We start from the raw sequence: 141739 nt of genomic DNA on the forward strand, positions 1-141739 counted from the left end.
CTAGGCAACAACGGAGTACTTAGCTAAGGTTTTTTTTATTTTTATTTTTTTTATTTTTCTTTTTATTTATTTTTTTTAGTACTTAGCTAAGGTAATACCAAAGCTAGTTTAGCTGATATCTGGAGCTTCTTTCTTATTTAAGTGGGTTTTTGTTTGTTTAGTTGTTGTTGTTTTTTTAATCAGCTGCCTGCTATAAAGAAAAAAGCGTACTTTCCAAAAAGAAATACTGTTTATATATTTTTAAGAAAGTTGGGCCACTTGAATATCCACAAACACTTTTCAACGTTCACTCTTTAACTGCCTATGCTGGCGACTTTTATTTTGAAATCCTGCGACCAGAAGTGTGAGCGGTTCCGTTGCAGGTTTGACAGCAGGTCCGTTTTTACCTCTTTGCTTTCTTTATACCACCCTGCCTCGCTCTTTCTTTCTCTATTTAATACGCGTTTAGCCTGCCGTATGTGTGTATTTATTTATTTATGCATCTTGTTTGAAAGTATTTAGTATTTTTTTTTTTTTTACATTTTTAGTCGTTCCTCAAATGAGAAGACGTAAAAGATGGAGCTTCATATTTTAGAGCACAGCTTGAAAGTGGCGAGTATAGAGAAAGAGGGGATCCAGATTTGCACTCACGGATTAATAAAACTCGCTTTCTTGGCCTCCAAAACAAGGTAGGTAACTTCACGGACACGATAGCTGCACGAAACCACACAGCGTGTCATTGTATGTGTTTCACATGCTCCACAGTGCTGTACGTGTTTACTGTAAGGATACTGCTGTTGTTAACATTACAGCAAACTAATGCCGGGGGCTGCATGTACTTGTGTGCCTGTGTTAAAGGGTAGCTGTGTTGATTTGTGCTCCAGCCAGTTCCTGCAGTTGTATTAATGCTTCGAAACGCAGCTTTGTGTGTTATTTTTGTGTTTGGTCTCTGCCACCAGTTTCCAGGCCTATCCTTGTTCTGTAGTGTCATTTTGTAGCTTTGTGCCATCTGTGGCTGGGTCGACGCCAGTGGGGGTGTGTGTGTGCAGGCTGTTTTTCCTCCTCTCAGGGAAATTATAACATGTTTTCAGCCAAACTTGGGCAAGCAGCAGAGGACATACTGTGTTTCCTGGATGTTCACTGTGAGCCCATTCAGCCTGAGGAAACTTTAATTAAATAGCCCACACAGTGGCACCACAACAGGCCTTTTTTTTTTTTTTTTTTTTTACACTTGCCATGGCTCTGTTGTGCAGTTTTTATTACCACCACATGCTATTAATATTAGCACTAAGCTAATTAGCTCACTTAGCTGACACACTGGCTGTGTCTGCACTGACAGAGTCAGTCAGCAGTCCAAGAAGTGTGGCAGTGAGCTGATAATCAAAACTCCTTCTGTGCTGAGAAGACAAGTTACTGATCAAAGTCAGTCCATTCAGATTACTGATTACCTGATGTACAGTTATTATCAAGAGAACCTGACTGATCCTGGGTTTTTGGAGCTGATGCCAGTCTTTGGGAGTTAAAAAAATCTCTTTCAATATGTTGGCTGATAATTTTATATAGAATTTGTATATGAACACACATTTTTTTTTGCAAAGATCCCTCAAATGTGGTCATCAAACACAAATATAGAGATGGAAATTTTATAGTTTAATAATAAACTTTATTGTCCAAAATGAGAGGCAGTCAGGGCTCTGAAACTGCAGACTTCAACCACTATTTTTCATAATTCTGAATAAATATATATAAAAAAACACAAGCAGAACAATATTGGCTATATTAAACTTAAATGAAGATAAATATCAAATGTACATAAAATGCTGCATATAAAGCTAAAGAAAAATCTGCATTATGTTCAATTCAAAAAGAGTTTTCATATCAGAACATATTGGACAACATACATGCCAATACTGATCCAGACTGATAAATCTGTGATAGGTCAATATTGTTACAGTGACATCAGTTGTAAGATGGTCTGGTCGGGCTCTAGTTGTCATGATATCAGAATTTCAATGAATTTGAATTTCAACTTTTGATGCAGTACTAATATAAATGAATAATACTCTATACCTCTTTCAAGGACCACAGCAAGAAGAAGAAAAAGGAATAGGCATATAATACAAGATAATTTTTCTTTTTTAAAATGAAGAACTTGCACACAGTGTTGGTATTATAGTCATTGAACAGTCTGGATTTGCTGCACACCAGACTTCATGCAGGACGATAAAGACTGAGGGCTTGAATGAGTATTTAGATCATTCTTTTTTTTTTATCATCTTGAGTACTTTAGATACTATTGAATGTTAGTATTGTGTTGTTTTTAAACGTGGTATTGAAAAAGTATCAATACCTCAATACTTTTGACAATCCAAACCCAATCTATTTCAAATTACCCTGTGGATTTTACTTAAATAAGGCTGCAACTAACCAACATTTGCATTATTGAACAGTTTTTAGCTTATATACTTTTTAAAAGTCCAGTGCATAAGATTAAAGAGGCTCTGTTGGCTGAATATGGCTTAAAACAGCCTGAGGCAAAACTTTTAAAATACTGTAATCTAAAATAATCAGATGTTTTGTTTTGTCCTTCCATTAGTCCAAAACCCAAACATTAAGGTTACAGATCCTCATATTTGAGAAGCTGGAACCAGAGAATGTTTGGCATTTTCACGAGGAAAAATGGCATTGGTGTTGCAAATATAAATGCATAAAATAAGAAAACATTATTGCTTTTTAGCAATTAGGAGCCCAGATCCTGTGGCCAGCCAGGTCAATACTTATGCTTTGCAAGGACTTTTTGTATCATTAAGACACTTTACTTTGTTGTTTTGATACCGTTTTACCAAACTCCATTCTAAAAGTGGGTGTTTTATGGTAGGGTCATATTTTTCACAACAATAATTTAAGTTACACTGTCTCTAGGACTCTTTTCTGATTCACTTTGATCTACAGGCCCAGTTGGCACAAATTTAATTTACTCGGTAACATCATTAACTGACCTGTTATGAAGTGTTTGCCACAGTCACACATATTAACTGCCTGCTTTTACGGCGCTTGTTTTCATCCAAAGGGGGGCGTGGTCGTTCTCAAGACGGGGACATGACATATGGCTGCTCCCATCCGTCACTTGAGTATCAGAATAGTTGCTGATTAATTTTCTGTCAGTGGACTAATTCATTAATCAATATATTGCGTCAGTTCAAAACTCAAAAACATAAATCTCATCACTTACAGCTCCTCTTGGCTGGATGTGCCTCTCATGTCTGATTATAAAGACACATTGCGTAGTGAAATTATATAAAGTCAGTGTTAATTAGAGTGATCTTTTTAAAGTAGCTTTTAGCCTTTCTTGTCGTCAAAATTGCTGCAGAGTAATAACACACATTCTGTGATTTCCCAGCTTTGCCCGCCACCTTTTCAAGTGTGAGCTGATTTGTTTTGCTGGTGGAAAAATAGCCTCCCACAGCTGCCAGGACTGTTGCACAAGTCCAGTAAGAGAAGCTGCAGAGCTACATGTCATTACATCAGCCTATAACATCGGTTGCGTGGTCATAATCTGCTCTTGACTGCTAACGTAAGCAGGCTCCGTCTTTGAATTGTGCATTTTCGATGCACGCTGACAGATTGTGCTCATCAAAGCTTGTTCAGCAGGGTCTCCCTCAGAAAACAGTCAAGCAGAGTCTGTAATGCCGTATTAATGTGACATCTGAGTTGCCGTTTCAGGATTGTAAGTAGCATTGGTGTCAACATTCAATTCATAAATAAGACTCTGAAACTCTGATATATTCAACTTGGCGCTCAGTAACACAAAAGTGCCAAACATGAATGCCAGCTAATGTTCATCATTCAAAGTAACTAAATCCAGACTTAATAAATGTAGGCTTGTGTCTGCTATATTGTCTGTTCTCAGTATTTTAACCCTCACATGGTCAACTCTGCAGCCATGCCACTAACTCTTATGTTTATTAACATGATTCTATAGAGAAGAGCTTCACTGACAGAGGATGATCCCAATGTTAATATTAAGAGTCAAAAATTTCTAATAACTAAGTCTATATCCATTGATCATATAAGGTCCATTAAATTTAGTCATTAAAAAGACACTGCTGAATGACTTTGAACAAATCTGAAAGGGTAATCCCAGTATTTTTAAGCATGGGCCCCATTTTCAAACTTATTTTGGGGCCTAAATGAATAATAGGTGCAAAATTTGATGCACCTATGCACTTTTTTCAGTTTCAGTCTGATTTGAATACCTGAATTTGGGATGTCTACTGATATTTGAGGCACTGTAGGATGCTGCTCCTGCTGCTCCTGTTACAAACATAAAAAAAAGTTACAAAAAGTTAGTTAAGCTTGTTATTTTATGTTCCAAAATTTGAAAATTACTTTTTTTGTGTGTTTGTTGTTCATGTTAGTATCAGTTTAACATCTATGAGTAAGATGGCTGACATGTTTCTTCACTGCAGCTGTATATCCGTGAAAGCTATTATTTGTATTATCTCTTAACTGTCGCCCAGTAAAACACAATTTAGTCCGACAGCTCCCAAACCTCTGGGAATAGCCGTATTCACAACAAAGTAGTGCCAAATTCAAGAGGATTAACTACAGAGTAAACACTAAAACAACACAGACACGGCAAATTTAAAGCTTTCCAGTTTGAAGTCGCGTCTTAACCATCATTGAGTTTGAACCGATACCAGCAGGTGTTTGTTAAGAAAGCAGTCAAACAGAGTAAAGTCCACACACATGTTGCCATCAGAAATAAACTTTTTGTCCACTCGTCTCTTCTGTCCTCTGAGGCTCGAAGCTGATGAAACGATTTGTGCTGCTTCTCTGAAAAAGAAACAAGAACCAGTGGGGAAAAAACTAGCACTAACTGTTTTTTTGTTGTGTGTACATTTTGAAAAATATTGTATTTTATGTCAGCATCTGCCAGTGTGCCATCATGGTGACAGCGGGCATAGCAACATTAATTCTACTGCAGGAGAGACTGCGATGAGGTGGAAAAAATATGTGCATATATCCGCATCGGAATTGGATTTTGGCAAAAATTCAATATCATCCATCCCTAGACTAAATATTCCTTTTTTTTTGTCGGGTGATTTGATATTTGTTTCAACTTCATTTTTAGCATCTGAAATAAGTGTTGCAGAACTTAACTGGTTCAATGTCAACGAGGAAGTAAACCGTTTGTGTGGCTGGTGTGGTTTTGCCTTTAAGCCAACTTGTTCTTAACTGCATGTTGTTGCAGCTCTGATACTATCAGTCATAGACAAGCGATTATAGGGAGAACTCAGACATCTATTGTCAAAGCTTTGATAAAAAGCGATGAGAATGCCCAAAATAGTTTGAAGAGCTGGTGATGAAATCTTTTGTTCATCAGGGTCCACAAAGACAAGTGATTGCTTTTGCAGATCACTAACCAGCAGATCATGGACAATAAATTCTACAATATGTTTGTCATATTAACTACACATATTAACTGAGTATTTGTGTCCAGTTTGTGGGTGTAATGATGCTCTCAGTCTGTTGGTTTTATGCAGCATAGTAAACCAGCACTTGTAAACAACTGTCTTTTGGTTCCTTTAACTTTATCTCTGCATGTTGGACTTTTTCACTGTTGTAATTTCCCCCTGCGGTGTCCAGGTCCGTGGTGAATATGAGCGTTGTTCAGACTGCAGTTTTCTCTCACTTTTATTTTTGTCGTTATGAGTGGGAAATTTCCGAGGAAATTCTGAGAAAAGATGTTGAAGTAAGAAAAAGAACAGTTTGTTTTATCTGACTGAATGAATTCTGTCGTACCCTGAAGGGCTCTGTCATAACTTCAAAACTTCAGAGTTAGTTGGAGACTAGATTTGATGTCTGGGGGCAAATTGTTAAGTGGTGCACCTTGTTTGAGGTTGGATGTTTGTGTGGTCACAGCAGCCAGCCATTAATGATTATATAAGTTCATATCATTTGACTGCATAGCATGAGTGTCCCTCAGATGACACTGGTTTTGCAACTGTTTTTTTTTTTTCTTGTGTTTTCTTTCCCTGTTGTCTCTACACTCCCATCCTCTGTTGTTGAAGCAACAACCTTGGCACAACTTAGTGCCTCCTCCCATTACTAAGCCCCTTTTATACCATACTTTCATCTTCATCATAATGTTTTGTGCCTCCTCTTTTCTTTTCTTGTTTATTTGTTTTACCATATAATCTCTTGCCTTGCATGGTATCAAAAGAAATATCGACATATCTTGCAATACAGTGCCTGGTCTTCAGTGCAGAATATAAACATATGGGAAATGAAAATTCTGCACTTGTCGTGGATATCCAGTCAGTATTGATGGTAAATGTAGTCAGTTGAAGCAGTAAATTTCTCAGTGCTGTATTGACAGAGAAAGCTGAGATCTCCTGCTGCAAAATCTGTAGTTCTTCCTGCATCCAGTGATGCCAAAGTGATATCACGGTGATGTCATTGGATTTCTAGTGTCGCTTCTGGATGGCGATGCACAGCAACATGGGCATGGGCATCATAAGCTTGCACGCAATGCATCTTGGTACATGTAGGCACAGCCAGCAAGCAGAACTCGGCTTTCTTGATCAATATATCTGATAAATTTATTGCTTCAATTTGCTACATTTACCATCAATACTAGGGGTGTAACGGATCGTCGTTGGTTCGGGGTCCATTTAAATCACACCCACACGGTTCGGCCCGCATGTGACTTGCAGATTAAATGAACCCATCATAGTGTGAAACACAGTTTTATTTTAGCTATATTACTTTTTGAAGTAATAATTCCCTGAATCTCAATTCAGAGTTGCAGTGAAGAGATAAGACAGATATAAAATTTAGAGCGACTATCAAGTGAAATCAGACTTTTTCAGTTGTTTAACTGATATACTGGCCATGCTTGTTGTCATAGAAAGAGGTCATGAGATTGTGATGTTCAGAGCAACTTGGAAAGAAAGAGTTTTTCTGTCGAGTTAATGAGCCAGTGAGGCTCTTCTTAATTAGGTAAAAAGGAGAAGCTTGAATTCAGAAGGTGTAGGGTTGTATTTGTCTGTTTAGAAAGTAAAACAGGTGTGAGAATATTTCATTTCTTGACCCTTTATGAGTTTATTTTGTTTATTGGATGTAGTGAAGTGTACATAAAGTAGTGAACTCACCGCTCACTCGCTTCCTGTCTGAGACACAGGAGGACGGGAGGAGGTGGGAGATGTGTGTGTTGACCTGAAAAATTATCTGATCTGTTACTCAAAACCACGATACGATCAGAACCAGGGGTTTTGTGAGCCGATGCACCCCTAATCAATACTGACGGGACATCTAAATGAAAAGTGCTCACTACATTTTTTGCATTGACAAAATCTGCTCAGAACTGCTCAGTGTATCAGTGTTTAAACTGTACTAATTTTTATATAAACAGTTGATCAAATGAAAGATGTCACTCGTGTTCACCCAACACTGCAAGTCTACTCAGCCTTTTTTAGCTCATTGTTGTGGTTTTCCAGCCCAAAACCTCCACTCTTAGCAACCAGACAGACAAAGTTAGTGACTAACTGGTGCACAAAGTGGAGCATTTTGTTTAAGGACTGGTGGAGACAAAAACAGAATTAAAAGGAGTGAAAACTGGACTTGTATTCATCAGGTAGCCAGATGCACGGCTTCGAATGAATGCTGATGTTGCTCTGCGTCTGCTGGGTTTATAAATAAGCCCCAGGATCTAATTTGACATTTGATTTCAACTTTGATGCTTTTCAGTACTTGATTCTACAGTCACCTTTCAGTCACATGCCAGAAAAGTACTGAAGTTCAGTACCCAGCCCTTAAATATAAATAGTGGTTTAGAGTGAAGTATCCTCCTTATGACAACAATTCTGATATATTCAGCTCATTAACTTAAATCAACAGCTCTCAAAATAAATAAATTTGTTTGCTATTAATTAATTAATGTGTTCCCAAGGGTAGGGTTTTTTGCCACATGAGCTTGTGTGAGAGTTTTGAAGTCCTTCACAGTTTAAACTCATTTAAAGTCTCTCTGTGAAGTTCCTTGCATGCACACAGAATGTGAGTAATGCAGGCAACGTGTTCAGCGACTGAATCTCCGCAGTGATTTGCCGTTTCGCTGTTGATCTGGATGTAACGCTGTCGTAGAATAAAGTAAGTCATTAAGAAGTGCTCATGATGACACGATCACGATTAGAGGGGTATTATTAACTCAGGCACAAGACAAAAACCCCACTGTTCATCATCCTAATGTCCCGGCTCTACAAAGTGACACTCGACAGCTCATTTAATTCCAAGAGGAAACGCTGCCGTTCACACAGAAAGCATTGTGTTGAGCCTTTTCTGTTATTCCCCTGTTGTTTTTCACACCTTTCAGCCAAATATGACGTGTGAGCATTCAGTAGCTGGCCTGTAAAGAAGTGATTATCACAGTAGTGTTGTGCATGTTGTTTTTTCCAGTGCTTTCCTTTGTGCTGAAGAAAGTCAGCTGGATGTGATTTCAAGCTGATTAATATCCTTATATCCAGCATCCAGCATTAGAACATTTTTGGTTTGGTGTGTTGAGTCTTGACAGTTTGGTTTAAGACAGAAAAATAATGGTGACCCAAAGTATTTCAGAAAAAAAGGTGATTTTATCTAGATGGACATTCAATAAGAAACAGTCCAAAGATCAACTCTCAACTGATCAACTAATGAAGTAAACAAGATACAATAATGACCTTAGACATTAGATGCCAGCTTGTCGTACTGAATAATGGGATTTTTTTAATGAGAGAACATCACAAATTATTTGTCATTCTGTCAAGGCAAGGCAGGTTTATTTATATAGCACCATTCAGACACAAGGCAATTCAAGATGCTTTACAAGAAGATAGAAATACGTTAAAATAAAACATTAAAAGAACATTAACAAAAGCTAAAAGCAAACCAATAAAAAATTAAAAAAAAACATTACAGAAATTGCAAATTCTGTCATGCAACTAGACTTTTTCAGCATGACTGTTTTTTGTACATGACTAAAGAAAGACAAGTACAAAAAAATCAATAAACTGTACAAAAGAATAACAAAAAAAAAAAACTGTTGAGGAGAGATTGGGAGCATACTGGAATAAACAGCTTTACATTTTAAGTTAATTTACTTTAGACAACAAATAGGGAAATTATTTTGCCCATTGTTTTTAAGAAATAACTTACAAAATAAATCACATTTCTGTCTGCTGCCCAGCCTGGCTCATGATGTGACACACACTGTCATTATCAAAACACTTGTAATTGTGCTGACATTCTCCAGAGTATTAAATAAAGACCTCAAGTGGAAGTGGAACGAGTTCACCTGCATTTTTTTCAACCAAATACTGCAGTGGCATTGCATTTGCAAGTTATTTGTCAGCTTACAGTATGCAAAACACTTCAAAACACAAGTATTAGCAAGCCTGTGTGTTTGTGAGGGGCTGGACAGTATTTTGTAATGTGTCAAGAACCTAAGTAACTTCACAGGTATCAGTTCCCAACTAGTCGGTACTGAAATATCAGTGAACTCCTGGACAAACAATTCTGTTATCAGTATTTATGTAACTTTACATTAACAGCTGACAGGATAAAACGTTCAAAATCAACCAACAGTTTGCAAGGCTGCAGTGGAGATGCATGCACAAAAGAAAATCAAACTTTCCTGTTCGGAGGGAGAAACACAAACACTGGGGAAGACTTGGATATCAACAGGTTTTTGGTGTAAATATCACATTGCTTACCTTTTTGAGAGGGTGGTTGAACACCGGAGGAAAACTTCTTTTTTGACACAAAGAAGCTTCAATAATCAGGGCATGCACTGCTGCACATAAGTAGTAATATTAGTGAAATATTAATTTCATTAGGCATGGAAAAGTCTTTTTTCAGAATAGACAGGGCAAACACTGGAGTATTTTGAACATGTAAACAGTCACTGAGATTCATCTGACAACACTTGGTGAGGTTTTTATTGGGTGCAGAGCAGCATTATGCTTTACTGATGGCTCGGTTATGAGCCTCATATTCAATATGAAATGATAAAGTAGACATTTACAGGCATAGTTGCAGTCCTGTGTTGCTCCCTGCACATCTCACTGATGCATGGTTTCATATGAAACTGTCTCCGTAATTCTCTAAACAGACTATTTGATGTGTGTGTTATGAATGCTTCAGGGAGCAGCAGAGCTTCAGGAGACAGACTTAAGAAATAACTTGCCCGTGTCCATGGAGCTTTTTTTTCTTGAGCTTTTTCACTCACTGTATCAACTGTTTCTGTCTCTCCCATTCAGATGCAAGTTTTTCAGCCTGACGGAGACTCCGGAGGACTATACCATCATCGTCGATGAGGAAGGCTTCAAAGGTGGGCCTCGCTCCGTGAATCTTTAAAGTCACTGTGGCAACCATAGATCGGGCGTCAGGAAAAGATCACATTGTGTAATCTGTGATTCTCTGCAGCTCCACGTAGCTTCGGCCACCAGTGTTTGAGCACACTTTGTCATTATGGATGTGAGGCGAAGCTGCCAGTCGCCGCGTTCTGTGGTTGGCTGATTGAGTGAATCTATGTCATTACACACCCTTTTCCAGGGTGACCCTCCTTGGTTACCCTGGAGACCGCAGGCTATGTGTTGCGTAACAGGCGCAGGTATTTTCTACTGGTGACTGGCTCTGAGTGTGTCGGTGCCTGTTTTCTGTTAACTAATTAAACTCAAGCCGGTGATGTTAGACACAAAAACTGAAAGAAGAGACTGGAAAGACACTTTTCTGACCTTTTTCTGACATTTTCTGACATTTTTTATTGAGGTGAATGTGCCATAAATGTTTGATACGTTCAGTTAATCTTATTAAATATTCTCTTTATTGTACATGTTAAAGGTTGTTGATTAATTGAACTGGACTGAAGTCGAGTTTGGCTAATAATTAAACTGAACTGTTGTGAGATTAAAGGCCTCTGTTAGACTCACTACAATGCTATTATTAGATTAGCTTTTTTTGAAATCAGATCAGTATTAGGGCTGCAAGGAACAATTATTTTCTTTGTCAGTTATTTTTTTTCTTGATTTGACTAATTGTTTAGTCTATGAAACATAAGAAAGTAGTAGAAAATTGACATAACAACCTCTTAGAGCTTAATCCTACCAACTGGGCTACCTGCAGACCCCAGAGGAACTTTTTAACATATTTCAAAGGTTGTTTATTCTGTCATTCAAATTTTTCACAATCAGTTTGTTCCTTTTAACTTGACATCTTAGTGTTGTGTCTCTGTTTTACTTATTGCCACTAAAAAATACCAATATATTAGGGTGAGCCCATCTAAAAGCATCCAGTTCTCTCTATGCAGTTTTAATAGATTGACTGACTTCATGTTTGCAGTGGGTCCTAATTTAAAGTGTCACACACTATGACGGGGGTAGGGACACTCCATCAGTCATTTTAAAGGAGACAGACACAGATTACCTTCATTTGCATCAATAGCATCAATAAAAACAATATTAATAATAATAGAAAATCTATTTATGTAGCACAATTCATGCATAAAATGCAACACAAGGTGCTGAACATAAAAACAGATAATTATAGCATTTAATTACTATGATCATTTATTTCTGCAAATTAACTGCAACTTTCTTAAAATAATAATAATGTACTTTTTCGGATGACATTAATTACATTAATAATAGGCGTAATGTTTTGAGAAGAAATAAATTCATATTTTGAACTTGAATTAATTGAATTTTGTAGTTGTTTTATTCTTGTAGTAGTTTATTCTCGGGGTGTCTAGTCAGTGGTCCTTATATGTTAAATATGCAGGTAGGATGAGAGTTAAATTGGTTGTTAATAGTCCAGTACCAAAATATATTTAATTTACTATCATGAGAAGCTGGAACCAGAAAATATTTGTCCTTGTTGCTTGAATCCAAAAGATTATTTGACTAATAGTTGCGGCCCTGCACGGTTTCAAAACATAAAACATGAGATTCAGTATTTTACTGCTGTCTCATAGCTGTAATTCTCCAGGTGACTGCATAATGACAAATGTTAAAATGTAGTGCAGCAGTAACAGCAGAGACAAAGAGTCATCAAGTCAGCACACTGACTCAGTCATATCTGTTATGCAGCAATATATATGTAAGATAAGCTGACATTTACCACCATAAACTACTGGTCATACCAGATCAGGTGGGAGTGAGTTCAACTGGGCAAGAATGTGTTTTGTAGAGTTTACTCAAATAGTCTAAAATATTTGTGACTTTTTCTAACAAATGTGACTTTTATGCTGAAAAACTGTAGAAATAAAATCCACAATGTAAAGCCAAACTGTGGTTGGTGCCACTGTCTAGACTGGAGTTTATTAGGGTGGAAGCTGTGAATAATTCTGCACTTCCCATAACTCCAGGTAATAAAAAAGGCATTGGCAACAGAGCTCAATATTTAGTGTGAAAATAATGTATATGAAAGATGAAAAACAGGAACTAAAACACACAAAAAAATAAGGAACAAGCATTACTCATGCTCATTACTCACACCAACTTCCCAGTTTCTTTTAAATTTATTCCAACCTGATGTCCAAAAATGTATCTTTACTTGCGCATTTTTCCAGGAAAGAGCTCACAGACATTAGGTGTTCAGAAGTACAAGTGTAAAAAAGTCTTAATGGACTGAACAGAGGTTAAATCACTGTTGTATAATATAAATACAGCTGTGTGTAATGAATACTGTCAATGAAAGAGATAAGTTCATGGGGCCGGTTATACCAGCAGGACTTACAGCGGGTCTTAAGCTAAGCCAGTCGCTAACTTGGCGTTCTAAGTCTGACTTTATAGTTATGGCGGTTGCATCAACTGGGCTTTAGCCTGCATCTTCTTGCTAAGAGCGGACGTAAATCTTACACCTAGGCAGTATTTGTTAAAGGCAAAATGTATCATGATGCAACGATGTCCTGTCTTACAAATCAGATTCTACAGACTTCAAAAAACATCTTCATTTGGTACAAATCACACTATAGTCATCATGTTTTTAAATCAAAATAAGAATAATGATGCAAAAAGGATCACAAATCGCAACTCATATTGCAATATCAGTCAAAATAATCGCAATTAGATATTTTTCTAAAATTAGTCAGCCCTACATTAAAGGGACAGTTCACCCCAAAATCAAAAATACATACTGATCATACAGATGTCTGCCTTCTCTTGATTGTCTTGAGTAACAGGTTTCAGGAGTTTTGACTTTGAGCAAAAGAAGCTGAGTGCTATTTAGTCCCAATATTTCATCTCTACAACCAATATGTCCAAAACTCAGCCAAAACAATCTAGATGGATAAATACCACTTTACAGGTAAGAAGAAAAAATATGTACTTTTGATTTTGGGATGAACTGAACAAGGCGTATCATTTTTCAAGACGGAGTAGCTGGGATCCATGCTGGGATGAACAAACAACGTTTGTTTGTTGTTGTTTTTTTTACACAAATGATTAAATGTTATAGTAATGTGTAACATCTGCAGAATTTATAAGAAGGCCCAAATAATTAAGAATTCTTCATAGACAGCGTTTCAGAGTTGATAAAGTTTCTCCTGACTCAACAACTCTCAGAATTGCATGAGTTTTAAAGGGAGTCTGGGGATACGGTGGTTACTAATTAAAATTTGAAATGAGTTAAAACAGACAGCATACTCAGTGAACTAACATCTGCCCATCTATTTTATCTTAAAAACCAAATATGTCCTCCCATACTTCTCTCTGAGTTGACTGCTTCTTGTTTATTGTTATGTGGGTTGCTTGGCAGTCAGCATTTTCTTGTGGTGTCTGTACAGCCTGACTAACTTTTCTACGTCAGTCAGAAATGAAAAAGCCTTTTCTGGGACCAGTTGGTGCAACCCACTCTGAAACCTAAATGCCCCTTTTCACCAGTCCTAAATCAGTGCAAGTCACCTCTTCTCGAGGCTAATTGGTTCATTTTGTGACAGAACAGCTGCAGATGCGTATTTTCCGCTCCTGCTCTTTTTGACACGACTGTTTCTGTCTGTTCCCAGAGCTGCCGCAGTCAGAGCACATTAGTGTCGCTGATGCCACATGGTTGGCCCTGAACGTGGTGTCAGGGGGCGGCAACGCCTCCAATTCGCAGCCCATCGGAGTCACCAAAATCGCTAAATCAGTCATCGCACCGCTGGCCGACCACAACATCTCTGTTTTCATGCTGTCGACGTATCAGACGGACTTCATTCTGGTGAGTGTGTGAATAATGACCTTGCCGTACTACTTTTGTACAGTTTCGAGAGATTTTTTATTTTTGAACATCAACATTGTTTGATTGGCTGCAGTCTGCTGCCCTCAGGGGAAAATTCAGTAAAATCAAAACGACACCAAATACTTCATCACATGTTGAAACTGATCCTAGTCCAGATAAACTCATGGTAGGGTCTGAATATTAAGCCTCCCAGAGTTAGAATAAAATAAATATTGACAAAAGTAATAAACAGATAAAATCACAGTAGTTAAAAAAATGTAATTATTGGTGTATTCAGCCTCTAAAATATGAAGATTTCCTGCTTTTTTTTCCAGTTTATTATCATAGTAAACTTAATATATTTGAGTTGTAGACTGACAAAATGAGACATTTAAAGACATCACCCTGGACTTTGAGAAACTGGGATGGACTTTTTTTTCATTTTGTGACATTTTATTGACGTTGCAGTGCTCAGTTAAACATGACAATTAACTTTAATCTTGTTATTTAAAAATTGCAAGTAAGTAAAGTAAGTTCTCTTACTTGTTTTACTTGATAACTGCTAACAAATAAAACAGTTTGGACTAGGGTAAGCATAAATTTACTTTGGCAAGCAGATTTGGGACTCACTCAGTGAATAAAACATTTACCCAGAACATTGTGAGAGAATGACATTTTCTTTTAATTAAGTTCTGCTTAATGAAATGTGAAGCAACAACCTGTTCTGTGAGCGAGTACCAAGGTTAAACGAGGTCAGAGTTTTATCCCAGACTTAATAAATCAGTTAATAATGAAAAATATAATAAGGAAAAACCCTGGTATCACAGTACAATAGCAGCTATAATAATAGCTGATCTAATGTTTTATGGTTTTATCGTGTAAATAAACATTTCTGTTGGATTGCAATTCAGAAAGTTGATCATACATGTTGAAGAGCCGATGACTGATCAGGTTCACAGCATGCTTTCAGACTTGCATTATTTGTCCCATTATGCAACCACTGGCAACACGATTTTTTACGTCCACACAGTGCCTGACATGAAAAAGCAATAACCTTGGATATAGTGTACCTTCCACAGCCCCACTTCCTTTGATTTAGGAAGAAATCCTCTCTCATACCGAAGCCTCTCTGGCCACAGGGAGTGTTTTTTTATTGCCTTGCTTTGGTGGAAAAACAAGGTCTTCTGAGCAGCTCTGGCATGTTTATGAAAATGAAAGAAAAAAAAAACCTGTGTCGATGTTGATAATCTGTTACGTAAAGGGGATCAGCCGCTCAGCCTCTTGCTGGAATTCCAGGTATCATTCAGGCTCGTTTCCTGTCTCCGCGCCGGCTACTCCTACCCACAATCCTAATTATTGATATATTAGATAAAAACAGGCAAAACCCTGCTGTGTGCGCCCGGTCGCCCACTCCCGCTGCCCATATTCTGTCTCTGTCCTCGTCTCACACTGTGTCGGATTGTGTTACCGGATCTCTGAGCAGACCAAAAGACAGACCGGCTTAAGATGTGTGTTTTTTGTTTTTTTTTCACTGTTAGGATCTTTTGTGTTACATAAAGCGGTAAAGCCTGACCCAAATGTTGCATGCACTAATTTAGACGGAGCCATAAGTGTATCCTGACTGAGCAGCTCAGAGCAGCTACACACCAACTTTACCTTCTCCTCACACACACACACACACACACACACACACACACACACACACACAGAAATTCAATCTAAGTAATAGCTGTCATCCTCGGTAAGGAAACACTCTGTTACACTCAGATGTACTTTATTCTTTTCTGTCTTTCACAAGCTCCTCAGATCACCTTCATACCAGCAACAAAGAAGACATTATATTAAAGGGATAGTTCGTATTACTTGAAGTGGGGTTATATGAAGTTCTTATCCGTTAGTCGGTGTATTAAGTATAGTTTGGAGAAACAGCACGTAAGCTAGAAATGAACTGTTGTTGGAAGAATCAGCAACAAAAGGTTCTTAAGCCCCTTATAAAAGGTCCACCTAAAAAAAAAAATGTAAGTGTATGCTGTATTCCGAATATTTTCACCCCTTTACCTTGCTGTCAGACAGCCTCTTCTGACAGGAAACTACTATTAAACAGGCCAACTATTGCTTGTCCCAAACCAACCAAACTCCATAGGCGAAATCGGTCATTTTACCTTCCAGAACATTAGAGTTGCTGGTCTTCTGCTGCCTTGATCTGTTGTTTTTTTTGGTGTGTTTTTGAGTTGACTTCAGTGTTTCAAAAAGTTCGGATTCATCACAGTCACACAATAACACAAACTAACAGATCAAGGCAGTGGAAAACCAGCAACTCAGGTGTTCTGTGGGGTGAAATGACTGATTTCGCCTGTGGAGTTTAGTTGGTTTGGAGAGAGCGATATTTGGCTTAAAGTTACAAGTGCCTGTTGTAAAATGTTGTCTGATGGCAAGTGGTGACAATATTTTAAATATAGCATACTCTTAAACTGGTGTTGGGTTTTTTTAAAGCGGAAAAATTACCTGTTGTCACTGACCCCGTTCACTGCAGCACATTGATTTAGCATCCCACACCACGACTGCTGCAGAGCTTACTTAAGCCACCTTAAAATTTCAAAATCCGTTTAAGTGTATGCTATATTTAGAATATTTTCACTGCTTTACCTTTCCATCAGACAGTCTTTTCTGCTGAGAAACACCCATCACATCAGCCAAATGTCAGACTCCTGTGGCAAAAATAGCAATTTTACCTTGCAGAACACAGGAGTTGCTGGTCTACTGCTGCTTGGATTTGTTCGTGTTGCTTTGGTGAATCTGAACTAACCTTTTAAAACACCAAACAGATCAAGGCAGCAGTAGACCAGCAACTCAACCTTTTGTTGCTGACCCTGTCCAAAGGAGTTCACTGCTTAGCTTTCATGCTCCTCTCTGTTTCTCTTAACTGGGAACGTGACAACCAGCATCAAATCATCTGAACTATCCCTTTAGAGCAAAGCTGTGAACCTATATAAGCAAAAAAGGAAGGTCACCTGTTATGTTTGTGTTCTTTGATGGTGTATGTTTTTTGCCCCACCAGCAGAGGCCTTGATCCATCCACATTCCAAAGTTTCCCTTTGACCATGATGTCTCCAGAACCAAGAATTTCATTTCCTCAAATCTTTCTGTAGATATTTATGGTCCCCCTAGAGATTAATTTAAGGGATGGTTCAGATTTTTTGAAGTGAGGTTGTATTAGGTACTTATCCATAGTCAGTGTGTTATCTACAGTAGATGGCAGTGAGCACGCCCCCAGTTTGTAGAAGCAGCTGGAGCACCGGTGCAGGAAGGAATATCACTTTACCCTGCAGTAGGACGACCTTTTCAGATGAGATGCCACAGTTAAATAAGCCTCTACCTGCTTTCTCTCACTCAGCCAGACAAACAACAACAGTCATTTTACTACACAGAAAACAGGAGTTGCTTTTCGACTGCTGCCTTAATAAAACACCAAACTCCAGGAATGGGTAAAAGAAATAGATTCTCCTAAGTATCGCCTTTTTTCACCATTCCTGAATACTTTTTTAAATTTTTTTTTATGTAACTATAAATAATGCTTTCAAATGCTTAGTCCAATAGCTCAATGATAACATATAGTAGAAATTCCCATTAATGCAAATTAGCATCATGATAGTAGTAATATTATTTTAACAAACAAATCCATTTTACTTCGCACACTTAAAACAACATAAAACAATGTGTGCTCAGACTTAATTTCCTCACATCTGTGGGAACAAACTAAGCTGCTGACTTCATATTTCTAATTCAATTACTGATTTAATTTAATTCTCTGGTTTCAAAACTCTATGTAGACCAACTCATTGGGTCAAAACTCCAGAGAGTGATACTCTCGGATAAATGATTGTCTCTCATTGGAAAAGGTCGTCTGACAGCCAGTAAAGTAGTGAAAATATTCTAAATATAGCATATACTTAAACTGATATGATACTTTTAGGTGGCTAAAATATATTTTTGCTGCTGACCCCGTCCACAGCATTTCATAGCTTAGCTTTCTGCACTGGTAATCCTGCTACTTCTCCAAACCGGCGGCATGTCGACCTCTGTCTGTTGTAGGTAATACACTGACTTTGAATAAGTACCTCATACAAACCCACTTCAAAAACTCTGAACTTCCCCTTTATGCCTTTAGCGACCTTTTGACCTTCCACTGTACACAAGACATATCAAAACAACAAATGATTATGGACAAAAAGACCAGATGATGCAAAAGGGTTTTCAGTTTAATCATATCAGGATTATATGATCATACTGTTTTATTGTTTCCAAGTTTTAGCAAAACTTTCACATCCTGATTTTTCTAAAATGCACCTAAACTTCAGTCACTTTAAATCGAAATGAGAAACTCCTCAGTTTTCTTGTGACTTTGATTAACTTCCCCCCTCTACTTTTATTTCCTGAATTGAATTCAGGCCATTTAATTGCAGGACTGAGGCTGTATTTATTCTCCATTACTCTCTGTCTCTTTGTTTTTTATTGTCTTTTGTTCTGCTCTAATTACAATTCTTATTTCATTTTCCTCTTCATTTGGGGTTTTAAATGTTTTAATTGATTTCTTTGCCACTTTGAGTCACCTCTGTGTTTGACCTCAATGCAGCTGTAAGATGTGTGTTTTCCATCTGAGTCACTGTGTTGCTGTGACTCTGCCCTCTGTATCCTCTTCCTTTTCTACACACAGAATAATAACAGCTCAAGCTCATTTTCTGGAGATTATCGAAAGCGATTTAATGGAATGTAGAAAGTCATAAAGAGAAATAAATGTTGCTGAAGAAAGGAAAGAGAGTGGGTACACTGAAAAGTAAATTAAAGCATGTCGTCACAGAATAACTCGCTGTAGGAATGTGTGAACGTGGGATTTCCCTTTGAGTATTTTCTCAGACACAGAGGCAGCATTCACAGATTCACCCTGTCCTTTTTCTTCTTACCTCATTTATTCTTTTTTTTGTCCTCAGGTTCGAGAGCGAGACTTGCCGATGGTCATGCACACACTGTCTTCCGAATTCACTTTGCTTCGGGTGGTCAACGGAGAGACTGTTGCTGCTCACAATCTGGGAGTCACCAACGGTTTTGTAAAGCCAAAACTTGGTAGGTGCAAACAGACGTGTTTTTAAGTTTAACAGCAACGATCAGTTTTATTTATATAACACCTCACATGTACATATGCAGCCCAAAGTGCTTCACAAAGCAAAATTAAAACCACATAGACAAAAAACAGACAAAACAGAACAGAAAGAAACTAAGGCTCTAACATTGTTCCAAATTAAAAGCCAGATTACAAAGACCTTTAATTTCCTGTTTGAAATATTGAGAGAGTTTGCTATTATAATATCCAGAGGCAGTGGGTTTCACAGTTTAGGGCTATAAAAACAGAAAACGCTCTCACTTGTACTTTTATTGCAGACATACAGTAAGGAACATTAAAAGAGAAGCGGTGGAGGACCTTAGTGATCTGGCTGGAATGAAAGAAGATGTCTGCAGGCAGAGCGAGGTCCTTAAAGCTTTATAAACAAAACAAAAAAACATCAATTCTGAAAGGTGCAGATCAACATCTGTTTGATATCAAAAGTAGCACAATGTAAAAATACTGTTACAAGTGAGTGTCCTGAATTCAGAATTACTTAAAGCACCAAAAGTCAAAGTATTCAAGTATTAATGATGCAACTGGTAAAGGTGGAGATGATTTTCAACTGATTACTGTGTAGCTTCCAGTAATTAATTAATTCAGTGATTATATTTTGTTTCAATAATCTGGACTAACTGCAAAGTAACTAAAGTTATTACATAAATGTAGTGGAGTAAAACGTACAGTAACATATAGTGTAGTAGAGGAATGAAGTAGCTTACAGTAGAATCACTTAAGTGAAGTACAGGTAACTCATAATAGTACTCAAGTACAGTACAATAAATGTACTTAGACTGTGTTGCACAAACAAAGATTAATTTAATCTAAGATTAGTTCTAATTAGAGTTAAGCAAAACTTTAAAATGAGGAAGAGCTCTGTTGCACAATTAAAAAAAATAAAACTCATTTCAGAGAAGTAGATTCAAGTTTAGTGACATGAACAGAAAGTAAATGGAGTTTAATCAGTATGGAGATGTTTGTTTACTCACATTAAAATAAATAAAAACTACATTTGCATACTTGCATACTGTTAGCAGGTATGCCAAAACATTAGCTACATTGTTTGCTAACTAACTGCTCATAATGGTTGGAGTTTAATATTTTGGTAAAAAATAAACAACTTTAATTTAGTTTTGGAGTAAAAATTAAACTGATGTTTAAAGAGAGGTTTATTTTAAGGTTTCTTAATTTTAAGATAGTTTAAAAGTTTGGTGCAACATAATTTAAAGTTAAATCAATCATCATAAATTTAATCAGGTTTGAAAATGACTCCTCCTTAGTGCAGCCCAACTATAGTGAAATTTCATCACTGATACTTAATAATTGTATGAAATAAGTTCCACAAAGTGCCAGATATAAATGTGTAATATGTAAAGTTTAACCTTTAAAACAAATCCATATTGTCTTTCATGCACAAAAAACAACTCATGCAGGAATTTTGTTGTGACCAGAATATTTGCATTTCCTGAATAATTTGAATTCACCACACTGGGCTCAACCAAATAACTGTTTGGCAATTCATAACGTTTACTATTTATTTAGAGCTTGAACGTTCTTTGTTCATCTTGGATGCAGCAGTTTTGAAAGATATAATGAGACTGAATGCTCAAACTTTTATCAAAATGCTTCTCTGTGACATTGTTGCCTGTAAACCCACATGTATTGGATCTTTTTTTTTTTCCAGTGCCCCGTCCCATCATCCACCCCTTATCTAGCCCCAGCAACATGTTCTGTGTGACCAGCCTGGACCCAGACACACTGCCCTCTGTAGCCACCCTGCTCATGGACGTCATGTTTTACTCTGGAGGGTAAGAAGAACAAGCTCGTCTCATATTAAATACAGACATAGACAACAGCCTTTTCTGTTTTTTGGAATGTGTGTTTACAGCTTTCAAAACAACTCTGGGCTGAAAGTGAAAGGATTTTAGTGTGTGAGACTGAGGAGTCATGCACAACATCTTTTTAGGGCGTATTAATGAATGGTAGGATGTTACCAACAATAACTGCCTCAACTGAGATCACACTAGCAGTGGTAATCTAGGAATGACACAGTCATTTGGTCGGTTCACACAGATGACAGGAATTTGTTAAACATGGGACAGATTACAATGAAATCAGTGCAATCAATATGAATCCTAATTATTTTGGTCACTGACAAAGTTTCAACAACTACCAGCTGAACTGACATTAAAGGATAAAGGATGGCATTTAGCTCAGAGTATAGCCTCACAGTGCTGCTAGTGTGGCTCACTTTTGTTCATTATTTGTGTGCACGTGTGTGTGTGTGTGTGATCAATGGACGTGGAGCTTGTCTGCAGCTACTCTCACACACAACTGGACTCATCAGCCTAAAATGTTAAGTGCACATTTATGACTGTATGCTCAAGGGCCTCTCATGCTTGCAGTGAGTCACACTTTTTGGAAAAAGTTATATAAAATCAAATATATAAAAGCTATAGACGAATGTGGCGAAGTACCAGAAGTTAAGTCTCCATTACTGCGGTGGCGTCTCCTTACAGTATGAGTGCAAATAAACACGAGCCGTCACAAGAAGTTTACAGTTTTCTACTTTTACACATTTCACGTAACATTACTTTTGACAACGATGAACGAACACAAAAAAGGTCGTTTACACCTCTTAACCCGCCAGTAAGGGCTGTGTGTCATCGATTAAATTACTAAATAAATGTAATTAAATTCCGTTACACTAATCAAAATGTTGGTGATTGCAAATGGATTACATCTCTTCTAGTTAATTTTGATCTCTCCCTCTCCCTGTATGACTGGGCGAGTTTTTGAGGTATTCATTCATTAATTTAGTGTAAAAAAAAAAAAAAAAAGAAGGGGAAGAAAAGAAAAAAATGTGAACATGGCGGTTGCTTCCCCTCTCCTGCTTCTGGCCCGTAAATAGCATTTCAATACTGTGGTTAACAAGACGGCACCAGTTTGAAAAGGGTAAAAAAGAAAGAAAACGTGTGAAACTAACTAGACACTGCTGTGAGGGGGTCCAGTCACTGCTGTAGGTGTGAGATAACCAGAATATGATTTCTGCATCTCGAGTTCGACCACACTGACTTTAGTTTCTTTCTTTCCAGGCCAAAGGAGCCTGGAGCATCCAGCGAGGACTCCAGCCACATCCGCTTCTTCTCCTTCTCCCTGATCGAGGGCTACATCTCTCTGGTCATGGACGAACAGACGACTCAAAGGTTGAGTAACAGAAAACACTCGAGACGCAGCAACATATTTATATTTATTGCCCATGTGTAATTAACCACACTTTTTCTTTAAAGATATTGTTTTCTGTTTGGCAAAAACCTGCACAAACATAAGGTTTCTGCAGGGGAAACAAATGTATGATTGTTATTTGAGGGGGCGATTAGTTTGTTGCTAAGCAATGGCAGAGCAGTCAGGTCTATACGATGCACTTAAGTCACAGTGGGTTTCAGTCTGACTCATTTACTCTGCGCTGCGCCCCCCTCTTTCTCACACTATACTCTCTAATTAAGCAGAAAGACCATAAAGAAGCCCGAGCAGCTCTATAAGCACCGCATTAGCATGTGATCAGACTGTCCGTTCATAAACGAGGTGTCAGTTTTATGGGTCAGTCATGTCTTCGGGCCATGTGGAGGTAAGATAATAATTGGACCAAACTTTCATTATGTTTTTAAAAGTTCATATTTTGCTGCTGCGGCATGTAGGTCAGCCTCGTCCCCACGTTTACGTAAGGCCTAATATGTTGCCTTAAAGGAATAGGTCACCCATTTTGCTCTACTTTTACAATGGCGCTCTCATTCAGTGCAGCGGAGTTTTCACCTGCTGATATTCATCTCAATGGTTAATAGTTACCCTCGTCTGCTGCGGCTCCACACGGTATCTGTCACCTGTGCCAGGTGTCTGCCATTTGTTAACTAGAGCAAAGCAAAGCAAAGACGGGCTGTAAAGTAGAGTGAGGCACTGCCTGACAAAACATTTGAAGGTTAGAAACTCACAAAAATCTATGTAAAAAAAGATGATTTATTATTTAAAAAGGACAGCTAAAATGAACTTGGATGTCTTTTGTCACAGATCTGCTCTGTTAACTACATTTTCTTTGTTCTCTGCAACCAAAAGGGAGAAGCTTAAGCTTAAGCTTAGCTTTGCTCCCACTGATCTTTCAAGTGAACATGCTGTTAAACCAAACTCCATGACATGATTTGACTTATTTTGCTTTAAAGGTCACGATACTACAGATAACAAATCTTAGCCTCTAGGCTGCAGTTAGCACCACAGGTTTGTTTGGTTAGCGTCTCAGCGTCCCTGCCAGCTCAGCTGTCAATCAAACATGGACACTGGTAAGCTCAGTCAGAGGATCTGATGCAGAAGGTGTATTTCTGATAGTAACAATCATTTTAAAAATCACTTTCACTGCCTTTTAGGGATTATAACAATAACAACAATAAAAACTCCAGACACAGTATCTACTACAATATTAAAAATTAAGGGAAAATGACTTTATTACATAATATAATATATATGTAACAGCATTTATGTCGTAAAATTTCCTTTTCCTTCTTTCCTTCTTTAATAAAATAAAAGCAGTCGGCAATCACTGAAATGAATGAAAATTGCATGCATTGTCTTTGGCAATTAATGTTTGAGTGATATGTACAATAGCAAAACAACACCAATGCACAGTCCTTTTATAACATTTATTAAAATCAAAATAATAAAATAAAACATTCATGGTAGATACTGTCAGTCTGGTATTGATTATTTTTTTATTGCAATATACAATATATTGTTGCATCCCTACTGCCCTATACTGTTATATTAAAAAATAATCTGCTGGTGTTTTTGTCTTTTGTTCTCTTCAAGGTTTCCAAACAATGTCCTCTTCACCAGTGCTTCTGGTGAGCTGTGGAAAATGGTTCGCATTGGGGGACAACCTTTAGGATTTGGTGAGTTTTATTTACCATCATTTGACCTGGTAGTAGCCATGACAAAATAACCTTTTGGCAAAGTTAACAGTTAGTTTATCAGAGATGAGCTGATCTCCAAACACACGGTATGTCGCAGTTTGCATATAATTAATAAGACCAAATTATTGACAGATGCTGCAGCACACTCTGACAAGCGTATCTTCATCTTTGATATTTTCCAACATGTCTCCTATTTTTAGAGAATTTCACACTCAGCAATGACTTTATCTATCAACAGCAATTAGCAATAAATTAAACGACTTTTTTCATTGAATCTCAAAGCATCTGGCGACTAATCTGTTCAGCTGGTGTTGACTGGTGCTGCCTGCAAGCAGCTAATACAGTAAACACACACACACAGAAAATTAGTGTTTAATTTCATGTTGTAACCAGTAATTATTTCTCCTGAAAGAAAGTTGGCAGCAGCGCTCTGTTTCAATTCAGAAGTATAATTTTCTACTGAAAGTGACTTTTTTTTTTAGGGATTGTTTCCACATGTTAAAATGACATTTTCAGTTTGTGCAAATGTCACATAAAAGCTTTTGTGGCATGATTATGTTAAATGTCACATTACTTATGTTAAGAGCATGTAATGTCAGTTTTCAGGGCTCGTACTTATTTAACAAGTGTGACTCCTGTGTTGGACCTTGTTCTTCAGAGGGTACGATTGTGGAGTAGTTCATCTACTGTAACGTCAGTTACAGCATTCAAAGCTCTAATATTTCTGTATAGCTGTCCGTTATTATGTGTAACACAATGTCGCTACTAAGAACAGACTATTGCTACGGACACAGTTCTGATCATAGACTCTGGAGGAGGAATACAATCATTTTTAAATCACTAAAATATTTTTTTAATAATATTTTGGGTCATATTTTTGATTGTTTTTGTAAGTAGCCATGTAATAAGCAGGATAATGTACAGTTGGCAGGTTATTACGACAAAATAAACCTTGAATCACCCTGTCTGGGTTTATTTTGTCATAATAACTTGCTCACTGTACATTTTCCCTTACATGAATACTGCTTAACTATGAGCACAGCTCATCAGATTTTTCGAGCTGAGCCCCGCCCACTTTAAACAACTGAAAAGAGTTACTTTGGCATAAACTGATGTGTTCATGTAGGACGTCATGGCTCGTAATAATAATAAAATGTGTTTTCAGGGCCTTTAACTTGACACAGATCACTAAATTAACATCCTCTTCAATTCATAGTGATTAAATACTCAAATATCCAGTTGAATTCAACAGAACACATTTGGATCTGATTGGGTTGTGGAGGTACAACAGGAAGGAAAGTTTGGGAATCACTGCTGTAAAGTCTCAGTGTACATTCAAGTGATGATGTACAGACTAACTAATTAACTAAAGCAATCAGTAATGCAGAGAATTCATTTTTTTGCAGATGAGTGCGGCATCGTGGCTCAAATATCAGAACCCCTGGCAACGGCTGACATTCCAGCTTACTACATTAGTACCTTCAAGTTTGACCACGCCCTGGTAAGACAGGAACCTTCATTAAATACTGCAACGATTAGTCCATTAATCAAATAGTAACTATTTTGATAAATAGTTCATCATTTTACTCAATCATCACTCATCATCAATATACTCAGAATTTATTGTACGATAGTCCTACGTAAGATAGTGAAGAACTGAACTGCTTTGTGCAACTGGTTAATTTAGACGCCATGTTCAAAGTCTGTTTTTGTGAAACTGGACCCTGGGTGATTGTCATGCTAGGCTTTACACACTTGGGTGTAAATAGCCACTGGTGTACATTGGCACGTTGGCTCTTCTAACCCAGGTGCAAATAGCATCTGCCAAAAAATAATTATACATCTACATTTTTTAGCACACTGGTATCTGATCGGTACTCTGTGTCGGGTTGATATGGAAAGTTTGAGTGTCAGAATCTGTATCAGGAGGGAAAAAATGGTATCAGAACATCTCTAATTTTATAGAGCAAATGATTAATGAATGATTTAAAAATAATTGTTAATTACAGCCCTAATATTCTGCCGGCAGCGGGTTATAAAACATTGTGTGCTCTCCAGGTTCCCGAAGAAAACATCCAAAGTGTGATCGGAGCTCTGCGGACCAAGAGCACGGCGCAGTGAAGGAAGCCGGAGGATGAAAACGACCGTTTTCAAAGTCATTTCGTTCAAACGTTTATCATGTCCAAAAAGTGCCAAGAGCTTATTAGCGGACTACTGCGGATCGGCTCCGAGAGGAAGGGATCTAACCACAGAGCGTGGGTGGCGTACAGAGAGCGGGGGGGTGGGGGCGGGGTGGGAGTGTGACAGCGTGTTAGGGATGCCTTTGTTACTCGGTCATTTTCTTTACCGCCACCCCTCCCTCCTTCCTCGGCACTCGAGGCCTCCACCGCCTGCTCTGGTAGTTGTTGCTTTAGTTTACCAGACTGAATATGTTTCTTTTCCTCTCTAAAGCTGCTTCTTCCCACTCCCTGACCCTCCTGAGCACCATACTGTATTAGTTACATAATTCCTCTCATGGAAGGATGACGAATGTACTCTCAAAAACGAAAGAAATATTATATATATATATATTATTATCAAGCTCTCCATATTTTTTTTTTCTTTTGTTTTGTTTTCCACAGGTCATTTTTCAGTGCCAAGATGTTTGAATGCCTAAACCGATGCCTTTGTCAAAGTACTATTCATTTGTGCAATTGAAGGAGACAATTTTTGAGGCAGCCAGCTGTGACAGACACCTGGCTTTTGTTTTTTCTTTTTTGCTTTTAGTGGCTGTTGGACATGTTTTAATTACAGCAATGATCGGACTGTTGGAGTCCGTCAGATTTAAGAGGTTTGGTCTGTTGAAACATGATGATCTTGATGAGGAAATGTTCTTTAAGTGTTCTGAAAAGTAATATGCATTCTCACTGTGAGCAACGTGGTCGACGGAATTAGCAGAAATTTTAAACTCTTTTTTTTTTGTATTAAATTTGGCTAGCAAGCTCAATTTCTATGTCATTAATTGGTGATCTCTGGGTTGTGCTTTAAAGTCAGATTAGTTTATTAATCAGTAATTTGATCTGCAGGGGCTTAATGAAAATCTTGATATTTGATTAATACTTGAAATAATTTTAAGTAAAACACAAACATTTTCCAGATAAGGCTTCTTAAAAGGAAACATTCACTTGCTTTTCTCTGTTGGGTTTTTCAGTAGTCAGATAACGGTTTAATTTATCTTGTAAAAAAGGCCAATTTTGAGACAATGAGATTATTTATCACGAAATAACTTTATAAAATTCATTGGACTGTGACGTACACACACTGCTCTGCATGGCAGGTTTGGGAGTTTCAAAGCAAACCATAAGAATTTTTAGTTACTTTTGTCTTTTTATTGTAAGAATGTTTTCCCAAATGATTAGATATGAGCATATTTACATTTTGGCTAATTATTATAAAGGATAGGCTTAAATACAGCGGCCGACTTAAAGGGACAGTTAACATGTTTTTCCCCTGTAGTGTTGTTTATCCATCTAGATATTTTTGGTGCGAGTTTTGGAGATATCTGCTGTAGAGTTTTCTGCCTTCTCTCCAGTATAATAAACCTAGATTGCACTCGGCTTGTTGTGCTCAAAGCGCCAAAATAAAATTCAACAGTAATGTGTCTTTTCAGAAATCGTGACCCGGTTCACTCAAGATAATCCACAGACTTTGTTGTCAGCAGTTTCATGTAGAAACTATTTTCTTTTCTGCAGTAGTATCTACCAGAATTGCTTTCTTTTCTACTAAAAAATAAAGTAGTTCCTACATTAAACTGCTCACAACGAGGTCTGTGGATTATCTTGAGTAAACCGGGTCATGATTAACTAGAAAGAGACACTGCTGCTGAGTTTTTCCAAATTTTGCGTCTGAGTGCTTTTTAATTCCATTATATCGGAGAGAAGTCAGACATCTCTACAGCCGACATCTCCAAAACTCTGCAACGCACACCAAAACTATCTAAATAATAAACAGCACCACAGGCCTGGGGAAAACCATGTATTTCTGTTAACTGTTCCTTTAAAGCAGATGCGTTAATATCCAGCAAGCTGCAACCAAAAGAATTTTCAGCTTAACATCTCTGATGACACATTGTGGCCGTTCCATGGTTCATTACAGTAAATATATTCTAGATTTCTCTTTTAACTTTTACTGTAACTCGAAATAACGGCATCTAAAAACAGAAAATATGCATGCATGCCCCTTCTTGGCTTCCATACTAAACTTCTTGTGGATTTATGGAGAGTTACACACTCAGACTATTTCTCTTCTTGAACAGATTAACTGTCCGTTACACTACAGAAAAGATTTTTAAAAAATTGACAGCGTTTTCTGGTCTATTTGTTAACTTTCCGTTCGCGTTGCTCGCAGTGTGAATCCGCAGTTAAGACCTGAGGATAAAATGCAATGATGAAAGTGTTTGCATCTAAAATAGTAATAAATTACTGAGCCACTTTGACAATGTACCAGAATAATGACTGAGTGCAAGCGTGCTAAACATAAGCTAAGGTTCACACAGGGAAGGAGCCCTGGTGTCCATTTAGGTCTTGAATCTGCCCCTCCCCTGCCCCAGTCTGCACTTTAACGCAGGTCCCACCCCCACAGGCCTGCTGTACTGATGTGAAAACGGGGAGGGCTATTTACTTTAGAAAGATCCTGTCCAGATGGGGAGATTTCTGTTGGTCTTAAGCATTTGGTGATGATGTTTTTCTTTCTTTCTTTTTCTTTTTTTTTTTTTTCCACAACACCTTGCACCCAACAACCACCTTTCTTCTGATCAGATCGTGATTAGTAGAAACCCTGTGTTTATCAGTGTTAAAACATGAAGAAGGTGACTTTTTTTTTTTCTGATCTCCATTTCAAAGAAAACGTTGAAAGCTTTTCATTTGGAGCTTCTTTCTTGTGTGGAAAAAAAAAAATAAACAAGCTTTTTTTTTTTTTTTTGGAGCTTGTTGAGTGTTCAGTTTTCACCAATGTGTCATTTTTACTGTCTTTACTTAACAACGGGGGATTGTCCTCTCACTGTTATTTGCTCCCGATGTGTACTTTAATCAATAAACTGGTGACATCTCTGCCCAATCTGGTCGTCAGAGCCTCAAGATTAAATGTTAGTCAGTTTTATCAAAAAGATTGGAAAATTATAGCTTGTTACAGTGCTGGATGGTACAATTAATTAAGAAAAAAAGTTGAAGTACTTGTACTTTACATACTTTCTACTTCTGTTCCACTACATCTCACAGAAATGTACATTTTACTCCACTACATTGATCTGACAGCTTTAGTTACTACTTACTTTGATTATGATGTGGTGCTATATAAATAAAAGATTTTTACATACAAAACTTAAACTACCAAACAAATACAAGCACAGCTAAAGCATTTAGTCCAATAGCGAACTGATGTAAAATTAATCAGCAATTAATTTGTTCCATCTTCATAAATCTGTGGATTTTCAAAACAGTTTTCCTTTTAATTATTTTAATGTACGTGTAATAATACTTAAGGTTTGGATTGTTTGGACAAAACGAACATTGTGAAGGCGTCACTTTGGGCTCTAGGTTTTTTAATAGACTGAGAATTTTGAAGGCTGTGACACACGTTTTAGTTTGTGAAATACTGATTTTGTTTCAACTCATTTTGACTCAAAAGTCACTGAAAAACTCCGGCTGAAGTGTCTTTTTTGTTCAGCGCGGTCATGTTAGACCAATTAGTTTTGAGTCTTGTTTGTTTGAGTCTGGTTTTAAAAGAGAGCGACTTGGAGTTTTTTTGTGATTTTTGTGTCCCTTTCTAAAGAGCACCGCAAAATTGTACGAAGAGGGCGAGCACTGTTTGCATATTCATGAATCTTTGAATACTAAAGGAAGGCATCACGTAGATCTATATGTGAGCCATTTTAACAAGGTATTTGAACTTATTTTTCAAAAAAACACTATCAGACATAAGTTATTACTTCTTGCAGAGCATTTTATACTGTTTAAAAATCTTGACTGGAGGTGGACTTTAAATTTAAATACTGCAGTTTGCTCCCCTGAGGATGAATCCTAATGATTTAGGTGACCTGCTCAGTCATTTTCCTTGTACCACTATCTGGTCCGTATTTCGTTTCATGATTAGGTGACTAGATTTCCATTTAATTTGACTTGAATGAGCAAAGCCCTCGTAGGATGTTAATGTTTTAATGATTTCATCTTTTAAAAAAACTTCCGCTTGTACAAAAAATAAAAATCTAACAACCAGAATGCTTCTTCAAATACTCAGATAACTGAGTTAATGATAAACAATAACTGCATCCTCTATCGGCGGCCAGGGGGGTTTTATACACGTAGTTATGATGTCATTTTAATCGTGACTTCATGTGAAAAAGCACATAGAGTACACACACCTCGTCCTCGTGCGAGTGTCTTCACTACTGGACTTTGTCTGCACTGATCCTCTCCCTCGTCTCAGCCTGCAGCAGATGGACGACAGCAGGGAGGACTGCAGGTATATCAGTTGCCTGTATTATTTGACCTGAGTAAACAAAGCAGAGAACAGCCAGGTCCTTGTAGCCCGGCGCGGGTGCCTCCACACGCCACCTTTTCTCTGCTTCAGCTCACTTCAGCACACAGACACAGGAGGAGGAGGAGGAGGAGGAGGAGGAGGAGGCTGTTCCAGCTGCAGGAACCCCCTCTGCAGGAGCGGGGTTAAAGGAGCGGACATGGTATGTTAGTGTTTTCTCTTATCATGATCATCTTTCTCCTTACATAATCTCCTACAGAGGCTCACTGACTCGACTTGTTCTCACAGTCAGGGGTGAAGGTAATCAAGTACATTTACTCTAATCAAAAATACTTTAAAGTATTCCTATAAATCATGATTAACATTAGCATTATTGTACCTTGACACTGTTTAAATAACAGTTGCATCTAGTGATGTAAACAACATTTACTCACTGACTAAAGTAGAATTGTGACACATACTTTAGGTGAGTACTTCATACTTATACTTGAGTACAAACTATTAAAATCAATTAAAATGTTTTCTTTCATCTGCAAAACAAGACTTGCAGGCTTGAGCATCTCTGCAGCACTTCAGGACTTCAGTATAATGTTGCTTTCTCACGAATGTTTCCTTTCTCAAAAAACTTCAATTTGGTTCTGGGTCTGCGATTAGGATGTTGCACTCGGCCGTCGGCTCTCCGCTCTGCTCCAGGGAGAATAAGCACTCAGTCCATTTTTGACAGAAGCTGCATCAAGCTGCACAGAGCAGAGGAAGCCAAACAGATAGTCAGAAACACAGAAAGACCACAGAGAATCTGATCAGTTTTCAAACTTAAAGACGTTCAATCATAAAAACACACAAAAAAATTAACAATTTAACTGTGTAGACAACTTACCCCCGGCACAAAAATAAAAGAAAATGACCAGTTCAACAAAATATGAACGATTCAACAAAAGCCTCTGAAATGCTCCTGGTGGAGGACAGATCAAAACAGCATTGCAGACACAATGCACCCGGTGGAATTAAGGCGTAAAATACATTTTGCACAAGTGGCAACATCAGGGGCTGAGAGATAAAGTGAAGACAGAAGTGCCAAAAACTGCACTTCCTCAAATGGCTACTTGAGGCCGGCTCCTAAAGCGAGTCAGTCCCCACGGACTGGCATATTAAAATGTCCAACTTTAAGACAGAAATAAACATGTTTGCAGTCTGGTACACACACAAAAGATTTTGACCTGTATAACTAAATTCTCCATTCATGACAGCTGCACAGGGGTGGCTTTTTATATAATTATCTGTATAATTTAAATTAAAGGCTTAAATTTAGGTAGGTGGATAGGTGGATATCGTCACAAGTGGCTAGTTGTTTCATCTGCACATTAATTATTAATGATAAGAGGAAAGAAAAAAATGCACACAATTTGCAATCGGAATATTACAACATGCATGTTTTTTCTTATTTTTTTCTCATTTTAAGTTCCCTTAGTCGACAAATGGCTGTACCAGAAAAAGCAATGTAAAATTTCTGCCATCGATTAATACTTTATCTGTTAAATGCTTAACAGTGATTAATCGATTAACGATTACTCATTAACATGTCTCTTTGCCCAGTTTTGCAGTAGCTGGGAGTTAGCTGAGTCAGGCACTGAGTCACCACAGCTGAGCTGCACAGCATCTCTTCAGAAACCAACGGGTGACGTCACCGAGACACTGTCCATGATTTATACACAGTCTAGTTTTGCTGCTCAGCCTGTCCACAGCAGTACATTGATTAGCTTCCTGCATCAGCACTCCTGCTGCTCACACAACCCCACTTCAAAACATCTGGAGTCCAGGAAAATTTCTTCAAAGTAACTGGATTTGAGTAAAATATTCTAATACTGTTGCCTCTCGCAACAGTTAAAATAACAAGTTGTAACTGCAAACAGAGGAGCATCTATGTCATCGCTGCTAATTGAAATGCATCGCTTCACTCTGCTGGATCGATTTACAGTCTGTCGAGTTACAAGGTCACCGGAGGGAAATCTCCACCCACAGAAATGACACATCAAAATGAGGGAGATGTAAAACAGCAGTGAGTCAGCACTTCATCCGCACAAAGACAGACAGCAACAACAACAACAACAACACATTTTCCCATCATTTTGTCTACAGACACATCTGAGAGGGGAAGTATGAATTAAAAGTTTGTTACCAAAAGATTACGAGCACACAAATAAACCAGCTGGAGAAATACTGTGAATAAAAATCAGGATTTTACTCTGTCTGTGTTCTCACATGTGGCCCTGCAGGTTGATCACAGGTTGGGTGTTTTATGCTCACTCAGTAGTTTTGTCATAAATATATTTCCGTTCCCTCTAAGGTCCGGCGAGTTGTCACGATGATGAACTGCACCAAAATACAGAAACTCAGCGGGCGAGAGCACAACACAACAGCACCGGGCCGAATGCACCGACCTCAGCGACACTCGCTGTACTGTAAAAATAAAACTGTCCGTCAGCGGCGGAGGAAATATTCAGACCCTTTACCTCAGCAAAGCTTCTAAAACCACATCATTAGAAGTAAAAGTCCTGCATCCGAAATGTTATTTAAATAAAATTATTTAAGTATGATCAGGTAAATTTACGTTTATTACTCAAAACTGAAAAATCTCCTGTGATACTATTATCTGATTTTTTTTTTTAGATTATTATTACTGATGCATTCATGTAAAAGCAGGATGTTACTGCTGTAGTTGGTTAAGACGGAGCTGTATAGGAATAATAATTCTTATTATTTTCTCTATTAAGTGATTGATTTTTTTAGTTTGTAAAGATCCCGAAAATAGTAAGAGATTCTGTCACAATTACCCAGAATTCAAAGTGACACCTTCACAATGTTTGTTTTGTTCAATGAACAGTACAGACCTCAAAATTATTAAAAATACAAATAGTTAAAATAATTACAAGTAAAAGCAGCAAATTCTCAGACTTGTAAGGCAGAAACAATTTTTTTTTAAATTAATTACCAAAACAGCTAACTTTTAATTTTCTTTGATTATTATTATTGATGTTTGATAAATTGTTTCATCTGTAAATATATGTACTGTCAGGTAGTTTAATTTATAACAAAAACATCAAAACTTTGTACTGATTAAGGAGAACAGTTTAGGTTTATGTTGGTTTCCAGAGAAGCCAACTAAATATTCATTCATCTTCATTTTAGTCCCACAAACTTCACTTATACTGAACTGTATCCTTCTTTCCTGTAGACAAATGACACATTTCTGTATGATCAACAGGCATGTTGTGCACAGATTAAAAGACTCTATGTTGCAACAATTAATTGGTATAAGGAAGAGTATTTTAGAATTAATTTGGAATGATTTTTGAAACAGTTTTAATGAGTTTTATAAAATAAAGTTTTAAAGGATATAATTTAGATATTAAGTCCTTGTGGACATTTTCTGTTGTTGCACCTGTCGGTTTATGTGTTGGAAAGAACAGTGTTAATAGAAGTATAATATATACATATATAAAATATTTTTTTATCACTGGTATTTGTATAAATTTGAGTGACTGCAAACTTTTGATGAAAAGGTGTTACTGTTTGTCAGCAGTATTTGATCATTTTGTGTAAGTGAACCAGCTGAACAGAATCTGTATTTGACCTCTTAGTGCTAAATTGCAGAGTTTGCAGGAGATAATCTAACTAACAGGGGAAATAAAGCTCCAATTTCAGTATTTATTAATGCACAACTGTGGTAAATAAAAATAGATTTATTTTGATATGGTATAGTTTCTACATTGCGTATTGTGGATTTAATGACAACACAGTGTGAGAAGTGGGTTCATCCTCTTATACATACAGACAGTACATGACAGAAATCTCTCATTCCACCTGTTCACTGTTTGTCCTTTTGGGGGAAAAAAAAAACATCTTTCGGTCAGGTTTCATTCTCCAGCAGTCAACATCCTCTCACGCTGTCAGGACGCCATGTCTGTAGTTCTCTGTAGCTGCAATTTTTATCAGCACTCCTGATGACACAAGTTCATGTTTTAAAATTGATTCCTCTGACTGCCTTCACCTCTATTTCCAGTCGGCAGAGAGATAATCAGTTTTTTTGCGGACTGCTGCTGCTGCTGCCATCAGCTGCTTTAAAAATGGTGCGATGTTGTTAGAAACGTCCTGCAGAGTCCCACAACACGTCGTCGGAGATCCCAAACCGCAAGAGTCTGTTGATTCCACAGTGAATCACCTCATTCACTGACCATATTTCTCTTCATTTTCTTGTGCAGAAGCAAACGAACACGTGAGAGGAAACAAGACATACAGCCGAGAGAGTTTTCTGGTGAGAAGCGTCTTTTAAACTCGGGTCATGTTGTCACAGTTCTGGTGTAGTTGCTAAAGTAATCACTGTAGAAACTAGATAATAGGAACGACAGCCAAAGAAATGAAAATTTAAGGCTGCAACAGCAACTTTCATTCTGATTAAAGGGATAGTTCTGATTGTTTGACGTAGAATTGAATGAGGTACTTATCCATAGTCAGGTTATTACCTACAGTAGATGTCAGTCAACATGCAGTCAGTTCAGAGAAGCAGCAGGAATAACGGTGGACTCTGCTGTGGACATTTACATTATTTTCACCACTTAACCTCGCAGTCAGACAGACTTTTCCAACGGGAAACCTCCGTTATATCAGCCAAATATCACTTTCTGCAATGCCACCAGACTCCACTGGCAAAAACAGTAATTTTACCTCACAGAACACGGGAGTAGTTGATCTATTACTGATTTGATCAGTTTGTTTGGTACATTCAAACTAACTCTTAAAAACACAGAAGTCACACAACACAAACAATATTAACAAAAAGCAGGGCTGACACCCTCTGGTCGGTTAAGCTCTTGTCCAGTCCAACTAAATTCTGACCGTCTCTGGTGTAACTTTAATAAGGAAATAAGGGCGGGCAGCCATCTGTGAGCAATTGGCAATATATTCGTCCTCCCCTCCCAGCTCCTACCATCCTTTCGAGTCTCAGTTCTGAGATGAGTGCAAGCGGTGCGTTCACTACGCCACAAACAAAAAAAAACTCACACAGTATCAAGAAATTAAATATTCACACACCTTTTTCCTTTTTAAACAAAGAAATACAACTGCCCACCTTCCAAATTCAAGTTTCTCTCTTTTACCAAACTAAGACGAGCTTAACTGACTTCTTAAGTCTGTGTAAAACACACTTCATTCAAACTCGACAGGAAACACATAAAACTCATCCGAACCATCTTGGGCTGTGCCGTATTCACCGCGATATCACCAGTATAAATTTTAATGTGATAAAAAAGTGTCATCTCGCAGCACTGATATTCTATCTCATTTGATGGTAATCCAAAAAAAAAGATTTAAGGCAACTTTTACATAAGTTTTGACAGCATTTTTATTTTATGTTTATAAGCATTGAGTGTTTACATTTTGATTCATTAGGAGACACTATTGTGCAGGAAGGAAGAGCTGATGTCATCAATGACAGTTTGTTTGCACTAATAAATGCTGCTGCCAGCGAGCTGCAATCACAGATAAAAATGTTTTTCAGTATTTTTTTCTATATTGTCATAAATATGGTTATCGCAGATTTCCTCGAAATATCGTGATATGATTTTGAGGCCCACCCTGACTGTTCACTCATCCAACAATCATCACTTGACAGAGTGAAAAGAGTCTGACTCTGCAGGCTGTTCACCTCTCACTCCTCACCCGGCTCAGTGGACTCCAGGTCCAGCTGAGTGGGTGTGTTTCTGTGCCGCTCGATGAGAGCATGTTGTGAAGTAGCAGCTGTCACTCTGCAGAACAGTACATTAGCAAAATAAAATGACAAATACTGCGCCAGAAATAACAGCCGGTGATGGATTCAGCCCATCGTCGATGTCCAATCGCCCAACCCTATGAGGAGCGAAGCGCTTCTTAATCTGTTGTTGTCGAGGGCGGGACAGACGCAGATCTGACGTGTTTTAATTCTGAGTGACAGACTATTTACTGAACATTTACTCAAACTGACTGACACCATGTCAGACTACCAGCAGAAGTCACTACACCGGCGCCGAGCCTCAGATGACAGAAGAGCTGAGTGGATAAAAAGTTTATATTTGATGACAACAATGATGGATTAATGCCAGCTCGAAAGTGATAAATTTTGACATGTTTATTTTTCATTTACTGTTTATTTTGTATGTTATTCTGTTAAATTTGGTGCCAACATGTTGAGGGTGATGTCGGACTAATGCTGTCTTTATATTGAGGGGCGGTTAAGAGAAACATGTTAACAGCTCTGGTTCCACTCTGTTTGTCTTGATACTTTATATAATGCTAATTTAATTTAGAAACATGCCCTGAGGGTAATGACAGAGCTTCTTGTGAAAGTGAGAGTGTGAAGTGGTGGTTAACCTGCGGGAATTCATGCGCTTGACAACAAGATATAACTTTGATTAGCGCCACTTAAGCTGCCAGGTAGAGTCTGATTTAATTAATCTAAAGATCAGGTGAAGTTTTCTTTCCACAGCAACTGGTTTAAGAGATTTCAGTTGACCAAGATTTTCATTGGTTGACTGCAGTCCTACTGTTTTTTTTTTAAGGTTTCCTATCAGAAAAGCCTGTGTCCAAATACATTTTGTTGTTGACTCCGTCCACAGCAGTTCATTGCTTAGCTTCCTACACTGGTGCTCCTGCTGCTTCTCCAAAATCAAGGCGTGCCAACCTTCATCTACTGCTGCTAATTTGCTAATTCACTGGCTATGGATAAGTACCTCATACAACCTCACTTAAAAAAATCCAAATTATCCCTTTAACAGTCTACAAAATGTCAGAAGACAGTGTAAAATGTCCATCTCAGTTTCCTTGAGTCCAGGGTGACGTCTTCAAAAGTCTCAATATTGATTTTACAGTTAAAAGCAGCAAATCAACTTTTTTTTTTTTTTGTACTGTTTTGCTAAAGGAGATTCTTTGAGCTTCAGTTGTAATAAACAAGAATTATCCTTTAATATATCTCCCATACCTGTTTGACCTTCATGCAAGACAAATGAGCCGAGTCCACCGCAGCGTCGGCCGCTCTGCTCTCCATTTGACGTCACCGCAGGACAGAGGGACACGAGGGCCCCGGCGCCTGTGGAGAGCAGCTGGCTTCAAGACTCTGGCGTGGCCCCCGATCGGCTCCCCGAGGCGCCCGGGGATCAGCGGGAGGCTCAGCCAAAAACATCCAGCCTTTCATCCGCCGATACCGAGGGACTCACAGGAGGGACTTCACCAGCGCCACCATGTGGTCGACACCACACGCCACGTCCACCACCTGGCCGGGAACAGTCACCTGATGGAGGAGAGGAAGTCCAAGTCAAGACTAAATTAAAGATTATTTTATTTAGTTCCGCTTTTACTAAGAAATCAGAAAACTAGAAAAAGTGAACTTTCTGCACAGTGATGGTAGAAGGAACATTTATTTTCTTTCTGTCTTTCGAAGTAAAAAAAAAAAAATTACTTTTGTGTACAACACTGAGAGGCAGTGTGAGCCCTACACCTACAAATCCTGTTAAAATATGTTGGAGAGACGTGCTAATGTAAGTCTGTGAGACTTTTATCAGAAATCCCTGCAGATGGTGACATTTTCAGACTCAGAAAATACATACAGTAAAATATTACCACAGGGTTTCTCCAGGTTTCAACAAACAAATATACAAAGTCCCTGCAGTGAGAAGACATGAACACATTCATTTTACTGTCCGTTAAATGAGATAACTGTAATTAGTATGAACCTAATTATGCACTGGAACATAATTTCACTGCGTTATTGCTAACAGGTATGAATCTCTTTATTAATGTCAGAGAAAAATAACAAAATCAGTGGAGCTCTATTTTTGTGTGGAAGTGAATGGCCACAACGTTTGCAGGAGAGAGGAGGAACGGTCGGAAATCCAGCAGGAGCAGGATTAAGAAATTGGTCTCCTACAGGGTTCTAGTCCAGAGAAACTCTGCCTTAAATGTTGGCCTGGATCCAAACGCTGTCTGGAGGTCGCCTACACTGGGTCACATTGCCAATTTTGGATGAGTTCCTAAGTTCCTAAAGTTCCTAAATTAAGCGTTTTCTTAAGGCTGCAGTGGGCTTCCAGTTCGGTATTTTCATCAGGCTTAAAGAAAATTTTGTTTTACCATATCATGTTAAATTATTTCCTTTTTCTTTTACAGTAAAAACTTAAGGGCTTAGGATGATAAAAATCTGCTGCAAACACAATTTTATCCCACAGTTTCTTTTCTTCTGTGAAGAAACAAGGAATATCCGTACAGTCTGTGCATTTTACTTTGATTTAAAGACAAAAGAAGTTAGACAAAGCCCTTGTTTTTCCAAGCTCATAAATTGGTGTGCCTCTGCTGTGACACAGTATGTCAGCTGTGTGGTTTTGACTCTTTTGTTTGCATGACTAATATTGAATCAGTGTTGTCTTACTCTCCATGGGAAGTACTGGTCGTCTCTCTTGCCGATGCCCAAACAACCTCTCACATTCTTCCCCCAAACGAAGAGCTCGCCTCGATCTGCAAAGCAACCATCAAACATGAGCCCGCTGTGAGACGGAGCGCCTGCTGAGCCTCAGCTGCAGTTTGGAACCAGTCAGACATTTTACTGGGATGATCTCCGACACATTAAGAAAAATAATAACAACCAGAATTCATTATATATCCAGCATGACTTTGTCTTACTGCATAAAAACTGTGCTGTCGAAATAATAGCAAACAAAAGCTGCCTTTAAATGACCAGAGTGACTTAGTGGCATCTAGCTGTCGCAGCTAAAGTGAGCAAGCGAGAAACTACAAGAGCCGCACACTTAGAAATAAGGGTTCCAGAAGGGTTCTTTGGATGATTGAGTTTTTAATCGCACCCATACAGTGTACAGAACTTGAGTAAATGTACTTAGTTACCTTCCACCAGCTGGTAATGAATGCAAGGATGACAAGCTGTGACATTCAGAAATAACTGCATAATTTTAATTCCATATTTTGGGCTGATTTTGAGCTGTAATGCATCTTTTGAAGAATTAGAGGGGTGGACCAGCATTTTGCTTAATTTCATGAATCGATTAATCCAAAATCATGAACAAATACCTCAGATGTCGACGTACCTCAGAATTGTACTTTAGTATGCTTCTTATGACTTACTTTGTACTCTGAGCAATAGGTTGGTGAAACTTTTAAACTTTAAACTACTGAAATGACATGACAATAATGTGCATTTTATATCTATATACACATATTGCTGCTACACCTGGAAGAACAAGGCACATATTTTTACATACTTCTATTTTCTTATAATTTCTCTAAGCTCATACATTTTTCTTTTCTTGAATGAAAACATCTGTAACGTGACAAATTTCCCACGGGAATCAATAACGTCTTTCTGACTTTGATTCTATAATCAGCGATTTTAGGAAATGTTCAGTTCAAGGTAAAGTCACTGGTATAAATACTTCTGTGTTCGTACGTTCTCCTGTTGTTTCCTGGTTCAGAAGTTTCAGTCTGACAAATAAAAAGTGGCTTAAAGGTTTTTGTCAGTCAGACCTTTGCTGTTTATGTCAGCCACTCCACGAGGAGACGGTTCACCTTCTTTCAGGCCGCCGCTTTAGATAAAAACCAGACAAGAGAAGCAGCAGACTTTTGTTCAGTGCCATAAACAGACTAAATTACCTGACTCAACAGTAAACTGCCTCCCCAGACATTTGTGCCTCACTTTTAGCACTTCAGAATGGATGAGACAGAATCACTTTGCAGTTTATGAGTTTTATGTTGCCGTCTCTTATCCTTGCTCGAAACGAAAAAAAAAGGCTCCGGAGGATAAATTTGATATTTGAGAGCTGCGAGCTGAACTCTTGTAAAGTAGAATCAGTAAAGCGTGTATTTCATGGAGTGATGAGATCTGCCAGACGTTCTCACCTGTCACTGCAGCAAAGTGGTTGAGGCCACACCTGACCCTGGTGACGGCCACCGAGGGATTGAACTCTGAGCGTCCAAACAGCGTGGAGGGAATCATCTCCGGGGTCGACGACTCGGACAGAATGGGGCCTTTTCCGAGAATGCCGTAGCCCCAGACAAACACCTCTCCTTTGTCTGATTCAGAGACGCAGAAAGACGCATGCTGATATTTATACACAGACAAGATGAGAATGTAGTAAACAAGACAGAAGCTATACATCATACGTACCAATTCTATTTTTTTCACATGTACTGCTAATAAGTGTCTTAGTATTCTGTTTTAGCTGTTTGTATATCAAATATCACATACTTTGCCAACAGAAAACTATAGAATAGTCAAAACTTCACAAAGAGATACTAAAATATTGTCCCTCAGATTCAATATTTAATGTTTTTCAACATTTTTGGGAGCAGTTCCAGCCAGATTTGCAAACCTAGAGACCTCAAAAACAGGGAGGATTTTGAAACCAAAAAAGTTGAGTTTCAAAAATTTGTTTCCTGCATTCTGGTGACTTAAAATAAAACAGAATAAGTACACTGCAACAATAATTTACTTTACTTTCAATTCTTAGGAAAGAATACAGAGTAATTTGCCCCTCTAGTGAGAACTTTTTCACTTTTCATTTGTTCATTTTTGCCCCAACCCTAAAAGAAACCCGACGTGGCAGATTTAACAAAATGCACGCCCCTTTCCTTTAAAACTTTCCTTAAAAAACAGGAATTCTTCTTTCCAGGAAGTCTGGTTCAGTGTAACTGTATCGTTGTAGGTCAAGTCAGTTTTTTTTAATACAGCTGCAAATCATAACAGCAGTCATCTCAGAGCACTTATCACATAGAGCAGGTCTATACCGTACTCTTTGTAACATTAGAAGACGGTGCCACATCTTGTAGACGATGTGCAGTATTGCACAGTAGTTTATGAGTGATTTCATAAGTTAAGAAAATTGATTAAATGTCTTAACTTCTGAGCCCAAAAGTAGCATCAAGAACTGCGTCATTCTGATTAATTTAGGCCAGTAAGGACTAATTTCCGTCTCTGAGACGCTTGATGAAAACAGACTTTTGAATTGCTGTGAACATCATCACTTCTTTGAAACGGTCCATTAAAAGACTGCAGAGACAGAAATTAGCCTGCTGGTTGACTCAGCTCTCATTTAAAAAGCATTAATAGAAAAAAAATAAATAAATTAAAAAAACACATCACAGCACCACTGAGTCTGGATGAGTAAAAGCTCCAGTTTGTATCTCACACAGATGTTTACCAGAAACAGTTGGCGTTGGTGCTGTCACACTGTGTAAAAGGTAAACAGATGACAGACAACCTAAAGTGTGATCTGTGACGCCCCCAAGAGGCCGAGAGTGGAGTCACTCCTCTCACACCAGAATGAGAAAGCAGCTAAAAACTGTTTCTGGTCAGAAAACGTATATTTAGCATTCCTAAATCTTTTTCAAAGTCACATAAAAGCATTTTCAGGGTGGAGTTTAAACTTTTCCAGCATCTTACAGCTGTGATAAATGACATATTTATACACACTTTATACAAAATGATTGGGCTCCATTTCATTTCTTCATCACATTAAGTCAGATGTTATCGTGTCATCTGTTTGTAAGTAGACTTGGCATCCAATATATTCTTTCATTTTGTGCCAAAAGGAATAGCAGTTACGCTCTCGGACTTATTTCATTTCTTTATCTCAAAAGCAAACTATTCAGTCAGAGGGATTTCTAGTGATTTGAGCACTTCATCCAAAATGCAAACACTTTTCAAACCTTGAAAATACCAAATTAAAGTGCATATTTAGTCCGAAGAGCTCCTTTATGCTGCTGGTAAATCTAAACAGTCTTTTCCTTTGCAGCCCTGTCCACATCTGTATTGAACTGTCTGCTGCGTTTGTGTGAACCGACCGTTGACAATGGCCACCTGTGTGCCTCCACATGCTGCCTGAACCACCTTCCCGCAGCCTTTCAGAGGAATGTGTCGAGGAGAGTTGATCTGGAGGGCAAAGAAAAACAAGAGCTCAGTCACGGTGAATAAATTCATTTGCTGCTGGTTTCTCTTGTATTTCCAAATGCTATTATTCTATCTGGTGCTGCACATTTTTCCTTCTATGTTGTCACGTTGCATCCACTCATGCAAGAACCACTCATACGGACAGCGTCGTCCTTTGACATGTACGAGTAGTTTCAGACGACGATTTGCATACAAATTGCAAAAAATAACAATATTCAAGTCAAGCACTTCAAAATTGCATCATGTGCCTTCATGTCAAACCATTTCCTCTGTATTTCTGCCAGCGTATGGCTCTGCAGTGACACGGCGCCTGCAGCCCCAACAATAACCTGTCATTTTTTGTGGGTCCACTGATATCACTTCTGATGATGTTAAATTTGCTGTGTTAAATGTGTGTTGTAGATTTTTTTTCCTTTTGTTTTTTTAAATAAAGGTGACAAATTACCCAGATTAGCATTTTGGTTGTTTTCAGAATTATGTATTCAAGCTGTTACGATTAGTCAATTAATTGACCAAAAAAATTTAGGAGAGGAGAGGAGAGGAGAGGAGAGGAGAGGAGAGGAGAGGAGAGGAGAGGAGAGGAGAGGAGAGGAGAGGAGAGGAGAGGAGAGGAGAGGAGAGGTCTTACCTTTTTACACACACTGGTGAGTTTATCATATAAAACAGAGAGGAAAGGGGACTATGAAATCTTCATAACCAGGTCTTATAGGTCTCCCTGTGTGAACACAGCAGTAAGATGCTGAACTATCCCTTTAAGAGAGCTGCGCGAGCAAATCTCAGAGAAGGAAGTAAAACAGGTTTTGGATTACGGTTTAAAATGTTCAAACATCAGATCTTATGTATTTGAGTGGTGCCTGCTGTGAACTGAACAGCTTGGGAGAGACGTTCTGACAGGCTGGACAAGTGACTGACAGCTGGAAGCAGAACCCAACAGAGTCATCAAATCACTCTTTGTGCCACATGAGCGCTCACACAGACGTCCTGTACAGATACCGAAACATTTCGGTTGTATCAGCCTCGTCCTCTACTCTCCTGTCTGTCTGCCTGTCTGTCTGTCTGCTGGAGGACATCTCAGCTCTCCTCACCTGTGTGGCCTCGGTGACCGACGCCAGCTGCAGGTACTCAGAGTTTCCCCATCCGTACAGCTGTCCGTCTCTGGACACGGCCAGGCTGCAGTCTCCATATGTGCTGATCTGCTGCACCTCCACCCCGGCCAGGTCCCCGCCCACCTCCACCGGACTGGAGCTGACGTTGTGGTGTCCCAGACCTGGAAGAGGCATGACATGAATTTATCAAACAGCTAAAGGTGACATCTTAAAAGAAAAATAAACATCTATTTATCAAATTTATTTCTTTTTCCTTTACATTTCAGCCAATCTCCCAGCATTTTATCCCTATTTATATATTATAAATAAATAAGATTGTTGTTAGTTCCACATAATAATTGCTACTGTAGGGTTCCTGCATCCTGACTCAAATTTTCAGACTTTTAGGCAGATTTTTTTAGACCACATTTAACATTTAGCTTTCTTTTCCTAGATGGAACCCTTAGCTTTATAGTTGGGATTGTCAAGCCAGCTCTTGGAAAGCATTTACTCATCGTTGCCATAGCGTCTTACGCAGAAAGTTGGACAACAGTCCACAACCATCTCTGCCCAAAGAGGAATCAAACTAACTAGCTATACACTTTATTTTGGCTTCATATCAGAAGTTTTGTAATTAAGAATAACTGAAACATAATTTGGGGCATCTGACATTAGTCTCTATAACTGCAAAAAAAGAAAAGATTTTCCTCTATATATGTATTTGACAGCATTACCTGCTTTAGTGTGTGTCTGCTTTGGCAAGTCTCTGCTATTAAAAGTCAGTTTTTCAACTGTATTTCTTTTTTGGCAACACAAACAGCGTACCACCTAGTTCCATTATTTTGGAGAGAAGGCACACATTTTTACAGCCGATACCTCAAAAACTTGACAACTCACACAAAAACTACATGTATTGTAGATCTGGGGGTGAACTGTCCCTTTAAAGGGTTGCTCTTACACTTAAGGTTGAGGCAGCTGACTGAAGGCAATTTAAAAAATGTTCGCTTTTTGTCATGAAGTGCACTGACCCGTCTGTCCATCTGCTCCCCATCCACAGGCGAACACTTTTCCAGCCTCAGTGAGGAAGAGGCTGTGGTCCTGTCCACACGCCACCTACAAATAAAAAAAAGATGAATCTTTAGCGACAGGCAGAGAGCTCCAGAGTCACATTTAGGCTCATCTGCAAGTGTAAATGTTACACCAATTAATCCAACGCTAACAAGCTTGTTAAGATGAACGTGCAATAAAAAAATTTGACATTTACCGAGTGGTGTTCTGAGAAAACGTGAATAATGTAGCAACAGAGCCAAATTAGATTTTAATGTGTACAGAGGGGAGACGTTAGTGTAATTCAGCTACACGGTGTGAGATCAGGGTGTTCGTGCACCTGAGGGTTTGGTACAGGAGGGGAGGAGTGAGACACACACCAGAACTGAATCCATCTGTCATCAGGGCTCAGACGAAGGCTGCACTCACCTGGACGACCCTGCAGCCGAAGCCTTCGATCTTGTGAATGATGTGGCTGCCGCTGTTTGAACACGAGACGGAGAAATAAGCGATCCATCACTCAGAGACAGAGAGGTCGCATCCTTCTCTCCTGACAACCTCCCACTCGTATTTGCAAGAACACAACTCACAGATGAACAATGCATCAAACAGACTATGAATTATTCTTTTCAACACATAGCGTGTCTTTGAAATTTATACATTCAAGTTCAAGTCCCACAAACAGCTAATAAAAAGTAGAGCTAGACTGAGTAATCAATTATTAAATTTATCAGCAACTATTCTGATAATTGATTAATCATTTTCAGTCATTGTTTAAAGGAAAAGTGTCCCACTTTTATGATGTCAGCTTCTCAAATGTGAATATTTTCTGGTTTATTAAGTTCTCTATAACAGGAAACTAAATATCTTTGTATTTTGGACAAAACAAGACATTTGAAGTCAACTTTTTTACCATTTTTTGACATTTTAAAAGCACTGATAGATCAATCGAGAAAATAATTGACAGATTAATCGATGTTAAGTGAACTTTAAGTTCAGAATTTTTATCACAATGTAAGTGTTTGCTCCCAAAGTGAAGAGTGAAGCTCCACCTTTAAATCTCTCTGAAAAACATATTTTTATAAGAGCAATTTTACAGGGTTTTTGGTCTGAATTGATCTGATGAATTGTAATAACGATTCACTTCTTAAAGTGTATTTTATACAATACATTTTCCTTTATTGATTGTGCATTTTAGTGAGAGCTGCAATGATTATTTGATTAGTTGTTAATTTTTAAATTAGTCACCAACTCTTTTGATACTCGATCAACCTGTTTGAATCATTTTTTAAGAAAAAAAGTGAAAATTATCTTATTCCAGCTTCTTAAATGCGAACATTTTCTGGTTTCTTCTCTCCTTTATAACAGTAAACTGAACACCTTTGGGTTGTGGACAAAACAAGACATTAGAGAACATCTCATTGGGGTTTTGGGAAACAATGATCTGCATTTTCAATCATTTTCTGACATTTTACAGATCGAACAATAATCAATGACTCAAGAAGATAAAAGACAAATTAATGAAATGAAAATAATCATTAGATTATTCACTCTTTGTCATATAGCTTCTTTTGCTTCATGCTGTGTAAAAAAAAGTCTTGGAAAGTTCTTTGTAAGTTGTGTAAAGTGCTTTAGGACAAACCTGTAGACTTCATCTTCAACTATCCGCCTTCCACACTGGCCGTACGCATTGTTCCCCATACTGAAGACTGAGAGAGAAAACAGAGGGAGGTGGGAAAAAATCCTGAATATGGCAACTGATATAACCTCTTATCTTTTTATGTGAAATGTAAAAGTTTTATAATATTAATTTGTCCCCAGACTGTAGTGAAAGTTAGAGCCTCAAAGCAACATTTGGAAGATAAAAAACATAATTACATTTTGATTTGTTTTATTCCCCGTCGACCTCAGCTAACATTTGTTGTGGGAGAGAAGTTTTTGTCTGAAATGATGGAATGAGCTGATAAATTAACACAAAGAGAAAACGACTGCAGAGCTTCATTTGCTGCAGTCATATCCTGTTATTCACACTGACGAACATTTTTACTTTTAAAGTGAAAAACCCAGAATAGTCAGACTGTTAAAAATCATACAAGATGTTCTCCATCATCAGACCAAACTCTTAAATGCTGTCAGGTAGAACATGTGCACCTTAAAGGGTAAATCTGGTGTTACTCAAGAGCTCATGAGCTAAAACAACTGTGTGTTAGCTGGTCTCAATACGCTCTGACTGTCCATCCCTTTCTGTTGGGAACTAGAAGTGGAACCTTTGAGAACTGTCAGTTCCTTTTATTATCAATGTTTCCCAACAGAGCGGCTTGCCTGTTATTAAGGGTAAAGATGAAATATGACAAAAAACAATCATGACACAGGCAGGCTGAGCAGATCTTTTTCTTTGAAAGAGAAAACAGTAATAAAAACAAATGCTGTACCAATAATCTCTCATTTCATTCATTTCAGATGACAGGCAGTGTGTTGCTACAGCTGGCAGCTCTCAGGCTACAGCCAGCTCGACTAAAACTGATCAGGGATCCATGAGATAAAATAAGCGATCAATAAAATCGTATTAATTCCAGTCCCTACACTTCTGTTGCTTTAACACCAAAGCTGACTGGTTTTTGAAGATGTAAACCTTTAAATCCAATACGTAAATATGTAGTTTAATTTTCTTTTAATGCTAAGTTTCATAAGCTCACAGCTGGGGCGTGTAGTTTTAAAAAAAAATAAAGGGGAATTTGTTGACTTGGCTATAAGGATAGTGCTTGTTAAATAAGAAAGATATAAAGCATCAATAGCAGTACCATTTAGGGAACAGTATTTGGGCAAGGCAAGGAGGGAAAATTACAGGAAGAAGATTTTTTGAACTTTTGCATCTGGAAAACAAAGTCAGAATGTCATGATGAAAGTTGAACTTTCAGATGTAGTGTCACGCATTAGATAAAATAAATCAGAGCAGGTAAAATGTTGAGTAGAAACGTTGGGAATAAAGTCAAAATGTTGAGAATTAAGTGAAAAGCCAAGAATTAAGTCAAATCTTGAGAATAAAGTTGAAAAACCAAGTTGAGAGAAAAGTCAAGATGGAATTTCAACTTTATACTCATGCTACTTAAAAAAAAAAAATCACCTGCCTTTCATTTTTCCCCTCATAGCAGCTCCAATACTCCAGTCTAAAATATGCTAATTAAATGCCTATATGCTAATTAAATGCCTAACAGCAAAGTAGATACCAGATAAAACATGCAAAGAATTTAGCAAATGCCCAGAACATGACAAAAACTCATTTCAAAGGAACGCATAAAATTTAAAAAATATTTCCATGAACATTATAAATCATGGAGGGCATCCAAGAAGTACAAACTCTCTACAAGCTGAGATTTCACTTTATTCTTGTTAGAACATCTGCATGCTAATTTACTGAGTGTACCGGAAGACCCGATGGGTTTTTAGATGAGATTTAACAGCTGCTTGATAATCATTAGTTTCCATTGAGAGGTGGGTGGAGGATGTAAAAGGACACACAGTGTGACAGGTAGATGTTAACAACACAATACCAGGTGTTCTTTCTCTTCCCACAGGCTGTGACGAACACTCAGCTGCCACGTCTCCTCTAAAAAGCCCTTTGTGATTTATAGAAACGATGTTCTTTCCGCACAAGTTGAGCTGCCAGCAGCTGACCTGTGGGTTTGGCTTCATGTTGGTGCAGGAGGAGTGAGACTCTTACCTCCCTCCTGATCAGTGAGGACCAGAGAGTGAGCACGGCCACACGCGACCTGAACCACTCTGGTCTGCAGGGGTTCAGCAAGAGGCAGAGCCACCGGGGAGGGTTCCAACACGTAGTCATAGCTCTGATCTGCACAGACGTCAGAAAGGACAGGGGTGTGATGCAGAGTTCGTGCAGTACCGATTTTATTCATGCAGTAAATTAATCTGTCAGTAAAACAATGCAAACTATAGTGTGATATTAACAGATAGGTATTTGTGTGCACAATACGGTCTACTGCAAATTTCAAATCGCAGGATGCACAATATTTGTTGAAGGCACATCATTCTCTGGGTTTCAGAAAACATCTTTGTCTAGTACTGATCCCTAAATAAAAAAAAGCACCATTAACATCTTCATGTGTTTTGCAATTTGTAAAATTATCCTTTCCTCTAATATTGCAAATCATATTGCAACTGTAATATCAGTTAAAATAACTGGAATTAAATATTTCTTCAAAATCATTCAGCTCTAGTGCACACATCCCACTCTTCTTTTTTTAATTAATCATTCACAATAAACAGGAAAAAATTATCGAAGTTGAATTTTTTTTGCTCATTTTCCCCACATAAATCATATTCATTCATCTTAGTTTCACTCCATATTTTACACCTGACTGTTCATGCCTGCCTCCCTGCGGTGGCTCCATGCCTCACCAGTGGGGCCCGCCCCACATTTTGAGAACCATTGATTTAGACAAAGTGCAGAAAACATTCAAAGGAGGACAAATGTGTCCACATACTGGATTTTAGCTCCAAAACGTCCCAGAAACTTTGGGGATGGGGCTTGCAACACTAAACATGATTGGCCGCAAACCAGTTTGTTTGTTTTTCTCGACTGCGCTTCCACACATCAATTAATAATACCTCAGTCGATATGTATATGGCATCATCAATGCTGCATCTAAAATGTAGTACAGTTCGATCTTGCTCTCGACCAACTCTTGAGAGCAAAACAAAAGAGCGTTTTTGCAGGGATCAGGGCACAATGTTAGAAGGAGCCATGACTCTAAAGCAGACATTAAAGGTTCAGTAAGTAAGTTTCATGAAAAGAATTTGTCGTCATATCTACTGAAACTATCGTTATATCCTGACAGTAGTGCTAATGGCATTCGAAAGAATCCACCACACCTGAGCAAAAATAACCAATCAGAGCAAGGAGGCGTGTCTGACAAAGCAACCCAAAACATCTATCTGATCTTCACAAGCTCTAAATTGCTGCACAGCAATAATAATCATTGGTGGAGTTTTAAACTAGTAGTTTTGAAGCAGGTTAAGCAGAGTGGAGGGGAGGCATTATTAACAGTTTTATAGTAACAGTCCAGTTTTGTCTTACGGCGGTTGTGCTGCGTGCGCTGGAAGCCTAACTGAGAGTCCTTGTTCAGGCCCATGCCCCACACCTTGATCACATCTTTGGTCCGGGAGGCGATGAGGGTGAAGCCGTAACCACAAGCAGCAGAAGAAATCTAAAACGGAAGAAGAAGAAGAGCAGTGTGCGAGTTCAGTCTTAGAAAACTACTTTAACATGTTCCCACCTTGTTATTTTAATTTTTATTTTCCTGTAGACGATTAAGTTTCAACCAGATCTCCAATATGCATCAAACAAGTTGATTTCAATATGTTTTGCAATAAAAGCAATTTTATCCTTATTCATTAAATCCAGCACATTAGGATTAATTTGATACTGAGTCAGCTACAGCCAGATGGTAGTAATATTACAGGGGAAGATGGGCAATAAAATACTTGCCTGCCTCTCTGTAATTAACCTCATCGCTGCAGACGGTGCTGGAAAATTACTGGAGCTGGATCAGTATACAGGAATATAACAATTTTTCTTTTCTTTTCCTTCTTCAAATAGTAATAAAAGGCAAACAGAGCTGTAGTCATTACTGAAGTAGTGGGTGGAATATTATACATACATGTACTCTGAGGACCAGCAACCAGCAGTATAATCAAGGCTTCTGCAGGTTTCTACAAGGTTTTTGTTTTATATTTAAATGTCTTGTTTTGTCTTTGTTAAATCCACCAAAGATATTCACTTTAATGTGTTAATAAACGGAGAAAAGCAGGAAATCGCCATATTTGAGAGGATTAAAACATCATTTTCTGCCATTTTTACATAAAAAAAAATTACTCAACCTTAACTTATTTATTTACCAATATTACTTGCCCGACACAGTATTTCACTTGCCTTGGAAAGCGGGCAATCCTTATTTTTGAGCCCTGTATTATGAATGCAATTTAAGACATCAATATTTCACAACTGTTTCACATCCTTGCAGGCAAAACTGATGGTTATTGGTTCAACGTTGGTTTCGTTTTGTAGTTGTCACAGCTTGATCAGTACAATATTTTCCCAAAGCCATATTTAAAGGCAAGATTGAAGTTAATGTTACTTTTATGAAATTGCATTAACTTCATAAATCAATTAATTCAGCTAGAGCAATAATGCATCAAAACTGTGTGCATGAATGATTTAAAAGGCAGTATTTCTCATAAAACATATAAATAATATTTTTTTAAAGAAATAATTTAAGTCAAGCTTCAAAATACTTGTAGCCCGTTTCATATTGATCAAGCAACACTGTAGTTACTGTGAGTAATACGAGAGCAAAAAATACTTTGCAGTACTTCAATTTTCCAGGCCACAGTGATGCAGCAGTGTACCTGATTTAATTTAAAATGCATCATACAGATGTTATCTTTATGAAATCATATGTAACCATAATCACTGACATGTACTGTACATTTTTAAGAGCCTAATCCTCAATAAAGAGAAGCTGATTTCACCTGCTCTGCGGTCTCCAGCCTGTATGGAGTCAGCTGGTACTTGCGAGGTTTCTTCCTGCCGCTGTCCGGCACCACAAAGCTGGGGATACCCAGAGCACCGGTGAAGCTGAAGCCCCAAACAAACACCTTGTGGTTTGGCTTTCTGTGCTCGCCGACATACTGAAAAACTGGACCGGTGCTGTTTTTCTCCCGAGGTCTGGGTGCTTTACTGAGGGTCGCATAACCACAGACTTGAAGCCCTGCGCTCATGTTTCGAGTGCACAGTCGCACACACGAAAGAGCCATCCTGTAGAAAGAGATAACACAGGGTTAAATAACTGCAATGTACAGCAGGTAATACTTTAACACAGTCTGGAATTCATATTAACTTTACAGTTTTTGTTCGTTATCTGTGCATCTGTGTTATTGTCCTCTCTGAGCTCCTCCTTTACCTGCAAATGTTTAAGTTCTTTGTACTTTGTTGTATTTTGTCACTTTCTTAGAATTCTGTTTTTATCATAGTTTTATTTTAACCTTTGTTGCTGTTTTTAGTTCAGTTAAACTTCAAAGGAGGTTTTGTTTTTTTTAATTATAAGCCACAAATTAAAGCCCTTCATAGTGTGTTGTTTCTGTAGTTATGACAGAATTAATTTTTAAATATTTAATTTATGGAGGGAAGTTATTTTCATTATTTCAGTTGAAATATCACAACAAGTTGTAATACTACGTTTTAATTTCCTTTACTATACACCATTAGAATTGTGTTTCATTAAATAATAGATTAAATCAGTGTGGAACAAACAGCAAAAACAGACATATTTGCAAACTTTTTAAGAAATCATTAATAACGTATATAGTGTATCGTTGAAAAACACTGACACCTGCATAAATAAATTATTAGGATATATCTGAAAAATATATGGTTGTTTCAACTTTAGCTTTAATAATAGCTGTCAGCAAAGTACAAGCCCCAAATTAGCCCCAAATTACATTCACTTATTCTGGCAAATAACGCTCTCTTAGCCGTTTTGAAAGTTAAATGTATAATAGCGGCAGACTTTGAAGAGTATGCGGAATTGTAAGGGTGGTGGTGAATTCGGCATGTCGATGTTCCACTAAACAACTCTGTATTTGAATTTAGAGTGACATATTAATCACCTCACCACCAGCCGCACAGCAGCAGCTAAATTCACTGCTTGGTTAAGGCTAACGTTCGTTAACGCAGGCTGACACCAATTAACGTAATTGCAATGTGAAACTACCGATACAGGTTAAAATTATACTAAGATAATTAATGTTTGGTATATCTGGTTGATGCCGAATGAGAAAGTGTCTCCTGGCCATTCGATTAAGGTAACAAAACTTGTTTTAATGAGAATATAAGTTTAAGAATATTCACGAGAGTATTAAATCATGGGTAATGTGAACGGGGTTTCACCTCGTGTTCTATGTGCATTTCCACATGTATCCTCCCGCTTCGGGTAAACTTACCTTTGCTTCCCGTTGGACCGAGGTTTATAAAGTGTTTCAGAGGCTGAAGAATTTAGTCGTGCTGTGCAGAAACTGACGTGAACCAGCTGAAATGGTAAAAATATATTTCAATGTCATTGTCGCATGTTTGTTTTTAGTTAGCGTAACCCAGGAAGCAGAAAAGCTATTCTTCTTCTACGGTTCTCTTTCCGCTATCTTTTATAGTAAACATCAGTCAGTACAGGAGCATTGCGCCACCTACTGGACGGAAGTGTGTTACATTACAACTTTGGACCTTTACTCAATATAAAAACTGGGCAGAAAATGTCCTCTATCTCCTAAAACACACATTTTCACATTGTCACATTTTGGAGAAGGAGAGGGAGCCCAGTAATCTGGTAAATGGTAGCCATGTTTACTCTAAAAAGTCATAAATTATTTTTTTCTGTCTAGTCAAGTTTATTATTACAGAAATGTTCAGTTTTGCTGCTTTAATTCAAATTATGTGTGCCTGTTTGCGGTAGTGGCAATAAAAACACATTTTATTATGACACAAGTTACTGTTGTAACCATCATTACCCATGAACAGGATTTTTAGTGATTAGAAAATAATTAATTCATGAAAATTAAAACAGAGACAGCCATATGTGAGGACATGTATGTTGATTAACACCTTGAACTTCTTCTCAAGCTTTAAAATGACATAAACAAAAAGATGAAGGGACAATGTTGTTGTTTTGTTCTGTTAATTGTAGCTTTTATTTAATGCTGATAAGAAATATTTAAAGATACTGCAGATGTCTTGTCCATTATTTTATTCATCTTTGCCTGTAATTTAGTCAGAGACATATTCATTCTCCTCAGAAGCTTTTGACACACCATTAGAATTTAAAATGATTTTCTCTGGGTCACACACTGCTGGCAGCACAGCATGAGTCTGTATAATGGACTGAACAGCTGGCTAAACTGGGTTAAACAAGTTAAAAAGGAAAGCCACTGGGCCTACTTCAGGTACACTTGTACTAAGCCAAGAATATAGCTAAAAAGCCTTTCTTTTTTAGGGCAAATTAAGGTTAAAAATAACAAAAAGTCACAGAAGGAGGACTCCGACTGCTTTCAGCACACATGGGTCCTCTTTAGGGCAAGTGCAGAAAGAGAAGAGCTTTATTGTTGCTTCATTTTTAATGATTATTCAGGGTATTTTATTTTGTTGTGCACCTTTTGTTGCAAAATATTTCAAGGATTGGTTCTGCCATTACCACTAAAATTACTATTTTGTCAGTGACCTCTAGTGATACCTCGCCATCAAGAGAATTTGACATTTTTGGTCGAGGTTTTCTAAGTAAATGGAAAAACAATCTATAGTTTGTTTGTTTTTTTTATATTAAAAACATTTACATAAATCACTGCACACTGAAGTGACTTTACTGTGAAATTATTTTGATAAATTCGTATTAAAGTCAGTACAGTGTGCAGTGGTATGTGTTAACATTTTTACCTGAGATGTTCCTGCGATCAACCAGCACCTGATCCCTCACACTGGTTGTGCAGAGGAAGTTCTCTTTACTATATTATAATTTTTATTATTTATGTTCTACAGCTGGCCTAGATGTTCCAGGGCTAAACACCATGGCTTGGCAAAAGAGGCAAGTTCTTGAGCAAGTCATGGGGCGAGCTTGGACATAGACAACCAGCCGTGGTTAGCTAATGTTAGCAACTAGTATTACCTGTAAATGTTTGTTTTAAATTAGATGTTGAGACAAGATAATGGTGAATTCTCCAACTAGTGAAAGTATTTTTTTCGAGAGATAATGAACTGGCAACTGTCAGATTAGTTGGTTCACTGAGACTGGAGTGGTGTGACATGTAATGCAAAAAGGTATTTTGCACCATTAAATTTCATCGTCATAAATATTAATTCCATCACTTTGTTGAATGTGTCCTATTGCAAATACTTATGGTACTGGATGGACCAAATCATATCTGTACTTGCTGTCTCTGTCCAGGACTGACCAATAATCTACTCTGGTGTCAGATTAGAGCGACTCTGGAAGTGGGTTAATACTGCGGGGCTGTCAGGTGAACACCTGACCTTCGCTTCACAGGTTAATAACCTGCAGTAACAGAGGGGAGCGAAATGAAAAACTTCATGTACACTGGGTAGATGCAGCTGTTGCTGTGCTCCCAAAAAGCAGCAGTCACATATGTGTTCATTATACGTATTTACAGAAATCATGGCAGCGTCTGCAGAGGAAACGGGATCATTCCTCGACTCAAACTGTGTGGAGGGCTTCATGTCTACAGTATCTTCTCCACACTGCAGTTTTATTGTTAATTCAAGCTCAATATCATATGCAAATTACCAAAATTACACAAGAAAATCGATTTTAAAAGGGTAACAGAGCCAGTATAATGAAGCCTGCAGATAGGACTGAGGTTTGATGAGTGTGTTTGCAAAGCCTGGTCTTTTATTTCTGTTCTGCTCATTATATAACTGGATGTTGTTTTTATCTTCCCTCATCCCGTTTCACTGTCAGTCAAATCACTGAAAATGCAAAGCAAAACTCTGGGATTATTTCTGTTTTTTAGTTTTGAGTTGACGTACCTGCAGAGTGGAGGAACTTGGATCAACAAAGAAGGATAAATATTTGTTGAGAATAATAAATCCCTATCAAAGAATTGGCTGAAAAAAAGAAGAAACACCCATGTGGAACCACGATGCCTGTTTTTTAATCCTTTCCTTTTTTGTGGCCACAGACCATAGTTAACATCAAACCCTGGTTAACAAAGCCAGTGTTTCCAGATGGGAGATAAATATATCATCCCATGATTTGAAATTATTGTATTTTAACAAAACTGAAACAACCCGGTAAGGGGCCAGGATGCAACACTGGATGGCAAAATGACTGTATGCCATGTGCACCATTTTACACAGAGGCGCCATCATGTGAACAAAACGCCAGCTGTGTATCACTTCACATTAACGCAGAGTCAATCGCAGCCCACTAAATAATCACTTATTCATTTTGTACCCGTCAAAACAAAAGCCTCAGATCTAAACGCTGCGTCACTGATTTACCAGCTGCTCGATCAGTGGTTCTGATGTGATTGGTTGCTCTCATCACAAACAAGGTTCATGCTGCTGCTACTTTTTGCACATTTTGTCTTTTTATACTTTTTATTGTATATTTTGGACAAGGTGTATAATGTGTATTTGATACGGTATATTGTTATTGTACAATTTCTCTTTTTCTAGACTAGTGGCAGGTTTTTACAGCAGCTCTCACTGTTGAGCTTGTTCCTTTAATGTATGTTGGCGCAATATAAAAATTCAGTGTGTACTATGATTATATATATTGTTCCTATTATTTTTTATAATTCCTCTATTTATATTGTTCCTATTTTGCCTATAGTGTTCCTATTATTATATATACTCCTATTTATTTGCTTGGTTATGTATTACTATTATTTTCTTATTGATGCTTATTCTATTTTGCTATCCACTTGCTGCTGTTATACAAATTTCCCTGTTGTGGAATAAATAAAGGGAATATCTTATCCAAACTTATGTTCATATTTCATTTTCTTTTTCACTTTTTATATGTGTGTTTCATTGTTTAACTGTATTTGAAGTTTCAGTTGAAGGTGAGGGAAGAATTTAATTGGACGAGGAAATGTTCACACTTTGGGTTTACTGAAATGGTAAAATTATCATACATTTAGCCTTTTTTGGAATTACTGATCGTATATTGAACAGTTGTTCAGATTATGGTACAAATATGCCAATTATCACACAAAGAAGAAATCAGCCAGGCAGTAAAAAAGGTCGTATCATGGGAAACAAAAATCACTGTTACAGGAAATTTATTCCACAGAAGGGAAGCTTGAAGACCAAAGTTTCTACTCCCAAAATAATGTCTGTGAGAACATAAAGCGTGTGATGGACTAATAAGACTGGACATGTAGGAAGGAAGTCCTTGCAAATAAAAAAGAGGATTCTAAAATCACCTCCGTCGATGTAAAGACATGAGGACAAGGGGTATATGAGCAAACTCCAGTTTTACTTGAGTGTGACCGAGCTGCAGCCTCGTATCAGCCGTCCCGTCTAAAAGCAGGTATCTACAGAGAAGACTGTAATCCCTTAAGAGGATCAAGTCTGAGATCCAGGGGGAAGGGATAAAGGACCCACTAACTTGTCTATAGTAGCCTGCACATGGCAGTTCTGTCATCTTGACAGAGTGAACATCTGAAATGTGCTGAGCTTTAACTCTCTATGCCTTTTTATGGAGCGTAAAACGGCGATGGAGGCCGAGGCTGTGTCGTGTTCGAGTGTTGGAGATATTTTCTTCATAATCCCTGAAACAGAGGACAGCTGAGGGCAGGAGGAGACATGGTAAGATACAGGATGTGAGACTGGAGACACAAAAAAAGATCAAAACATTGAGCGAAAAGATTTGAAACACTTGCTGGCAATACATGGCCAATTTTATGTTCAGCAACTGTTTATGGAATAATCGACACAAAGTCTTCAAAACCGCTCTGAAGAAGTTGGGAGATTAAATTATAATCTTATATTCTGCTGAGATGTGTTTTGACTTGATCCATCCATTCACATATTTATTCCCTAATGTTTCTTTTCTTATTGTCTGTAGGATTCAGTGTTTTCAAATGCATGAGCTGTCTAATTTGTGATTAGGTGATGACTCTCCTTGTATCCTCCTCCATCAAGGGTCACTGTGGAATTAAGCATGAATGAATGAATGAATGAATGAATGAATGAATGAATGGATGGATGGATGAATGAAAGCTTTATCTCCCCTGAGGGATTTTGTTATGCATGACATCACAGCACATAATATGACATAAAATATAAGCAGGATAGGGAGGTTCATTTTAAAAATGTATTGCAATATTGTTAAAACATGCAGTCAATAATGTAATCCAAGTATCACGATATTAAAGTAATGTAACTTGATTACTTTCTGTTACTTTTGGACTACCTCAATATAAAATATAATGACTTGTTTAGCCCACTATAGTGTATTTAGAGCTGCAACTAACAATTGTTTTCATCATCGATGAATTTCTCAATTAATCAGTTAGTTGGTTGGTCCATAAAATGTCGAAAAAGTTGAAAAAGCGCAAAATGACGTCCTCAAATGTCAAAAAATATTCAGTTTACTGTCAGACAGAAGTAAAAAAAAAAAAAACAGGAAATATTCACAGGCGCTTTGACTTTTTTAAATTAAAAAAACTCAAAACGAATAACCAATTATCAAAATAGATGCATATTAATTTAATACACTGAGGTGACTCATGAGGGGTCCTTTCCTCCTTCCATAGTGTCCTCCATGTTGCCTTGCTGGACTCCTACAGTAGTCCAGAATGGACAAACCAAAAACTGGTTCTAGATTATTTTGCATTTTGCACAACTTTGATGACCACTGTAGGTTTTTACTTGGAAGAAGAGGCCAAGGCAAAGTGCAAACGATCTGCAAGCTCACAGCTAGATGCCACTAATTCCCACACACACTGTCGGTCACTGGTAGTCACTGGTCAAAGACCAGGTCATGACCCCCAGGAGGGCCACAGGAGATTTTACTTGGGTCACCAAATACATAAAAGACTATTGAAGAAATTATGCAAAATTGAAGATTTATATCTGCAGTACACATTTTGTAAAGCATTTAAAATGAGTTTTTCTTTTACAGATGAGAGGAAAAACCCTAATTCTGCCTAAAAGTTTGTAATTTTGTCTAATTTATGAAGTAGGCTAAACTGACACGATGAAGTGAAAGCACAAAAAACTGCAGTTCTCATTCAGAAAATGAGGATATGCACGATGATGTGATGTGATGTGACTCCAATCGTCCCATACAGACAGCCATGCCGGTACTGGAGGTGATCTGCAGCCTGATTGGCTGGTTCGGTCTCTACCTGTTGTTCTGCTACGTCTTTGCTCAGCGGGGGCCCGAGTGGAGCTGTCGGCTGGTCACTTTGTCCCACGGGATCCTCATAGTGCTGCTGACAGCATACGTCATCTTCATAGACGGACCCTGGCCTCTCACACATGCAGGTCAGTGAGTTAAAGTCATGAGCAATTCAGGCAAAAACAGTTTAAATGCCACAGTAACTTTATCTTAAAGTCTTAAAATGCAGGTTATGTTACATAAGGGTTAGGGTTTGTAACTGTAAGTCATTCTGTGAGAGCTTTGAACGCCTATAAATAAAGATTGATTCTATTATTAAGGCCTGCTGTCCTCATCAAAGGTTAAGTCTTGTCACTTTTGAATCCACAAGGATGTTTAGCAAAGACACAAAAGGGCAAAATATATATTTTTTAAATGGTTGTTGTACTTTTGACATCTAAACTGAGTAGATCTGATAATTTCTTCCACCTCTGGTCCTGTGTAATGTTTGCATAAACCCATTTTTCATTGCATTGAACATATGTAAATATCTGTATATACCAATATTGTATATTGTGAATTTTATGTAACAGAGTGTTGTGGTAGTTCTGCTTTTATGTAAGTAAAAGATCAGAGTACTTATTTCACCACTGACAAAAGTTTAAAGACTGCATGAAGCAATAATAAATATATATTCTGAATTTGCCAAACCACAGAAAAACATGTCATTCACCATCCAACCAAATTTGAATGACTAAAAAAATAAGCATAAGGCCCTTTATTAACAATCTGCCTTCTCTGACCACTGGTGTATGACTCATCCTGGATCAATGCCAACTTAATATCTAGATTGATGTGTGTGTGTGTGTGTGTGTGTGTGTGTGTGTACACATGAAAGGAAAGAGAGAAAAGAGAGAAACAGAGACCCAAGAGAGCTTTTGTACTTTTATTTTTTCTAGTTCTGCTTATATCTGGTGGATGCATGACTTATGTGTACAGTCCCTTGAATAGGCGTATTTCTTATTTATTTATGTGTTTTCATTCTGTGTTTTCTTCACTTTAATTTTTAATAGTTTTCATTTATGCTTTTTTATTTGTTTTCATGCACATAATATGTTAGGTTTATTATTGGTAATATATCATATATATCATGTCATTACTCTTTTACTTCTATGTGTAAGCTGATGTATCGTTTATATTTTATTGTAGGTATATCTGTGGGTATAACATATTTATGTTATGAACCATTGGTTAGTTTATGACCCAAATGCAGACAACAAGGGAGAACCAGTTCAAAAAAAAGGAAGTAAAACAGACGAAACAAAGGCTTACACAAACACCAGCGGGGAACATCCAGGGTCCAAAGGAACAAAAGAATCCAAGAGATGGCAAAACTCAAGAAAACAGTCAAGGGAAAAATAACAGGAGGGTAACACAGGAGACGCAGGATGACAGGCATGGGAAACAACCGAACTGACCAAGAAACAGAGAAAACACAGGGACTAAATAAACAGAACCAAATAAGACACAGGTGAAACCAATGAGAACAAAGACAGAAAGTAAAGACAAGACACATGAGGGAGGATCAGGACTACAAAAATAAAACAGGAGTGACCAACAAAAACCAAAACCATGACAATTTGTCCTTCATTTTCCTTTCTTCTAAATCTATTTTTTAAGGCAGAATTGGTTTTGTTTGCATGTTTGGTGTATCACATTGCACTACAATGTGAGCATCATTCAATAAAAAGTCTTTACAACAGAAAGAAAAAGTTTCACCATGAAAAAATAAGCAGTACTCTGTGCTCTGACAAGCTGGGGTCGTGTCAGCTGGAAAGGCCCTCAAACCAGTTAACAAATCTTTGTACATCTCTTTTAATGGAGTTCTTCACTGACACACACTTAAAGGAGCAATATTTTATAAATTTTAATTTTAGGCCAATTTTGTAATTACTCTTGTTTTACACAGGAAATGACTTTATGGCACAAAGCAGACGTTCAGTTTCACTCAGGACTCTTTTGTCTAACTCTCTTCCCATCGATCCTGCAGGCACAGAAAACACGGAGCTGCAGACCTTCTCCCTGGCCGTCTGCCTCGGTTACTTCTTCTTTGATATGTGCTGGTGTGTATTCCACCACACCGAGGGTCCCGTCATGCTGGCGCACCACGCTGCGAGCATCGCGGGCATCCTGCTGGCTCTGCTCATGGGAGTGTCGGGCTGCGAGACCTGCGGCGTCATCTTCGGCAGCGAGATCACCAACCCCCTGCTGCAGACCCGCTGGTTCCTCCGCCAGCTGGGCCTGTACGACAGCCTGCTGGGCGACGCCGTGGACCTGCTGTTTATTTCGCTGTTTGCCACCGTGCGGGTGGGAGTCGGCACGGCGATGTTTTACTGCGAGCTCACGTCACCCAGGACCACGCTGGTAATGAAGCTGGGCGGCGTGGTCATGTACGGACTGGCCTGGGTGTTCATGGTGGACATAGCTAGATTTGGCTACAAGAAAAGTAAAGCAAAGTATAAAAAGTGGCGAGAGAACCACAAACTGAAAGAAGTCAACACACAGAAACTGGATGGACTTTCAGACAAGTGTGACTGAAGGAATTTGTCTTAAAGACGTTTGAGTAGCACCTCTCGCAAGGAAAAAGGTGTCCAAAGCCTGTGTGCTGCCTCTACCTACGAGTGATTTATGTCACAAAACAGAAACAGCAGATTTTACTTGTCTGTCTTTAAGCTGAAAATCAGTTCAGTTACTCTGCAGGGAGGGAGCATGTTTTTACACCCAGAGGCACTAATGGTGTGTTTTCAAAATCCCTGCCAATAAAACGTCTGCTTCTGGACGTCCAAAAGTTGTGGTAACCCAAATAGTTGGTCTCCAGAGGAACATATCAATAAAAGAACGGTTGAAATGGAAACAGCACAGACTTCCAAAACACTGGAGCCTACATTTCCCATAAGGCAACTCAACAACTTCTTTCAAACTCCACATTAACATGCAGGTTACACTGTGTCCCAATTATATACTGCACACTGATTCACAGTGGGACTGAATACATTTACTCAAGTACTTTAGTAAAAACTGAGGTGCTTGTACTTTTATTGAGTCTTTTTTTCATGCAACTTTCATGTTAGGGAAATATTGTACTGTTTACTTCACCACATTTATCTGATGGCTTTAGTTACTTCAGATTTATGCACAAAACTTCTGAAGAATTTGCAAAATATGGAAAAACATGTCATAGTTCCAGCTTCTCAAATTTATTTGTAATAATTTTGAGGTTTGTACTGTTGATGAGACAAAACAAACATTTGAAGGTGTCACTTTGGACTCTGGGTAATTGTGTCCTGCACAAAATAATTTGATAAGCTCCACCTCAACCAACTACAACAGGAAGATCTTGCATTTATGTTTAATGCATCAGTAATATTAATCTGATCATATAATGTGTAATAGTCAGTCAGTCATCTTTTGGATATAAAATATATTTTTCTCATTTTATCCTTCTAGATATCTGTGTGAAATTTTGACCTTTGCCCACCAAAATCCAATCAGTTCACGTTTGTGCCAAATTCAAAGAAATTTCATCGAGGCGTTCCTGAGACATCGTGTTCAAGAGAATGGGACAGACGTGATGTCACACTGACCCAATCACAGTGACCTTTGACCTTAAAAAAACTAATCAGTTCATCCTTGAGTCCAAGCGGATGTTTTGTTTCTCCAAAGTCTGATGAAACTCCATCTAAACCTTCATTTGATTGACATCTGATGTGACAGTTATCACGTCATGATACGGTAATTAACATGAAGTACAGAATTAAACTGAATTAGGTCGTAGTTTGTATTTAGGACACAGCAATGATCTCTGACCATTTTCTTTATTTTGCATGAAAGAAAATGTGCAGAAAACAGGTGGATGGAAACATTAATGTATGATAAGTTGAAATGTGAAATACCTTGGTGACTTCAACAAATCAAATCAGCCCTGAACTGATATTTTCATGGTAATTATACCATCTTTTGTTGTACACATGTTCAAAATGTATTAATACTGCATCAACACTTGATAGGACGACTCTAACGCTCTGCATCTGTGTCAAACTGCTTTCCTCTTTTTTACTCCAGTCTACCAAGTGTGCTTTGTAAGCTGATCTGGTTTTCTATTGAGTGTTTGATTTTATGAGTTCAGCTAAAGTTTTCTTATTTGTCTGTGTGGTAAAAGTACTTGTGGCCTAAATCCACAAGCAGACTTAGTTAATGAAAAAGAGGGACGTGTGAGGGGTGTATGATCTGATTAGGTTGACTTGTATCAGTGGTTATAACGCCTCTGTGATTGGTGTAGCTGCCATAATGTTCACATGCCAGATCCACTGTAGGAAACATCTGTAGGTCATCTTTTCATGTAGCTGTCAGCCATATTTTTTTTTAAAAATTACCTCAATCAAACAAACCTGTGTTCACTTCCTGTGAACATGTTTTCAGCTACAACAGAAACCTCTATTACAAACTCAAATGTTAATTAATGTTCTACAAAGGCAATGAGATAGTTTATGTTAGACTAAAGCTTCTGTGAAAAGAAAAAAAGTTTGTACTAAAATAATAGAACAATAGTAGATTCTTGTTGGTCATTGATTTGCATTGAATCCACAAACCGCCACATCTGTGAGTGTTTGTTCTTCTTTATCATCTATTTCCACTTTAACACCCGTTTTAAACCAAAGTATGAAAGTATGATGGAAAACCAGTGGTGAAGAATTATTTATTATCACATCATTTTTCACCTTCCAGGAGAAATGGATGGATTAACCAATTAAAAGTGAATTAATTAAGGTTTTTACTGAAGCCAACAGTTTCCTGCAGCTGCTGTAGCGACGGTGTTTGCTGCAGGTCTGATGGTGCAGACTGAATGATTTTCTACACCTGCAGGTTGCTTGTAAAAAGAACAGATGTTTACTGTTAGTTTCGGAGTGGATTCTTCCTTGTGGGCATCTCCCAGCTACAGATGGAGCCACCAAACAGGCTTTAAGATAAATAATAATGTTATCATCAAACCTAAGTCTCCAACCAACACCAGCTGAAAAGAAATGACACTTTTTTTTTAGTCTTTCCCTTCATTTTTAACAACAGTTCTCAAATCTCCTCATATGAAAGGATCTACAAGTCAGCAAACATGTTAACAGGGTTAATAACAATATAATAAAATAGAACATTTATAAAACAGATTAATGCTGCGTGGATACTTTACCCTCTTTTTAAGTAGTTTGTGTTAAAACATTTCATGATCACATGGTGTAAAAAAAAAGAAACAAAACAACACACAAAACCTTTGATATACAGTCATAATTGTACATTATATTCCTTTACATTGAAAAGAGTCTATAACAATCCTGTTTTGTCTATATATTCTTTTCAGGTTTGTTTTCTTTTATTTTAAAATCAAAGCTGTAATGTCATCTGTGCAGTCTTGTGGCTTGCGGTCAGTCCAACCATTAAAGTGATGAGTGAATTTCTGAAGCTTGTACCTGAAGGAACAACAGGCTGCTGTTACAGGCTGAAGACGGAGGAGGAGCCTGCTGCAGAAAACTGAAGCGATCCTGGAGAAAAGCTCCTCGCAATATTTCAGGGGGAATAAAAGTTACTAGTCTTTAGTGTTTGACGACGTAGGAAAGAGGTGAAAACTGCACTCAGGTTAGTCGTTCACTTCACTTCACTATCATGGAGGCCAGTGGAAGTTAAGAAATAAAAAGTGTGGAACACAAATGCAAAACAAAGTTCAGGTGATAAATTCACATGTGCACTCACTCTGGAAAGTGTGCAGTATCTATGTTTATGGTGCGGTGTGCTCTTAGATGCATGCAGCATCAGAAAAACACCAGCAGTTCGACACAACGTGAACAATTCTGTTCATAGCTGCAGCTTTTACCTACCAGGTGGACAAAGAGTTTAAACAAAATGAGATTTTGATAAATATTTAACTGTATTTCTACGTGCTTCATCTACAAATACTGGTGATCTCATCCTGGTGAAACAAATAGGAAAAAACACCAAAAACAAACAAACAAAAAAACGGTGAAATATCATTGTTTGCCAAATCTGTTTCCTGACTAAAGTTCTTCAAAACACAAACATGTCAAGGATGTTCTGTTTTTACCACCATCTCCGTCTGAGCTGTTTGGATCTATGGTATGTTTGTTTGCTATATTATGCTACATTCAAGTGCTATAGGAAATTAAAAACTCAGCTGCTAAACAGCGTTTAATTTTTATACTATTACATTCAAACCAAGAAGACAAACGGTAAACAAACAGATCTGGAAATGTTGAAGGTGTCAACTTTACAAATAAATTTCTCAGTGGAAATTTGTGGTCAGTCCCTAAATAAATGTTGCTCAGTCTATCAACATGGACAAGAAACGTGTTTTGTCCTGTTTGTCCCCAATTACGAACGCTGAGTTTCTTATTTCCCTGGATCATTAGGCTGCACCATACTCCTAATCTCTGTGTACTACTACGTCACCACAGTTTCTCCCTCCGTCAGCACTGGCAAACCAATCATTCCTGGTTGACACCAAACACATCACTACCAGCACAGGCATTTTTCTGCAGACAGCAGATTTAAAATCTCTGGTGGCTGAGATATTTACCTGGTGGTAACAGGTTTTATCAGCATTAGTATGCACTCATATGATCATCTGAAGGGCTTTTTGGATTTTTGTTTATTAGCTTTCCTTCTTAGAGTGAAAGTTTGCAACCGGGCTGCCATTTTTTCCTGCTTGAAAACAGACCAAGGACTATTGGACCAACCTGCATGTGTCACTCAGTGCTATGTCACATGTTTTTGTTGCTCGTTGTTGAGAGGTTTCAGACTAATTTGCCAGGCTAGGTCAGGCTAACTCTTCCTCCTAAAATGTAGTTTTATGCTAATCTAGGCTAAAGACATACAAAGTAGAACATAAAAATACTTTTGGAGCATTAGGGGATGGTAGGAATGTTACAGCCTCTTGTACGACTTCTGGGAAAGTTGCAGAATTTAAAATCATAGTCAGTGTTGCGAGAGGAAAGTTTGGCATTTTACGGCTGTTGTTCACGCCGTTACAAAATAAAAAAAAGTCTTTCTTCAAGCATCCGTGACTATGTGTGGGGCTGAATGTGCACAGTGGAGGTTATTTCATATTGCAGAATGAATTTTATATCAAGCTTACAGCAGTGAGTCCTGAAGACAGCGTCTTGTTAAGCAGAGAATCGTTCTGGTCACTTCAAGTCTCTTTTCATTTCTAAATGTTTCTCTGCTGCACATCTGTGTGACTTCACACCACTTTCCACTTCATATCTCCAGTGTTAAACATAATTTATATGGTTGACTATTGTTATTATAGCAAAAAGTGTCTGATCTGTCCTCAGGTGTTTCCACAGTGTCTCTCCTCAGAGGGATTTTTGAGTTTGTAGTGGAATATTCCTAAAAATAATGCAAACGTCTTCCACTGATTGTCTCAAACGTCCGAAGCGGGAGATCAGACATTGAGCCCTCATTATTAGGGGACATCAGTGTCTACATCAGTGTCCATCCAGGAGAAAGTCATTGTGGCGCTCATACGGCCGAGAGAGAAGTGTTTCATCACTGAACCCCATCTGAAAAATACCAGACAGACAGAGAAACTACTTTAAATTCACTGTAAATATACAACATATCGATGTGGATGAAGGGAAATGAAACACACCGTTGTTGTCGTCTGAGTCAGTAGGAGGGTCGCTGTGTGTTTGCCGCAGCTCGTTGTACTTCATCTCCACCTCCTGGAAGCAGATTATTATTACAACACAACTCACTGTGGTCCACAGGTCAGTCAAATACACAACTACAGAAACACAACATGGTGCACGAACTGAAATGAAAGAATCAGTAAACGAATTACGCAAAATAATGTACATTTCAGTCACAGAAAAACTTCATGTACTGCCTTTGCATTATCAGGCAGTTTCCATCAGATCATTGCTGAAAAATGGAGGTGTTTATACCAATAGAGTGTTTCTGTATTTCCTATGTTGAATGGTCAACTCCATCAAAGACTGCATGGATTGTTTCTGCAGCAAATCACACGAACGCTTACAGTGATTGGCTGCAAGCAAACCCATACAAATAACCTTCTTTTGTCGCGCTGGTTACAAAAAGGATCAAACGCAGTCATCATTTGACTGGAGAAGTTTTGATAGTACTCAGTCCTGGGTTATTTCAGTCAGTTTTCCTGAAATTCAACCCTGTCAACCATCAAAAAGCGACCATTTTGTCCCTTTTTGTGCCAAAATATCCTTGTCATGCTGTGGCCATAAATGCCACTTTAGTGGTCACCAGTTGGGGAAATACACACTTATCTTGTCTTGACTACTATCATCACTGGTCTCAATCATCAACTGACGATCTGCAGTATTCTTTGACATCACAAGATCGATCACATCCAGCAACAACTTCCCACCACCTGTTGGGTTTGTGATCTGTGTGTGTGTGTGTGTGTGTGTGTGTGTGTGTGTGTGTGTGCGTGTGTGTGTGTGTGTGTGTGTCTGTGTGTCAGATATGTGCACAGTACCTTCAGATACTGCAGGTCGGCCTGCAGGAGACGCAGGTGGGTCATAAGCTGCCTGCTGAGGTTAGGACCTCTGCTGCCCCCCGTCTGCGAGGAGGAGGAGAGCAGTTTGCTCATGTCGATGCCCGCGTCTCCTCCTCCATCGTCATCAGTGCTGCACTCCTCGGGGCTGAAATCCAGAACCACAAAGCCACCGTTGCGTTCACTTGTCTCAGACAGTCCTGGGTTTTCTTTCTGTGAACCCGCAGACTCGCGGCCCTCGTCGGACGCAGCGGAGGGCCCCTCAGGGCTCCCCGGCAGAGAGGTACTCTGCTCCCCACTCTGTTTGCTCTCCTCTGTCTCTTCCTCTGCCTCCCTGCTCATCATGTGGGTGAAAACAACGTTCTTCAGCATCGCCACTGGGACAGAGAGAAATGGGTTATTATCTGATGTAGATGTCACCTCAACACTTTGTGACAGACATCTCAAAACCAAGCCAGCAAAAACAAAGCTATCAGCATGGCTAGACACCACCAGAGATAAGTGAGAAAATATGTTTTTGTTATTTGGGTGAACTGACCCTTTAACATGTAACTTACGTGTCCTGAGAGCCTCTTCACCTTTGGAGGAGGGTAAACCAAATACGTTGTTTTCTTGGTTTTCAATAGCGATGCCTTGACGTGACCCCTCCTGCAGGAAGGGCAGTCTGTCTGCCAGCTGACCGTCCAGAAAAGCCTCCAATTCAGCTTCATCCACCTCTTCATCATCCTCCCCCTCTTCCTCCCGTCTGTCTGCCACGGGCAGCTCCTCCTCCTCGTCTTCAGACTTCATGCCATCAAACGGGTTCAAACTCGGTGGAGGCTGGACGTCCGGAGAGGAGGCGGCGTCTTTATCTGAGACGCAAAGAGATTTGGATTCAAAGGGTGCTCATGTACATTTGAAAAAAAAAACATTGAAAACATATTTAAGCTAATAGAAGTGATCTGCCAGCTTCTACATCGGTAGTTTTGCCTATTGTGATGTCATCAGCGTGTTGTCACCACACTTTACACCACAGGTAACGTAGTGTAATGACTTCATCCCGAACATATAACATGATGACGTGAGAGACAGAGGCCTTAATTTCCACTGCAAAAAAAGAATGAATGATCTTGTTATTATGGTTTTTATTTGATATAAACTAAAACAGGATCATGCAACAACCATTTCCCGTGGCCAGTTCAGGGACAATTCATTTTTCAATTAAGTGACTATTTGGGTCGATTTATAGATGAATAAACGTACACTTTGTGTTTCAGTTGACATCTCAAAATTGCTTATTTTGTCCAAAACCACAAAATACTCAGTTTACAATGAAATAAAACAGACAAACAGAAAATCATCACAATAATGAAGCTGGAACCGGTGAATGATGGAGATATTTGCTTGAGATTTATTTACATGATGATCAAAGAATCCTTATTGACAAAGCTCTTAATGGGTTAAGACCGAGCTACATTGCTAACTTCCTTGTTCCCTACTTGCCTTCAAGAACACTGCGATGATCTGCAGCTGGTTTATTGGAGGTTACAGAAACAGTCAAAAGAAAATCTGGTCATATACAGATGAAGTTTGTTGTTGTTATTATGTGAAAACTGACCTGAAGCATGGATGCTTCCACTTGATGTGTCATTAGGATCTTTGCTCGATTTGGGCATCTCACATTTGATGATCTCAATCGCGTCCCGCTCAGCACTGAAACACACTCACATTAGAAACAATAAAAAACAAACAATAATATCAGTGAGTCGGTGTGTGTGTGTGTGTGTGTGTGTGTGTGTGTCTGTGTGTCTGTGTGTCTGTGTGTCTGTGTGTGTTAGCGGACTCACTCAGACTGAGCTGCAGGCGTGTCTCTGTTGTGAGGTTTGGCCTTCATGGCGTCGGCACATTGCGTGATCAGACACTGCCACCTGGATTGGACGGATGTGAAACAGCAGGATGAGACGGAGGAAGCGGAGGACAAACACGGAGATGACGTGTCTGTGGTGCGAGACTTACGTCCTCTGATCGGACACCGTCTGAGCCATCAGCTCGTAGATCTGAGCACCGTTTTCCGACATGGACAGCACAAAAAAAGACTTGTTGTCTGAGGAGGACAAAGGTAGGAACAATGATTGCATGCATTATGTGACAGTTTCATTTTGTTTTATATTGTTGCAAAGTGTTTTTGGTCTTACACAAAACTATTGGAAACAATACAATTTTGACCTGATGATGACACTAAATGATAAGTTCAAAGAGGTAAAACTCCTGCAACACCAACTTTATTTTCAAACCAACGCATTCTGGCTCTGGCCTTTATCACAGTCATCATAAAACACATTTAAGACAACACTTAAAGAGGGAATGAAGCAGACAAAAAAATTCAGAAAAGTAAAAAAATATATATAAGAGCCACTATTAATATACATCCATAGACATATCAGCCAATAGAGCACATTTGAAGATGGGTTGGGGTCCTTCATTTATGAGGTTATGTTTTTTTTATGATGGATATTTTGATTTTTTTGTTTTAATGCGTTTATTCTTTAAAAGTCTAAGAACACCACGTGGAGCAGACAACCTTTGGGTTACAGCCTTTCCTGCACAAACTTGGCGCAATAAAAAATACAAAACATACAACAAACAAAAGCAGACCTTACCGGTCGCAACTGGACGAACCAGGACGGTGTTGAGTTTGATGACGGGGCTGAAGGTGTGTTTAGCGTCTGCGGCACTGGCCAGGTTCTTTCCGTGGAATTTGAGGATCAGACGCTCGTCCTGCTTCTGCAGTAAGACCAGGATGTCCTCCAGGAGGATCGTGTACAGCTCTGGAAGGACATGTGATATAAAACTCTCTGTGTGTGTGTGTGTGTGTGTGTGTGTGTGAAGGTATTGCTGTAAATACGGTGTTGCTATGGTTAATCATTTTTTTATTTGCACATGGCAAGAGCGAGGCAAGTTTATTTACATAGCACCATCTGGACACAAGACAATTCAGACATTGAGAAAACATTAAAATTAAAGCACAGTTAAAACACAAAGATCCCCTGTGTTCACACACTGGTGGAGTGAAGTTTATTTTTGTAATGTATTCTCATATACTTGTGTGTGCACACATACCAATTGTCTTGTCTTTATTGACTTTCCAGGAGAGAGGTCCCTCATGCACCATCTTCCTCTTGGTCAGGTCCAAATTCTGCAGGACGAGAATCAACGTTCAATAAAAACAGCAACGACATCAACATCTCAACACCTCCCATGACTTCATATTGGTCTCTTAGTGTACAATAAAAAGGACTGTAATGTATCAGACATGCATTTACAACTTCTGTTCTCTTTGAACAAAACCCTAACCCATCGTGTGCTGTACAGAACTGGGGACCGCAGGACCCTGAGAACATGGGGATGAATCATATATTGATCAGAGAATCGGGGATGTAAACTTGTTTCTCACCTTCAGCTCCAGGATCATTGGGTTTTCACTCTGTTTGAGAGACGAGATGTCTAACCTCCTCTGATACTCCTCCAGCCTCTGATGATCAAAAAACACAATGTGTTAAAAGCTTTTAAACCCCTGGAAATAACAAAAAACACATTATTTCTATCTGGTGTTAAGCAGAGTTACTGCAGTTTTGTATTTTTCATTGGATTTTATTTTTATTTAGTTGGTTTGCTCATTTCAGTTTAGTTTTTACTGTTTAAAAACATTTTGCTTTAGTTTTTATTAGGTTTGCATTGTCATTGTGCTTACTTAAATTAAATAGTACCTTTACTTGCTTAAACTGAGTTTTCAGTACTTTTTTGCCATCATACTTGATTTATTCTATAATATTTATTTGTTTTTCTGAGTTAGTTGGTGACAGAAATGCACAACCTGACATAGTTAACTTCTTTTACTGTACCAAGGTAATCAGCCATCTAATATTTTTTAAAAGTAAACTTAACTTGTTAGAATTTACAGTGTATTGCTGTACAATACAACTGCAACACTGTGAAGGCAGCTGACTCACGTGTTAATAAATTTGACCAAACTGACAAAGACTCAAACTATAGCCATTTCCTGCATATTTTGTTTTATTTTAATTAGTTTTGTAACCACACAATATCATTTCAGTTAATTTTAGTTTTTCTGTTAAGTCTTTTATTTTTATTTCAGTTACCTAAAATGTTTTTTTCACACCAGGCTTTAGTTTTTAGGTTTTAGTAAAGTATCATAACATCAGTGTTATGTTGGTTTTAGTCATTAAAAAACAAAAATCTCACTTTATATATCGCTTGATCTGAGATATATTTTACAATGATTTTGTGGTGCGTACCTGTTTGTTCTCGGCCTCTTTGACGGCCTGGTTGACATCGTTGAGGATCTTTTTGCAGCACTCTCCGGCTCTCTTCACCTTTTCCCTCTCCTCACCATCCTCTGTGGGAAGATAAACAAACACAACCAACAGTTGCCTGATGAACATCTAAAACTCTGTCGTTCTTCTTGGTAAATCATCCACTCTATTCTTAATATCACGTGTAGGAAAGCGTGCAGTCACGTTTACGGCTGTGCAGTTGTGTACCTGTGTACTTGGCGATGTTTTCCAGTAGGAGCGGGTACTTGGTGAATCTCTGCATCTCTACAGGAATGATGTCTTTGAGCTGCAGCCGGCGACACCGTCGGTTACTCTCAGCCTCCTGAAGACAGAAAGCAAGGAGACAGACAGACTTATTTCGGAATGAAATTACTCAAACAACTACGAGAGAAGGCAGAGATGTCGACTTCCTCTTGATTAAAATATGTTCACCACATCAAATGTAAGTGTCGCTTCCTGACGGCAGACATGTTTTCTGTTGCTCTGACCTGCATGAACAGAGCGAACCTCTGGTCTTTCTTCTTTCTGCTCTTGATGAGCTCCAGCGCAGACGGCTGGTTACTGCAGAAAGTTCCCACTGCTTTCTTTATCTTCTCCTCTTCCTCACCGCCGAACTGGAATCAACACACAAACCCGTGATGGCTTAATAAAAAAAGCATAGACAATTTGAGATCACACCACATCTGCCCCCTGCAGGAAACTGAGACTGGTCTTACCCAGGCCAGGAGATCATCTGCAATCTGACCGATCACCGACGTCTCGCTCCTCTTCCTGATCGCTGTCATCTGCTCTGTTACGGAAACTGTGGAGCAACGAGAGACGACAGTTTCTTTCAGTGTTTGTCTTGTCTCAAATAAATGAATTCATCTGAGTTATGAGCGTGCAGATGTTTTTTCAGTCCAACATTCTTGCAACTTTGATTTGTTTTGCAGCTGCTGTTATTATGGTGCTTAGGATGACAAACTGATTTTGTCAGATCGTGTTTCTCCAGTTTTAGCTGAATTGTTGAAGTTGCTGTTAATTTTAGAACAAAGTCTGTGGCTTCTTAAAATAACCTGGTGCCCTAAATCCCTCCTGTTTTAGACACTGTAAAAAGAGAAGGATCGCTTTTATTTTATTTAAGCTTCACTGGACAGTTTCACAAAGAAGCCAAAAAAAGCAACAAGTCAAAAGATTTTATTGGCATTTCATCTTGTTTTTGCAGATTAATTCTATGGCGAGGCATGCAGCAGTATTGTGTGAGTGACGTTACCATGCAGCTGAATGATTTCCTCCAGGTTCATAAAGATTTGTTTGATGTCCTCTGGTGGGAGGATACCGTCTCTGTTCAGCCTCTGGTAGAAAACACAGTCCAGCACCTTCAGCGTCCGCAAGTGAGCGCGCTCAGTGTAGAACAGCTCTGAGAGGGGACAGACGCAGGCATGTAAGGGGAGATAGACGGTACTTGCAGGCATATGTTACGTGAAACTGCGGGCGACTCACCATTGATGACCTCCTGTCGTTTGATCTCCTGTGGCGTTAGACTTGCCAGGACCCCTCGGCTAACCAGACTCTGCCAGTTCAGAGGGTCTTCTTCGCACTCCATCTCCCCTCCCTGGTCATCCTCACTCTGGAAGTCAGCTGAACTCACCGCGCACTGCACCTCCATCCTGCTGCCGGCCGAACACACAGGGAGAGAGGCTATCACAGTGAGACTACAGCGGGTGGATGACAGGGGTGAATGAGTCATATTATGTCAGGATAATCTTTATTTATTGCACTTAACAGTCTGAAAGAAGGTTTAATATTCATTACTTGTATTTCATCATTATGCGCTTTAACAAATGAAGATGTTGTGATGGATTAATTTTCCTGTAACAACCACAGAGCTCAAACAATTAATGAATCTGCGACTATCTGACTATCATTTAATAATGTGAGTAATTTTTCAAGCAAAAATGTGTGCTTCTCAAATTTGTGGAGTTGCAGTTTTAAATGGGTTGTAATTGGTTTTGGACTGTTGACAAGACATAACAATCAATCTGAAGACACCACCAATTTTCTGACATTTTACAGACTAATTGATCAAAAATAATTCATCAATAAAATCATAAATGTTAATTGCAGCCCTACATTTATGCGCTCTCCACATTAATCCCAACTGAACTTGTCATTACAGCCGACACCATTAAGACTTTACGGGGTCAACAGCAAACTCATATTTTTATTCTACCAGACAGTTTTAGAGTGTAATTCAATATGGTGACGTGTCAGCACCGTTAAAAGAACATCTCTATTCTGCCTTTATATGAAGAGTCTGAGCTCAAGGAGGCTCAGAAGATCCTAAACAACCCAACAAACTTTCTGAATTTCGGGTGGTGCCTTCAGGTCGATGGTTCAGAGTACCAAAGCAGTAACTTGTGGCTCTACCATCTGAATCAGACACACAAAATGACGTCTGCCACCACCTTTGTGTGGAAATACTTCAAAATATTAAACTGTGAAGATGCAAACTGTGCGCAGCGCCGGAGGGATAAAATGCGTTGGACTGAGGTTTGCTGCAACCTTTGGAATCTCTCTGGAAAAGCTTCAGGAACGCTGGATTTATTCTTCATCCAAAACACTTCTGGGTGAAATTCTGCAGCATACAATGGATTAACCTTCAGCAGTTGGCTGTGGCACAAAGCTGAAGAAGGATGGTAAAAAATCTGAAGCCTCACAGCAAGAGAGCAAGAGCTTTTGTAAAGATTTGCTTTTTAACTTTGAGTGATCATTAAATTTATTAAGCCTGATATATTGAACATTGCAGCACGCACGGTGCGAGCCGTCTGCTGCACTCAGCAGAATATGGAATCCATCTCAGCTCAGTATTTTAACTTTGAAAACACCAAATAACCTGCTTCAACCAATTGTTAGTTCATAATATTACGAACTGTAAAATATCACTTCCATGAAGCCGTTCAGTCAGATCACAGGCTGAATTTGGCATTTCATCCTCACATCTGCAGCGAAGGTCAAGCTGCATGCAGCATGCAGTTTATATTACTTTCATTATAATATTGATTAATGTTGAAATGGCATTCTTCTGTCTCAATAATTATCAATACCACCAGATAATACACCAAAGTGGTCACAGTTGGAACCCACATACATCAGGATAGTGTGCTTCTGTTCCCGGGGCTAAAATCACATAGCGTGAACACGGCGTTAAGAGAAAATCCAAACCCTGTAAGTACCTGAACGTCTCCTGGTCTTCCTCTTGTAGCTGCTCCAGGTTTGAGGGACTGAAGTCAAACTGAGTGCCGGTTGGACTGAAGACGCTGTCCTGGTGGTCACCAGACTGCAGACCCTCACCCAGTCTGGGCTGGATGCAGAACGGAGACAAATCTGCAGAGGAAAGAGCAGAACAATACAGAGAAAATACAGAAAGTCAGGAGTCCAGTCAATATTCATGTGTTTTCATTTTTGTCTTTACTTAAATGATTAAAGAACAATCTTATGATATTTGTTCAACTCAAAATGACTTTTAGTGAATCTGTTCTACCAAACAGTTGATAAAACTGAAATATTTCAAGAAAAATAAAACCTAGTCATGAAATAAAGTTGTAATAATTTGAAAACAATGTCTTATTTAAAGAAAAAAGCAATAGTCTGTTGTATATAATAGTCTTCTGCACAGCAACAATATCCCAGGGCAGGGGTAGAAAACTGTGTCGGCGTCTTAAGAGTCAAAAGGGTCACAAAATGTCCTGTTACACAAAATTCTGTTTATTTTTTTGACTTGTCTTCAATCATTGCTTCTTTATTCTGAGGGAGAGTGTAGCTTTTCTCTTCAGGCCTCTAAAAATATTCAAAAGAAACAATCTGAGGAGAGAAAATCACTCTTTCACAATTTATAGACATTAAACCTGTGACGAGGGCTCATAGGAAAAGTATAATAATAATAATAATAAGCTAATAGATTCTCTTGAGGAAGAGAAGCAGGTGAATCTTACTGGAGTCCGAGTCTATTCCACTGGTATCTGAGGCCACACCAGTGGGCGAGCTGTGTGTCGGGGAGGTGGTGGAAGCTGAAAACTGGGCGCTGGCGTCTGATCCCTCGCTGGGCTGATTTCCACGGATCCGTCCAGAGTTCGGGGTAGACAAGTCAGACTGCTCAGGGATGCCGCAGGCCGGCTGAGAGATCTGCTTCGGTGATCGCTGCTTGTTCATCTCCACGGCCTTACCCACTGCACACACACACACATGTAAGGGCATAAAAACATCAACTTTATTATTATTATAATAGCATTTGTGTGTCTAGTACAGCATTTTACCCTTTGTTCTTGTTTTTTAATAACTACCTCACTCTGCAGTAATGGTAGAGGGATCTGTGGTGTCTGTAAAGTTAGAAAACAATAAATTGTAGTTTTCTCTTCACCTGAAGTGGAGTCCACTCTGCTCAGTCTCCGTGGCGGGCCGAGGATGTTGGGAAACCGAGGCTTTTTCACCTTCTCTTCGCCCTCCTTCTCAGGCTTGATCGTCTTCTGCTTGTTAAAATAACACATATTTACCTTTGAATGACTTGTTCAAATGAAAGATTATGAGCAAACTGTAATTTTGTTCTACATTTGAAGCATTTTATTTGATACAGTTCATAGCGTTAAATATTTTACTTTTTTTTTTTTATTGTTTCACCATAACCATATTGCTCAGCCCTAATTCATAGGTATGAGCGAGTATTTACTTCATTATTTGTATCAATATCCATACTTGAAATGGGCGGGGCTTAAACCAGATGTGAGTGGTGCATGAACTGGAAGCGGCCAGGGCGTGTTTGTTTTCTGAACAAGTGATCGAACCTTAATCTTGGGCAGGAAATTGATGCGTGCACGTTTGTGTTCGAGGCCACGAGGCTCCTTCACTTTCACGCCGAGGTGCTTCATATAGGTGAGAATCACATACTGCATCGTTTGGCTGAAACATGAGAGGACACACAAAAACAGAGCATCAGAGCATCTGTACAATGTATTAGCCTCATGATAACAATAATGATAGGACAATCGTTCTCTACCATCATTTCACACTTGTCGTTTTCATAAAGGCACGTTACACTTTGCACACGTGGGAGTCAAGCTTCTGCTGTACTGTCGTCTTTTGAGGTATTTCAGTGCAATTTAGTGTAAATTAGAGCAGATCAGACTGAACAGAAACTAAAACAGATATTACACTGACTTACCACTTCTCCTCTTCTGTGGGCTGTGATGTCAACCTGCAAGAGTCAACTCGAGGTTAGCAAACACAGACAATCGCACAAGAAATGTAGGAACCGAATATACACATGTAGGTGTCTTTGTGTCTGTGTGTGCTCAGGGACTCACAGGATGTCCTCTATCTTGGAAAGGATGTGTTCGGCACAAGAGCATTCCTTCTCCAAGGCCTCTTTTCCTTGCTCTGCGTCCAGCTTAGATAGCTCGTCCTCCGCCAGGGTCAGTCCCATGCTGCGTTTCTGTCTGCACGCACAGGAACATGAGCACAAGCAAACAAATAATATTACTTATATCACCCGCTCACCATTAGCAGAAATAAAAACAGGTCCAAATGTGGTCCTTGACGACGAGATTATGCTGTGCCACAGCTGGAAAAAGATTTTTTTGGCTTCTAAAACTCAAAGATTCAAGTTTATCCAAAGATGAAAATAACATTATCAGCTGATTAAATGTAAGAGTTTGAGTTGGGCTCAAAATATATTAAAGAAAATATAAGAAAATATATTCTATTGAAGTAAGTTGCCCTGAAATTTTGAGTTTGCTCAACTTTTTACAGTGCATAAATTATAGCATTATTAATATATAGTAACCATTATTATACTTTCATTGTTTTAACAGTAAAATAACTATTCATCAAGTTTAATTAGCTCAGCACCAATGATATGCTGATAAATCTGCAGCCTCTGAAAAGAGCTGTGCCAAAATGCAGTGCTGTTATGCACATCTGCTCACTGTGTTTACCAGGCTGCTGCAGTATAACCATACAGTGCAGGAGATATCTGATTACCACAAAATCAGTTTCTTTATTTTTTTATTTCTGTCGTTATTATCACTACCAGATGGTATGACGTGAAACATCTGTTTGTCATCGCAGCTTTGGACCAGCAGCAAAACTCTTTACATTTTTGGGGAAGGTTCTTGCAGGTAGGCGGCTGTCAGGCTGTTTGCCGTGTGGCAGTGTAAAACAACCTTTACCTGAAGTCTTCCAGGTTCTTGTGCAGGTCTGGTAGGAGTGTGTCCTGTAACACTTGGGTGTACTGCTTGCAGAGCTCCTCCGGGATTAACTCCAGCCTCCGCTTCTCTGTGCAGAGACACAAACAAACCAAAAAAAAAATTATTGCAAGTCTTACAGTTAAAGGAAATGACTACACACAAAGCAGGTGCATCAACATGTATGTGTCTGTAGTGATACTTATTTAACATGCAAGATCACAAGATATAATAATTTCTTTCAAGTCATTAATTTATTGAAGAAATCTGGAATGCATTTTATTCCTTACCCAATTCAGCTGCTATTGCCTCTGGCAGTGGTACTTTCAGATTCTGGAAAGGACAACCAGAAAAAGAATTAGAGTTGCATCAATAAATATACAAACTATTAAATAAGTCAGGAATGTGGTCTAAGAAAAGAGAAGTTGCCCGAGAAAGAAAACGTAAGAGAATAACATACTGCAGTTCGATCCATAAAGAGTGAGTGGAATTCCATGAAGAAGCGTCGACTTTCTTTGGAGCTGGTTTGTTTGTGCATGTCAGCGTAGAGATAACAGAGCTAACAAGAGGGAAGAGGACAGAAATTGTTATTACCGCAAAACCCACTTTGATTTATAACAAAATGGGATTTAGTCCACTTCTCTACAGCTCTTTGTATAAATAAGAACAGTCTGTATTTTTCTTATTCTTACAATGAATTCATCCTAAGAAGAATTTCCTGTGTGGCAAAAGCTAACGACCTCCACTGTTGGCCAAAAACTATTGCAGACACATTAATAATCAACAGTATTCTTTCATTGCAATAATCATAGCCATGGTAGTTTATTTTGGGTCAATCAACTCCAACTGTATATACTCATGGAGCACCAAATGTGTATTAATCCTCAGCTGAAAATAGTTCCCAACAAATACACTGTTTGAGTAATGTTTGCTATAAAGTGCCTGGCTGTTATAGGAACTTGCAAAGCATTTTCAAAAGTCAGGAGGCTCATCTCACCATTAGCAGACAGAGCAAGAAGAGTCAAATCTCAAAAGATCATTCGACAGGCTTGACATCAGACAACAAACCCTTTGACATCATATCCGGGGGATAATGTCAGTAAATTTGAGTAAAACACAGACCTTGCTTATCTCGCGAAAATGTCCCGCATGAACCACAGACATGAGTAGATAAGTTGTAAATTACATGAAGTCCCCTGGTAATAACAGACCTCTACGTTCAGGGCTGATTTATAACAGTAGATGACATGTTGAGCCATTTTCAAGCCCTGAAATACCGATTCTTCTAAATTTGTTGAATAAAAAAACATGCTAATGTTTGCAGCACCTCTTTAATATCACAGACATTATCATACCTTAAAGATACTACAAGAAACTTTCACATTTAGTTGATTTTGGAGGCCCCTGTGGACAAAAGCAGTAGTTTCCACCATAATAACCACAGAATATAACATCAAAAAATATAATGATCTAAATAATAATCTCCTCCTGCTTTTTCTCAACTGCTACAGAAACAGTGAGTCTTCTCACTGATTGTCTTGTTTGTTTATGCAGGTCATATCGAGGCATCAGTATTAAATTGAGGCTGTTTCAAAACCAGTTAAAAACTCCTTGTAGTAGCTGTAATTTGTATTGTGTGTATGTGTGTGTGGCTGCATCGATACCAGAGGCGCAGGGTCAAACTGCGAGACGACATGATGGAGGAAGACAGCAAGGTGAGCCGGACGAGACTTCAGTAAGTCAATGCTCTGGAAAGAGCTGCACTCTCCATTAATCTGACAGACACACAAACACAGAGAGATCAATTCATTACTTTTTAAAAAGTCAGTCAAACGACAAATTCATCATCACCTTTCTAGGTTTTATTTTTAATGACAAAGATGGCACCACTTCACGATAAGTAGACCCTTATAAATGCTTTATAAATGGTTATAATTTTAACGTTTTGACTGTTAAGATATCCTGATGGTGGTAACTTATTAACATGATGTGACGAAGCTGACAGGTATAAAAGCAGCTTATGGAAAAATCAAAGTAGGCAATTAGATCTGAAGCTCAACAGCGCAGATAAATGTGGGCTCACTATTTGGCAAGCAACAGGTCACTTTTTTACAAGAACAGCCCTAAATGTTCGTATAGATGAAGATAATGTGACATCCAGTCAACTTCTTGTCCAATTTGTCGCTTAGAAACTTTTCTTACCTGCTCCTGCTGAGAGTCAAAGTAGTCGTCTTCTGCTCCAATGATCTGAGGGTTGAGGAGGTAGGGAGGGCTACCCACAATGCACTGAGCACTGGAGTCCTGAGTGATATATTGGCATGGTTATATGCACTGGCAAAGATATATGTCACCGTTATAAGTCAAATTGATTCCACTGAAACTGAAAACAGTCATGATTTTACAAAACCCAAAGGAATAAAAACTTCAGCGTGTCTGTGTGTGTGTGTGATAGAGTGTATATTATTATATGATAGTATATCACTGTACTCCAGTATATTACTGTGTATATTACTGTACTATAGTATATTACTGTGTCAGGGGTGTCCTCAGAGTCTGGCGATGAACAGAAGTTGGGGCCGTCTCTGCGGCTGACATCCGGGCTCTGACAGGGCGTCTCTCTCTTGCCAGAACTCTCTGGAAGGGGGCTGCAGTATAGCTAATACACACACACACACACACACACACACACACACACACACACACACACACACACACACACACATAAATACACTAATATACACACACAGAACAACACAACACTTAAGCCAAATTGATTGTTTAGTCTGGTGCTGAATGCTGGGAAATCCCCTGAGATTGAAAAGTACGACCATTTCATCCCTATTTATAGAAGTCGTGATAAAAAAGATTGTTGTTACAAAGGAGTCTGGGTAAGCAGTATTTTCAGAGAGACTTCCTGCCGTATTTAACTTCAGATTCTGGGTACTCTCACAATATGTTATTAACAATCTGTTGCACAGTCAACAGCACCACCTGATCCACGGTGAATCAGCTCTTCCCAAAAATAACTCCAATATCCTGTGTGTATGTATATATATATGTTTGTTTTGTGTTGTGTTGTTTGATCTGATCTTGCTAAAGAGTATGAGTTATTAGCTGAAGCTTCAGCCTGCACCTTTTTGGACTGCAGAAGCATTTATGTTATGTGAAATTACTTTATTGTAATGTTTTTACTGCATTATTTAAGTATCTGCCATTTTTCTGTTACATGTTATGCATTTATTTACATGAATTAGTAGATTTATACATGATGTTCTCTTTTCTATTTGCAGACCAAGTCTAAAATTCTTTTTTTCAGTCCTACCAGACCATGCAAAACATTGTTTTGTTAAAAAAAAAAAACCCTATAAAGAGGTATAACACAGCTGTGGGCCTTCATTGTCAGCTTCTCGTGGAAAACCCCACCGTTTTCATTTTCTTTTTCACTTCTTTCTCAGTGTTATCACATGTATTACTGCTACCTTTCAACCACAAATCCATTTTCTTGATTTTTGTCTGTCATTCGAAACAGAAACCGGCTTCTTCTCACAGTGAATCTGATTGTGTTTGTTGCTTTCTTCTTCTGCGAGGTTTTACAGCAGTTAAAAGTTCTCTGCCATGAACGATTACACTGAAAACAGGAATACTGAATACAAAATGTGGTTTAATCAAACCTACATTCACATCTTTTATTGACCTTATTATAATAAATGATGAATCTCATGTACCCTGCAGTAATCCCTCATTAAAGAACACTGTTTTAAACTAAAATGGCAAAAAATCATGTTGACATTGAAGCTGAGAGCTTTTTTAGAAACATAAGACATAAACCTAGAAATTATTGATAATCTCTTCCTCATTCGTTTTGATTAATTGATTGTAAATTGTCAGAAAAAAGTGAAATTCAAGTTACCAGAGCTCAAGGACACAACTTAAATTACTCATTATGTTTGACCAACAGCCTGAAATCCAGAGATAATAAATATTCACTGTTGTCAAACAGAGAAAATACATGTAGTTGAGAAACAAATTAAGGTTTTGTATCTGTTTTTTGTGGTTTGTTAATTTTTTGTGATGTTTTTGTGTTTATTTTTTTTTTATTTTATTTATTGGCCATCTTGACCAGGATACCCAGGCTGAAGCAATATCATAAAGGATGAATAAAACAGAAAAATATATAAAAAAAAGTAGAAAATGAATCGACAAATCTTTTAAGCATCTACCATCACTGACTTGAGCAGCGGGCACAAAACCACACACACACCCACACTTGACAAAGTGAGTGCTGAGTGCTTCTGGGTAATGTGGTTCACCACACTGACCTCTGTGATCTGTCATTATACTCACAGAGTTGCTGTTGGTCGACGGCCCGTCGCTCCCGCTGTCACCACGCGAGGAGGACGGGGTCTGTTCCCTCAGAGGAGACCCGCTGTCCCCCTCCTCCGCTTCGCTATTCCTGGACCCTGTGGCTCCATCCTGAAAACACACACACACACACACACACACACACACACACACACAAGAATTTACTTACATCATACTTTATTTTAGTTAAATCTTACTTTAATGTTCTTTCTGTGTGAAGAGTTTTCTTAGCTTTGGAAACCTCGTCAGAGGAAGCAACTATCCGACGTGTTTTGAAAAACTACAGAGAACATTTGCTGGGTGAGTTCGCATGATCTGAAAAGCCTGTGCGCTTTTATAGTTTGTGTGTAGGCTTGTGTTTCGAGAACTGGTGCATGTTAAAATGTGATGTACTGCAGATTATACGAGCTGTCTTCGCTATCAGATCATCGGGACAATATAACCAACATGCACAAAGAACGGCAAAGTTTTCATTTCTGATTACACAAAAGGACTCTAATGAGTTACATTTCTCAGTAGGTAACACTGTTATGTAGCAGGTTACTTTTAAATGGCAGTAATCTTGTAATGTAATAAGTTACTTCTAACCCAACACTCCTTAAAAAGCCATGCTCGTTTCAAGGAGAATCCAACCTCGGAGGCAGGGTAACTATATAAAAATAGCAGATCTTCTCGTACACAGAATGATCTTATGTAGGTCATATAGAAGCATCAGTATTAAATTTAGCTTAAATGTTTCATAACCAGTTAAAAACTCCTTGTAGCAGCTTTAATTTATGCTTCAAAGAAAAAATACCATCCAACTTGTAACAGGATATGAAGGATGCAAAAGATGAGTGTCTTAAAACACTTTGAGTGGTGGTTAGTTTGTGTGTGTGTGTTTCTACAGCACCTGTAATGCTGCTTTGCTGATCTGCTCCTGCAGCAGTGAAATGTGCTTCTTGACCTCCTGGATCTCCTTCAGTAGTTTCGGCCGAGGGCTTCTGCTGTAGTCCTCCTCCTTCACCTACACGCAAATAAATACCAACCAGATTTAATACGATGAATACAAGCAGCACCAAATATCAGTTCATCCCACCAACCTTCAAAATGTCCAAGCGGACAAAATTAAAAGTTAAATTAAATCAAAATAATTTAAAATAGATAAATAAAATAAGGGGTATTGAAACTAATTAAAACAATAAACAGTTTGCAAACTGTTTTAATAATAAGTACAGCAAGAAAAACTGAAATTTGTAAGCACAAGAGGTCGACACACTTACAGTACATTATTGTTTTAAATAATATTGCTGTGCATTTAGACTTTATGAGAATCTACTCAGAGTTTGACTGATCTGCAGAACCATACAGAAGCCCAGACCCTCCCAACAAGACCCAAAGATACGGGATGACCTCTTGACATGGTTATGGGTCAAATATGCTAATAATTAAACAGAGGAAAACTGATACAAGGCAGACGAACCAAAATCAACATATTCAGGAACTGGTAATGGTGTAACTTCCTTCATAAACTCTGTGGAAAAAAATAAAACATCACAGTCTCATGATATCATAAACGTACCTGCAGGTCCTGCTGCTCCTTGGTTAACATCTTCAGGAGGCTGTCAGCCTTCTGGCTCTGCGAGGTTTTGTTCTCAGCCTGAATGATGAGGAGACAAAGAGGAAGCACAGTGAAAAACACATAATTATTACTGTCACGATGATGACGGAAGAGAGAAGTGATACAAATCAGACTAAAAGCGAAGAAGAAAAAAGGGGAACGTGAATGTTCAGGAATGCAGTATGTGACTGACTCGACCTTTAATGACAACATTATTTAATACACGTCATCTGCAGGTCTTCAAAGTGTTAAAACTGAATGAGAAAGAAAAATATCTCTCTCATGGTGCAAATAATTAACGAGGAACAAATGTTTTAGATTTTCTGAACCCATAGTCTCTGGTTTGACATGTTTGGTGCTCCAAAGAAGACAAATCATGGACACAGTTTTTTTTTTTGGTAAAAATCTGGCAGTAATGGACTGAAACGATGTGGCTAATTAAAAATAATGAGCTGTGTGGGCTGTACCAGACAGATAAGCTGCTGATATCACAAACCTTATCACAGTTATAAATGCAACACAGTACTTTGTGAAATAGTCACACATTTTAATTTACTGCATTTGTGTACATGGTGTACATATATATCCATTACGCAGTCTTGTATTTATACATCATGCCTTTATACAACTTTATCTTATTTGGTCGTGTATATATGTGATTGTGGGGTTGTAATACATTTAGTTTATAGGGTATGATTAATTTGATTTTAACAACAAAATCACAGGCTGAGCATCTTTTTTTTCACATGTAACCTTTCATATATACTGAACAAGACAACAGATCTCATCAGGAACTCTTCACACACAACAGGTTTTATATTTATCTGCAAACTAAGATGGGATCAGCATCTGTGGATCTGTGGCTAAAAGATTATATGGAAATAATGGTTCTTTGTTTAAACATTTCAATTTACTTATCATTGTTGCAGTCTTTGCTATACATCAAATTACTTTGTCAACTAAAATGTCTATTCCAGCACCTTTTCCTCCAAATGCTGCTGGTGGCTCCCTCCCAAACTCACACAAAAAAAAAAAAATAATAATTGCATCCATCTCCAGACAGATGTTTTTTTCTTTTTGTTGAAAAAAGATTTTTTTTTTTTTTTTTTAACGTATGCTGGGCCCTGATTTAAAGAGGTGTGACTAATTAATAAGAACTTTATTTATATAGCACATTTCGTGCAAAGATGCAGCCCAAAGTGCTTAACAAAACAAAATCAGATGTAAAATAATAAAAATAATAACAATAGTTAAAGAAATACATCGGTAATAGGCAATAAAAGACAGACAAACAAATAAAACAATCAGAAACAGTTAGATCATAACACAATAAAACATATCAATACCTGCCCGAGTTACCGCACTATTAAAAGCCAAATTAAAAAGATAGGTCTTTAATTTGTTTTTAAAAATTCCAAAGGAGTTTGGTGTTCTGAGATCTACGAGGAGGGCGAGTTCATGTGCATTATAACAGAAAGCAGCCTCACCAGACTTCCTGTGAGACGTTTCTTAGAAACTTCTAAAATAAAGGCAGCGGAGGATCTGAGAGTTCTTCTAGGGACATAAAATGAGAGTCAGCTGCTGATACAGGAGGTTGCTGGGGTTATGTGATGCTTTAAAATAATTTCTGGAAGATATGTGTGGTGTTTTTTTCTTATAATCCAGTCCCACTGCCACATGCCCTATTGCCCTATTTATAACAACGCTATAACATGACAGCAGATTTGGCAAATAAGATGAGTGATGAGAATAAAACAGCGCTGTGAGTAAGTGTGAGGAGGCGGGACTGTGTGGGCACTGCAGCGGTGTGTGTGTCAGCTCGCTCTTGGAGAGAGAGCGAGAAAATGCAGCTGGTACTGGAGTATCGATACTGCAAAAAATTGTAGGTAAAGGCATTTCAAATATTCAGCATCAATATTCATCAAAATATAAATCTTTTCGCAAGTGGGTAAATCCATTTGGAAGTTATGCTCCTTTCTGCAGGAGGCTCCTCCTAATAATAATTTCAGCCTCTGACCAACTGACAGAACGACCAATAGAGCAGCTGAAAAATATAAAAAAAAGTTTTTATCTTCCTTACCCCATCAGGCAGAGAGGAGCTGATGTGCTCGTGGGGGCTGCTGGTCACGGAGCTGCATCGCTCCCCACCTGTCAGCGCAGGTGAGTGGGGCGCTGAGACAGAGGAGGGTGGGCTGACCTCTGCCCCTTCCTCCTTCCCTTCCTCCGCTTCCTCCTCTCCCTCCTCCAGGGGGATGTGAGGAAGCCCCGGAGGCCTCCCCAGCACCGTCAGGGCTACATAGGAACCCGCTGCCAGAGAGAGAGGAGTCATGGGAAAGGAATGAAGGGAGGGCGAGGAGGGAGAAGAAGAATGCCGAGACATAAAAGAGCCCAAGCCTCCGTGAAGACCTGAACACCAAAACCAGCTGACAGAAAGAGCTCCGTCAGAGAAACATCTGACCACATGAAAGGGCTAAATAATACCATAATGCTGATTTATTATGTCATGAATTACATGTCGTGTCCAAGCCAGCTGTACACACAAGCGAACAGAAAAACCCCTTACTTCTCTTTTGAAATTAAATTATTTTCCACACTAAGCTAAGACTCAAAGAGTTCTGTGTTGGGGGCTTGTGAATTTGACTGTCAGCCCATTACAGTCAGCCCAAATGTGAATTTTATGGCTCCAGTAACTAAAAAAGGCACTAAAACTCAATCCCCAGAGTTTAAACACCCCTCCAGTAATAAATGGGTGACATCAGAGATGCTATGTCCATGATTTTCTGCAGTCTTTGGCCTTAACATAGGGAGATTAGTAACTGCTATAACCTGCTGATTCCACTCAGCACGTCTCGTCTGTGCCACACAGCTGGAGGCCCCAACACGAGTGTTTCAGAGTGTTGTGCCCATGTGATTATGTTGTTTTGTTGATTTGGTCCTCTTTCTTTGATTTTTGTGCCACTACCAAGGATAAATAGATCACGTAGTTAAATAGTTTCTTTTTTTGATGCGTTTCATTTTAAAAATTGACTTTGACTTCCTGCCAGCACCCATCAAAAATAGACTTAGATTTTCCTTAGTTTAATCAGATTTGTTCATCCTACACAAATATTCAATGATTCATCCTTTTTTTTACAGTGCAGTGCGCCGCACTGAGCCTCTATAAGTATGTTTTACCAGATAAACTCGCATTTTAATGCCCTTCTTCGTGATTTGTGATGTGAAAATATCAATATTTTCACACAGTCAGAGGAATTAAAAGTGTGCGTCCTCCTACAGTTCAGGTATAAAATCAGTGGACCTGCAGCATCACCTGTCCTGAGCGCTCCTTTACACCGTGGATTAAGGATTTATTTGGACCAAACCAGAGCTGGTGATTGCTGGGACAGTGGAAAGACGAACCAAGGCAATTGTTTGTGAGTTTTATTTTGTTTTTGCGATGTTTGAATGAAGCTAACAATGACGCAAAGGGATTCTGGTGAGTTTGGCGAGAGAAATTAAACAGCTGTTTCCGGTTAAACGAAACGTATCTTGTTCTTTAAAATAAGTTTTCTCACCGTCATGATACTTTCCATAATGCTGTCAGACAATAACAGTAACAACCTGAGCCTGTCAGCGGTGGAAACAAGCATAAACAACAATCAAACAAGCGTCACCTGCGCTCCGGTGGATGAAGTATCTGACAGAGCATCACGCTCCTCTGTGCCTCTATCACCCTTCTCCTCTTCTATCACAGCTGGTTCTGTGGTTTGTGGTGATTTTGAGACTTGGTTTGTAAAGTTTACAGCCTGTCATGTTGTTGCATTCCAACAACAACTTCACCCTCACAGAACTGTTTGCCCTGTGTGTCTTTGTAAGCTTCTATTCGTTTTATCCTGTAACTGTAACACACACCGACTGACAAATGAAAAAAATCTATCTTCTAAGAGGGGGCAGCCCTAATTACAGGTATTATTTTGAATGGCCGCAATCACCGCCGGCGGATGTGGAAAAACCGTAACGAGACGAGGCCGTGCCTGGTGGAAACGAGCCGTAAGCCTGCTAACTTGGTAACATAATTTTCTTAACGTGGCACAAAAATCACTGGAATTCAAATGTGATACAGCTTAGCGAAGATGTAATTAAAAGGGCATACTTACATTTTATCAGCTTGACGACCTCTATGTGGTTTGAATGTGTAACTAAGGTCCCATTAACCTGAAAACAAAAAGCATTGGGAGAGAATTTTAAACGGTTGACCGTGGCATATTAGGAAAAGCAGAGGTTTTAAAGTAGAGGCGGGCCTCCTCAGAGACACAGTGGTCAGGAATTTTACTGTTTTTCCCACATTTTCTTGTCATTTTTTGGATGTTTATTTTGGACAGTAAAGCTTTGGAATGAATCATTTATTCTTTTGGTGAATGTCTGCATGTGTTTGGGGTGGGGGGGCGGGGCTCAGCTTTCTTTAGATACAAGTAGAGTGGGGGGGGGGGCTCAATGGAAAAAATCCTGGGAGCCACTGATTTAGATGGAAAGTCATGGATGGCAGAAAACTTTCTACAGCTCAACCAGGACAAAACTGAGGTCTTAATTATTGGTCAACAGCTGAAAAAACCTTGGAGCTGTCTTTGATTCAGATCTTAGCTTTGAGCCACATATTAGAAATATAACTAAAACTGCATTTTATCATCTTCATCGCCAGACTACGATGATTTCTCTCTCAAGCCAACACAGAGACACTGATGTATGCTTTTATTACCTAATATTTAAGTCTCTCCAACGCTCTGCACTGAATATACATTACTAGTTAGAATTGTACTGTATTTGTTGTGCTTAGCATTACTCTACAGTACTAAAATATTCCATAAGGGTCAGTTAAAGTCTCTCTAATAATAATATTATTGCATTTTATTAATTTACTGATCCCTGCTACACACTGCATCAGCTGTTTTAATTACTGGTATCCAGCTGGAGGCCCTCTGGCAGAGCTCCACTGATGACACTTAAGTAAGGATGCACCGATCTGGTACCAACCTCATTAAGCAAGTCACGTATCAGCTGGACATGACTGGGCTGGACCGGTGCTTTAAAGCCACTTTCTGTTCTCGTCTGGTCATTTCAAATCTTGTTGAGAATCTACATGAATCTGAATCATCCCTTAACTCACTTTCAGGCCCTGAAATATTTTAGCTGCTGATCCTGGAAGCAGGAAGGAAACAAATCTCACCTTAATGATCCTGTCTCCTGTCTGAACTCCGGCTCGCATCGCAGCTCCATCTGCAGCACGAAACACAGAACAGAGTCAGAGATGTTGCTTCTACACGCGTGTTATAGTCGTGTGTGTGTGTGTGTGTGTGTATGTGTGTGTATGTGTGCGTGTGTGTGTGCGTGTGTGTGTTGTGTGTGTGTGTGTGCATCGTAGCAACTACAGACAAACTGTAGAACTTAAAGATAACTCAGCTATAAAAGGCCTGGTTTTGATCTTTGTCAGGTTAAATGATGATCTTACCTGGTGATGCGATCAAATGGCCGTATTTCACCTCTGATCATTCAGTGGGATCAGTGAGATTTACTGGAAATACTGAGTTTGTCGGTTTAACTTTTCCTCTCTGGTAAACACAGGATGCTAAAATAATCTGCTGACTTGCTGAAATCTAAAGTTTTTAGCTGCTACAGTAACTTTGTTAGCACTCAAGTACTTGGTTTCATAGTGTGGCACCTCACAATTATAGAAAGACAGAGAGTGTGTGTGTATATGTGTGTGTGTGTGTGTGTGTGTGTGTGTGTGTGTGTGTGTGTGTGTGTGTGTGTGTGTGTGTGTGAGCCTTACTCACCTTCTTTGACCAGCTGCACAAACACAGGGTTGTCTCCACTCACAGTCAGCCCAAAGCCATTTTCATCTCTCTGGATTATCACACACCGCTGGACAAGACCTGTCATTATCACACACACACACACACACACACACACACACACACACACAAAAGCAGCCACAGTTAGTAAAATATAAAGTAGAAATATAAAAAATATAAGTAAGTAAGTAAAATATAAGTCTCCTCCACTACTCATCAGAAGAGATTTTTAAAATAAGTTGGGTTTTTTTACATTCCACATAATGTTGCCAGTTAAAATTAGTTGAAAGTGTAACAAATGAAGTAAGTTTAATCTCATATTTTTGCTCTTTTTTTCCCTCAAAGTAATTCTCCCAGAGAACTTTTGGTGCAGTCACTTGTGGGAAAAACACTCTCCAGAAGAAGGAAGGAAGGAAGTGACAAATCAAGAGACTGAATCAGAAAAAGGTTTTTAAATAGATGTCAGTTCTCTTTCCAACAAAAACTGTTCTCACCAAGCAGAGATCCTCTTTCTCTTGTCTCTTTGATTTTATTGTAATATTATACTGCAGTATTTAAACCTGGACCTTTACATATAAATGAACATCTGTTACAATCAAGTCTTTGCTATCACCACCGAGCAGATCTCTTGATATTTTACAGTATACCAGACTTATTAAACAGGGTGTCTGAGTGTGTCTCATGCCAACCAGCAAAAACTTGTGAGGAGGCTACAGCATGAGGGAAACTGTAGACATTCATCACATAATATGGACAGTGTTTAATTACTCTCACTGCCAGAAGGGGGAGACAAAAGTTCCACACTGCATGTTTTAAAATAAAACCTTTATGTAAGTTTTAGTAAATATTTAATTACCATTAATACAAAAAAATGAAAAAACTTGCATTAAACACATCTAAAACATTTAAATGATGATGCAAACAATACAACACACATGGTCAAAAACTCAACAGTATACCTTTAACCCATGGAGCGCCACAGGGATGATGAATTTTAAAGTTAGAATCGCTCCAGTTTCGTCAACAAAAAGCCAAAGAGATTTTTCACTGGATTTTTAATTAAGGAAGTACAAACTGCACCTCGGTCACATGACTTCACGTCACCCTCCTCTTTACGACTAGTGTTTGGCATGATGACGTTTAATATCCCAGACAGCCTCTGTAGTCTCATTTAGAAAACCATGTAAAAGCATCAAAATTCATGAGCGAGGTGTTTACTGATGTGTTTCATGTTGTAGATAAATCTTAAATTTAAAAAACTGACCTTGAGGTGGAAAAATGCCAACTAATATCCAGCTTTTTCAGGACTCATTTCTGCAGCACTCTGTTTATGTCTATCTCTCTGCTGACAGTTTGGGAAATCCCATGACCATGAGCCAGGAGCACAGCTAATAGCACCAATTGGAATCTGTCAGCTCCTCCTGACTCTGTGGAACCAGTGCCTCCATTTCTAAACTCATTCATAGTCTGACACTCTGACTTCATCGACTCCCTGAAATCTGCTGGATAAAGATATCAGGGATGTTCTTCCTGCAGCCACGGAGGAGGTTTAATGACTCCGTACTATCTGCCTCAGTCTGGTTTCCCTTTTCCTTCATCCTGAGTGGATAATTGGTTGTCTTCTGGACTCCATGAAGGAGCCTCAAGACGTCAGGGTGAAGAAAAGGGCAGGAGGGATTAATGTCAACCCCACAGCCAAGGCAACAACCTTAACAACTTGTTTCTGAGTGCTGCTTGCAACCACACCATCTCTGTCCTCCCCTGCACCAGCCCCCAGGGTAAAGGCTGCGTAAAAACTTATGTAATGTGTCAGCAATGTTTATTCATTCAACTAAAAACTGTAAATTAAATTAATGGTAAAAAGTCAATAATGGAAATCATAATTTCCTAGAGCCTAAGGTGACATACAATCCAAAACCCAACAATATTTAATATCACACAAAGAACGGGGAAATGTTTGATCCATTTTCTTCTTTTAATCGCCTCAGCTCCAAATTTAAACTCAACTCGATGTTTCAGCTTTCTTAAAACTTTCTTTGAAATCATGTAAAACTGAAATTTTGTTGCTGCACAAGTTGTGATTAGAAAATTGTAAACTTATTAAAAATACAGCCAAAACCTTTCTCCCTCTGCTACACTTACACACAGCGTTTCACGGACGAAGCGCTGCCGAAAACTAAAGAAGCAACTAAAGAAAAATCAAGCACCAGAATGAGAGAACAGAGATAAATCCATGTGTGTCTGTTCTTACCTGTCGGGTCAAACTCATGTTTAAGGGAGACGGAGGATTTCTCATTCTTAGGTTTCTTATCTGTGGGGTCCTTGTTGAGAATGCTTGGGGTCCTAGAGAGACACAAAAGACATGAATGCATCAAAATATATAAATGCATTTAAATTTTAAACTTAATTGTACTACAGTTCCGCTTTTGTCCAAAGGGTCATCCAAAATAAACACAACATGAAAGTTCTTAGCTTTAAATAAAAGTTAAATTTAAATAAATAAATTATACTTAAGAGAGTACAGACGGATCCCCCCCTTTTTTCTTTTTCTTTCTTTTTATTTTATTCTCCTAACTTTGTCTTTAAAAACAGAAACTGTTGAAATGCAGCAGGGCGAATGAAATAAGTGATGAACTTGATAACTTGTAATGGGAACATCTGCAATAAAATAATAAATAAAATGAGTAAAGACACTTGACACTTGAATAAAATAAAACTTTCCAAAAATACCAAACATCCTCTCTGCACCTGCATCAATCTAGAGCCGATCTAGGGTGTTGTTCAAATATCAGGGAGTGCATCTTTAAAGACAAAAAAAGAAGTAAATGCACAATATCTTGGAAACAAAGTTATAGCATATTAAAATATAAGTTCCAGGTGTAGACAGCTGAGTGTCAGGTACATGAGGTCTCAGAAGTATGATGAGAAATCACTGCACGTGTCAGACCAGCAGACATATGATCCAACTTCAACCAAATCATTGAATAAAGTAATAAAGTTGTGCTTTTATCCAGTCAGTCCAGAGAAACTCTGCAGTCTGCTCCAGTGAACTGATGTATTCTCCTTCCATACTCATCATAAGTGAGAAAGTGTTTCATTGGATGCAAATTTAATGTACGCTCCTGAGCGCAGTAAGATTCATCGGCTGTTTTAAACCATTTTCTGGTAAAAAGACAAACTCTGAAATACAATTAAAATATCTCAGAATATCAACAAAATTTTTTTGGGTAACGTTTAAATTTCCTGGTCCATAATTTTATGGTAAATAGTTGGTAATTACCAAGTAATATATTTTAAATTTATCAGAAGTTACCCACAAATCACCCCTAAATTTCCTGGTTAAGTATGTGATGATTAGCAAGTACCATTTTCATGCAGGAAGTGGTAATTACCAGGTAACATACTTATACATATATTATTATATTATAAATTACCCCCAAATTACCACAAAACTGCCCCTAAATTTCCTGGTTAAGTATGTGATGATTAGCAAGGGCCATTTTCATGTAGTGGGTGGTAACTACAAAGCAACATATTATATAATAATATAATAATAATATATATTATATTAACAACAAATTATCCCCCAAATGCCTGGTTAAATGAGTGATAATTAACAAGTACTGTTTTCATGTGGAAGGTAGTAATTACCAAGTAACATATTTGAAACTTACCTGCAAACTACCCCCAAATTTCATGGTAAGTACGTGATATTTCATAAGTAATTCATTTTCATGCAATATATCATATACTTACCATGAAATCTGGGGGGTAATTTGCAGGTCAGCTCAGAGAAATTTCAAATATGGTACTTTGTAATTAGCTGATTAAAAAAAGTTAATTATCACATCCTTAACCAAGAAATCTGGGGGCAATTTCGAGGTAATCTGTGGGTAATTTCTAAGAAATTCCAAATATATTACTTGGTAATTACCACCTTTTTACCATGAAATTATGTGACATGGAACCGTTTTTTGTCATTCAATTTAAATAATCAATTTTGACTTAATAAGACTATTTCAGAAACTTCCGTGAGACTGTGTTGGTACTTTTCAATACTGTCATGTTTCCTAACTTATTCAGTAAACAGTCGCCCGTTAAAAATCAGGCCTTCCTGTATACAACCAGATCTCCAATCACGTCCATTCTATTAAAATGGACGGACAAAACTAGGGACGTCTAATTTTGAACTCAACAATTATAAAAAGACCCAAACAGGCTCCATGTCCTCCCTCTTTCTTGGTATTTGCTTATCTGATTTTGAATCCCTCGTGGGAGGTGGACCTGATGGTGGTAGTTCATATATTAATAGCAGAGGTTCTCCTCTCCGTGCCCCCCGCCGCCGCCGCTGCAGCTCCTCCTCCTCGTTCCGCAAGAGGGGTTTTTGTTTGTGCTGCTGTTCCTCCCTTGGACAATGGGGGCCCCCGGGCTTTTAACAATGGCCCCCACGTCAGAGCCAACTTACTATACTGTGGCTTTGTGGGACAGATTCCCGGAAACAGAGACTAGGGGTCTTGGCCGGGCTCCAGTTTCCTGAATGAGGGAGAAGGCTGGGAAAGAAACGGAGGAGGGAGACGGGAAGGAGGAGGCGCACAAGTGTCTTTGAGGGAAGACAGAGGAACAGGGCTGAGGAAATTTCAACTTAGCTGCCAAAGCGTGTGAACAATCCTGTCTAAACCAAACCTCATGGTGCAGAGAAAACAAGACGGCATAAATTAAATCCTGGGATGTAGAAAACCAAGAATATTTTCCTTTGTGTCAAATTGAAACTGATTCCACTCTCCTAAACACAACTAAATGGTCATAATTATGAACAAAAAAGGGTGAATTTATGTTGAAAAGGAAAGAATAATTTGCAGTAACCTTGTCTTTATCTCTGAGATTGCAAGGCCCATTTCAGGACCCTCCTAGCTGTGGTTTTAGGAGATTAGCAGCTGATAAGACGTGGCGAGACACGGACAGATTGCGTCCTGCTCAGTGGGTGGCTGCTAAGTACAGACTACTGGATAAGAGCTTTTAGCTTCAGATACTGAGGGAACAATCACGGAGACAAACTTAAGAGGGTCTGCTTCTTTGAGTCAGGTCACGTGATAACTTTGAACTTTGTGACATGGTGTATCTAATCGTTCTCACCAGAACTGACAGCATTACACAACTACTACGGGAAGAGACCCCAAAATGAAGTTTTGTCAGTATAAAGAGAGAGATGTTTATAACTGATCATTGCTAAATTGGGTGCATGGGGCTGAAGTACGAGAGATACTTGACTTTTGGCCACAGAAAACCCCAAAACACAGCTGAAAAAGGCCTAATGGGTTCAGTAGAAAGAGAAAACGTGTATGTGGCTGCATGTGCAGGTGGACTTGCATTTGACGTGTTCCTTGTCCATGTGTGTTGATGCTGACATGGAGTCAGGTTGGTTGGATATGGGTATAAATACATTACTTCAAATCAAATATTAATTTATTGATTTTATTAATCTAATGCAAATAGGTCTACAGCAACACATCAAAGGCAGGACTGGCAAACCTGCACTCATTATTACATCACATTACATTCATTATCTTTATCTACATCTGTTGAAAAATAAATTAATAAACTTGTCGGTGCTCTCTGGCGGACAAACTGTGCAATAGAGACCGATTTTCTACATTAGCCTACCTCAAACATGGGTTTTGACATTTTTCTGTATTGTAATTTCTTGTTCCTTATCAGCTTAGATGCCAATACCAATACATAAGTAATACTGACTGATAACATTCAATAAATCTTTGGCCTACACAAAGAATCCAGCTGTAAAGTTCCTAAACGCCGTGACAGGCCATATCAATGCACCAAAAGTGCATCGATGTGGCCCCTCTCTGTAAAATCTGGTTCAAAAGTTCACCAATCCAGGATTACAAGAAGAAAAGTGTTCATGTCCATGTGAAAAGTGAACTGGCACCAGGATAAAAGGGAACCATTAATTTACTTATTGTATTAGTGTCGCCTCGGCTGGGATACACGTCTGCTGGCTAATATGTTGGGACTTTCTTTGCTTCCTTACTGCACAGTTAATCAGAAGAGGACAAAAAAAAACATGCAGCAATCAACTTGTGCCTCAGATACCAAAAATACCAGAGAATTCCTCTGGGATGATAACAGCAGAGGCCTCCAGAGGCCTGGAGCCCAAGAAGCTAAAATTCCAAACATACAGCAGATCTGAATGTTCACTATGAATGCAGCGAGACATGGTCCGATACAACATGATTTTTCGGCTTTCTGAAACTCCACAACTATTCTCAAAGGCAATAGTTGCATCAGTGAACAATATAAAACAGAAAAGTGACTCAGAAAGAGTTTTTTTCCCATGCTTCATAGGAAGACGAGGAATACAGAACATTACCATCTCTATATAACAATTTAACAATTTCACATCAGAGCTGGAAATGACGTCACACCTGAGTCACCGTGTTCCAGTACAAAAAGTCACAAAACAAAGATAAATGCCTCCATGAAAACTTTTATTGTGCTCACAGCAACATGTCCACAGATAGAAGTTACTGCTGTGTGTAAAACTGATTTAATGAGACAGAAAAGACAGAAGTGCTAATAAACAGTAGGCCTCCGACTAATAATCAGTTTCAACGTCTTCAAATGTTTTGTTTTAATCACAACCGAAAGTTTACTGTCAAAGAGGAGTAAAAGAAAATATGTAAAGGGATAATGTAGAGCGAGCGGGTCACTATAGAGAAATAAACCCCGACAGGGTGATGCAGGACATTATTACACGACTACTTACTAAAGAAATCAAAAGTTTGACATAAAACGTTGATTTCAATATGATTTTATTGATTGATTTATTGATGTCGATTTAGAAAAGATTTCACTGCTTCTGCTTGAAAAACCAGTCAGTTCGTTTCTACGGTTGAAACTGCGCTGTTTTGTTCTCTCCAAGGTATTAAAATTGATATTGGAAAAATATTCCGTTTTTTCTGATGGAGCAGCAGAAAATCAACAGTTTCTTGCTGCAGGGTGTAGACGTCTTTCTGCGGATTGATATGACAGGATGTGATCCGCCACAGTCGATCAGAACGGCGTCCATAGCAACAGTCTGTTATACAGTAATAACAGACCTTAGAATCCTGTAATTGACCAATCAGAATCCAGCATTTGACAATGCCGTGTAGAAGACCTTTAAGTTTGGGTGTTTATCTAACCCATAAAATAAATTAGACAAATAATAAGCCTAATGAGAACCATGCAAAAGTAATTTCATATGTGTTTGACTCAATTAAAATGGCATCTTGAATTTCTGTATAAACCACATAGAAATTTGTTGAACATACTTCCCATTAGCTAATTAATTTTTAATTTTAACTTCCTGGACGTCATACTCCATGGCACAGATGATTAAGATATATCAGGATTTGGATCGTGGGATCAGTCCACCAGACTGATCCTTTAAGTAAACAGTAACTTCACTGGTTAATTATCCAAGCTCTCCACAGCGAATATTTTCGTGTCAGCTCCATTAATGACTCATTCTGCATTTGCATCTGACATCACTTGGCTCGCTCCGCTGCATCACCACAAACATCCAAATTCAATATAAGCCTGTGAACTCCGAGGAATGATCTAATCAAGCAGCTCGATGTTGGCTGAAAAACATTCAAGATCGTTTGTGCAACTTAAACCTTTACACAAGCTGAATGATAAAGATCACATGGCATGCAGGCAACAGGTTGTAATGTAAATACAGGTTTAGTTTCCAACATTTTCCCAGGCCAGATGACGCATTGATAAGCTCCTCAGGCTCATAAATCATGATTATATTGATAACTTGACAACACAGTTTAAATCTTGAATGTAATGTATATACTGTGCATTCATTATGCAGCAGTATACATCCCAAAATCTTGACAACAAATCCCCTGGAGACGGTTTGAAGTCTGAATCATTCAAACTGTAATCATTTTGTCTCATCATGAATGGCTGAGCCTCGTCACTGCACATATGTTCCTTGACCTGGCTGCTCTTTGGTCATTTGTCTTGATAAAGCTTTATTTGTCTTCAGTGATTCATTTATCAAAGTCTGAATCAATCTAGACAAAACAATTCGAGCCACAGACACATTTATTTTTTTGTACATGCACACATTTCACTTGAGTTCAGACACTTTAAGAGACACTAGAGACCTTTTAAATTATCACATGATCAATCACGATGACCAGGGAAAAAAACCCAATCATGACATATTAAAAACAAAATTCAAAAATTAAAAATTAAGTGGCAACCTCCACGGCCTCCATGGAACCAATGCTGACGTCATGGACCCTCATATTAAAATGCATCAATTCACAGCTGAAATAAACATGTTTATAAGTTGGTCTCTAAAGCCAATATTCCTGTTCACGACAACTGTACAGGAGAATTTTTATATAACTCACCTGCTTAAATTATTTTGTGGTTGAAAGTTATGAATAAGTACAGGTGTGTCCGCGCTGAGTGACAGGTGGGTGCCACCACTGCTGACAATCCACAAGATGACCACTTCCCCCTGCACTCCTGCTGCACCTCTCTGCCCATTTTTAAATTAGTCAGAAGTTATTCTGCATTCCAGACCACTCTGAGCTCGAAAATTTTCAACCTCGTCACTCAAAGTCGGAGATACTCAGATTATTGTGAGAGGATGAAAGAAACCAAAAAATGTTCACAATTAAGAGGCTGGAATCAGACAATTTGGACATTTTTCTTAAACAATTACTCATCCGTTTAAGTAACGTGATCACTGTAAGCAATTTCTGCTGCATAAATTAGATGTTTTGCAATGAAAATTTTTGTTTTAATGTCAATAATTCAGCCAAAAGTGTTACAATTATCATTTTTACATTAGGTTTGAATGCTGAGAGGTCAAAAAAGCCATTTTCTTTTATGGTTTTTCGAAAGCCTGTTGCACTGACAATCATAATCCACTGGCTTTAATTATAAAACTTATAACTTTCCTACTGTGATTTTAAGAGAGACTGTTTTTACTTTTTGAATGTATTTTGGTGGCAGAAAAGACATCAGGCTGCATCACCCAGCTTCTGAAAAATGCACTTCCTAGAATTTACACTCTCCGTGGGAATTAATGGTGAAACAACATTGAAACAAGGAGAAAAAATAAAGTCACAGTACAATTGTATTTAAAAGTAAACTATAGATGCTGTGATAGGAACCGCCTGCAACGATACAGCTGCACAAACATGCACCACATGCACAGAGTTCTTAATCTGATGGATAAAATACTGCTGATCCTGCAGTGTTATATTGTACTGTATGTGCAGTAGCATGACAGCGGGCTGTTTGATAACCGTCCTGCACTGATGTGTCGCCAGCGGCAGCGTCAGACAGGACGGGACAGCGGCCTGGTGGGCCCGACAGACATTGTTTGACAGTGATGTCACCACTTCCCGTCAGAGGGTGGAGAGGGTGGAGAGAGGGGGAGTGGGGGTGGTGGGAGGTCGGCCGGCGGGAAAACACACAGATCAGCAAAACTGTGCGACAAAGAGCAAAAGAGCCGGTCCACGGCCTGCTGGCATACAGTACATCCTAAATCCAAGCATCGCCCTCACAGCTGGCTCAACTCTGTGTCATCATTTCTGACAAAACAAACAAATGAATAAACACATGAATGAGCAGGCAGGTTTAGTCATATTTAAAATGAGGACCATCCCAACAAGGGAAAGGAGAGTCATGATTTAAACTGTCTGACGGTTTGTTTTAAATTAATCATAGCTGTATCATCTCATTAAGTCTAACTGTTAAAACAAACTCTGAATGACCACACTCAAAGGCTGTGTGAAAAAACTCCTCCTTACTGCATCTCATTGCCTCCCTGATTTCTCTACAAGAACTCTATAGAGCCAAATTTACATGCATTTAGCTCCTGATTTACTGCAGGAGCAGCTCATTACACAGTCTGAGTCTGAGACACACACACTACAGCAGCAGGAGAGCCCAGTCTGTGCACTGAGTGTTGGACTTTATCTGAGAAGATCAGGAGCTGGTTTCACCAAATTTGGAAAATGCCAGCTGAGATATGCGACATGAGAAAAAAAAAAACTGGCATTAATTTTGACATATTTCACAAACTAAAACAGGCGGCTTACTTTCAGCCCATGCGTGAACAAGCGAGAGCAGAGCAGAACTTCAAAAATAATCTGCGATTTGCTGTTGACAAGCATTTGTGAGACAGGATGCTACAGCAGTTTACAGTCTGCATGTAAGCAGGGCTTGCAAATTTTGTAAACTTTATTCATCTGACAAGACCATCTGACATAAACTTCTTTATTGATGCTTCTTTATATTTTTGTTATCCACTTTGCTGCTGTATTACTGTGAATTTCCCCTTTGTGGGACTATTAAAGGAATATCTAATCTTATCTTTTTTTGCTGAGCTGTTTGTTGAATCATTAGGTGGATAAGAACAACCTCAGGGTTTTAATATTTGTTGGTAAAAATCGTTTGTGCCTAATGAACTAATGTTTCACATAACTCATGTATTGATATAATTGTTTAAACAAAACTTAATGCACAAAATTTGCAATGCTAATAACTTGTGATCAAAAACTAGCAAGTCAACAATTTTGTCACGGCAGCCAAACATTAAACAAGTGCAACAACACAAAACATAGCAGCTAATATTATTGACTAGTCCAATTGCCAAAGAGCCAGCTTGGCACCTGTCTGTCAGCCTTTTATTACACAAAGCTCTAAGGCTGCCGAGCCTGAATACAGAGCCCACTCTCCTAGCTCTGGTTCTGGTTCCCATTCCGGTGCTGAAAACCTACTCCTACCAGCAACCCAAAGCTCCTGTGCTGGCAGTGTAAACACCTACACTCCCTGCTCTGAGCTCTAAATGCTGACAGTACAGCTAACTGAGCTAACTTGCTAACAGCAGCTACATTTAGCAGCAGTTTACTCCATCAAGAAACTCCGTAAAACAGGGTTCAGGCAGAGCAGCCGGAGGACAATCGCAAGAAAAAACAGACAATATTCCCTCCATAAAATATGATTCAGCTTCACAAAAATCTGTGAAATAGTTAGCAGGGTGTGACATAGTGCCATAAAGTGTTACACATTTATCGCAGCCCGCCCACCAAAGGTACAAAGTGTGAGAACAGGCGAATGGGTCTCGTCGTGGGAAGGACAGAGGCATCATTCCCTTTTACAAGTCAGTGTACCATCAAAATGATTTTGAGGCTGTTATTTTAAGGTGGAATAGTTACATAATATTGCTTTAATAAGGTTTGGTTACATAGGCCAGTTTTCCTACAACCAATGTGAGTCATTTAAACACAATCTGCTGTTTCCAAAGAAAACAATTTTCCATCCAAACTGACTGTCGCAACGTGCATGACCTAAGTAAAACCAGTGGGACACATATTCAACCTGTCTTTACATGTCTCCTATGATTTGCATGATTGTCCCTTCAATGCAAACGCAATAAAGGGAGAGGCACAGTCTGGCGTGCCTGTGTCGATACAGTGAGTACACTACATGTGTCTGAGGCAGAATACCTCAAAAAAATGTGCAAAAGCCTCAGTAAATCTGTTCCAGTGTTTCTGTAGGCTTGACACACCGGATGATTTAAATGGGGAGAAAGGTGCACACCGTCATGACTCAGTGTGACCACATTCACGGTGTTATTCTTAGTTGTTCACACAGAAACTGTGAATGAAAAGAAGAGATTGAGAGAGAAGTTCACACCCTGCCCTCTTTTGCACCTGCACACAACTAGCCATTAGAGAGCATGGCTGTCAGACTGTCTGCCGCTGAAAGTTACAAAAATCTGTTAGAAAAACCAACTGCTGAGATCTTAGAACGCAGGACATCATTAAATATATGTCCACATGGAAATACAAGGTTGTAAACAAATGTCAATGTAATGTAGTGTAGTGAGCAAACCTGAAATTTCAAGCTAATAATCCTTTATTGTACAGAAAAAACATGTGATCACACAACTATGACAAATAAGGCCGATCAAAGTTATCAGGTATGACCTGGATAACAACAATCTGTGTGTCTGATTATTTTCCTTCTTAAGAATTTGAATAACCTGTTGACTTATGCAAAACCTGCCTCATTGTATCTTTCTCTCTCTTTTGTTTGTTGCCTCACTGGATCTATTTTTAGCAATGTTTCTGTGTTCCCATGTTAAGAGAACTGATAAAATGTCCAGAGCTACAAAAATAAAACCCGAGTTGTAATAAGCCGCGGTTTTCCTTTTAAGACCTTCTTCTACCGAGCCTCCGGGGACCTGAGCTGTGCCTTGAGTTACTTCTAAAGGTACTGTGAGCACGACAAGACCTACAGTTTGCAGGAAAGAGGCTGGTTTTAGTCTTTCCCCTGAGGCCAGGCGGACAGGAGAACATGTCCCATGCTGGGGGTTGTCACATGCAGACAGTAAAATATCACAAATGTTAGGAGAAACCTAGCGGGCAGCTCAAACTGAATTCTTCTCACTGAGAAACCCTTGAAAAACGTCCAAGAGGTGACCTAACCACTGCTGGAGTTGGCACAAGTGTTGCCAGGCAACTGAACCCTTTTTTTTGTAGCACAGCCTTCAGTAATAACCTTCAAAATACACAGACAAGTGTGATGTTTAGATAATGAAACTAAATCACCGTATTACAAAGCATGTTCTTGAGAGATGTACAGATAAGAAGGACGCACAGGGTCCATTGAGTCTTTCTCCGATTGTCATTACAGGACGGATAAACCTCATAGACATGTATTCAATTTGCAAGTAAAACAATTGTGCTGAATTGTGTCTCAGTGAAAACATTCACAGTGCAAACTGCCCAGACACAACAAAGACAGCAGGACCTCAGATACAGACCAAAATGTTATATCAGCGGTTCTCAAACTTTTTAGGTCATGCAACGGCTTCTGCATCCATGGCTTCTCTCCTCCAGAATCACAAAGGTTTTGTATTTCTTTACTACATCCTGACCTCTCCATTGTGGCGACTGTGCAGCAACATACAGCAGCTGCCATTCATTTTTGCCATGGCTCCCTTACAGTGAATATGGCAGCATAGACACAAAAAAAAGGCATTTATTCATCTTGTATTGTGCCTAACTTTAGCGGATCATAACATACTGGGTAAGGAATTAATCCGCAGGTGCTCTGGCTCAGGATGACACCAAAATTTTCTTTGGGTGTCAGTTTTTTGGCCATGACAAAGGTCAAAATGTGGCCTGAAACTGATTAGGTAAGCCTTGTTTTTAGCCTAGCAGTTGAAGTAAAAGTAGCATAAGTTTTTCAAGGTCTTAAAAAAACACTGAATCAAAGCAACCACAAGACATCCTTAACCAAACAGTTATAAATGAATGTATTTTCTTCAAATTTTGGACTATGCTTTTCAGTTTAATTTTACAAACCATAGATGGTGTTTTGGTTTTCACTGGATTTTCCCTTTAAGCCCGTTCTTCGGTGTGTGTCATGCTTTCCACTTTTACAGTCTGTTAGGATTTTAAACTGTACATGGTCTTCATGGAAACACCGCAGAGAACGAGAACGACATGAAAGAGGTCCATTCTTGAAAAAAGCAGACGAGCGTTTCGGTCCTCTCTGCAGGGTGAAGGTCAAGAAATCAAATGACTTTGTTTGACTTTCCGAGGCAGTCATGTGTGCCTTTGTTTTGGCGTTTCCTCAGAGGAAACTGCTGATTGCTGAGTGTAAAAATACACCAGTGACTAATGTGAGGTGGAATCTGAAAAGCTCAAAGTCAACGATTAACCTTTTCAAAAAATAATTCACCTCATCCAGTTCTTACAGAAGTGAAAGACTGGCAAAAATACTTCAGGCTGGTACCTACAAACTCCAGAGCTGCAAGAATTGTATTTATTTTTCTTATCACACAGCCTGTGATCAATAAAGGGGAAGCCATATGATCATATAATGAAATTTGTGTTGATGTGCACAGGTAAATGTGACTTTTAACTTTCAGTTTGTGTTCTGTGCTGCAGCCAGTTGCAATCACAGATAATATAATCCGGCTGTAGTGTCGGTGAACTATCCAAAAGTCTGCTGAACACCCATGATAGGTTGTCATGTGGGAAATTTAAGAACCTCCTACGAAATATGGGACTTTTTCCACTACTGAAGGACATGTTTACACAGAGCTTTTTCAATCAATCCACCTACAGTCAAGCCAGACAACAAGGAAATTGTCTTGGACTCAGGTATCTGGGACAAAACATTTGCCAGAGGACAGGTCTGTGCACTTCAGCATCCTGTCCTGCAGGTTATGAACAGAAAAAATGTGCAGGAGCCTCTAACCTTTTAGGGGCCACAAGTAAAGAATGACTCATTCCAAGAAAATCCCTCCTGCTGGGTGGGAATAGACTCCTGTCACTGACACTCAAAACCAATCAGGGGGAAAAAAACGAGCCCCGTTCCGTTTCGTTTTGGTTTTAATAGAGGAAGCACTTTACCTAACTCCACTGAGAAAGCTGTTAATTTTCAACCTGATCTAAATTTTCTAAATAGAAATATAAGTTAGAAGATCATTTAAATGTTCAAAGAAAATACAAAATGCTTGTGTCTAATTCGGCGTGAAGTCAGTAGATAAAGGATATTTACATTTACTAAAAAGTAAACTTTTCCATTATATTCCCTACCGATTCCAAAGGGCGACGTCTCCCACCACAATACGACATGAAGGTGACAACCAGTTTTTAAAAATGAATGCTATAGAATCTTTTTTGTTTGTTTGTTTAATCATTTCATTGCCGAATTCACCATCACACGAAACCAGACTGTAAAATTTCTCATACTACGTTCTACTAGTTTGCTACGTTTCCAGCAAGTAAAATAACCTTAAATTAGCAGATTTTTAATGGAGTCTGGCGTTTTGCACAGTTTCTTGGCTTTCCATTCATAAACTCATAAACACTCAAACCAGTCACATTCTTAATTAAAAAGGGAAGAGCCGAGCCCCGTTATCTTCCCTTCTGGTTTTATAAGAGGAGATATGTTTTACGAACTCCATTGAGAATTTTGTACATTTTTCAAGTTGATATGAGTTTCTCACATAGACATACAAGTTCGAAGACAAATTAAGAGCTCAAACAACTTATAAAATGCGTCTTGCTAGTTCGGCGTGCATCCAGTAAATCAAGCAACCTTAAAATGAATGAAAATAAACGTTTAATTCATATTCAATACTGACTTCTGAAGCTATCCTCTCCCAAGACAGTGTAATGTGATGTGGGCATGTTATTATAATTAGTAAATAAAAAACTAATACTTAATAGAAACTTTGGGGTTTCTGTTTAATCAATTGATCGCCGAATTCACCAGAACACTGAACTAAATGGTGAAATGTCTTGCATTGTGTTCTGCTCTTTATGTATGTTGTCAAACAAGTAGAATAAGTTTAAATTGGGAAGTTTGTTCATGGAATTTGGCGTGATACATTTAGTTGTCTTTCCATTTACAAACCGATTCAGAGAACCATCAATCTTCACCAAACATACTGGATTTAAATAAGAAAAGGGATGAAAATAAAGAGTAATTTGAGGGTAAAGAGGATTTAGCCTACCTGTCAGTGAGTGTTGACTGTGTGCCACTCATTGGGCTTCCCTTGCAAGTTTCCGAGGACTTCACCCAAATAACATTTCCATGATAATGTCCGACTCTTGTGTGTTAAAACGGCTCCTTTATTTCGTCTTCTCTGTGTCGGTGCATATCTAGAATCGTCGACGAGTCGTTATATCCAACATATAGAGGTGAAAACCCCGTTATTCTGATGGAAGTGTGTGTTGAACAACCCCAAGTTGGTCATATATTCATTTCCAGCGACGCTGTCAAAGCCTCAAATCCAGAGGGCTGCAAGAAACGAAGAAAAGTGCAACTTTTTCCTCTGGGGTGTGAATGTGTTTCATTAACCAGCCGCTGTCTGCATCAGCACAGACATCTGGAAAACCGTGAACTACTGCACACAAACTTGCCTCTGGATGTTTTTCCCAACTTTCTCAGATTACTTCCAAGTCCAAGTTGAGGGTATCTCTATTTTTCCTTAGGAAATACTTCCATGATGACACTCCAGCGTATTCCTGATGTCCGGGGAAGAATTACGTCAAACTTTGCCTGTTAAATCCGATATGAACTCTGTCCCCTTATTTCCGTCCAGTCAGTTTCTGTAGCATCCTCTTCCAGGTCTGTTCACTTTAATCCAAACTCATTTTGCACGACAGACTTTTGGGTTTTTGGTCCACAGTGTGATGCAAATGGAAAAAGGAAATGCTTTGCCCATGCCCCCCTCCACAGAAGAGTAAAAAAGAGGAGAAAAACCCACCTTCCATCCTGTTGCGTTCAGGAGCTCCTCGTACGTCGCTAAACTGTTACATTTACAACCGTTGACGTGATTTTATTTTACTTTTACTCAGAATTATTCTTTTTTTTTCATATATCGTGATCATTAAAAAAATATTGAAAACCTTTCTTGGACACTATGGTAGAATGTCATGGACCCCTGGGGACCCCAGACATATATTTGAGAACTTCTGTCTTATCAAACGTAAAAGTGCCGATAAGACAGAATGTTCCACTTACATGACTGGATCATAATTATTGATTTATTAATGTGTTCATCACTTTAACGTTGAAGCTCGTGATGGAGCTGACTTAAACTGGATGTATGTGCCTCCTTATGGTAAAAAATTACAATATTTATTATATGGATATTTATTATATACATAGAAGAAAATATGTTCAACAACATTCAAGCAAAGTAGGGGAGACTGGGGATAGTTGCAACATTTTTTGCATTTCTCAGAAGCTGCTTGGCCAAGACTAATCAAATATTTATACATCAAACTTACTTCTGTTGCTAATTATCCATACAATTTAAAGATGACTGCATGTGGCGTATCATTCACAATGTTTATTTGAATGGAAGAAGTCAGAATTTGCAACTGACCTCAACCCCGGGGAAGGTTGCAACACAACAGGGATGGTTGTAACCGGTTAAAAATACATCGAATTTCACCAGTTAATATATGCTTTTTGTCTCAGTATGCAGTATTTTGAAAATGTGCTTGTTTTATAGTGATACTATTGAAATTACAGCTCAGCTGAGGAGGACACATTCATGTTTAATGTTCTGACATGGACAAGTTACTCAGAGTTATTCATGGGTCAGGATTGGACAGGTTTTCAAGCTATTTGGAAGACGCAGCAGAGGAAGTTATGGAAGTTTGACACCTGATAATAAACAGTAATATGTGTGAAGTGTATCATTACATTATCAGCTCTAATTATTAACATTTTTAATCATTTAATAACTTATGCACAAAAAGTGATTACATAATTGATTCTGAAAATTTACTATATTATTGACCAGTTGTTACATAACTGACCTTTATTACATTAAGAAGGGAGAACTTATGTTGCTGGCAGTTACTACATTAACGTCTCCTCGAGGACAACATCCTGAAACCCTGAACACACCACATGCTGAGAGACGGCTGAGTTTACATCAAGTGTAAAACCACAAAACATCCAGTAGGTGGCACTTGAACACCACCCATAGCATCCTATTTTCCTGTAATATGTGGGAAATGTAAGCATCGTGCAAGGATTTGAGTTGCCTTTTAGTGATAATATTTTGTGTTCATGTTCCATACAAACCATCAACAGTGGTGCTGCTATTTCTGACAGTTATTTTTAATTTAGGACAGCGTCTAGGCCATCTGATTCCTAACTTAGGTAATTCTTCAGTTAGGATGTTTCTAAATTCCTGTCCTCAGATAAGATTGGATGTTTTCCTTAATGCAAACAGATATTCCTGTGATGCCAAAAATGTCATCCTAAACTGATTTCAAACTTGTGAGGTTCTGTAATGACGCCCTTGATCATTATGTTGGGAACCACTGAACTAAAGAAGATGACTAAGCAGTGAAAACCAGCCCAGCGAGCAGCTACAACAGTAAAATGTTCTTTACACTATCAGCATTAACATTTTAATAATGCTATATATCATAATGTGTCAGTCACAAGAGACATTTTACTGCAGAGTTAGTGCTTTTACTTTTGATACTTTAAGCACATTTTGTTTCTAATATTACCATGTCTTTACTTAATTTTGAATGCAGGACCTTTACTTGTAATAAAATATTTTTACATTGTTGTACTGGCATATTTTCTAAAGAAAAGGATATGAGTATGTCTCACCACTGCACAACACATGGATGATACTGTATCAAGAAATTTTATGGTGTTTGACTTGTTTATGGTGTTTGACATATTTAGAAAGTTTATCGTTTTTTGTGATACTAATTCATTATTTTATAAAGTTTCTCATTGATTTAAGATACTAATTCATTATTGTAGAAAGTTTCTTAATATTTTGCAGTAGTAATTCATTATTTTGAGGTTTCTCATAGTTTTAAGACACTAAGTCATTATCTTAAGATAATAAATCATTATTACAAGAAAGTTCCTCATTATTTTGAGATACTAACTCACTGTTTTGAGATAGTTATGACTGAGGAGATTTCTCATTATAATGAGAAATGTCTGAGTTATTTCCAGCTGTGCAGGGAGTGTCCCAGTGTGAGGTCATGTTTTCTGTGTTTGGTCACAAGAATAAGAAACAATACAGGAGGGTCCATCACCTGAACAGCAGGTTTGAAGATGTGAGTCACTGATGCCTGTCCTTAAAGCAGACTCATGCTGCTGCAGTAGTATTTTGTTTATACACCTTATGTCTCTCCCATGGCAGCAGCAGCCGCTTGGGATTATTTGGGACGTTGCATGAGACCCACAGAGCCACGTCTTACTTATTTTAGTGCCTGCCTTCATTAGAGACATCAATACTGTGGGTGAGGCTCGTGATAAACATGCATATGACTCAGCCTTTGGATAACCCATCTAATATTTGTTTTCCCCATCACACTGAAATGACCTTCCACATTAAGAAAACAAAAACTTTTCATATCAAAAATAATAATGAAGCACCGACTCTTGTTTTTCTCATGAGAATGTAAGATTTATTCTCAATTTCCAAACTTATTTGGCAAAAAATAAACCGGACAGAGAGTGTATAAATCAAGGAGAATGTCTCAGAACAAATATACATAAACATTGTAATTCAGTCTGTACTACAGAGTCACACACTACCACACAGAGGATTCAGGTGTGATACTTCAGTCAGGGAGAGATTTAAAGGGAACAGCGTCACACTTTAAAACACGGAGCACTTGTGAGCATAAGCTTTGAAAACATAAACTAAACGGAGCAATAAACAGTCATATTCATTTAATATTTACAGCTGCGGACAGCGGTGTGTTTTCTTCTGTTCACCAAGATGACAAGAAAACCGACGACATCTGACTGACACCACAGAAGAGTTACGGGTGGCAAAATGACAAAATGTTCACTTCATGAAAAAGACTCCACTGCTGTGTCGCACTACACATGGAATGAGTGTTTCCACTTAATAATAAAAGTGCAATAATAATAATAATAACAACAACAACAACAATCTGCCAGGTGCTACATTTCATTTAACAGGCGAATTCGAAGCTTCAAACACACATCATCTTGCAGAAACCTTGAATAAAAAGACTTTGTTAGCAGTAAGCTAGCATGGTAGGAATGTTTGACGCCTCTCAACGCTAAAAACTCGCTGTGTTTCTGTCAGATTCTGTTATTGTAAGGCAATGTTTCCTTGCGCTGTGACGGCTGCAGTCACTTTTAAATGCCAAAAGCAAAAGTGTGAGACAAGGTTTCTGCAGGATGCGGTCAGTGTGCACACCGGCTGTCTCTTCAGTCAGCAGTAAAACACAAAAACCTATAAGTAACAGAGACGTGGGTCCTTCATACATGCCCAACAGAGGCAGACATGTTAACTGAGCTCACATTTTTGAGAAGCTTTAAACTCTTCTTCTTTTTGCTTCTTTTAACTTTTCTGTTGTGATTAAATCCATCGATCTCACACAGTCACACGTAGCTCTGATTTCTGCACATACACACATCAGGTACACACTTCTTTCTTCTGATCCCAAAGGAACAAAATCTGTTGCTACAGTAGCGGATTACAAAAAAAAAATCTCAACCCATACATTAAAACATCTAAAAAAAATAGTGGAACAAAACACAAATAAGTGGAACGTTTCAGTGAGCAGGAGCCTCCAAAATTTCTGATATTTCCTGAGACAAAATTAGTACAATTTTTAATGGATTGTTTTTGTTCTGTTGGTTTGCTTTGTATTAACACTACACTTAAAGAATTGGTTAGATTTATTCTTCCCACCCTGCTTAGTGAAATGCCCCTTTATGAAGACAAATAGGATGCAAAGACTATCAGCAGTGAAGCAGAGGAAGTTTGCTCGCCTTCATTTGCATCTTGGAAGGTGAATAATACACCCAGTGGTGATTAAAGTGCATTTACAGGGGTAATTATATACCAGGATCACCGTCGTCATCTTCACCCTCAGCTGGACAAAGTTCTCCTCCAGGTTATCTGGAATCGTGGGTTGATTCATGCTGAATTTGTTGACTTGAGTCCATGTTTATGTCAGCATGCTGCAGCTCAATGTAACGGTTAAGATGTGAAGGATTAGAGAGAATGATTTTACAGCCAAGCAACACGGTAAAAGCATTAAAGCAGCGCAGATGGGACACTGTCTTCATTTTTTTAAAATCTAGAATTGTTTCAAGTGTACAGTGGTTATCTGAATGTTGGAGTTGCCGTTGAAAGGTCCCATGAAATGGCTTTTTTTCACTGCGTGATCTAACATGTTTTTAGGTGAAAAAGACTGCAAAAGGAGGCGGATAAAACCTGCTCTTCTCCAAAATTGACCGTTATAGAGGAGGAAGAACAAGAACGAGGGAGATGTCATGACCAGCACCATGAAGGCAAGATATTTTAGAGCCTGTATCAGCATACGAATGTGTGAATATGAATATTTTGGCGGAGCAGTTGGCTCATTCTTAATTCTATTCAGATCCACATTATTGGATGGAAATGTCACCTCCGGTTTGTATTATGGTCACAACTGAGGATTAAAGGATTTTGATCCACAAATGAAATGAAATGGACTTTAAAAGTAGCTTTAGGTTGTGTGACAGATTGCGAGAGAAGTTTCCACTTCATGGGACCTTTGTCGATGTTTCCTCTTAGAAGCCGGAGGGCGTCAGGATGTTCATGTCTCTGGGTTTGAGCTTGTGTGGCCGCGCGCCCTGACGCCGACCCTCCACCGTGGGGATCTCCATTTTGGGAGGGGCCACCGCCTGAGCAGCGGGGGTGTCTGCCAGCCGCGTGGCCTGAGACTTCATCACCTCCATGGGGCTCGGCTTCTGGGCACCGCGGTACGCCTGCAATGCAAAGCCTGCTGGGAAGAGAGAAGAGAAAAAAAGAAAATAAGTTCTCATATTTTGGCATATTATATAATTCTCAAAGGATTTAAATACCAAAACCAGCTTGCAAGTTGTTTATTCATATCAGATATTTGATTCAATCTATTATATTTTTACTTCCAGCATGAATGACTTGTTTACAGAGTTACTGCAGTCTAAAGAAGTACAAATACTTTGTTACTGTATTTAAGTTTAAGACACCACCACACACTTCTAGTGGGTCACAAGTGATGATTAATAGGGATTATTTTTATATGAATCTTAACTCTTTTTTTTTGACGATAAACCTTTTTATTCAGCCTTAAAAATCAACAGAATTAAACCAACATGTTCCTGTTTAGGTTGACGGCAGCTGTGCCTCCTCGCCACGTCTTTTCAAACAAAAATGTTTTTTACTTTAATTCCAAAACCTAAAAATCTATTTTTGTGTTTCTGTGAATTCTGGTTAGAATAAAGTATTAAACTGGATTATCCATCTTCTGTCACTGCAGCAGCCTTTCTTATAAATGTCGACATCCATCCATTTAGACTGAGGATAAACGTGCTGTTTAACCACGTTTGTGCGCACAACCTTCACTCCGAATGGACACAGGATACAGGAGGCAGCCATGACACGTAGGGATGCATATTTAAAGAAAGCATCTCCAGCCTTATGCATATTAATGTTGATAAAAAAAAACCTAGACACACATAAACAAGTTATTGCTGTTGTTACTCCTCAAAATAAATTCCATACAAACTTCAAAGGCTGCACAATTTGGTAAAAAAAAAAAACATACTGTGTGTGCAAAATGATTCACAAGAAGTGGGAATCATTTTTTGCAACATAATTTCTGTTTTCATTGAACTATTAAAACTATTAAAATCATGACGACGTGGCATTTGTTGTGGTCCGTGCCATGTAGGCTACGGAATCTCTGCAGCACTACAATAATTCATTATAATGCTGTTTTGTCAGACATTTTATCTTTATAAAAAAATTTCAGCCTCTGTCATTTCTATAATATTTGGTCCAATTGTGCAGCCCTGAAGCTTATTTTCCTTTTTCTTAAATTACCTACCGAGAGTCATCCTGGAAAAAAGATTTTGATAGCTTCCAAACAGCCTGAATCATCCAACATGTGAAAATCTAAATGATGTTTCTCTGCAGCCGACAGTGATCTCAACTTGTCTGATGTGACTTTTATATCACTGGGTTGAAGAAAACTCTTCTTCCTTATTAGCACAAAGCCAATGAACAGTGAACAGACTCACAGGGCAGTCAGCTCAGACTTTTGGTTAGTGTTTGCCGTCAGTCTGAAGGTCTCTTTTTCACCCATTAACCCAAATCATGCATGTAACAGTTGTTTATACAACCCCGATTCCAAAAAAGTTGTGGTGCTGTGTAAAATGTAAACAGAGAACAGAATGTAATTATTGGCAAATCGATTTTGACCTATATTCAATTCAATACAGTACAAAGACGAGGTATTTAATGCTCAAACTGACAAATCATATTGTTTTTGCAAACATACACTCATTCTGAACATGTTCCAAAAACGTTTGGACAGGGGCATGTTTGCATGTGTTGCATCACCTTTTCTTTAATCAACAAAGCGTTTGGGAACTGAGGACACTAATCGTTGAAGTTTTGAAAGTGAAATTCTCTCTCATTCTTACTTGATATATGACTTCAGCTGCTCAACAGTCTGTGCTCTCTGTTGTCGTACTTTGCGCTTCATAATGTGCCACACATTTTCAATGAGAGACAGGTCTGGACTGCAGGCAGGTCATTCTAGTACCTGAAATATTTTACTACAAAGACACGCTGTTGGAACACGTGCAGAACGCGTCTTTCTGAAATAAGCAGGGACGTCTCTGAAAAACATGTCGTCCGGACAGCAGCATATGTCGCTCCAAATCCTGTGTGTGCCTTTCAGCATTAATGAGGCTTTCACAGATGTGACAGGTACCCATGATGCCGTGTGCACTTACACACCCCACCATCACCATCACAGATGCTTACTTTTGAAGTTAGTGCTGATAACAATCTGGATGGTCCTTTAATCCCCAATCATGATTCTGTCGCCATGTTTACCTGCTGAAAGTTCCGAACAGGTGTTCTTTGAACATCCCACAACTTTTCAAGTCTTTTGTTGCCCCTGTCACCACTTTTTTTTACATGTGTTGCTGACATGAAATTCAGAATGAGCGCATATTTACAAAAAATCAATAAGGTCCATCAGTTTGAACCTTGTATATCTTGTCTTTGTTCTGTACTCAATTGAATACAAGTCAAAAACAATCTGCAAATGATTACATTCTGTTTTTATTTACTATCGCAATATCTTTAGAAAAAACTGTGTTTTATCTCTTTTTTGGCAAATGAATTTCACTCAAAATATAAGTGTACAGAGATGGAGAGAGAATCTTAATTGTCATATGTGTATTATTGTTACACACCTACTTTTCACAACTTTTTTGTATTCAGGGTTGAATTAAAAAAAAAAAAAAAATCTCACTCACCTTTCACCAAGATTTTGTTTACATCTCAAAAGACAGAAGGGAGCTTTTGAAGCCGTGTTCACATGGGGGTTATTTGAACTTTTAGAGAAGCGTTTCCTATTTCAGTCTGGTTTCTTTGTTGTTTGTTTAGTTAAAAAAAACCACCAGTCAACAAAATCCCTTAACTTCTAAGAGTGTGGCTCTTTTAGGCTTGAAAAGAGAGAGGCATTTCTGTGACTTTGTTCACAAACCACAAACCAACATTCAAGCACTTTTTTTTGTCAAGATTTAGCTTCTCACAGTGACGGGACGCTGTTTACCTGCATTGGTTGTGTCTGATCCCAGGTCAGAGGTCGACTTCTGGACGTGCGGTCGCGGCCCAAACACGCTCCACCGTTCAACCACACCTCCTCCTCCTACTCCTCCTCCTCCTCCTCCTCCTCCTCCTCCTCCTCCTCCTCCTCCTCCTCCTCCTGCTGCTGATGTGTCAGTCATGTCCACACTGCTGTTGGAGGAGCTCATGCTGATCTCTGAACCTGTGCTGCTGAACCAGGACCTACACAAACACACAGACAGTGTGTCAACTTCAATTTATCAGTGTTATCTGATTTTGTGGTCAGACTCTTCAACGGGACTTTGCGTGTTTGTGAGTGTGTACCTGCGTTGTTGTTTTGGGGAGCTGTGTGGAGTGCTGGAGGGAGTGGACTGGGTGGAGGAGTTGTGTCGCTCTTCTCTGGACTCCAGGCTCTGGATCTGCAGTTTCTAAAAAGCAACAACAAAGCAGATTTCAGTCTGAGATGTACGAGGGGGTAGATTTACTTTCATGGAACTCTACAACCAAGTTAGTATTACAGTCAATCTACAACTACACAAGTTAAAGGGGAAATCCACACATTTACACATCAAAGCATGTTTGCAGGTCTTGAGGAGTTCATTCTGGATTCAAATGTGAAAAAAAAAATTCAATCAAGCCTTTTGTGGTTCCAGATGGAGACAACTGCGTTGTCCACTTTTCTCATAAAGCATGATGTGGTGTGTCCAATATGAAATGAGCTAAACTTTCTCAGCTATTTGAGGAAACTGGCAGCACACACCTCAGTACATTACGTCCTTATATATGTCATGCTCCAGCCACTAAAACTCCCACTTCCTCCTCCTTTTCTGTTTATAGTTCTTCTGTAAGAATCACGTTTGCTAAACTTTGACTAAAAGGTGAGAAGTAAATCAGGATGTTTGTGGAGCTGCGATGTTGTGTTGGCTAAGGTTCAAAGTACAGGGACAAAACTTAAAATGTGGAATGGGGTAAATTTTTGTGGTAACGGGCCATCGAGCCATGGTTAATGTTGAAACCTGAATGCTATGAAAAACTATTTCTCTGAAATGCATCACTTAATTCACTCCCAATATCATTTTTCACCCATCATTTGCCTGCAATAACATGAATTCAGCCAATCGCAAGGGATGTCACACATAGAAACAGCCTTACAGTGGTCAGTCTTTTATAAAGCACCTAAATCCACAAAGATCTACTGCATCTTGCTTGTACATATGTGGTGTGGTCAGTGTGCATCTTACATGAAGGTGTTCAGGAATGCGGTGGTGGTGTCTCGTCTCCTCAGCGGTGAGGCCTTTGTGTGGAGTGTAGCTGGCGTCAGTAAGTCCCACCCTCTGCTCGAATTTGTACACACTATCCTGAGTCTGCTCTGAGAGACAGAAAGAGAAAAAAAGTTTTAATTTTTGATGAAATTTATCTTATAGTAACATTCAAACCCTATAGCCTTAGAAGGTGGCTTTAAAAAGTTAAAGGTTGTGGACATGTTTTAGAAAATATGTAGGACAGAATATCATCGTCATTATCAGATGTAACTTACTGGTGATGAGAGAGTTCATGATGACGGAGGAGGCCTTTGTTTTCACTACGGTTGGCGACCTTGAGGGGGTGCTGTCAGGCACTGTAGGCTGACTCACAACAACACCACCCTCATCCTCCTGATAGGAAAAACACACCAAAATCATCATCATCTCCACACTGCATGACAAAACAGCTGCTTTGTGTGTGTGTGTGTGTGTGTGTGTGTGTCTCACCTCAGCCAGGTTTGAGAACCTCCTCTCCGGTATGATGGGGCGTCTCCACAGGTTGTTGATGCTGATGTCATGAGGGGGCGTGGACATGGGGGCCTCCAGGTTATCGTCGTAGCTGATGGCTCGGCGAGTCATCCCGATGGGAAGCTTCATCCCGCCCATCCCAGAACCCTCAATGGCTGCAGAAACAAACAAAAAAACACAACTTAATAACAGTCTACAGTTTGTTTTTTTTGTGATATGCCAATTATGATCAAAACCAAGATACTGCAAAGCCCAGTTCAGACCAAAGATTCACAACGAGACAAAACCGTTTTAGAAAGCTGCAAGAAAAAGGTGCAGCGGCGTGAACAGTCGTAGCTCGACTCGAGTCAGCTGATGGCGCCCCCTGCAAGTGTGTCAAGTCGCCAGCAGCTGGTAGAGTTTTGGATGGAGGAAAGAAGGACAGAAAGGATTGCTTCATCAGTTTGTTTGAGGAACAGCTATGTCTGTTTGACCACGTTCAGACAGAGTCAGGCTTTGTGGCTGAGTAGCTGCAGGACTGTGCAGTAATCTGGGGATTTTTTTTATTGTACTGAGAGCATAAATCCTGTGAAACAATTAGAAAACAGAAAACTTATTGATACAACAAGCTGATACCTGAGACCTGAAACACGCTGCGTTAGTCAGTTTACTGTGTTTTGGTTTGTTGTTGTTGTGTAATGGCTGCTACAGCTGGAAGCTCCAATTTCATGCAACGATCGTGTAACCGCGGGACTGAAGGTTCTGCTTCTGTTCAGTTTTGGAATTTTATTAGAGCCAGCTGTTAGAGATATTAACAGATTGAATCAGTGTGACTCGCAGAATGAATGTGCGATTGTGTGGGATTCTTGTGATCCTCTCATATCTCTCCGGTGTGAGAGACAAACGAATCTGTGTAATCCCCTGTTGTATGTGTGATGTAATGTGTTTTCTCTGTCTGCTTCTCATCCACAGTTGAAACCAGAATGCAACTGTCAACTTCACACTGGCAGAAAAGATACTGAACGCTTCAGTAAAAAGTTACATCAATATACCGTGCAGCACTAATGCATCATGGGTGATCCACTCACAAGTGGACACCTCTGTGTATGAGTGTGAATGCACCGAAAACGCTTTGAGGTAGGGCTGCACAATTAATTGCAAGTGCAACATCCAAATCACAGAACCACAACCAAAAAGCATTTTATTAAAAAGGAAAAATGTATGAGAAAACATCATCATGATGACGTACTGTAGTGCTGCACAGATGACCTGGTTCTCCAGATGAAAGAAAACATGTTTGTTTGTTACAGACTCCAATAAATATCACATCATCACGATTTTAACTGACCATTTCTACTAATCACGTTGCATATCGCAATTGCAATTTCAGGCAAAATAATCACAGCACGACTTTTTTACCAAAATTGTGCAGCCCGACATTGAGGATGCACTGTGATCCGATTGCTCAGACCACCTTCAGAGGTGCATGTGACCACATTCTGGTCCTAGGCCACAATGCAGGACCGTCTACTCAGATGACATCCTGTAAGTCTGCACAAAACACACTGTCCGATTTACATTTACCTAACTGTGATTGCAATTTACGTGTTTGGACTCTCTCACCTGCCAAGATAAGAAGCAGATGTCTGTTTGTTTCAACTGATTTCACCACTGAACTAGTACCTGCAAAATCCCCAGACTCTCTTAGAAAAGAAATGAAGTTTTTGGCTCTCGCTTCATTTTATTACGTAATGACTGTTAGACAACCACAGATTGATAGGCTGTGTTTACCTCATATGTTGTGGCCAGGGCACTTGTTTGTTTGAACAGCTTGAAAAAACATACGCCCACAACGCTTTCGAAAAGAATTTAGATTTACAGTTTCTGAATAGTCCTCCATCTCTTGGTCCAAGTAATATTTCATTAAAACAGCCAAGTAAAAACGTGGGGAAGAAGTCAGAGCCATTTACTTGGGGTTTCCATCACAATTAGGAACCTTGCATTCTTTAGTGATATTTTGAGGCACAATACAGGCAAGAGAAATCTTCCACATTGCACTTTCAGAGGAAGAAATTAGATTTTTTTTTTGGAGATCTAATTGAAAATATTGGATTAATTTTGAGTTTTAATTTCATATCCAGATAATTCTGATCTAGATTAAAGGTTTTGAAATACAGTCCCCTGATGAAAAGAGCCTAAATGTCTCAAAGGGAAAGAAAAGTGAGATCATTCACAACAGAGCCAAAACTGCATCTTCCTCTGTCTCCAGTCCGATGGCTTGAGGCTTTCCACCAGATTTTGAAACCTAGCTGCAGGGATTTGTTCCCATTCAGCCACGAGAGCATCACTGAGGCCCAACATGATGTTGGCTGATAAGGTTTGGCTCACAGTCAGCATTTCTAATTCATTTGAAAGTTGTCGGATGGGAAAAAACACTTGTTTATGGCTTTGTGCCAGGGGGCATTGTTGTGTTGAAAGAGGAAAAAGGCCTCCCCTCATATTGATGCCATGAAGTTAGTTAGGACTGCACTACTGCCCAAAACATCAGTGTGTTCTGTAGCATGTGATACAGCCCAAACCATGAAAAAAAGACCAAAACATCATGACTTCTGCTGCAAGAAATACTCACCCGGTAAGTCTCTTGAGCCAGACATGATTTCAGCGAGACAATGAACAAGATCAACCAGGACAAGACCTGGAAAAAAGAGGCACAGAGGGGTATAATTACATATGCATATGAGTAATTAACAGAAAACGATAGTGCTACACTTCTCTGCAGCAGCAAAACACATTTTATCCTGCAATCCCCCTCATCCTGCCCATTTTTCACTTAATATCTGCATGCCTCTGATTGCAGCAGCAATGTAAAAGAGGTACAGAGTTAAATCAGATCACACAGATGGTGAAAACACTCCTACCTCCCTGCTGTGCTGCTGTGATGTGGAGTGGCTGGTGAAGTGGCAGCAGCAATGGTTACATTGGTCTGTTTGAGATACACAAAACCCTCTGGCAGTGCATTGTGGGTAAGCAGCCAGGCCAGGGAAGCAACTAAAGAGAAAGGCAAGGTCAAAGGTCAACTGTGCAAGAATGTCATCCATTTAATTCACAAACATGCTTTCACTCACTCACTCACTCACTCACTCACTCACTCACTCACTCACTCACTCACTCACTCACACACACACACACACACACACACACACACACACACACACACACACACACACACACACACACACACACACACACAAAATTCCCAATTCAGCCTTGCATTTGACACGTAAGTTATTAAAAAAATACATTATTCTGCAGGTTTACACAATGCTTAGTGTTACATGTCTTTGCAATGTTGGACCAAATGGCAGATGGGAAGACGTTCGGCATGTTAAAGAGACTTCCATGTACTTTACATGGCATCAGAAAAACAATGATGTTCAATCTCAGAAGAAAACCACACTTCTTTGATGAATGCTAGTCTGATTTTAGGAGCTGCATGTATAATATTTCAGTCTATTGAGGCTTGACAGTGACATATGCACAGGTCACTTGCATAGTTGAATTTCTATTTACTAAATGTGTGTAAATTTTGTGTTTATTTCACAAACTGTACCCTTTTGTTTTTGTTTTCTTCTCCTCTGATGCAGTGTTTTTTATTATGGTCTTTGATGGGGTTGGGGTGACTGGTCTCGTGGGATTATTAAGTAATTATTTTTATCATTAATTTTTATTTTTGACATCTCATTTCTGTGTTTTCTGCTGTCGACAATCAAAATAATCAAAATGTTCTTTGTCATTTTCACAAATAAAATAGCTTTAAAATGGATAAATCCAGGTTAGAAATCGATATTCATAACAATAAAGAAAGAAAAAAGATATGGTTGATAAGTATGACAAAGGGATGTTATTCTCTGTTATAACCAGCAGATGACTGGAGGATTATTCCAGAGGATGATGGCAGACAGAGTGAATTACATAACTCCTCCTGCAGCTGCAGATGTGGCGCTGCATCACTGACAGAGACCACAGGTTCACTTCAAAATAAAAGCTTACATTTTGCCTTGTGAGGTTGATCAAACAAGGCTTGCACTCATACAATAGACCTATTACCAATTAAATGATTGTTTCAAACTGCTTGTTCACAAAATAGTTCTCAACTGAAATTAAAGATTTAATATAATTCCACTTTGAGTCAAGGAATAAAAGATAACATATAGCAGATGGTATCTGTAAAATACACATATACATTTATATACATGTACACAGACAATATCATCTCTGAATGGTAACAAATAAGAGATGAGGTTAGTGCCTTGAAATAGCTGACGAATGATTTCTGGCTGCTTATTAAAGATTAACTAAACAAGCTGCAATCTCTATATAACCAGTGTATTGTTTAACCAGTGGTTTAACATCAGTACAAGCGAATCAGATTATAATAAAAACAATTTACAACAGATAAATTTAACAAATACTGCCCGCATTACCCATGGCAGGGGCCACAGCCTCGTCCTTACAAAACTCCATTCAGATATTCAGCATTTTAAGATATTTTACAGTAACGGGTAACAGATGTAAGACTGCCTGATGCATTTGATATTTATGTGATATCTTAATATCTATTAAGTAAATACCTCAACCACCAAAGAAGATGCATTTCCGAGCAATTTTGCAGTTATTCGTTATTGTTTGTTTCGATGATGGAGGACACACACAGAGGAAGCCGTTTTAAAACGTATATTTTCGCTAAAACAGGTACAGTTTGGTGTGTTTTATCTCATCCCGAATTGAAGGATGGCTGCTACTAATTCGCAAAATGTCTAAAGTCTAGCTATAAAATTTATATGCGACAGCCAAGAAGCGCTGAGTCGTTTAATTATCAATTTTTAGAATGTAGTTTGGTGGCAGATTGAAGGAGCCCCAGCAAAAGGTAGCGGAACCAGCCGGAGCTGAAGGACGAGAAGATGCTGTACAGCTGGCAACTAAACGACGTTTGACAACACTGTGTAGTGGGCTAGTCGTCTTTATTTTCTCTCACCGGAGCTAATGGCGGCTTCAGGACGACGACTGGCACATCGGTGACCCTCCAATGTCAACTGGAGCAGGAAGAAAACAGCGGATTTGTTGGGTAGCAGCCATTATTGTGTTCGAAAAATAAAAAGTCGCTTCCTCGATAGAATGAATTACGTTGCCTGTTCTCGCCGCTTATCGCGAGAGTAGAGTTTAGACACGCACCCGATACACGTGAGGTCGTGTCTAGAACACAGATAGAAGGGAACCCGAGACGTGCGAAAGGTCTCGCGAGAATGATCATTTTAACCCAAACCAAGATCTTTCCTTAACCCTAACCAAGCGTATCTGTTCCTAGACCTACCCATATTTTAACCACAGCATTGTCATTTTCTGAAACATGATTAGTTTGCACAAGGTGCACGGTAAAAAACAACAAATCTCGCGAGAGTTTTACAAAATCAAGGTTTCCCCACACGTCAGCCGGCTCAATTTTTTAAATAATACATTATTATTATTATAATTATTATTATTATTATTATTATTATTATTATTATCATTATTATTATTATTATTTTAACAAGTTGCACATTTAAAACAGTTTGACAAACTAACTAACTAACTTACTAAATAAATAAATAAAAAACAATAACAACACCATAGTTCAATCAGTCAAACTCGTCAAGGGGGTAACCATAAGAGTGACAGAAATAAATAAATACAATTGTTTAAAAAAGGAAATAAATAATAGCACAATTTGTAATTGTAAATTGAAAAATCTAAAATTTTAAATAATAATAATAATAATGATAATCAAAATATGCAAAACCTTGTTTCTTACTCCACATGTAAATGATTGAAGTACAAGTACAAATTTGAGATACTGTACTTAACTTGAGTATTCCCATTTCATGCAACTTTACTCTGCAACATCTCAGAAGCAAACATTGTACTTTTTACTCCACTACATTTATCTGACAGTTTTAGTTACTTGTTACTTTTCAGCAGTGGTGGACAAAGTACTCAACCCCAGTACTTGAGTCAAAGTATAGATACTCCTGGTCAAATATTACTCAACTACAAGTGAAAGTTGCTCAGTCAAAATTTTACTTGAGTTAAAATACTAGAGTTCTTGCTTTTAAAAATATTTAAGTATTCAAAAGTACAAATTACAAAGTACATATTCTAATATCAGTACATGCTGTGTTGTTTTCACGATGCATTTACAGAACCTTGTAACTCTCTGAAACCACCTGATGATGCACTGAACTGCTTGTAGAACCACTCTGCTACACAAAGCCTATAGAAACACCTATAAAAACTTCAGCATAGAAATACAATCAAAAAACAAAACGGACAGCTGTTGTCAATTTCTGATGTAAATGTATTAAAATCACATCATAAAATTAGATCGAAAAATAACAGCAACCTTCCTAGAAATGCAGTGGAGTCAAAAGTACAATATTTGTCTTTGAAATGTAGTGGAGTGAAAGTAATAAGTTTCCAAAAAAAACAAATACTCAAGTAAAGTACAGATGTACTTAAGTACAGTACTCAAGTAAATGTACTTCACTACTGTCCACCACTGGAATTAGTATTGCAAAATATTGAGAAACTTTCTAAAATAATGAATTAATATCTCAAACAATTAGAAACTTTCTAAAATAATGCATTAGTATCTCAAAATTAATTATTAGGAAAAAGTTTCTAATTAAAATGTCTTAGAGGATCTCTTTTCCATCACACTGGTAGAAATGTCTTTTCATACGCTGATACAGTCGGAGTCTGACAGAAAAGAAGAGTTAAAGTTTCACTGTTACTGCTTCTCGCCATAGAAATACTCTGTACTGTCTCTCTGTAGTAATTTATTTCAGCCTCTAGAGGGCGTCAGTTCACCATCCAGTGACCTCAGCTCTCATCTTGTGTTGATTCAGTTCAGCAGGCAGTTTGAAGTAAAGAACAAAATCAGGTTTTATCTAAAATCAAACTGTTTCCACAGTGAAATGTGGAGCTTCCTGCTGATCCTCCAGTCATAGTTCACAGAATGTGGAGGAGAAACAGATCTGAAATCAGTCACTGACTCACTGTACTCCTCATCCTGAGTAATCCAGCAGACCTCACTGATTACCAATTACGTCAGATAATCTGATTTAGAAAGTCAGCCAGCCCCACTGGACAGACACAGGCATGTTCAAAACTGACAAATACACAGAAAAGAATCTTTGATTAAATCATCTGTGGATCAAAGAGTTTACGTTTATTTTTCAGTTAGGGTAGAAAGTCGAGTGTTTCGTTGGAAAAGCGTCTTCATGCAGAGTGAACAGGACTTCTGGTGTCTTCATTGTACATGTTTTTCAAAGTCTTTTGTGGTGCCCGACACTCAAAAACTGTAAAAACAAAAAACATCTTCACCTTGCTTCTGTCAGAGTGCAGTTTCAGTCCACATTGTTCTGCTGTGGCGTCCTGCACAGCAAATCGGTTCAGTTCCTGAAAAAAAAAAAACAAGTCATACACTACAGCATCCAGTCAGTATCTTAGGAGTGAAAAACAGTGTAGAAGCCAGAGGGGAAAACATCCAGTTAATTCAGAGATCTTTATGTAAAGTAAAACAGATTGCTCTGATAATACATTTGATTTTTTTTTATTTCCAACAAGTCCCTGCTAATTTATCAGAGCAAAGACAACAGGTCACGATGCTGCATTCACTTCACAACCAGACTTTCCAATGACTTTGGTCCTGAGCTGTGAAAAATCAAAGAAACATGGATAATCAGGTTCTCCAAACATGAAAGTATTTTCCCTGTGATCCAGTAAGTACAAGTAAGAACTGTTAGAGCAGTTGCAGAAAAGTTTACGCTGTCTGCTGCCTCGATGAGATGATTTAGGGAAATCTTCAACACCCCAGGGTTCACCTCTCTCTCTGGAAGACACTGTTTAAAGGGACAGTTCAGCCCAAAATCAAAATATACATATTTTTCCTGTAGTGTTATTTATCCATCTAGATCTTAGATGCTCTAACTATGGTACAAATACAGGGGTCTGCAACCTTTACTATTAAAAGAGCAATTTTTCTCTAATTTCCTCTGTGATTTTTGGATACTGAGACTCAGGAAAAGCCACCAGCAAAATTTAGAGAACAAGAATTTGAGGCATAAACGTAAGCCAAGTACTTTAGTTGGTGAAATATTAAAACTTATTTTTTCATTCAGTGTATAGGCTACACATTTTTACTATCAGCCCTATACAATGAGTAAAAATTAAAATGTAAAAAAAACCCAAACCATTATTTATTTCCATTTAATCAAAGTGACAGGGAACCACTGGAGAGGAACAAAAAAGCCTCATGAGGCTCTGGAGCTGCAGGTTGCACACTGGTGGTACTCAGGCTCCCTCTGATGCTGCACTGAGGAATCTCCTTTAATCTAAAAAATGAAATGAATCAATTTAGAAGCATGTAATCAAAATACTGCAGAATTTCAAATGAAAAATGCTTAAACTATAATATTGCTGAATTAAAACAAGTATTTCCTGTAATACAATTTCAGTATCAGCCTGAAGGAGGAAGCGTGCATCTACTCATGGACAATGCTCGTGCAGTGATACAGCTAATGGGTCAAGTTCCCTTACATTTGAGAGACGGCAAGAAACTCTACAGGCGATATCTCCAGAACTCAATAAGCTATACCAAAACAATCTAGATGGATAAATAGCACTATGTGTCAAGTTAAAAGAATAAATAATTCATTTATGGTCTGTTACAATTCATGATCTGTCATAATATTAAAAATTGTGATGGGGTTAAAAAGATAAATACTTTCATAAACAGAATTAAGTTTAATTAAAAATGTAAAATCAATAAAAACAGTAAAAAAAAATCCCCTATATGTTTAAGAAGAGTTTAAAATGTGTTAAAATGCTGTTAGTGTTAATTTTACACTATTTATGTTATTTGTTATTGTGTAGTTCAAGCTTTAACTGTGATCTTAAGAGTGATCTTGATCTGATATTCTGAAATCAGTTGCTTCTGTCTCCATCCACTATCTAGTGGGGTGGATTTGCAGTAACTTCCTCAATCCAGTGAAAACACTTGTTGCTTGTTACACTCTTGTGATTATTTCACTGCTTTCTCAGGCATGTTGTGGTTTATGAACAAAGTATGTCTGTAGTAACATACTAACATGTTAGAGGTGCTCAGAGATGGTTATTGTGACATTTGAGTGAGTTAGAGCTGAGTTTTGTGGAGAGTAATGTAGTGTCTGAGATCACGCCGCACACTGTAACAAAGCCAACTTGTCATCTTGCAGAGCGCATAGGCCACCTTGTCTTTCTACTATGAATTCACATGTACACATAACATTAAACTGTTTTTTTTTTGCTTGAAATTAATATGAGAAGGAATGAGAATAAACAGATAAATACTGTGTATATCACTGAAGAGGGAAAAAAGTGAACTGTCCCTTTAAGTTCTCTAAAGCCTGATAAAGTCTACATAACCTCTGATTTTTTTTTTTGTCTCATACTTTTTTGAGATGTAAGACCAAAACGGCTGTGTTGTTGGTGAATCAATGTGCATCATCATACATTGAACATGTTTGATTATGTTGCAGCCAAAAAACTGTGATGCACTTGGTGTTGGAGTGTTTTTGAACCCAATAAGATTATCAGGAAATCAGGGGTGGGAAACACGGGAGGCAGCAAACACTCCCAAACAACAAAACATGGCTTCAAAGAAGGCAAAGACCAGTACTGGTGTTATGTTGTCACTAGTCTTGTGGTACCAGACAATCAGAGATCTCACCACCTACCAATCATCTGAGAATTTCTATACGCCAAGTAGCTACTTGAACTTTGATGAGTACAGCTACCAACAAACCAACGCCCCTCATACTTTTTTCAGGGACACGCCTTACTGGAAACAATGTCCTCTGCCGCTCTAAAGACTTTGGATTGGTTCTACAATCAAGTTTTTTTTCTTTCTTTAGTCTCTCATTGTTTTCACCCAGTTTTAGCAACGAAAACTGGGAAACCATCCTCAGTCTTTATTGATTGAAGCGTTTAGAGGCTGACTTGTGAGCCTATGTGGAAACAAGAGATCGATTAACTTGGAGCTGGAAGTCTGGACTCAGGCACTCCAGTCGCAGTTCTCTCCAACTTTAATAATTTGACGTCAGTTTCCCAGATTGTGAGCCTCCATATCAACATGACAACAAGTCTTATAGTCCGGACAGGTCTGTAATTCACAGCACTCCTCTTGATCCTGATTGTTCGGGAAAAGTTCAGAATGGATTTTGGTTTCTCAAAGGAGACTTGCTGCTGATTAACACCTAACCTGTGGCTTCCTGGAAAGACACGGTTTGGTGATTGGTTTTGCATAAAGCAGGAGGACACTTGGACTATCCATCAGTTGCTCCAGTGAACCAATCCAACGGCCTCATGATGGGGAAGTCCAGACATTTGCTCCACAAGGTAGTCAGCATCCAAAGCTGCTCCTCAAACCTTCTTGCCATTTTCTGGAAACCAACTCAGCCTGAGGCTAACTGGTTAAAATGACACACTGTCAACTGTCTTATTTGTATAGATTGTCTTCTGGATCAGACAATAACTCATTTAATTTCTTGCCCTGATGGTTTTCCTTCAGGGTTCGATGTCTTTGTGATCTGCCTTAATGAATACCTCAGAGGAGTTGGATCATCTTCTTTCACTCCCTATTTCACAGTTTATTCATCCCTTCAACAAGCTCTGCGCAACAAACCTTTCTGTCTTATCTGCCCCTGACCTGTCCATGCACTTTCCACAATCTTTCTTATTCTATCCATCTTCAAAGACTCCCTCCTCCTCTTCCTCCATCTCCTCCTCTTCTTCTGAACTCTCCGTACATCTGGAAGAACAGCTCCATCTCTTTCTGCAGCGTGGTGTTTCGGAGGTCGGCGTCGGCTTTGGCTCGCTCCATGTTACGGATCTTGATCTCGGCAACGCTTTGGCTACGCTTCTGCTGCTCCAGACTGACCCGAAGTATGGCAATCTGACGCTCGAGGACATCATTACAGCGCTCTAACCTGCAGCACACACACATATACTGTGTAGTAAGTACATACACAGGCTAATACAACAAATATTAGCTAATACATAAGTCATGCCTTATGAAAAATCAGTTTATCATATATTGTTTGTGTTGTGTAAGCAAGACAAATCCTTTCATTTGTATGAAAGTATTTGGAGGAAAGTAAGGATGTCATGTTCCTCCTCATACCAGTTTCTCACCTCTGTATCTTGGCCTGGTACTCAGCCCTCTGCTGGGCCATCTGCTGCCGCAGCTCGGCCAGGAGTATGTGAGCATCCCTGGGCAGTGACTGAGACTCAGGTCCCTGGGGGTCTGGAGGAACAGAGGGGAGGAACACCTCTGAGCTGCCTGTACTCAGAGGGCTGTCACTGAGTACAGAACCGGACGCTGGTGAGTTAGGGTGGTGGATGTCGTCATCATCTTCATCTTCATCCTCATCGTCGTTTTCATCATCATCATTGTCGTTGTTGTCTTCATGTTTGTCGTTATGGCTGTTTTCCTTTTCTGCTATCTGACCTGATCGTAGCCTTTTAGGTCTTTTTGGTGATATGTCAGGACTAACTGCACCCACAGCATCACCACTCTCATCCAGTGGTATAACCTCACAGGAGGACCATGAAGATGAGGAGTCCCTTGTCTGCACCACCTTCTCTAGCTCCGCCTCCTCTTCACAAGTTCCAATATGGTCCCCTGGATCATTGGTGTCAAGATGCTCACCAGTGACATCCTCCATCGTCTGACACTGAGACACTTTGTCCAGGTTGTCGTAGGCAGAGAGGTTGCTGTCCTCCTGAGCCTCACTGCTCCCTCTGCTGGCTGTTTCTGGCACTGCACCCCCATCCTCTGCAGCAGCAGAGCTCCAGAAACCAGTGCCTGCCTTTCCAGGGTCTGGCCAGGCCTTTGCCCAGCCCATGAGAATCGGCCTGGTTTTGGAGCTGTCTGGCAGTTGGTCTTGTAGCTGGAGGCTGGTTGTAGAGGCTTGAATATCTGCAGGGGATGGTGCTTGGCCAGCGCGGTGCTGGTGGTAATCTATGTTGGCTTGACCAGAGTGGTGCTGAACAGGCTGACTGGAGGAGGGCAGGGGGTAGAAGCAGTTTTCTGGGTGGGAGGAGGTGTAGCGATGGCCGAGACGTTTCTTCTGCCCAGAGGACAAGTCTGATTTGGCAGCAGAGTAGACACAGCTACAGAAAGCAACAAAAGAGAGGTTAGACATTTCAAGATGATGGCAGATATAATGTCTGTGGGAAGTTTGTATGGTGAAGTTTTGTTAGAGCAGGTTTGTTGTACCTGGGGTTTTGTGCATCTGCGGCAGGATGTCCTGGCTCTCTGGAGCGCTCTGCGATTAGAGGCAGAGACAGCTGTCGGAGGCAGGGTGATGGGTGGAGATGAGCCTGCCTCAGAGCACTCGGTGATGCACGTGAACCTCCAGGTTGACGGGCGGAGATGGCTGGGGGGACTTTGGCAAACAGAGATTCATGCTCTCTGATCAGCTCCAACATCAGCACCTGGACCAGTGCTGCACCTAGGACACAGACAGAGAGATTAAGATAGTGCACCAAAAACAACCTTATTGGTTCTCTCACTAGAAAAACATTAACAGATAGTGCTTTTTAATGTGTCCCATAGGTTTGTAAGGGTATATTTTGATCAGAGGAAGAAGGTTTGGATGGAGTTTAGATGGGAGGAGCAGCTCTAAAGTTAAATTAAAGCTTCTCTAAATGCTAAGGAAAGGTGCTTCAACACTTCCTTGCCTTAGCATAGGGTACACTGGACCATCCTTTCTTTGAAAGGAAAGGAGAGTGGCAGCAACATTTAAAGTGTTGAATTCAACGGTTTGTGAAAACAAATGATCAACACTGATTCCATCTTTTGAGCATTGTAGTTTAATCTGTCACAGCAACACAACCGTGGGAAACTTTGGTCACTCCGTCGCCCGTCACTCCGCCAGCCCACCTTTTTGGTCTGTCTCTGCTTTTCATCTGTGCTCCATTGACAGTTTATTTTGTAGACATTAGACGCACGGACAATAACTCAAAACTGAACTTCAGAATGGAAAAGGGGGAAACTTGACAGTCCTCTCCTTGCAGCACTCAAACAAACTCTTTCTTCACTTCAGGGTCCCACACCTGCTCTCCATTGTGTCCCTTAATTAGTTTGGCACACCCCTTTTAAACTAACAACCGTTGTGTGGCTAGGTAAGCCCACCCTATAGCCTGACAAGCCAATAGGGAGACAGTGTGCTGTGACACACCCATGACAGACTCACATCTGTTGTGGCATAATTACGTAGCTTTATGCACTCAGATTCTCTTAGCACTGCAGTTGTCTTTTCGTAAGTCTTGATTAATTCTCCTTCACATCTTTCCTTTCCTCATGACATTTTTCACTGAGGATAAAGGGCATACTTTTGTATGTATTAGTACTATTTGACTGCTGCCCTAATTTAATAGTGAAAAAGTGACCAAAGATACTCCTAAACATTATTCTACGATCCACTTTTCTGCTAGCCCTCAAATGCTTAGTTTGTTCCAAACATAAGTTTTTCTCAAAATATCCCTAAATACACTGATTGTGTTTAAAATTTTACTCATGACCCAGTAGAGCTTACACTGTTGTTCTATTGATAAGATTAAAGACTTAAATTAGAGTTTTTATGTGTTCAGCATCTTTCAAATCATTGTGACAGAGTAAGTTTGCAGAAAAATGAGATCTATAATCCATGTTCCCACACAACCGCTTGCCTACTTGTGAGATCACAGATGGTGTCAATGTTTGCCACCAGACCATGGTCTTGAAACAGAAACACAGTGCTTCGATCCGGTGGGCCAATTTGTATGTTTACCTCCCATGATGCTTTGTGGGTCTTCAGCTTTGGCTCGCAGGATGTTTGGCCCAAACACAGTGGCCAAGTTCTGGCCGCTCATCTTGTTACTGCTGGAGTAACTCTGGACTTCATTCAGAAACCTGCACACAACAACACACACACAAAAGCTCTATTATCATTAGTCAGACTATTGGTGGGTTACTATTTCTCACTTGAGCGAACAAAACAGATTGTGCAGGATGCAGCTGTGCCATGTTGGCGTTTGTAATACACCTCTATTGAATTCATTGATTCAATAAATGCATTGCCACCACTCATGTAAAGCATAAATAAATACTGCGCCCATCTTTAGGAAGTCTCATCACGTTAACCCATTTTCATCCACATTTTCAATCCAACATTTCATGATACAGGATAAATGCGTGATTGAGAGCCTGGTCATAGATTGCCAGTCAAAATAACAATGTAGGAGGGATCTTACTGGCATATAAAGTCGAGTAGGTTAAAGTTTGCAACTGGCAACTCACGAAGTAGATTCCTCAGCTCCCCTAAACCCTGATAGAAGAAGAATAAGAGGATGTGAGCCAGTATGGGAGAAAGAATAAAAGGACAAAAGACAAGATACAAAGTTAGAAGGAAGAAAGGATGTTTAGTCAAAGTCAAAATTAACATGCTATTTTGTGCAAAAAGCTGGTCACGCTTTATACAATAGCAACCCTGTGGAGTTTTTGACCACTTCAGGTCAAACATCATCTTTTGCTGAATGTTTGAACAAAGAAAACTGTACTGAATAATGCAGGTCTCAAAATCTTTTTAATAATTGGCTTTGCAAATACTTTTTGTTAGGCCTCTTTGAAAAACTCTAAGAAATACTGAAAGTAAAGATGTGTTGTATCTCTCCGGTTGAAACTTCCAAATCTGCCCAATTTAAGGGAAGCTGTAGCAAGCTAAGTAATGCACTGCTATGGACGGGGTCAGCAGCAAGATGAATTTTCACCACACAAAGAATAAAGGTTGGGAACCACTGGTGTATAGTGTACAGAGCTGCAGTTACCAGTGTGCGATCAGTCGACAGCTTCTGACCGCAGAGTAGGAACTCCTGGTAGCGGCTGTAAGGAACCAGAGGCTCCGGCAGCTGTCTGAGGTAGAGCTTCAGCAGTGACGCCACCGTGTGGACGTCTGTGCTGCTGCAGACAAAACACACAGCGAACAAAGTTTTTCACAAAAAAAATACTTGATCAGAAAACGGCACAGGTAAAAAGCAGAGGGGCCATACCTGTCGAAGGATGGTCTCTCCCCTGCATCAAAAGCCTCCTGCAACTCTTTGACCAGACTGGCCTGTCCTGAGTGGCGAAACAAGCCCACCTCGTGCAGGCCACGCTCACGGATGAAGGTCACACACTGCTCCACCACCAGAGGAACCAAACGCACCCCATAACGTCGCTCATACAGCACCGTCTCCTCCAGACGCTGACCAAAGACCCCTGCAAAAGAGGAAGATTCAGGTCAAAGTCAAGCCAAGGTTCACCTTGTCCGACCAGAAACAAGATGACTGGTGTTTGACCTTTTATGTTGCTAAAAAAAGGAACCTTCAGACAGTTTTCATTTAATAAATATATTGATTTTTTTCTCCGTAGAGGGCACAAGAACTCCTGCTGCTGTCACTGCTGTGACATAATATAACCATATAATAGCAGTTGTCTGCTTAAACATCCAGCAGACACAGAGCAGCATTAGCATATATTAGAGTGCATGTGTGAATTATGTAAATTAAGGGAAAAACACAACTGGAAAACCAACTTTTTAGAAAAAACACCTAAACACAGTGTGTGTGTGTGTGTGTGTGTGTGTGTGTGTGTGTGTTACTCTGTGTGCGTGTGTGTGTACCTGTAAAAGGGATCCAGACTCCCTTGTTGAGGCTCTTCAGCCACTCGTCACCCTGACCGGCGCTGTTCGACAGGAAGAAATAGGAGCCTGGGCTGGCCAACACGTCTCTGTTACCTGCACACAAACAAACATGGCTGCTGAGAGGAGGCTTGTCCAAGTCAGGTCTCAAGTTAATATAACCAAGCCAAGACGCAAATCTATCAGCACTGACAATTACAGTGACTCAGTGCTACTGTAGTATACTTTGTGTACATTTCAAAATTACTGTTGTCATTGTAATACTCTACATTTTTTTACAGACATGAGCCCAGTCTTTTTAAAGTATGACTTTTTTCTGATGTATAACACCATGCTTAGAAGACTCCACCAATTTAGTATTGCATTTTTAAAAAGCTTTCAAAATCAGTGTAGCAGGCCTAGAGACACTGTCTTTTTTTATTCCATGGTACCTACACTACCCACAGTGCAAACTCTCTCTAACTCCACATCTGTAGTTTTTCTTCATTTTCAAACCTTTAGTCCAACTGATGCTGACACAAGACAAGACATCAGCTTGAGGCAGTTAATCAGACTTTGTGCAGCTCCATGTGGAGCCAAAAAAGGCTTTGTAGCCTTGTTTGTTGTCTGTATGAGTTGATTTGGTGGCAAATGAGTTTTCCGACTGAGGACTAATTAATTAAGTTGTAAAGTTCTTACGCATGCGGAAGTATTCCTGAAGACGAGTGAAGTTGTGGTACTTTCCTTTTAAGGTTTGGCTGGATAGGCACAAAGATTAGTTAGGTTAGACTTGGCTGCTGACCAAGGTTGAGGTAAGAAGCATAATCGACAAGGCTGCTAAACGACTTTGTGAGTGAAAGTAAGTGTCCTTTTAGTAAACCCTGTCTTTTTTAATGTGAGTTTCATATTATATTACCCACCTTCTCCTAGAATATTGATCCAATCTGACTGGGGCTTAGAAATGACACTATGACAGAAGTTGAACTTCAACAAAGAACCAAAAATTAACAAGGGAACATGCTGCGCCATGTCTAATATATATTAACCGCCTGTGCTATCAGCCACCATCAACACACACACATTTTCTCTCTGCCTTCATCTCAAGATGGTGCATGAGCTCGTTAGCACACTTTCCTCCTTTCTCCCCCTGTCCCATCATGCTTCGCTGTCTGTCCTCCTCAAAGTCACGTCAAACACACACAGACACATACATGTTCAAGCACATACTGAACATACACACACAATGTCACCTTAGACAGAAGACTAAAGATCCTGAGTCAGCGTTTAACAGATGTCACTTAAGGGCAACGCACACAAACATACACGGTCAGAGTTCTGGAGGGATTAACAGATAATATGTTGATGCATTGTGTGTGTGTGTGTGTGTGTGTGTGTGTGTTACCTTTGCGGCCTGTACTGTCATGTTTCCAGGACTTGAAGCAGCTGAGTCCCATGCTGCAGCACTCCGGCTCTGGTAACGGTTGTAGATGCTCCGTCCAAATTTTCAAAATGAGAGTTTTTTGCAGACTTGTGACAGTGTAGATGGTGAGACAGCAGCAGTGCATTAAAAAATACCTTTTGTTGTCACTCTTCAGTCCTTATAACCATACAGAGCCTCAGCTTTAGCTAGTAGGACGTGTGGGAAGTTTTTTGTAGACGTGAGGTCATAAACAATTGTTCCTGGGAGAAAAAATCATAAGAAGAGACTATCTTTCCTGGTGGATATGGACCCTTAAATGCAGGTTCTTGGATATTTCACTTTCATGAGAATTGTTTCACAAAGTGGATAGATTTACAGAGTCCTTCATTGATATTTTGACCCTAATTTCCTTATGGATAATCATGTAAGAACTTAAAAAGAGAAGTTTTTGTTTGATATAGTGCCTTGATATGAGAGAAGGTCAGTTAAAAGGTCAAAAGAAGAGTCATTCCATAGAGACATTTAAACCCTTAAGAGATATCTTAGGTAGTTATAAAGTTCCCAGTGGGAATTCAACAGGAAGAAATTCTGCCTTAAAGGGAGATATCAAATGGATGTTAAAACATTATAGAGAGGTTTCAGGTGAGACTTTGCCTGATAACCTGAAGTTCGCCTAGATGAACTTGAGGTTCATCAGGTTAGATGAATCCTAGAGGCCTCAAAGTAAGTATCACGATAGATACAGAGCCTTAAAAACTGAGGTCTTTGGAAGGATCTCTATAATTAAAACAGCACTTCCTTGATCTTTGTCTCTAAAAGAGTTTTCATGTTGTTTTGGGTTCTTACAGAGAGAGATCTTTGTATGCAGGATCGCATCTTCAGGAGCGGTTCTTGGTGGACAAATTGTGAAGGAGAAGTTGGTGTTAAGTCTTCAAAAGACCTGTGTGGTAACGCACTGTCTTATAAGAACTTAAAAGATAGCTTCTTGGTGGAAATAACGCCTTAGTAAAAGATTCTTGTTGATGTACAAGCCTTGAAGAAAGGATCATAATAGATACAGAACCTTAGAAACCAAAGTTTTGGGAAGTGCTCCTGATCCTTAAAATGTCTCTTCCTCGATCTATGTCTTTAAGAGAGGTTTCCTGTTGGTGTGGGGTCCTGCAGAGGGCTATCGGATGGGTCCAAAGCCTTAAAGGCAGATCTTTGGATCTATCAGGAGCGGTTCCTGGTGGACAAATTTTTGAGAAGTTCCTGGTTGAAGTAAAGTCTTCAAAAGAGGAGGTCTTGTGTAGAACTAAAGTGAAGTTCCTGGTGCATAGAATTGGCACTTGAAGAGATGCTCTTGATGGACTGGCCTTTAAGAGAAGTTCCCAGGTTTAGGACTGCAACTAACTATACTTTTGGTCCAACTAACCATCCAAAATCCAAAGACTCTTTATTTACTGTCATAAATGAGAAAGAAAAGCAGCAAATCATTACATGTAAGAAGCTGGAATCAGAAAATGTTTGACATTTTTCTTGACAAATGGCTGAAACGATTAGTTGATTAGCAAAATAGTTGACAGCAAATCTTCGGTCGATCAAATAATGGCTTCACTGACAAATCGTTGCAGCTATAGCCACAATGTTGCCTTGCACAGCTCAGCAAACACAACACTCCTGTCAAACTATTCTTAAAATCTTTTTCCCTGATCTCCTTGGATGCCTCCATTAGCCCTGGATGCTCAGAAAGTTTCATGAGACAAAGTCAACATTTTTGACAATGTAGTTTTTCCAGCTTCCTCCTCACAAAAAGCCTCCTCTTCAGAGCAAAACATGTGTCAAGACATGTGTGAAAATGTCACGATACATGTGCTTAGCGAGCAACACAACCTTCCAGGCTGTTTGTTGCAGAAACTTCCTCTGATAGGATGCACCAGTTCCTCTTGGTAGAACTTGTCTTAAACATCAGCTTTCACCACAAAAGATTTCAAGGGTGCATTCGTCCATATCCAGGCTCCAGACACGTCTTCATTTGTCCTTTGATGCTTTAAAGGGGACAGACTTTGTGGAGAATGTACCCGCTCACACCCATCATCTCAAGTCTGCTAAAGCACCGGGAGTGGAATGTCTGGCTTCGCTCCCTATCTCTGGAGTACAGGATCAGCATTATTCCACCTGTCTCTTTCTGTGCATGTCTGTCTTTTTATACTACATATTGACAAAAAGTTAAACCATCCTGAGTGAACATTTTACTCTTTTTCTTGTCTCCTTATCGTCTTGTCTCTTCCACCAGCCGGGGAGTCTTAACTACTCCATCGTCCATGAGCAAAGAGACAATCTTAGTATTCCCTTCTGCATCGTCCCTCCTTCCTTGTCTCAGTCTCTGTCTGTCCTTTGTTTTATTGGCTCTTTAATTGGACGCCCTGCTCCATTTCCAGTCTACATGTCTGAATGCCCACATCTTCGTCATCCCAGTCCCTCTTCTTCCTCTCCTCCTTCACTCCGTCCTCCCTTTTCCTTTCTGTCTGTCTCTCTCGTTTGTCCCTCTCTTTGTCCCCGTCCAGCTCGTCCTTCTCTCTCTCTTGCTCCCACTATCCTCACCCTCTCTCCCTCTCTCTCTCTCTCTCCATTTCCCAGCAGTGTGTGTGCCCCCTTGTTGCCCCCCTCCCCATTTGCCTCATCAATAACCATGCTGTGTGTGTGCGTGAAGGCTGTGCATTAGGAAAATTGGTTCTCTGCGACGCAGCGCCGTTTTACCAAAGTAATCACAGCTGATGGTGAGAGAGCGAGAGACACAGAGAGACAGAAGGAAAAAGAGAGAGAGAGATGATCTGGCTCAAATTCTGCTGCTGCTGAAGTATGGTCTGCTGCAGCTCACACACACACGCACACACACACACTGTCACCATGATTCAAGTGGACATAAAAGCGAGAGAGGCTGGTCGGCCCAGTCAACTTTTGAACTCAATTAAAGTATGACGAACCTCTCTCTCTCTGTCTCTCTCTCTGTCTCAGTACAGTCCAGACCCAATTCAATAAGCCTCACTGGGCTGAAGTACAATTCAGTAATACAGTATGCAGTATATTGATGAATCTTTTTCTAGTAATCAATATAAGCAATCAAATATTAGCAGTTTTCCTCCCTACAGGCAAAGTTATGCATCAGGCATAACTATATCACAAAAAGTATGCAGACATGTGAACAGTTAGGTCCAACCAAGCCCCCAGGAAGTGCACCAGGCTTTGAAGCCAGTTTAACATAGTGGCCAAACCATTTATTGACAACATTACACGATGCACTGTAGCCCCAGAAGGCTTTTTCCCCATAGACTTACATTGTGAAAGGAGAATCACTGCAAAACGGTGGATAAACCCAGTTAAATGACTGGTTTCATTAACAGTATTTCATTCATCTGTTCCAATAACATTTATAACGTAACATTGTGGGCTGTACAATGTGGAAGATCATATGTGAAAGTTGGCTTCATGCGCCACAGAGCAGCTCTTGTAAGATTGGACCCGCCTCCAAGTCAGTTTCAGTTCATCCTAAGCCTGGGAACCAGATGAATCTGCTGATCTTAGGTTTTCATTTGCTGTGATAAATTCTGTCTGGCTAATCACAACTGTTTATTTACAACCCCAATCCCAAATAGTTCAGACATTGTCCATCTATCCATCCATCCTTCCATCCACCCATCTTCAACCACTTACCCAAAGTCAGGTCGTGGAGGTAACAGATCCAGCAGGGGGCTCCAGACATCTCTTTTCCCGGCCACATTAACCTGCTCTGACCAGGGGATCCTGAGGCCTTCCCAGGGCAGGGCAGAGGTATAATCCCTCCACTTAGTCCTCCTAGGCCCGTGGCCTCCTCCCAGCTGGACGTGCCTGAAACACCTCCCTAGGGAGGTGATCAGGTGGCATCCTTACGAAATGCCTGAACCACCTCAAGTGGCTCCTTTCTACGCAAACAAACAACAAACTTAATTGTTCTTTATTGGAACTGGGGTGGTAATTTAGGTCGGGTTGCATGTCATGATTGACAGATGAGCGTCATTGGTCCAGATTTGAAAAGTCCTGGCAACTGGGGCCTGCCCAACTCAGTATGGACATAATTTTTTTATGATCTACACATTATTCATTAGGCATTCTCTTTTTTCTGACTCAACAACCCTCCCCAATTTTATCCCATGGCTGGGAAGCAAACCAGGGTTCAGTGCACAAGGACACTTCAACACGTGGACAGGAGGAGGTGGGCATCAAACTGCCAACCCTGTAATCAGTAACAACCTGTCCCAATTCCTGTGTCACGGCTCAGGAGGCGAAAGAAAACCTGGAAGACCAAGACTGGCCTGGCGCAGAACTGTGATGGATGATTTAGACACGATGAACGTAATTTGTTTGGTTGGGGAAACATCATGGTCATGATGTAAAGGACACCGTTGTTAACTGCTGGTATAGGAGACAAGATGCAATTACAGTCTCCAGTGTTACAGTCAAACACTTTGTTAGCCCAACAATCCACCTCGCCCCTCCTCACCGAGGTTTTGCAGCGCTGCAACAATGCTGAACTACTTTCACTGTCATGTCTGACATACAACCATCTTTGTTGGGTAAACAAAAAATAGGTCATTTTTAGTGTGACAGACTCACGACCTAATATATATTAATGCTATACTGTATGTCTGACTGCCTGATTGACTGTCTGATAGACCAAATTCTAATCATGGCTGAGAGCTTTCACGTCTGACTGTCAATACAACTGGACTGCACACTCTTCATTACAAAGTGCTGTGTGTGAATGTGTGCATGTGTGTGTGTGTGCTCTCCACTAAATGAAATCTGTCACCTCCTCTCCTCTTCACGCTGACTGCATGTCTGTAATGAATCACATGCATGGAAATATTGCTAAGTGGGACTCTGGAGCAGTCAGCCTCTGTCTCTGTCAAGAAAAATTGACCTCACTGTCTGCATCCTCTGGAGAAAACACAGAGGCCAACAGCAGCACCACCAAGTGATCACACATGGCAACTACAATTTGAAAGTAAGTATCAACAGAATGGTGCGCCCCTGTGGCTCAGTTGGTGGAGGGTGCATCCCGTGTACGTCTATGTATTGTGCAGAGATATCTACTGAAGTTAGCGTGCAAAGCCCAGCCTGTCCATATCATAATACCACTTTGTACCTCAAGAGACGATAGTCCGGTAGCATAACTGTGGCCTCAGCTGGTCTCAGAGGCTGTGTCAAGTCCAGCTGTGGTCCCAGCTGTGGCCCCAGTCCTGAAAGCCTCCCCCTCCTGGTGGTCCAAAGCTCCTGTGCAAGTATTGCAAACACCGGCACTCCCTTGGAGCTCCAAGCTCTCGGTCTCAGGTAGTCACCCGAGTCAGCTAATAGTAGCGTTAGCTGCACAGCTAACTGAGCTAACTAGCTGACAGCAGCTAGAAGTACCAGCAATTAACGGTTACTCTGGTGATATGCTGCCCCTTATTTGTTTGGCGTATGAATTCGACAGGTGGCCAATTCTTAAATATTACATACTGCTTATGTAAAATAAACTGCTTCATCTGATAAACTTTGATAACAACCATCACTTCCTCATGAGGAAGGAAAAAACTGACTTAAATAAAACTTAAAAGCTAAAAACAGCTGGATATAAACTTAAGGCTCATTTATGCCCCCTTTACATGAAAAAGAGATACGTACATTTCAACCAATGTAGTCTTTTCACATATTTACGTAAGTTCTTTACATTGGCATGGATGTTAAGCAATGCATGTAGAAGGCACCGCTCAGAGCTTCGTCTGTATCTGAAAGATTTTAGAAAATGTGCATGAATACAGGTGAAAGGAATGCAGAGTTCAGACAAAAGTAACACTGAACATAAATGAACTTTTGAGCCTACACAGCGTGTTGGTTGAGCACTTAAAAAAGGAGAATAATGTGAGGAAATAGTCAGGATTCTAAGATAAAGGACCAAACTATGATGAAACTGAAATAAAGAGAATTAAGTCAAACATTTCACAAAGCCCAGATTTTAATTAAACAAAATATTACATAAATAATGAGAGTAAATAATCACTTTTTCAGAGTAGACGAGTGCTTGTGCTTGCGATGGGATCAGCATCTAGTTTCAGAATCTGAACTATGCTGGTTGTAAAAGGTGAGGATATTTTTATTTTTAATGTATAGGATATAAATACTAGCATGTGGTCGTGGTTGATATTTGTAAAAGTCACAGTAAAAATTCCATCTGTCACATTTCATGTCCTCGCACCAAACTGGATTTAAACATCTGGCTTTTAAAAGGCTGTTTGTTTAGTACTTGTTTTGATTAAGTTATAGACCTTGGCACAACTATTTCCTATCAACGCATAGCAGCAAATATTTCATTAAATATTTTCAAATTGCTCAAGCTGCAAACAATCACATCTTTATGTAGGAGGTGTACTGTGATTAAAAGCTGATATTTTACTGTAAATATTCCTGCTTTTTGTTTAAACTGCATGCCAAATATAAGTAAAGATCTTAGTTGAGCAACTTAAAAAATGCCACAGTTTCTTTGCTTTCCAAACTGCTTACTTTGATGAAAATTATTTGCAATTTATGGTCTTTAAAAACATGAATAATAAAAATCACATACTTGGCTGCCTCTCTGTCTGTCTGCCTCATCCATGGGACCTCCTGTAGCCATGATGTTTTGATGCTAATTTTAGTTTTGTTAGTTGCAGGTTGTAAAGCTAAAGATAATTTGTTCAAATGTTTTATAGTGAGAGCATGACATTTAAATGATCTGCGTTTTACAGCAACATTATGTAATACTTCTACATTAAAGTAACAGCTTCAGAATCATTTTGGTGCACCTCTGACTTGTGAGCAGTGCCTCAGTCGCTCCTTCTCGTCTGTTTTTGCATTATGTGACTTTTGTGGCCTGGTCGCTTTATGGCACTACGGTCATTTCACACGTACCTTGTTTGGTCAGGCTTCAATGAAGCGTGTTCCGTTTGCCTGGATAGAGTGGTTTGTTTGGGGTGGTTTGAAAGCTGCATGTCTGATAGCAGACGTGTATTTAGAAAGATTTCAAAAGCTCAAAAATGAAAAAATAAATCAAAAAAGCTTCTGATTGTTTATTTATGCAAATCATTTAGTTGCGTGTATGCATGTCAGCATGGGTATTTTTTCCTGATTAATAGGTCAAAAGCTGTTAAAACTGCTGGGCTTATCCTTCTTCATGTACTTTGTCACTTCATCTAATCGATGACACAATATGTGACAGCAGTCTCACAGTAATAAACCCCAAAATGCTTTCACATTATCATAAAAAAAAAAAAAAAAAAAAGATTAAACCACTTTAAACGTTCAGTGTGTAAGATTTAGGGGAATCTATTGGCAGAATGTGGCATAAATGGAATATAATATTCATAAGTATGTTTTCATTAGTGTGTAATCATCTGTAAACAAGAAATATTGTGTTTTAATTATCTTAGAATGAGTTCTTTATATCTACAGATGGTGCAAGTCCTTTCTATAGAGGCCAGGATGCACCACCATGTTTTTTTTTTGTAGCCCAGAACAGACAAACCAAACACCAGAAACAAAAATGAATTCAATTTGCAGGGGTTTCTGTAGCCTCAGCTTAATTTTAGGTCATATTTTGTGCTACAAGTCCTGAGGTCCATAGAAAACAACTGTAGCACTGGGGGTGTCCCCCTGGATTAGTTTTCTAACACACATATCATGTAATCACACTGTCCCCCACTTTGATTCTGGCTGAGGTTGGATGTCACCTGCTTTGCTCTGTCACCTACCTACCTCTACTGTCCATTGCCAAATAAAGGCAGTTTTCAAAATCCATGTCGCTATGGGAAACAACCTCCGTGCTAACAAGCCACACGCTGAAAATGGCAAGTAACCTGGTCAGTATGAATGTAAACAAGCTAGCAGCTGTTACCTTTTCGTTTGCGGTGATTTAGACATTTTCATGCCACCTCCCCACATGCAAATCTTTCACCCCGACACTATTTTGCAGGGACACATTCGCTGCATCCTGGGTTGAGTCACCCAAGACAACTGTGACTGGCTTAAAAAAACATAACGAGCCAGAGCATTTTTCTTCCTATAGACCCCTTCTCCCTCTGTATTGCTCATTTAAAAAGTAATATTACTTATTTCTTATTACTCAGTATCAAAAACAGTAAGCTACATAACTTGTTATATCACAATATTACTTTTATAAGTTGTTGGCGGTCTTGTTGCTCTAATGATCATTTCCAGTGAACTTTTTTCCAGATGGAGGCTGTGGTGGAGGCAATTCCATCACCACAGATTCTCTGGAGAGGAGCCAAACAAACTTAAAATAATGACAATACATCCTCTATCCTTCCTTAACTTTTTGGATGGCAGCTGACGTGACCTGCTGCACGTACATAAGAGCCTACAGACGTCAAAAAGAAACTTAGAGTTACTTGAACACTTAACTGTAGTATATTTACTATTTTGGAAATTGTGAGCACTTACACTACTTTTTGCTTGGTTATGTGACTTAATATTCTGTGGTTGCTTCCAGTTTTCCACCGTGAAGTAATAATGACGTGTGCCCGGCCAGACTAGACTACAAATGTCATAGCTGGTGTAGTTTGGTCCTCTCAGCGAATCAAACGAGCTGAAAAGTGCAAATGTGGAACCATGTTTCTGAGCATGTGCAGTGACGTCCCCCTGAACTCTCTAAGTAACTGTCCTGAAGTTACACCTCACTGTTACTGTGGGATGAATATCAAGAGTGAAAACAACACTGATTCAACCAATTTTAAT

General features: G+C 39.1%; 6 protein-coding genes across 7 annotated transcripts; 2 read left to right on the top strand and 4 right to left on the bottom strand.

Annotated features, from left to right (window-relative positions):
- Positions 1-344: 344 nt before the first annotated feature.
- Positions 345-27315, top strand: castor2 (cytosolic arginine sensor for mTORC1 subunit 2). Its single transcript, XM_084730034.1, has 9 exons — positions 345-668; positions 10275-10345; positions 14018-14211; positions 19200-19332; positions 21054-21177; positions 22465-22575; positions 24224-24306; positions 25734-25828; positions 26386-27315. The coding sequence occupies exons 1-9, from the start codon at positions 556-558 to the stop codon at positions 26446-26448; spliced, it is 987 nt and encodes a 328-aa protein (XP_084586160.1). The 5' UTR covers positions 345-555; the 3' UTR covers positions 26449-27315.
- Positions 27316-37766: 10451 nt separating this feature from the next.
- On the bottom strand, positions 37767-53144 carry rcc1l (RCC1 like). 2 transcript variants are annotated; one of them, XR_014771571.1, is made up of 13 exons: positions 52969-53144; positions 51499-51784; positions 50045-50174; positions 48671-48799; positions 46592-46658; positions 45379-45430; positions 44931-45015; positions 43903-44084; positions 42712-42799; positions 40768-40941; positions 40319-40454; positions 39290-39375; positions 38142-38158 (listed from the first exon to the last, which is right to left on the bottom strand). XR_014771571.1 is itself a non-coding variant. In XM_084730404.1 (12 exons), exons 2-12 carry the CDS (start codon positions 51781-51783, stop codon positions 38081-38083), a joined length of 1356 nt encoding a protein of 451 aa, XP_084586530.1. In that variant the 5' UTR covers position 51784; positions 52969-53143; the 3' UTR covers positions 37767-38080. The 2 variants fall into 2 exon arrangements, 1 of the variants encoding a protein (XP_084586530.1); XM_084730404.1 differs by lacking the exon at positions 40319-40454 and having other exon boundaries at positions 37767-38158; positions 52969-53143.
- A 5683-nt stretch (positions 53145-58827) lies between these two features.
- On the top strand, positions 58828-61510 carry LOC146319433 (TLC domain-containing protein 5-like). Its single transcript, XM_084730405.1, has 2 exons — positions 58828-59023; positions 60907-61510. Exons 1-2 carry the CDS (start codon positions 58834-58836, stop codon positions 61452-61454), a joined length of 738 nt encoding a protein of 245 aa, XP_084586531.1. The 5' UTR covers positions 58828-58833; the 3' UTR covers positions 61455-61510.
- A 4896-nt stretch (positions 61511-66406) lies between these two features.
- Positions 66407-105430, bottom strand: LOC146319434 (rho guanine nucleotide exchange factor 12-like). The gene is made up of 36 exons (XM_084730035.1): positions 105366-105430; positions 92043-92134; positions 89774-89872; positions 89167-89216; positions 88100-88157; positions 86044-86270; positions 83925-84002; positions 83256-83369; positions 82346-82474; positions 80532-80657; positions 80204-80302; positions 79666-79776; positions 78462-78560; positions 78292-78334; positions 77987-78092; positions 77123-77254; positions 76981-77013; positions 76604-76718; positions 76183-76288; positions 75758-75991; positions 74999-75149; positions 73266-73435; positions 73036-73182; positions 72500-72585; positions 72272-72397; positions 71991-72105; positions 71745-71845; positions 70883-70960; positions 70549-70624; positions 70089-70256; positions 69445-69532; positions 69276-69356; positions 69047-69141; positions 67432-68300; positions 66571-66643; positions 66407-66481 (listed from the first exon to the last, which is right to left on the bottom strand). The coding sequence occupies exons 1-36, from the start codon at positions 105395-105397 to the stop codon at positions 66468-66470; spliced, it is 4521 nt and encodes a 1506-aa protein (XP_084586161.1). The 5' UTR covers positions 105398-105430; the 3' UTR covers positions 66407-66467.
- Positions 105431-108790: 3360 nt separating this feature from the next.
- On the bottom strand, positions 108791-120947 carry LOC146319435 (putative monooxygenase p33MONOX). The gene is made up of 9 exons (XM_084730036.1): positions 120792-120947; positions 118675-118804; positions 118386-118451; positions 115757-115932; positions 115543-115660; positions 115247-115374; positions 114330-114433; positions 113992-114227; positions 108791-111162 (listed from the first exon to the last, which is right to left on the bottom strand). Exons 3-9 carry the CDS (start codon positions 118408-118410, stop codon positions 110948-110950), a joined length of 1002 nt encoding a protein of 333 aa, XP_084586162.1. The 5' UTR covers positions 118411-118451; positions 118675-118804; positions 120792-120947; the 3' UTR covers positions 108791-110947.
- A 4844-nt stretch (positions 120948-125791) lies between these two features.
- Positions 125792-133086, bottom strand: LOC146319436 (rho GTPase-activating protein 24-like). Its single transcript, XM_084730407.1, has 9 exons — positions 132935-133086; positions 131536-131649; positions 130925-131132; positions 130703-130835; positions 130130-130203; positions 129667-129788; positions 128112-128346; positions 127025-128005; positions 125792-126819 (listed from the first exon to the last, which is right to left on the bottom strand). The coding sequence occupies exons 1-9, from the start codon at positions 132984-132986 to the stop codon at positions 126582-126584; spliced, it is 2157 nt and encodes a 718-aa protein (XP_084586533.1). The 5' UTR covers positions 132987-133086; the 3' UTR covers positions 125792-126581.
- Between the last annotated feature and the right edge of the window lie 8653 nt (positions 133087-141739).

Source organism: Lutjanus erythropterus, chromosome 11 (genome assembly GCF_056507025.1).
Source record: "Lutjanus erythropterus isolate fLutEry1 chromosome 11, fLutEry1.hap2, whole genome shotgun sequence".
Taxonomy (NCBI): Eukaryota; Metazoa; Chordata; class Actinopteri; order Lutjaniformes; family Lutjanidae; genus Lutjanus; species Lutjanus erythropterus.

Coding starts and splice junctions, on each gene's coding strand:
- castor2 (XM_084730034.1), top strand. CDS start 556: ATGGAGCTTCATATTTTAGAGCACAGCTTGAAAGTGGCGAGTATAGAG. Junction 14,212..19,199: donor ATCAGACGGACTTCATTCTG/GTGAGTGTGTGA, acceptor TTTTGTCCTCAG/GTTCGAGAGCGAGACTTGCC. Junction 24,307..25,733: donor GGGACAACCTTTAGGATTTG/GTGAGTTTTATT, acceptor ATTTTTTTGCAG/ATGAGTGCGGCATCGTGGCT.
- rcc1l (XM_084730404.1), bottom strand. CDS start 51,783: ATGGCTCTTTCGTGTGTGCGACTGTGCACTCGAAACATGAGCGCAGGG. Junction 40,942..42,711: donor ACAGGTGGCCATTGTCAACG/GTCGGTTCACAC, acceptor TCTCTGAATCAG/ACAAAGGAGAGGTGTTTGTC. Junction 39,376..40,767: donor CCACTTTGCTGCAGTGACAG/GTGAGAACGTCT, acceptor GTTGCTTTGCAG/ATCGAGGCGAGCTCTTCGTT.
- LOC146319433 (XM_084730405.1), top strand. CDS start 58,834: ATGCCGGTACTGGAGGTGATCTGCAGCCTGATTGGCTGGTTCGGTCTC. Junction 59,024..60,906: donor CTGGCCTCTCACACATGCAG/GTCAGTGAGTTA, acceptor TCGATCCTGCAG/GCACAGAAAACACGGAGCTG.
- LOC146319434 (XM_084730035.1), bottom strand. CDS start 105,397: ATGAGTGGCACACAGTCAACACTCACTGACAG. Junction 76,719..76,980: donor CCCACAGAAGAGGAGAAGTG/GTAAGTCAGTGT, acceptor CTCATGTTTCAG/CCAAACGATGCAGTATGTGA. Junction 66,644..67,431: donor CCGACCTGCAGTATCTGAAG/GTACTGTGCACA, acceptor ATCTGCTTCCAG/GAGGTGGAGATGAAGTACAA.
- LOC146319435 (XM_084730036.1), bottom strand. CDS start 118,410: ATGTCTGGCTCAAGAGACTTACCGG. Junction 114,434..115,246: donor GCATTCCTGAACACCTTCAT/GTAAGATGCACA, acceptor GTTGCTTTTTAG/AAACTGCAGATCCAGAGCCT. Junction 111,163..113,991: donor ATCAGACACAACCAATGCAG/GTAAACAGCGTC, acceptor CTCTCTTCCCAG/CAGGCTTTGCATTGCAGGCG.
- LOC146319436 (XM_084730407.1), bottom strand. CDS start 132,986: ATGGGACTCAGCTGCTTCAAGTCCTGGAAACATGACAGTACAGGCCGC. Junction 128,347..129,666: donor CCCACAAAGCATCATGGGAG/GTAAACATACAA, acceptor TCTGTGTCCTAG/GTGCAGCACTGGTCCAGGTG. Junction 126,820..127,024: donor TACCAGGCCAAGATACAGAG/GTGAGAAACTGG, acceptor TGTGTGCTGCAG/GTTAGAGCGCTGTAATGATG.